The sequence below is a fragment of the Colossoma macropomum genome, unplaced genomic scaffold, assembly GCF_904425465.1.
Source record: "Colossoma macropomum unplaced genomic scaffold, Colossoma_macropomum, whole genome shotgun sequence".
Classification (NCBI taxonomy): Eukaryota; Metazoa; Chordata; class Actinopteri; order Characiformes; family Serrasalmidae; genus Colossoma; species Colossoma macropomum.
Genome location: NW_023494805.1, coordinates 1,342,864 through 1,478,176, shown reverse-complemented (window position 1 = coordinate 1,478,176; position 135,313 = coordinate 1,342,864). Strand labels below are relative to the sequence as shown.

The 135,313-nt window shown below is 40.5% G+C and overlaps 1 protein-coding gene and 1 pseudogene across 1 annotated transcript; both read left to right on the top strand.

The window, feature by feature from the left end:
• Positions 1-22,766: 22,766 nt before the first annotated feature.
• Positions 22,767-94,078, top strand: LOC118826307 (NACHT, LRR and PYD domains-containing protein 3-like). The gene is made up of 11 exons (XM_036597238.1): positions 22,767-22,826; positions 23,358-23,458; positions 45,074-45,167; positions 59,808-59,862; positions 60,373-60,577; positions 60,793-62,560; positions 70,888-71,058; positions 81,938-82,111; positions 86,789-86,962; positions 93,351-93,397; positions 93,537-94,078. The coding sequence occupies exons 1-11, from the start codon at positions 22,774-22,776 to the stop codon at positions 94,076-94,078; spliced, it is 3,384 nt and encodes a 1,127-aa protein (XP_036453131.1). The 5' UTR covers positions 22,767-22,773.
• An 8,187-nt stretch (positions 94,079-102,265) lies between these two features.
• LOC118826023 lies at positions 102,266-104,067 on the top strand (annotated as a pseudogene).
• Positions 104,068-135,313: the final 31,246 nt, after the last annotated feature.

Sequence of the window (135,313 nt, the reverse complement as noted above, 5' to 3'; positions counted from 1 at the left end):
CGAGAGCCTTTAAAAACTGTGGGCTGGTTTCCAGACACAGATTAAGTCTAAACCTAGACTAAATACACTTTTCAATGATGAAACACCATTGGTACATGTAGTACATGACTGGAACTGGCAGCATCTGATATTGTTTTCCTTTCATTGATTTTTGTTACACTTTGGTCTTAAGCTAATTTTCTATCTGCTAATGATTTTATGTTTTTTTAGGTTTTTTTATTGTATACAGAAAGTGTTTAAAAGAAAAGGCCAGATGAACCAACCCATAGATGTTACATACACAAAATCTCCATATGCAGTGGATAGTGATGGCCTACATAGAACTGTTATTGCTGTGAGGGAGAAATGCAAATCTGTGTCTAACATTAGGATTATAGCGCATAAGTGTGACATTTGAAATCTGATTGAAATATGTTTTATCTGAGTCTAAATCTGTCAGGAAGAGAAGCTCTCAAAAGAGAAAAAGAGGAAGGGGACTTTGTACATTTTAGAACACATCTCAGAATTGCTTATGTATACAAGAACAAACTGTTCTTAATCTCTTTAACCCCTTACATAGTGAAGCTGTCATTAAAATACAAGATGAATTGCTACCCCGCCTCAGGCAGGAAGACAAATTTAGCATGGAGAGGCCCGAGGCTGGGGCGGTGGCGGGGCAGTGGAGGGGTGGGGAGCTAAAGGACAGGGAAGGGTGCGGGTGCAAGTGTTGTGGGGCAACTGCTGTATATATGTATCTGTGTGTGTTTAATAAACTAGGAGGTTGGACAGAATACATTGACTCTGTGTGTTCATTCTCTTGACTTTCCCTTGAGCTCTAGTAAGGGTCTATAATGAAATTAACAAAAACTTACACTACAATTGCTACATGCAGAAGGAGGAAAATATGGTACATCATGTTAGACAGTTTATGTTACATAGCTGTGGGACCTGTATTCATGTGAAAAATGGGAAATTCTGTAGCGTTCCAGCAATCTACCACACTCATTGATCTTTCTTTTCTTCCAAACACTTCTGGCATAAACATTACAAGGCTACAATTGTAGTTCCTAACACACATAAATATGAGTTTAACCAACATTTCAGATATTGCAGTGTGTATATAAGAAATGTACATGTAACATGCAACACAATACCATCAGTTATCATGGTTCAGTGACCTGATAACCTTGGAAATCTAAAGATTGTTTGTCATATTAACATTTCATCTTAAATGCTTTAAGCTTTATTGAATGTTGTCATTTTAACATGTCCTAACACATATTAGGACATCTTACTACTAATGCTAATGTTAGGCTAAAAGCAAGGCAAAAATCAACATATATCAAATGCTTCAGTTAATACACTATCAACTCTCAAAATTTGTCAAATGTGTTATTTGCAGATTTTTTAATTTGTTCTTCAGATTTTAAAATATATAAGTTAATAACTACAGTTGAAGTTGCAATGTAGTTCTTTTACTATGACGTTGTGTTTGGTAACTCTTGTGTAAAGGAAATAAATACACATTTATGGCTTTAACATTTTTCATCTTTCAGTATCCACTATCCTCACTGTATGGCTTACATTAGAATTAGTCTCAACAGATTTTGCCAATTCTGCTTCGGGCAGGTGTGCTCACTGACCCTAGTGTGTGCGTGTGTGTTCTCTAGTGTGTATGTGGGTGTTTCACAGTCTTGGGTAAATGCAGAGGCAAGCACAGTTGGCCAATGGTTCTAAATAGAAAAAAATAGATAGACATTTTTAAAATTGATTTTTTAGAAAACTAATAATAAGTGGTTGGGCAACCTACATACAAAGAGAAAAGGTTACAAATTTTGCCATGTCTCTGCTATAATTTGATTCACAACAAGAATATGCCTAAATTTTCAGTTCCATAACTCTTTTGCATAGAGAGCAGTGAATCTCTGGTTATCACAGCATCATGCAAGAAATATTGGTCCAGTGCAGCAAGACTCCTGGCAAGCAAAGAAACACTTTAGCTTCCTATAATGTTTTAAACTCAAAACAATTGAAAAGTCACTGAGAAAAACATTATTACAATAATGTCACTGTTACATGCCTGCGATGCATGAATGTTTTGTTTTTGTTTTTTTTTTCTTTCTCTCTCTCTCCTCTTTCGCCCAACCAGATTGTGGTGCAGGTGTGGACTAAAGGACAAATGTGGACATCAAATGCTTGGCTGTGCTCTTCTCTCCACCAATCCAGATGGCTGCTTTCTGCTGAGGGGCGGACCTTGGCAGATAAAAGGACTCACCTGAGACTAGTTATGGAGGGGATTGTTTAGCGTGCATGAGACTTGTGGTGTTAAGCTGTGTTACTTTAAGCTGAGAATATGTAGCCAGTAATGCTAGTCTCCTGTGCTCCCTCTCTAGCTCTCTCTCTGCTGTTTTCTCTCTCCCAGCGCATGTGTGGACAGGCAAGTTGGGCGCGCCTATACATATGCACACACAATAGTGGTCAGATTGTTTAGATACATCAGGAATTCATTTTAGTAGAGCTACAAATTCACTGTAGAGCTGAACATACATTATATGGATAAAAGTATTGGGACACCTACACATTAAACCTACAGGAGTATTTTATGAAGCATTAATATGGAGCTGGTCTCCTCTTGCAGCTCTAACAGCTTCCACTCTTCTGGGAAGCTTCTATAAGATTTTGTAGTGTGTCTGTGGGAATTTGTGTCCATTCATCCAGAAGAGCATTTGTGAGGTCAGACACAGAGAGGGTCTGACTCAAAATCTCCGTTCTAATCTAAACGTGTTGATGGGGTTGAGGTCAGGGCTCTGTGAGGGACAGTTAAGCTCTTCCACACCAAACTCACCCAGACATGACTTTATGGACCTGACTAATGTAGACCCAAAGTTTTCCAACATCTGAATACTCAAGTATATTTAAACGTGTCAAATAGATTACTGACAAAATCTGATTTTTTGCAGTTATTGGATTATTAAATCCACGTAAACGCACTCATTGAGTTTCCGGCTGGCCAGCAGCCTGCAAGGTGATCTTCATTGTCTCTAGGCCCAGCTCTCCCAAATTTTACTGTGCTTGACATCGGTGTATAAGCTAAATACTAGAACTAAACTAAACTTCTGAAGATGGAAGCAAAGAAAGCAAGAAGGTCTGGCTGCAGACATGCACTCTTTTAACTTATTGTATATGAAATTAACTATTTTCAAACATGCCAGTTTATTTTCAAACTGTGTGTAAAGGAGAAATCTATTGAGTTAGATTGTGTTGTGTGAAGAGAAGCCTCCTGTGTGCTGTGTTAGTTCAGTACATGATACCAATTTGGTAGCCCCTGTTCTTTTACAATGATATGATTAAAATTACTTGATTAATATTAACTAATATGATTTGCCAATGTTAAGAATAGCCCAGGATAGCTAGCTAGTTAGCAAATCTTAGCTCAGTCAATTCACAACCAATGTTTTAAATGAATAACTTATATTTTACTAAGGCTGAATCTCTGAATCACAGTACCAGACAAACATTTACATGTAGTAAATAAAATAAAACATGCATTCCTACCGTCACTCACTCATATACACACACACATAAACACAGTCATACCACAACAGTGAATTTGCATTAAATATTTAGATAATTAAATTACTTTGCAATGTAAACATATACTAATATTTTTTTTAAATATTGAGTAATAGCAGATTTGAGGTAAATAAGGAAACTGCAGTAAATAAATACAAATATGATTTTTCAGTAGTCAGGTGTGTGTGAAGTATTGCAGTGTGTTGTGTTTTTTTTTTATTTTTTTTTTTAAGTTAACTGTGTGTGTGTGGTGAGGTGTGTTGGGCTGGGAGGGTTTATGGAATGAGGAACAAAAGCACTGGATCTACTTCTTACTCATCATTCACCTCTTTCTTCCTCTTCCCTGGTCTTCAGCCAGGTGCAACCACCGTTTCATTGCAGATTCAATGTTGTTCTCCGATGCCTTCAATGTGACAGTGTTCTTTTAGACAGCATCTAGCAAACACAAGCAGAAAAAGCAAAGACGTTATCATATATATGCAGTAGAACACACAGAGGCCCTGAAATTACCAAGATCTCAGGTGCTAATTTGATTGTAGAATGTAATAGACTGCATGTGTATATACTAAATATCTTGCAGGTGATTTACAAGGAAACTGCATAAATAAGAATACATGTAAAGACAACGAGTTCACATCTGAAAAAAGATCTGCTAGAAACTTAAAATAAAACTTAAATGCATTTAGAGATGGCAAAATTAGATATGTTAGTTGAAAAGATAAAGTATATAAATTACAAATAATAAAATGAATAAAATGTCAGCAAGTGAAATAAAAGGACTCAAAAACATGAGAATATATATGAGAAGCTCCACCCCTGATGTAACTTTATTAATTCTAGGTACTAATAGTGAGCAGCACCTTGTGATCTAAGTAGGTGCGATGGTTCATAGTATGAGAGAAGTTCACTCAGGTACTGAGCAAAATAAATAAATAAACCAGTAGGTGGCAGTATTTGCGGTAGTCACTATATGTCAATCAGCCATAGAGTCTTCAGTAAATATCTTTATGAAGGGGTGTGAATTTTGAGGCCTCATGACTTCTCAGAATAAAATGAGACCTGATGGCCTCCCTGGTGAAACAGAACAGTTTTTCAGATGTTATCACTGATATCATTGCAAAGTTTATTAAACATTTGGATTGGTGCTAAGTCATTTACAGTAAACCTTTTTTTTTGTTTTAAGAATAGAAAGAAGGCTTGTCTTCCTCACATCTACATGATGTTATATAGCAGTTCTGTTCAACAAAGTATTTTTAAAAGTTTACAGATATTTGTTGAACTATAGCACCATTGGCTCCTCTTCTTTTTCAGTCTGCTACAATGACACATTCATATACCCTGGTCCCATCCATTGTTGAGAAAGCTAGGTAAACTAGATCAGGAAAAGCAGCTATGTGCAGAGTGTGGGGTCCCCAGGTCTGAATGAAGGATGCTAATGATGTAAGAAAAGGGGCTGAACTGTCAAGTCCATATCAAATATTAATTCATTTCTATGAGTACAGTGACATCTGCTCATGAGGCACTGTATATCAATATGATTTAAAAGGTTTTTTTTTTTTGAACATGACAACAAATGAGGACTGTTGGCCAAAAGGTGTTGGGGTAAGCTTTTGATTTTGTACAATAAACACAGAGTATGTAGGTAGAAACAAACAAAGTAACAAGAAATCAAAAATGATAAAATGAACATGTGGTCTTTTGGCCAGCGTTCTTTCAGAAGGAAGGAGATGTGTTTTTTTTCTGTACTGAGTAGAGAAGCTGTAAATCCCAGCAATGGATTTAATTGAATGATTTGAACAGTTCAACAAAATAAATCAATTGCTCCAATCTGATTTTGAGGTTTGAAATCACGCTCTGTATTGTCTGAGCACTTAAAAAGTGTATCTATTGCACTTTTATTTGTTCTATGTGTTAAGACCCGGTCTAGGGTCAGGCTGAAACAGAGAGTGAGAGTGGGCTCTCTCCCCAGACCTGCTGTCAGACCAGACACCAGACACCATTTAAACCAGAAAATGACAGGTTTATTTTCTTCAAAAGCTCAAACAAGTTGAGGTGATGGTTTCAGGGACGAGCAATTGCCAAAATAATAAACAAACACAACTAACGATTTCAAATCTAACTAAAATAAAATCAAAAGAATACAAAAATACATATGGCTACTCTAACTCCCTTACTTAAAACGGGAGAAAAAAGGCAAAATGGCACCCGTCCCCTACTTTCCCCAAGCTCTCAAAGCATAATCAAACAGTCACAAAGCAATGCAAAGCACACAGAAGTGAAGAGGGCCGGGCTGGTCTGGACAGGTGTTCTTCCAGGTCGGGTCAAAGGGGAAAGAGCCCTGAACGTTTCCCAAGATGGTGGCTTAGCGACCGCTATACTGCACGGTGCCCCCAAGTGGCCAATCATGCACCTGCACACAACAACAATGGAAAAACACAGAAAATGGCCACAAACAGACAAAAAAAGGGCAGTTACGACTGGGGGTCGTAACACCCCCACCCGCTAGAATAAACATCTCCTGTTTATATCAAAGTATTTCAGTCATCACCATCCTTCCTAGGCCTACCTGTTAAAAGCAGATCCTACAACAAATGCCAGACTAACTGACCGAATCAGGTCTCTCATATGAAAAACACTACAATCAGGCCCTTTGTATAAAGGCCGCTACAACTCCCACCACATCACCACTGTGATATAGCCGTTCAAAACCCTGACAAAATTCCTGAACCGAAAACAGCAAAACAAATGATAACTTCATACCCAGCTCTCACTGTGTCTTAAGATGTCTTAAGATGTCTTGACAGTGTTTATAAGATGTCTTGAGACATTTTCTTATGCCAAGACGTCTCAAGAACGTCTTAAGACATATGAGTGAAGACACGATCTTTGTCTTGAGACATGAAAGTTAACGTCTTAAGACAAAGAAGTAATTATTTTGTGTGTCTTGAAGACGAGGCATGACTTAAGACATCACTTTGTCTTAAGACACAGAGATGTCGTGTCTTAAGACAGTTCAGTTGAGTCCAAAGTGTGGTCCATTACAAAAAGTCCTGTGGTATGAGTGTGATATTCCTGTGGTACTGCCAGACTGAACATTACTACTGAGGATTACCAGGATTACCACAGCACAGCCTAATGTAAAATATAATGAGAATATAATAAGTATGTCCTCAAGAAGCAGCCTGCTGTAATGATATGGTTTTTGTGTGATATTACTAAAAGAACACTCACTAAGATTTTTCTTGCTGTACTTTTGTGATTCTTTTTTTTTTGTATGTTTTGTTTTTTGATTATTGCAGAAATGTGTTTACAGTGGCAAAATAGCAAAAGAAAAAATCAATTCTTAAACCATTTACCTTACCTTAAAATGTTTAAACTCGTTTCCTAATATCATTGAAGTTCATGGTAGAATAACTTTTAATTTGTAACATGTACTAAAGGAGATAATCACAGTCAGTCACAGCCTTTTGCTCTTTTGCAGAAAACATGCTATGATTAAAACAACATTGATCTATTTTCAAATGTACAATTGTAACCAGAGGCAACAAGCTAGGAACCAAGATAAAACAACTTTGAACTAATAGGAAGTAAATGTACTTAACAGCTAACCTGGGTACTTTAGAGATCTCACACCACCAAAACTTAATGCAAAAAAGCACTTGGTTCACTCTCTTCAACATCTACACTTCTGTTTATTCTCTTAAGCAGATCAGGGCTGCCCAAAGTTAGACTTTTAATTTGTATAACTTTCAAAACTATTATCTCCAGTATTTGGAAAACACGAACAATAATAAACAAATGTATTTGAGTAGTAATATAAAGACCTGTATTGTTTCGCCACGTAAAATTACATAATAAACAGATTTTTGTTTAAATGTCCAACTTCATACTTCGACTTTAGTATATTAAGACATGGCCTCCAGTGATGCTGTATGATAATGCTGCACAGCTGTCTAATGTATTTCAAGGGTTTGCAGTTTTCTATTCTGTGTCTAGATTAAAACAACAAACAAACAAAAACAAAACAGCACAGTTCATTCAGTAGAGCAGAGCCGTGCGAACCAGAAAAAAAGATCTATGGGAGGACAAACAAAAGACTGGCGGGAGTTTAGACCAATCAGAGCGCGGGACTCCGCCTCTTGGACGTTCGGTTTTGAAGCGCGAGCCGTTCCTCCATTTAAAGCCGAGCGCGACCGTTACAGCCGTTACAGTGAGCGGGTCTCTCAGGTCGCTAACGCGGGCAGTTTATCGAGTTTGTTTAGCGAGTGTTAAACCTCGATAAGACTCTCTTACACTCCTTACTAAGACAGCGCCGCCTGCCGGATGACGCTTTCAGCTCCCAGAAACGAGGAGTTTCAGCTGCATAGTTAGCTAAGCTAACTAGCTGACTGGACCGAGTGGAGTGGCGACTGGAGTCACGACTGCAACGGTCAGACTCTGCTTTTAAAAGGTGAGTAGTGACAAAATGAGATGGGCAGTGAGCAGCCTCACTAACAGTCAGCTGGAGTAAACTTTTATTTCTGTATTTCTGGGTGGATCTGCCAAGTGAAGACACCAGTGGTAGGTTAGCGTATGTAGCTAACCTAGGTCAGCTAGCGGCTAAGCAGCTTGTCTGTTTACGCCTCGCGGCTGCGTCAGATGTCGCTTAGCACCCAGCAGCGCCCTGTAACCATACCACCCAGCTTCAGCTCTGTACAGCTGTCTCATCCCAGCAGTGCAGCCATGGAAGCTCATAAGGTTTGGAGTATAGACAGGTGAGATGCTATGTGTGCAGCAGAATCAGTCAGTTGAAGCATTTAGGTAGCTGGAACAAATGAAAGGCTGCCTCAGAATTAAATCTAAGACTGATCACAGTGCAGCAGGGTCAGCGCACTGAACAGTACAACAATGAAACTGAGCACAGTCCGGTAGTTCAGAGTTCAGAGGTACTACACAGTTTGTGTAGCTCAGAGAGGGTAGTAATGATTTTAATTTGCTCAGTTACATTTACTCTAGTAACGTCTTGGTGGATTTGTACTTTCTAGAGTATTTTTAAAATGTATTACTTGTGCTTACATTTTAGTCAGTAATATATAATGACCAGTTTGTTTTGTGTTTAAGTTCATTGTTATGCCCTGCTGTTATTGTTTCACTGCATTTACCTCATGTGTCTGTTTTGTTTTAGATGTTTCTCATCAGAAATCATCTGAAGCTGATCAACTGGTGAGACTCAAGTTTTAATTTTTTAAATGAAACTATAAGAATGTCAGACAGATGTTTAGATTTGGTGGGTATTTCAAACAAATATATTTCATGAAGTATTTATTGTAATACAGAAGAGCAGAGTGTTTAGGTAAAGCTCGGTTAGAGTACTCAAATATCTGCACTTTATTCATTCAATTTATTAGTATGTTATTTGCCATTACAGCTGTGTTCAAAATATCGATATGGCAATATCACCAACACTGTGTCAATATTTATGAATTTACTTCTTCACAGTGCTTTAATGTGTAATACTGCAAGTCTCAGACCCCTACAAGTTATAGCATAAAGCATGTGGTAAACATGATCTAATAGAGTTCAGCTCTTATTAATAATCATTTCATGTAATAATTCTCTGTGAGAGAGATTAGAGACATTGAACTCTTCAAACGTCTGGTTCCTGTCACTGCCACTGTGAACAACTCTGACTCTGTAAGTTTTTCCACAATGGAACATTTTGTATCAAACTACTTTTTGCATCTTAATGATGAAATTGTGACTAAAATTCATGTAAATCTCCTTTAACACAGCTTTTAACAGATACAGATATCAGTACTAAGCTCACACCTGCCTCAATAGCAAATGATCATTTCTGTCACGTGTTGACTGAGGCATGTTAGAGGATGAAAACAATAGAATAGTGAATTATCTAATCAACTTTGTTGTTTTCAATCCTTCCAAAGGAACATCCTCTCTCTGGGCCTCATCCAGTATGGTGGCAGTCCATCTCATTCTCAACACTCAACTCTGCTCTTACCCAAGTGGCCTCATCCTGATGCTTCTTTCATTACACTGAACATCATTGTCTGAACATCAGCTATGCGTGTGAGCTGGGTGCCAAGCTGGAGTTCATGCATAGGTATTATTTAAAGCCTTGTCACATTTCTTTGTGTACTAAATGCCTGAGTTGATTTTAGATGAGTAAACGTATGTATACTGTACATTATACTTTACTTATAAAGGGAATATATAATGCCTTCCCTCTCATTTATTGTGTTATGTAGCTTTTTGTGCGTGTAAGATACAAAGCTGAAAGTATCTGCCAGAGGGAGAAACTCTCTCCCACAGAAACCACTTTTCTCAGCTGCCTGAGGGCTGGAGTTCCCCAGCCCTTTTCCTTTGTTACAAGATGATGTAATCCCATAACACAATCCTTATTGCCCACCTACCAGCGAGCTTGGCACGCCCTCACACAATGCAACGCATCTACCGGAGGCCGTGTATTGGCGGAACCGCTCTGGTGATCGGTCAGAACCAAGTGAGTGAGCTAACTAATCTGAGCGTACTGGGCTCATCAGGAAGGAGGGGCTTAAAGACACAGGAGCTCTAACAGAGCGTTTCAGACAGAGGGTGAGTAAACAATTACAGTATGAGAAAAATAATGTGTTTCTGCTGAAGCATGTAAATATATTATAGTAGACCCCAAAAATAAATTTATGAACATTGGAAATTAGCATAACAGGTCCCCTTTAAATTCAGCCTGCTTGTCTGTGCAGATCAAAAAGTAATTTCAAATTTATTGTCTTAAAATTGATTTTTCCTCATATCTCTGACAAAGAAGACCAACACTGAGAAAAAACAGAGGAAGAAGCGATGGGCTGTGAATCTGACCGTTCTCTCACTCATCACTGATTTAACTGTAAAAGGAGAGATCGGTAACATTAGCAGTGTGATATCAGTAATGTTAGTGTTCAGGCATTACGGCATGGACATATGCACACTGAGTTATCTGTGTCCTGTTTCCTGTGTCCACGTATGTCCACAAAATGTCCACAGCTTGGCTCTGTTCCAGCTCCTAGCACATCTGAGTCTGGTATTAATTGTTTGACAGCTGATCATTATCTGGCTCAGGTATGTTATGAGTGCTGCTGGGGTTCAGACCTCTGTATTACTCTGTTGGTCAGTTTTTCTTTTTAGTCCATATGAATTCGTCTTAAAATTGTTTCCCATCATTTATAATTGTTCATAGTACTATATTGTTAATAACCTCAGCATAACTTATATACGTAATAACAGCAGACCTTAAAATCAGATTCATTGGTTTGAGGAACTGTGTATTATTGCAGTATATTTCAAATTTCTACACACAGTCAGTTAACATGTTTTTCTCCGTCTGTAGAATATATCAAGTGTGATGATGCTATTGTACTGTGCATATACACAGTTGTAAAAACAATAAACAATAACTGTAATCTATATTTTTTGAAAGCTATGTGGGTGCTTTTTCATGGGCTATGCTTTGGATTGAGTAAATTGTTTGAATATAGAAGTATTTTGAATTTTTAACAGATTAACAAGGAAATACAAAACTGTAAAATAGTGATTTTTCATACCCCTTTAAATTACATTACTGTAATTTATGCATACTTATTATTGTTCTTGTTCTCCTTCTTATTATTATTATTTTAAAAGTTGATAAAATGATACCTTCATTAAAAAATGAAGCAACTGTAAAATAGTCATTGTAAAAAAATGTATTTTTAACACATTTTTACCACGTTTTAAAACATTAAGGGTTAATTACTATAAAAAGGTATTTAAAAGAACTGAATTAGATTTTTTAATTTTGCAGCAACGCTGTATTACAAAATAGTTGCATAAGAATCTTCCCTCATACTACCAACATGTTGAAGGCATGGTTTGAACTCACAAATAAATTTTCACTGATTTCATAAGCTTTTCTAATGCAACAGAAACATTTAAAGGGGAATTCCACGTTTTTGTACACTTGATTCTGTCCTTGCGATGTAAACAAAGTCATTTAGTGGTTTCATATAAAATGGTTATTGTAGAGAAAGTTACAGACTGTGAACCATGTGCCTATTATTATTATTATTATTATTATTATTATTATTATTATTATTACTTTTGTTGTTAAATTTGTTCTGAAATGTATAAATGTAGTATGTACTAATATATGTAATGTTTGTATGTTTATAAAACAATATACAATATATGTATTAAAATAAATGATACCATTATGCATCCTACATAGAACAAAAAAATTAAATAATGAAAAAAAATTAATTACTAGAATTTTGCTATAAATAATGTTACGTTTTAAAAATCCCTTAAAAATATTTAAAAGTAAAAGATTTATTTAAAAAAATGTAGGTAAAATTTAAAAATACGTATTATGCATCTTACATCTTGAGACGTCTTGGGATGTTATTATTGCCAAGACATCTTAAGATCCGTGTCTATAGACACGTCTTAAAGACATGTCTTTATGTCTTAAGACATGCCTCAAGATGTCCTAAGACGTCTTCATAATGTGTCTTTAGACATGTCTTAAGACGTCCCAAGACATGGTGATGGCTGGGTATGTTTAAGGTGCAGAGGGACCACGTCCCACCAAGCAGCAACAAAGGATGAAACACTGAATTTTTAACAAGCATAGGTAAAGGACCTCCTAAAACCTATATGAACCGGGATACTGAATGTGCCAATGGCTGAAAGCAATAGTGATACTGCATGAAGTACTTGAAGCATTTCTAAAGCCAAGTGAAAGCTACAGCTATAACTAAAACCAACAAAAGAAGAAGGCCTTCTCCATTCTACTGAACAGAGACAACACTAGGAGACCAACATCACAATGCTTAAACATACTAACCATAAATTCACTTATTTCAGAAACAACCAAAATCAATAGCCTAATGTTCACCTTTAAACAAAAAAATGATTTTGTCCGGGAACAAATATTCTAAAACCTCTATAATGCTTAGTCACATTACTCAAATGTTATCATGATGAAATTAAATGTTTGACTGGCAGTTTTCATAAAAGCTCAAAAGTTAACATGCGGCAGATACTAGTCACAGATACTAGATCTCAAAATGCACTAGTGTCACAGACTTTTCCTCAACCACATATTTTCACTCAAATTAAATGACTGGAAAAGAGCAACATGCAGCTCAAATGGAGTACCTTGACTGATAGACGGGTCAGCTTTTTGCCCAATAACACAGCAGGCCTGGTAGCATGGCACACTGAAATCTTTACGCTGAGAGCAACTTCAGGGCGCAGTAGCTCAACAGCTAGGTTGCAGGCTTCTGCTGCCACACAGCCAAGTCAAAAGGCCTCACGTAAGTTTTTTTGCCAGTTGCAAGCTCACTGCATTCAGAGGTCCCTAGCGGAAAAGGAACAGGATCTATGCACTGGGCAGTCAACTCCACTGCCATCAGCCTCTGCCCCTGAAAGAAGAGCAGACTCACCTAAAGCAACACCAGTCTCCCCCACCTCTGAGTCTGTAAGCAGGACTCGCTCTTGAACAAGTTTCTAGAACACAGCCTCCTTAATAAAAGGCTATGGAAACACAACAAATCTGTGACATAAACCAATTTCAAGTTCTGTAACAAAGGGAGGGCAATAAAAAATAAAAACTACTAAAGAGCAAATTCCAAATTCCCAAAGACTAACTACTCACATACACACCTCCCCCACCAAAAGAAAACTGCCAGGAAACAACCTAAACACAAATACTCACCGGACAAAATCAAGAATGGACGAGCCCCCACGCCCCTGCACACAACAACAATGGAACACACAAAATGGCCACAAACAGACAAAAAGAAGGGGAGTTACGACTGGGGATTGTAACATATGTAATTGCTTAATAGATGTCCTAGATTCAAATTTAGACACACTGACTTTTATGGTTCAACACAAATCAGACTGCAACAAAGCCGACTTACAAAAGAAGGGTGAGAGGTCAGCCTTTAAATTATTTAATGAGTTTTCAATTACAATTAGACAGTTAATGGTCACACAAACACAATCACTTCAACACAAAATTGTGAGACCCTCTGAGAATGAATTTCAGTTTGTGTGGTTTCAGATGTGAATAGCCAATCAGTACAAAGAATGCAGCTGATGTTGATACTGACTCCAGGGATTGGTAATGGTGAAGCAGAGCTTGAGTGCTGGGGTATGAATCGACAGCCCGCAAAGAAATTTAAAGATGCTTCTGATACCACACTGTCTGGATATTTGCACAATGTTTCTCTTTGTTGTGTTTGCTCCTGAGAAGCACAGTGTGTTCACACAAGCAGCAGAAAGAAGCTCACCAATCAAGCGGTCAAATTTAAGGTTTTAAGTATTAAATTGTCTTTATTGTTTCAACTACCTACTTTGAATTGTCAGTTTTAAGTAAACTTAAGCAATAATATTTAAATGTTTGTACAAACTTTGACTTTTGATTCGATTTGTATGTGGATGTATGTTCATTTAATTAGTTAACAAATGTTTAAGTAATTGATTGATTAATTTAGTAATTTTAATGCTCATTTAATTTAATGCTCGTTTAGTCCATCTGAACCTGATTGGATGGAAGTCATAACAAAGGAAGAAATTTCAGCAGCAGCAGCAGGGGTTAAAGGAATTTGCCAGTATCCCTTTTAGCAAATCTAATTTAGTTATGAACTTAGCTGCACCTCTATTAAACGAGGGAAACAAGTCAGGTTTAGTAATGGAATTAACTTTTCTGTGGTCTGTGCAAAATCTACTGGTGCCATCAGGTTTGGGTACCAGTAAGCAAAACTCCAAGGGCTGCCACTATGTGTCGCTAAACCATTCTGTAGAAGATGTGCAACTTCCTTTTGCATTAGTTGACGTTTCATAGGGTTAATCCGATATGCATGCTGTTTAATAGGGGAATGCCCCTGAACGTCAATGTGATGACTAAGTACATTAGTCTGAGTAGGGACATCAGAAAACAAACATGGGAAATCACTAATCAAGTGAACTACATCTTTTCACTTTTCCTCAGGAAGATGTGTCAAATGGGCATCTAAATCACATAAAATCACAGAATTAGACTAAAAATAGACCATCACGAAAGGTGAGGTCATCCTGAAAAGAAAAATAATGGCTTTTCTACCACCATTGTCAAAGCCACTGGTTTAATCTCAGGAACGATAGGCACATTTTGATTCTCTCTCTGTACTGGAGTACAATTTACATGATCAGTTTCACTCAACTTGCATTCTACTTGATTTGAACCTGAGAACTTGGCACACAGAGCTGAACAGGTATAGGCAACACCGCTAGTAGTTGATCACCACTTTTAAATTCGTGTCACACTGACTTTTGTTCAAAGCATGTTTTTATTTGGGACTGAGCAGAAGCTAGTGTAGCTTTTGCAAAATCACAGGCTTGAAAAACTTGTTTACAGAAACAACTGAAGTAATCTAACACATTTGTACCTCCAATGTCACCTGAAACCAATTTTTTTCTAATTATAATGGGCCACGACCAAAATTAATTGTGAAGGACTGAAGTCAGGAGATGCTTACACTGTTGGCTGTTGGACCGTGGGAGTTCTCCCATGTTATTATCGTGACTGTTTACATCCTCCCATCTGCCAACCTGACGTCGGTGTGTGACGTCATTCATTCAACCATAGCGCGTCTCAAACTCAACACCCGAGTGCCTTTAACGCCATATCGGGTGACTTTAACCACGTCACTATGGCCAAGGCACTACCAAACTTCACTCAGTATGTGGACTGTCCCACCAGAAAGGAAAGAACACTGGACCAGCTGTATGCTAATGTTAAGGATGCATACAGCTGCTCCCCCCTCCCCCCTCTGTGTAGGTCAGACCACAACTTGGTGAACCTCAGTCCCTGGTATGTGCCGCTGGTGAAGAGTCAGCCTGTGACCACACGGACAGTGAGTAGGTGGTCTGAGGAGACTTACGAGGCACTGCAGGACTGCTTTGAGGCTACTGATTAGCCGGCACTGTCGATGTCCTCTCCGTGTGGTTCACAGAGTGCATCACGGACTACGTTAACTTCTGTGTGGACTCTACCGTCCCAACCAGGACTGTTAAATGTTACCCAAACAACAAGCCGTGGGTAACAAAGGACATTAAAGCTCTCCTTAACAAAAAGAAGAGGGCCTTCAGAGCTGGAGACAGGGAGGAGGTGAGAACGATCCAGAGGGAACTGAAGACAACTATCAGGGAGGCTAAGAACAAATATAGGAGGAAGCTGGAGTGGAAACTCCAGCAGAACAACATGAGGGAGGTCTGGAGTGGAATGTCTGGAGTCTGGAGTCCAGCAACAACAGAGGAGTAGAGGGCAGTGTGGACGGGGCCAACAAGCTAAATTTGTTCTTTAACAGATTTGACACTGCAGGCTCTTTCCTCCCTGTCCTGACTCCTCTACTGCCAGTCCTCAGCAGCCCACTCCACTCACCCTCCATCCCCCTCCTGATAGCCTTCCCCCCTCTTGTGACAGCCCATCTCACACCTCCACCCCTCCCCCACCCGTCACCTCTACAGTGAGTCTCACTGCTGACCAGGTGAGAAGACAACTGAAGAGACTCCACACAAACAAGGCTGCAGGCCCTGATGGGATCCCCCCCAGGATGCTTAAAGCCTGTGCCACCAAGCTTTGTGGAGTACTGCACCATGTCTCCAGAGGGTCCTGCATTGTTCCTGTTCCAAAGACACCGCGACCCAGTGACGTCAAGGACTAAAGGCCAGTGGCACTGACATCCCACGTCATGAAGACCATGGAGAGGCTCATCCTGGATCAGCTCCGACCCATGGTCCAGCCACTTCTGGACCCTCTACAGTTCGCCTATCAGCCCCACCTGGGAGTTGAGGACGCCATCATCTACCTGCTCAATCGAGTCTACGCTCACCTGGATAAGCCAGCCAGCACTGTGAGGATCATGTTTTTTGACTTCTCCAGTGCATTCAACACCATTCGGCCTGCCCTTCTGGGTGATAAGCAGGCAGCGATGCACATAGATGCCCCCCTCGTGTCCTGGATTGTTGACTACCTGACTGGCAGACCACAGTATGTACGCCTGCAGCACTGTGTGTCGGACAGAGTGGTCAGCAACATTGGAGCCCCACAGGGAACTGTCCTCTCTCCCTTCCTTTTCACCCTCAACACCACGACTTCAGCTACTGCACAGAGACCTGCCACCTTCAGAAGTTTTCTGATGACTCTGCAATAGTTGGATGTATCAGCAGGGGTGATGAGGACGAGTACAGGGCGACAGTGAAGGAATTTGTTGCATGGTGCGAGCTGAACCATCTGCAGCTCAACGTGACAAAGACAAAGGAACTGGTGGTGGACCTGAGGAGGGACAAGGCTCCAGTGGCCCCTGTGTCCATCAGGGGGGTCAGTGTGGACACTCTGGAGGACTACAAATATCTGGGAGTGTATATTGGCAATAAACTGGACTGGGCCAAGAACACTGATGCCCTCTACAGGAAGGGCCAAAGTTGTCTCTATTTTCTGAGGCGCCTTCAACATCTGCCGGACTATGCTCAGGATCTTCTATGAGTCTGTGGTGGCGAGTGCTATCCTCTATGCTGTTGCATGCTGGGGAAGCAGGCTGAGAGTGGCAGACTGATCTGCAAGGCCGGTGATGTTGTGGGTGTGGAGCTGGACTCGCTGATGGCAATGTCAGAGAGGAGGATGCTGTCTAAGCTGCAGGCCATTATGGACAATGGCTCCCACCCACTCTACGACACAGTGATGAGACATAGGAGCACATTCGGTGGAAGACTCATTCCACCGAAATGCACCACAGAGCGTGGCCATCAAACTCTATAACTCCTCCCTCAGTGTGTGACACTATGGTTAATTTGTGCAATACTCAATACCAAATTGTACTGTCCATATGTGCAATAATAATAATACTAAAAAAAACATTGTGTGCAATAACTCAATTTGAACTGCTATTATAGAACGTATATTATAGAACGTTTCATATTTATTATCATGGCCACTGCCGCTTTGCTGTATGTGTAAGAATTTAAGCATGTATATATTGCAAATTTCTCTTTTTTGTATTTATATTATTATGAGAGTGTTTATTCTTTTACATAAATGGTTGCAACTGTAATAACTGCAGTTTCCCTTTGGGATCAATAAAGTATTCTGATTCTGATGCCTTTAGCTTTAAATTATGCAATGGAATGGCTTCAGGATATTGAGTACTGGATCACATTAAAGTGAGTAAATGCATGTTTCATGACTTGGTCTTGGAAAATGGCCCTGAGCAATCAATTATGAAATGTTCAAATAGGGCTCCTAACGCTCGAATTGAGTATAGCGGTGCAGATGGGATAACCTGATTAGGTTTGCCAGTGATCTGATATGTGTGACAAGAATGACAGTACTTAACTACATCAGCTTTTAAACCCGTAGCTCTATGGTTAGAGAGAGAAGAATCTTTACTCTGCTCCTCTATTAAAGTGTCCTTCAGGCTCATCTACAACCTCAGGTAAAGGATTAACTTTTCCATCAGCTAAATCATCCCCTTAGATAAGTGAATTACCTTCAATGGAAACTGGGAACGAATTCCAACTCTCACAATGCCTGACAATAAACTAGATTGAAGAAGAACTGAGTGTAGCGGAACTCCACACACACCTAACTCAATCCCTTGAATTAGTACATCAGACCCACATGCAGTTATGTCAGAGAATGGCAAAACGGATTCTAAAACAAATGACTGGGCAGCTTCAGCATCCCTCAGTATTTTAACTAGAATCCAGACAGTCATACCTCTCTAGTGTAATTAATAAACACAAATAAATACCGAAATCCTTTTTCCACCATAGACCGACTAATTAACCCTAGCTTTTCTGCTAGTGCATCTCATGGTGATTTATCTTCTAAAATTTGAGAAGAGTTTAGAGTTCATTTTCAAAATAAAGTAGACCTGATATGACAGGGTGAAGCGTAGCTGACTGAAACAAGCTCCTATAATGTTCCTGATAAGTCACCTACATCAGTAATGTTATCTATCTCTGCTATCAATTATCAGGAGCATACAACTCTTATGACCTAATTTAATTCAAAGTTGACTGACGTGATTTTGACTTTTATCCTACTTCTCTCCCTACTCTTCTCTACGAACAGGTGTTTTTACAGATGCTTTTAAAACTGTCTTGATGAAGCTTCTGCTTAAAAAGAGCAGCATGGAACCTTTAGTACTAAATAATTTCAGACCAATTTCAACCCTTCATTTTTTGAAAGGTTGTGTTCAAGCCATTAAACGTGCATCTAATAACAAGTTTTTTGAGAGGTTTCAGTCAGGTTTTGGTTCAAACCATAGTACTGAGACAGCATTGGTTCATGTTGTGAATGACTTCAGGCTAAGCGCTGCTAGAAATCCTTCAGTTTTGGTCTTATTGGATCTTAATGCAGCTTTTGCTACCACTGATCACAATATTCTCATCCACCATCTTGAATTCTAGGTAGGCCTCTCAGGCACAGTTTTAGAATCATATTTAGTTAATAGACAGTTCATGATTTCACTACAAAATCATTTATCAAAGAACATTTCTTGTGGAGTCCCACCAGTTTCAGTTTTAGGGCCTTTGTTTTTCTCTTTGTTCATGTAAAGCCCTAGTGCGTTCATTGCAGTGTCTGGAGACCATGTCTACCCATTTTCAGCCAGTTTGTGGACTGCAACATGAGAGAGAACAAGACACTGGACCTGTTGCATGCCAATGTCAAAGAAGCATATAAATCCACAGCTCTCCCCCCACTAATTCAGACCATAACCTGCTTCACCTCAATTCACTTTAGAAGCCCCTTGTTCAGAGACAGGAAGCGACCACGAGGACAGTGAGGAAGTGGTCACCTGAGGCTGCAGAAACAATGAAGAGCTGTCTGGAGGCTATACAATGGGATGTCCTATATGAACCACATGGTGAAAAAACCACAGCAATTACATTATGCATCACTGACCACATCAACTTCTGTGTGGACTCTGTTGTTCCCTCCAAGTCTGTCCATTGCTTTCCAAACAACAAACCCTGGGTCACCAGTGACTTAAAGTCTCTGCTGAATCAGAAGAAAAGGGCAGGAGACAGGGAGGAACTGAAGAGGGTACAAAAAGAGCATCAGACATCAAGACATCACTGGCTTCCACCAACAGAGCCCTATGTCAGCAGAGGATAAGCTTGAATGGGTGAATGAGTTAAATTAATTCTTTCTATTGGGCTATCCATAGCCTTCCCTTCCTCCACCACAGCCATTCACACCTGTGACCATCAACAACCACTGTCTGCAATGAATGCCTCTCACCCCACAACCCCACAGTTAATGTCTAATCTTTGTCATTTTCTTATGATTTTACATTAGCACTCATAACTTCTTGTATTACTAATAAGCTTTGTCACGTCTGTCTGTAAAGCAATTTGAGCTAATTATCGCCCCTGTATTAAGCAGAATTAGTGATTTATGATAAATTTTAGTAACAATTATTGATTAATTGGTGGAGTATGTACAGGTAGATTCATTCAAAAGAGGCCTTGAATATTCTGAATACTCGAATATTCTCGAATACTCCCATTAGGATGAAGCAATCTGAACCAAAAAATATGCTACATACCTTCATGTATGTGTAATGGATTGCATTGCATGTGACACTGAAAGTGAGCTCCGTTTTCTCCCAGACACATGAAGGGGTATGAGGGTATGTACCCGGGAGTTGCAAACAGAGGTTAAACATCGTGACGGCTGCCCGGCACCTACCTCATCACTCTGACGTGGGGGCATCCCAGCTTGTTCGAAGCTCCATATACTGAGGATCACATTGCGCCTTGTTTCATTCAGATTGCTTCCTCCAAGTGAGAGTTATTACAGAATATTCAGGGCCTCTTTTGGCCTCTATTGTAAATGATTAACATTTATTAGTGTAATGAATTGTTTGAATCTAGCATAATTTAGCATAATTAGCTCTAAAGTGGTAGGGTAGAGTAACATTAACTTAAGAGTTGGCTTAGACTGAACATTTAAAGTATATGTGCTTTTGGCTGGAAAATAAATTTAGCTCAGTAAGTTATATATATCTGATATTTATATAGCCTAGTAGTTCACATTCCCAGTTATCGTGGTAATTTGTATTCAAATTTTATTTTTTACTTTACGGCAGTGCATCAACACTGACACTGTTTACTTTGAATGATGTTACCCTGGGCTAAGAATTTAATTTGGAATGTGGACACTTACACTGTAAAAATAGCAAGACCAGACTGTTAACCCACAAACACGGGTTACAAAAAATGCTGCCTTTCACATTGGAACCATCATGCTACCCCAACTTCTACAGTGTACTGCCAAAGATCACTGTGCTGAAGATCAGGATACTGGTGGCACTAAATAAATATATCTCACTGGCTTTATCCCATAGTCACTGCCTGGTGAGTTAGCTCATTGTAGCACAGCACAGCCAGCTATATTAGCATTGGACAATCCATTAGTTTCCTAAACTTACTGAAGCAGGGTCAACTCTGCCTCAGAATTGAATGGTACCGAAAAAGGGCACCGACAGATGGCACAAGCAGAGTGCCAAACCCAAAGCTACACATACTGCAGCACACCATTGGCACACTACCCTCCTTTAGTCTGGTCAGTGCTATGAAAGTGCAGTCAGCTAACTCAAATGCTAATGCAACTAAGCTACTACTGCCTCTGCAGCTAGAAAACAGATTTAAGCAACTGAGCAACACAGTGGAGGACATCTCCAGTATTAACGAAGCTCTGACGCAAATGAAAACGAAGCTGGTCACCCCACAGTGCATAAAAACAAAGAGCGGAACCAAGACAGTAGCTGCTTGGTGCCCAGCACCATACAAATGCCACCATACAAAATGTAAGTAGCAGGGTGATGGTACAGAGCACTGGCTCGTTGGCGGCACAGCAAAGTCTTTGTCCTAAAAGAGCTTAATTACATTGAGAATTTTAATATTCTCTTGAGACATAGACAGCTGTTTGAATTAAATGTCCTCAAACAGGACTGGTGTGCGAGTGCTAACAGATCACCTCTTTTTCTGTGAGTGGTGTGTTTTCTGTGAACATCAGATGGTGTAACCCAGGACATGTGACAGTGAAGGAAATAATCTGCTGTCGGGATATTGAACTGCTGGTGGTGAGTCTCCATCCCTATTACATGCCTAGGGAGCTGTTTGTGTTTACATTCCTCCTCGTGCGGATGCTGATACGGTGTGTGATGTCATACACGCAACAATCGCAAGACTTCAGACCCAGTCTTTCATTGCTATCTCTGGTGATTTTAACCACATTACACTGGACTCAATGCTCACTGCTTTTTACCAGTATTTAGACTGCCCCTTTAGGAAGAACAGGACAATTAACAGACAAGTCCTGTGCTGCTGAGCTGGGCACCCCTACAGCACATCTTCAGCCTGAGGCTGCACTTGGGGAGGGTTCCCACACTGTGAAAGACATCATGCCTCATTCCAGTACCAAAGAGGGGGCGACCCAGTTGACTCAGTGACTTCAGGCCGGTTGCTCTAACATCACGTCATGAAGACCCTGGAGCGCCTGCTTCTACACCTTCTCAGACCCCAGGTTCGACATGCAATGGACCCCCTGCAGTTCACCCACAGGCCACCCACACAGCTAATCTCTATTGAGGGGGTTGAAGTGGAGAGGGTAATGACCTACAGGTATCTTGGTCTGCAACTGGATGATAGCTTGGACTGGTCAGCCAATACAGACATCCTGTACAGGAAGGGGCAAAGCCAGCTCTACTTCTTGAGGAGGCTGAGGTCCTTTAACATCTGTAGGTCCTGCAGATCTATCAGACCGTGGTTGCCAGCTGTCTTTTTTTATGCTGTGCATAAAAAAAGCAAACTAAATAAACTAAAATAAACATGAACACAATATAACTGCTCTGTGCAGTGTGTCCATTCTCTGTAGTGCATTTATCAGGTATCACAATTCCTCCTGTGGGGGGAACTAATCCAGTCCAAACTGCTTTGAAGTAGAAGTGAAAATTTCAGCAGCTTCCATTTTGTGAAGAGAACTTCATAAACAGAGAGAAAAAGCACAGAGGTAATTACAGAAGATTAACACACAGAATTTACTTTCTCACTACAATATATTTCAAAGAACAGCTTTCAGATGAAGTTAACATGTAGACTTCACTACTTCTGTGTGTGTGTTTACAGGATTAGGTCTAATCTGAAGGAGGAGTCATGACCTCAAAAATGAGCTTCTCTGAGGAGCAACACTCACAGAAAACTGAGAGGTGAGAGAATAATAATAATAATAATAATAATAATAATAAGTGTTTATTTATGTAGCACCTTTCATGCATTAGAGATAAAGCTCAAAGTGCTTTTAAGTAAAAACAACATAGAAAGAAGGGAAAAATCGTAGTAATTAAAACAAGCACATAATAAAAAAAAATCCAAAACATAAATGTAATAATAGAAGAGGGGCTACTCTAATAATAATTTTAAATAAAAATGCACAAGATCAAAGTATAAATAATAGACAATAGACCACTCAATCCATGTGGCATAGAACAAGGCAGGTAATATAAAAAATAAAGCCATTTAGAAAATTAAAAAGTAAAAACATAAACAATTTAAATTCATAATGAAAAAGACTGAATAAAATAAAAAAAGAAAGATCTGTCCATGCCATTTTATCAGCTTCCTTTTTTTGTTCTAAACAACTTTATTTAGCATCTCAGTGTTCATAAGCCTTTACCTAAAGAAACGAATCATAAAATTCCATGACTGTAACATAATTTTCCTCCATTTGTATGTTTAAGTGTGACTCAGAGAGAAAGACCAGACTCACCTGAACCCAGTTGTTTCTCCATGAAGAGTGATCAGTCAATGGACCCTCCATTAAAATTCAGGGAGAAGGACAGTTCTACCGAGCTGAGGTAAAGATAATTACAACTGCTGAGAAGAAGAAATTCACTTAAGTTTCTGTAAATGATTCTTTTTGAGTTTAATAAGACTATTGAGTTTAATAAAAATCCACAGACAGATCAATGAACAGTGATATCCTATCTGAGCAAATCACGCTGTGAATGTTAAATGTTCAATTTTAATGCCGTTTGCAACAAGGCATCTCTGCAATTATCAGTTCTCATTAGAACAAAACATTAATTAAAATTAAATACAGACAGAGAAAATGTGTGGAAAATGATTTAAGATTAAAACTCTCTCGTATGGAGCCCAACATTATAGAATCATGTGCATCATATCATGCTCATTAATCTGGGGGAAGTTATTAATTATTCATAATTTTTGTGGGTCTACTGATGATCAAATAATTTGTTTGATATTACAGTATTGTGAGGGATTGAATATCATATTTGTTTGGTCCATTAACAGTCCAATATTAAGATTGAAGACATCAAAACTACGAAAGCACAAGGAACACATATGGAATTATGTAATAAACAAAAAAGTGTTAAACAAACCAGAATATGTTTTATACTTTAGATTTTCCAAAGTAGCCACCTTTTGCTTCGATGACAGTTTTGCACAGTTTTGGCATTCTCTCCATCAACTTCATGAGGGAGTCACCTGGAATGTTTTTTTGCCTTGTTTAGAGTTAATTTTGTGGAACTGCTTGTCTTCTTAATGTGTTTGAGACCATCAAAGCGAGACTCACTGAAATATTTAGTAATCTGCAGAAGGCCTGTCAAAAACATGAAGTGAACTGTGTGCCCCGGTTGGAGACAATGTCTTCCGGAATTCCGAAGAATCAAAACACTTCACAAAACAGGGTTTCTGCTGTGTCTTTGGTAGTGGGCAGTTTGGGGGGAGGGTCACCCGGTGCCGAGCTCTGGAAAATCAATCTACTTTAACAAAAATAGTGTGATTACCCTGAGACAATAGCAAAAGTGATAGTCAATTGATAAATGGGACGAGGGTGATAAGGAACAGGTAGTGGTTCTACGAGATAAGCACGTAGTTGGTTAGTTAATTTGCTTTGTGGACAAATTTGACAGGTTCTAACCGTCTGTGATATCTTTCGCTACAGAGAGCCATCAGAATTCAATCTTAACTAAGGGGAGGTTGCACTGAATGCCTGGATGACCATAGCTCAGTGAAGAGGGACACAGTACTACACAGAAAGGGAGAAGAATGGTTTCAGATAGTATGGTTTATTCAGTTTCATACATACATAGTAAAGTCCATCTGCTAAGCTAAGGGATGCTGGAACAGAACAGCTCTGATTCTGGTTTCTGAAGTGTCTACTTCCACTATGAAAGGGGGAGAGGAATCTGATGGTGAATGGGAGCAGAGGTGAAGCTTTGCTTCAGTGATTCGAAAGCTGTAGTGGCTCCCATGTTCCACTTTAGAGTTTTGAGTTTTCTATTTCCTTTAGAATAGAAGTAAGAGGAGCTGCCACACTACTGAACCTATGTATAAACCTCCTATGGAAGCTTGCAAAACCGAGGAACTGATGTAGCTCTTTCACTGATTTGGGCTGAGATCACTGTGTGATCATGCTGACTTTTGATATAAACGTGCTCGCCGGTGTGATACTAAAGCCATCAGTGGAATAAATCATGGCCAACTTTCAAAACTGGTTGAAACTTCCCTTCCTAACCGTCGCTGCTTTAACCTCGTCCATCTTAACACACAATCCATAACCAATAAAGCCTTGTTAACCAATGACCTCATCACCCAGAAAAAAGTGGATATGTTTTTTCTCTCAGAAACTTGGCAACAACCTGGTGACTACTTACATTTAAACATGCTGATGCCCCCAGGCTACAGTTATCTATCAAAATCCCGACTGAAAGGGAGAGGAGGTGGTTTGACTGTGGTTTATCATTCTGGTTTAATGGTCAAAGATCTTACACTATTTAATGCTACATCCATTGAATATATTGCTTTGAAGGTTGTTTCCTCCTCGTCTCTACTCTTGCTGTTAGTTTATTGTCCTCCCAAACCTGCTGCTGCTTCTTGTCTGAACTCAATGAACTCCTCACAATCATCTCATCTCTTTGCTCTGCCATAATTGTGCTTGGTGACTTCAATATCCATGTTGATACTGAATGCTCTTTTACATCTGAGTTCATTTCAGTTTTAGAATGTTTTAACATGATGCAGCATGTTGATTTTCCAACTCGCACTCATGGTCATACTCTTGATCTGATCTGTTCTACTAGTTTGAATGATATCTCTGTCTCTGGTTCAGTCTCTGGTGTCTCTGACCATCAGCTCATTGAATGTAGTTTTCATATTTCTACTCCTCCCCCCCTCCGAGAAAATCTCTGTTGTCTATCATGATATTAGGTCTGTCAGTCTCAATCTGTTTGCTGCTACTCTTCAGTCTTCAGCCCTGTCTGACCTATATAACCTATCATTCCCTGAAAGTATGGTTTCCCTTTATAATGACAATATCTCTGGATTGCTTACTGATTTAGCCTCTTTTAAGAATAGACTTCGCCCTGCCACCTGCTCGTGTCCTTCTTTCACCCCTGAACCAAGACTACTGAAGGCCATTGGTCGGCATCTTGAGCGCCTTTTTAAAAAACTGGTCTTACTGTCCCCTCTCTACTTTACAGTCAACACATCCACAAGTTTAGGGATGCCCTTAATACTGCCCACTCCAACTGCTACTCCTCTATTATAAGTAATGCTAAGTCTAGGCCGAAAACACTCTTTCGAACTGTTAACAAACTCCTCCATCCTCCTGTGTCAGCGTGCCCCATTCAGCTGAGCAATGTCAGGCTTTTCTACATTCCTTTGAAAAGAAAATTAATCACATCTATAGTTTTTTTTCCTTCTACTTCTCAGTCATTCGCCTTTACTGATTTTCCTACTTTGGATACAAACCTTACTTGTTTCACACCTGTTGACTCCTTTTCTGTCTCTGAACTCATCACTAAGTCTAATGCTTCCTCCTGTCAGCTTGACCCTGCCCCCACCCCTCTACTCAAGGCCTGTTCATCTGTAATCAACACTCCAATTGTTACAGTTGTAGCCTGTGTGACACTAGGTACCAGCTGGGATGGAAACAGAAGGGGCACTAGGACCCAGCAGGAAGGCAAGTTGTCAGTGTTGAGAGCAAACGCAAATATCTTGAGCTCTCACGAGATCCGTGCTATGCTGGCATTATTCAAACAACGTGCTTAGAATGCCACTGTAGTTTGGAAGTTCCGACTTTTATTCGTGTGTACGCACTGGAAACAGTATGTGATTATTTTAGCAGGTTTATTGATATGTGCACTGTGGTAGTGGTTTGCCCTGCTTAAACAGTCAGAAAGATGAGATACAGGTAACTACTTTCAATTGTTAAAGCTAAGCAATGCCGTTGGGGCTTTTAATGTGTTTTAGCATTTGTTCTAGTCCCAAATGCTACAGGCTAGCGCTTCTTACTGTGGGATATTTATTATGTTTAGTTAATTGTGGAGGCTGGTGACTGAAGGAGAGCTTCCAGAGGGTGTCAGCAGTCACAGTTACTGATGTAACCTACAAAGAGGTAATGTGTGCCTATTTCACACAGTGCTTGTAAGAATCACTGGGGCTAAGGCTACAAGGCTATGGGTGCTAATAGGATTTCCAGCTTAACTTTACTGGAGGTTTAAGCTGTTGCAGCACTTGTGTGTATACATATTGAAACTAACTTTTGTCTCCTTTTGTAGAGTGGCTGAATAAACTTATGGTATTAACACATCAGTTGTGTGATCTATGTATGTTTAGGTGAACTTGTGCTGGAAAAGTACTGCTAAACAGGGTTCTCCCGCCCTTTATAACTAGGGAGTGGCGTAGTCTGTATTTTACTTGTATTTTTAGAGGCCACACAGTGATAAATTCAGGTCTCTCTTCTGGTTTTGTTCCTACTGCCCTTAAAATGGCTGCAGTTACTCCTATACTTAAGAAACCTGAATTGGACCCGACTTCTCTTTCTAATTGCAGACCCATCTCACACCTTCCATTTTTAGCTAAAGTAATGGAAAGAGTGGTTGCTTCTCAACTCCAGACATTTCTCGGTGATAATGCCCTCTATGAGCCATTTCAATCTGGTTTCCGTACTCACCACAGCACTGAGACAGCTCTTCTGCGAGTAGTTAATGATCTCCGGTCTGCTGATAGTGGTTCTCTCAGTATTCTCCTTCTCCTCAACTTAAGTGCAATGTTTGATGCTGTTAATCATGATGTTCTCATTTCTCGTCTCTTCTCTATTGGTATCACTGACACAGCCTTACAGTGGTTCAGGTCTTATCTTATAGACAGACAGTAGTTTATCACACTAGGTCCAAACAAGCCCTCCACCTCTCCTGTTTCATATGGTGTCCCTCAGGGCTCAGTTCTTGGACCCTTGCTTTTTTTAATCTACATCTCACCCCTTGGCCAGATAATTCATAGCCATGACCTCAACTTATGCTGATGATATTCAGTTATATCTCAGTACACACACACCGTCAGATTCCCCCCCCAACACACTAATCGATTGTATTTCTGATTTAAAGCTCTGGATGCATAATAACTTTCTCATGCTAAACACTAATAAAACTTACGTAACATTGTTCGTCTTTGCCCGTTCCTGACTGATAATGATGCAAAAACTTTGGTTCATGCCTTCATTATGTCCCGTATTGACTACTGTAACTCCCTCTTTGTTAGTCTCCCTGTAAAGTCTATACAAAAGCTACAGTACATTCAGAACTCTGCAGCTAGAGTTCTCACCCATACTAAGTGTTCAGCTCACATCACCTCCATTCTCTTTTCAACTACACTGGCTTCCAGGTTCCGTCTTGTAAAAATGTTTTAAATTTTACTACTCACTTTCAAAGCCCTGCATAACCTTGCTCCCCCCTACCTCAGAGAACTGCTGACCTATTACACTCCCTCTCGCTCTCTCAGGTCTTCTTGTAATAGCTTAATTGTTTGCTCCTCCTTTTACCCTGTTTTTTTTTTTTTGTACTATAATACTTTATACTAACAATGTTTTACTATCCGGTGTCGACCAGAGGAGGATGGGTTCCCCTTCTGAGTCTTGGTTCCTCTCAAGGTTTCTTCCTGTTTCCATTGGGAGTTTTTCCTTGCCACTGTCGCCACTGGCGACGCTCATGGGGGCTCGGACCCGGATTTCTTTTCTTTGTAATGCTCATTTCCTTGTAAAGCTGCTTTGTGACAACACCGGTTGTAAAAAGCGCTATATAAATAAACTTTACTTACTTACTTACTTACTTACTTGCTGTTCCACGCACAAGACTTTCCACTTTGGGAGGAAGGTCCTTCAGTGCCATGGCCCCCAAACTCTGGAACTCTCTTCCTCAATCCCTCTGAAACTGCTCTACTTTCTCCTCCTTCAAATCTGACAAAGACTTTTCTCTTTAATGAGCATTTTTCTTCCTCCTCCACTGCTTAGTTGTTGTTGTTGTTGTTGTTGTTGTTGTGTTTTTTTTTTGGTTTATTTTGTTGTTTCCCCATGCTATGTAAAGCGACCTTGGGTTTGTGAAAGGCGCTATATAAATGTAACTTATTATTATTATTATTATCATTATTATTTTGAGTCATCCGTCTGCATGGCCTGTGCACCAAGTATGTAACCCAGAAAGGCAATACTGAGTTTGTGAAATTCACATTTCTCTATGTTCACAAAAAGATTGTTTTTCTGAAGACATTTGAGCACTTGTCAGGTGTTCTCCTACCTGTTGATATGTGTTGTCTTCACTGCTGTGGGCAATGCAAATCTATGTAAAGATCAATGTAAAAATCTATGTAAATCAATGTAAAAAAATCGAAATGGCAAAATCAGTGCCGGAGAAAACGAGAAAGAAGAGGAGGTTCTTTGATTTGGCTGAAGCAGCTGTTTAATCGACTGTCGTGGACGTTCTGTGAACCTGGCCGTTTCGCTCTCTCTGCCGGTGTGGTCAGGCATCTTAGCCGCTCAATTCTGCAGTGTTCTCTGCAGGCCCAGTATGTTTGGCTGCTTCTCATTCAGTCTGGTCTACTTCCCTGCATTTCTCCAGTGAAACCCTTCTTCTGATCTGGAGGTATTAACTGGAATAATTTGCAAAAAATCTCTGTTGGAACTGGAGTATTGCTCAGCTGTGAAACTGGCACTAATTAATGCTTGTTCACTTTCAAATAAGACATTTATGCTGAATGACTTTATTTCCTCAAATGGTCAAGATTTTATGTTTATAGTTGAAACCTGGCTTAAGACAGGAGAGTTGTCAACTCTCTGAAGTTATAAACCCTAGACATATCATACGCTTGGTTTCTTAGTGATTTTTTTTTTTAACTATGTTTAATGGTTTATCTGCACAGACTTAGCAATATGCATGGCTACTCTAGATGATGTGGCTCCTTCTAAGATTAGAACAAAACCATTAACTAATCAGTCTCCTTGGTTAAGTGGTGATGTGCATTTGAAAAGGTAGTGCAAACAGACAGAGTATAAATGGAAATGGTCTCAGTTTCAGGTTCTTTATCTGTATATGAAAGATTTGTTGGTATTGTACAACAATAAAGTTAGGGATACAAGAGCTGCTTACTTTAATAATTTAATTACAGCTAATAAGCATAATCCTCTACTTTTTTGTTTTTGTCCTCTACTATTGATTCTCTCATGAATGGTGTTAAGCTGAACCCTCATGTTACTAACATTGGATGTGAACGTTTTTTAAAGTTTTTTAAGGATAAGATTACTGATGTTAGAGCAAATATTCCATTTCCGTCTACATGCATGGATATCTTTCCTGTTAGCTCTAATACCAGTGTTTTGAAGCAGTTTACTCCAGTCACTTTGAATGAGTTAATCGAGACTGTACAGCATTTGCAACCCTTCTCTAGTCCCTACGATGTTCTTCCTCCCAGCTTTCTTAGAAAAGTTTTAGAATCTGTTGGTCCTTATCTGCAACCAATAGTAAATCTTTCTCTTATGTGAGGGTGTGTTCCTGATTGTTTTAAAGTGGCCAATGTGCAGCCACTTCTAAAGAAACCAGGTCTTGACCCTAATGATTGTTCAAGCTTTCAACCCCTCTCTAACCTAACATTTTTTAGAAAGTAGTTTCAGACTAACAGCATTTTTGAGAAGTTCCAATTTGGGTTTAGCCAAAAGTACAGTACAGAACTGGAGAGAACTTTAAATGATATTTTAATGCATTCTGACTCTGGGGCAGTGTGTCTTTTGTCCTGCTTGATCTTAGCGGAGCCTTGGATGGATTATATCTTGAAAAACAGGCTTAGTGAATGGGTTGGCATATCAGGGACTGCCCTAGACTGGTTTTGTTCTTATGTAACTAATAGAAAAGTTTCAGCGTCTATTGGAAATATGATTGGAAGTCTTCTGTGGCTAATCTTACATGTGAGGTACCCCAGGGTTCTATTCTTGGCCCTATTTTATTTTCACTTTACATGCTTCCTCTTGAAGTTTTAATCAGACGTTTTCATATCTCTTTTCATTTTTATGCAGATGATACACAGTTGTATCTTTCTGTAAATCTGAATGATTTTAGTAGAGTAGCTAATCTAATTGAGTGCATTGATGCTATTAAGTACTGGATGAACTGTAACTTGTAAAACAAAGGTTCTGGTCATTGGTCTTGACAACATTGCTAGGGATTTACAGGTGGCTCTTAATTCACTCAGATCAAGAGTTAATGCTTTTCCTAGAAACCTGGCTGTTATTTGAGCTTATCATTTATGATTTTCAGGACATATTAAGAAACTTGTCATGTTTTTTTCAGCTAAGAAATATTGCAAAGATCAGATGGATTTTGTCTTTTCAGGACTTAGAGAAAATTATTCATGCATTTGTCTCATCTTGTTTGGACTATTGCAATGCCTTATATACTTGCCTCAGTAAAGGAGCTTTGGCAAGACTTCAGTTGGTCCAAAATGCAGCTACTTGGCTCTTAACAAAAACTGGACGTAGTGAGCACATCAGCCCAGTGCTAGCCTCTCTTCACTGGTTGCCAGTGAAATTCAGGATTGATTTTAAAGTATTGGTTCTACACGGTGAAGTGCCTGAATACATTTGTGAACTGTTAGTTTCTCATACAAGTACTAGGTCACTGAGATCCTCTAATAAAGGGTTTCTTGTTGTTCCTAGAACTAAACTGCAGTGAAGGGGAGATGTACATTTGCTTTGTGTGCTCCTAAATTATGGAACAGTCTTCTCCTTGACATCAGACTCTACATCTTCTTTTAAGAAGCACCTAAAGACTCCAGTCTGATTTCTAGTCTGAGAGCCAGTTCACGGTCCAGTTCGCTAGAGGGATAGCCTTATAGACTATAGGAGGTCACTTACTGCAGCATGCTCAACCTATCTCTCCTTTTTCATTGAAAATAATAAGAATAATCCTACATTATTATCTAGCACAATTACTAAATTGACAGCTACTGAGCCCCAGATGCCATTAGCCTACAGCAGCAATGATTTTATGAATTTCTTCAATAATAAAATTGAAACAGAATTTTTCTTAAACAGAAAAATTGCTAGTTCTCCTTGATCTTAGTGTGGCATTTGATTTGATAGACCACTCTACATTACTAGATAGACTAGAAAACCTTGTAGGAGCAACAGGTTCAGATCTTATCTGACTATCAGTTTGTGAATGTCAAAATGGTGAATCATCAGTTCTTACAAAAGTATGGTGTTCCACAAGGCTCTGTTTTAGGACCGATATTATTCACATTATATATGTTACCACTGGCCACCATTATCAGTAAACATGGCATCAATTTTCACTGCTACGCTGATGACACACTATAATATACACTATATTGCCAAAAGTATTCACTCACCCATCCAAATCATTGAATTTATGTGTTCCAATCACTTCCATGGCCACAGGTGTATAAAAACAAGCACCTAGGCATGCAAACTGCATCTACAAACATTTATGAAAGAATGGGTCACTCTCAGGAGCTCAGTGAATTCCAGCATGGTACCATGATAGAATGCCACCTGTAGTCCAGTCGTCCAGTCGTGAAATTTCCTTGCTACTAATTATTCCACAGTCAACTGTCAGTGGTATTATAACAAAGTGGAAGTGATTGGGAACAACAGCAACTTAGCCATGAAGTGGTAGGCCATATAAAATGACAGAGCGGGGTCAGCGAATGCTGAGGCGCATAGTGCACAGAGGTTGCCAACTTTCTGCAGACTCAATTGCTACAGACCTCCAAATTTCATGTGGCCTTCAGATTAGCTCAAGAACAGCGTAGAGAGCTTCATGGAATGGGTTTCCAAGGCCGAGCAGCTGCATCCAAGCCTTACATCACCAAGCGCAATGCAAAGCGTTGAATGCAGTGGTGTGAAGTGCTGCCACTAGACTGTAGAGCAGTGGAGATGTGTTCTCTGGCATGATGAATCACGCTTCTCCGTCTGGCAATCCGATGGACGAGTCTGGGTTTGGTGGTTGCCAGGAGAACGGTACTTGTCTGGCTGCATTGTGCCAAGTGTAAAGTTTGGTGGAGGAGGGATTATGGTGTGGGGTTGTTTTTCAGGAGTTGGGCTCGGCCCCTTAGTTCCAGTGAAAGGAACTCTTAATGCTTCAGCAGACCAAGAGATTTTGGACAATTTCGTGTTCCTAAATTTGTGGGAACAGTTTGGGGACGGCCCCTTCCTGTTCCAACATGACTGCGCACCAGTGCACAAAGCAAGGTCCATAAAGACATGGATGAGTGAGTTTGGTGTTGAAGAACTTGACTGGCCTGCACAGAGTCCTGACCTCAACCCGATAGAACATGTTTGGAATGAATTAGAGTGGAGACTGTGAGCCAGGCCTTCTCGTCCAACATCAGTGTCTGACCTCACAAATGTGCTTCTGGAAGAATGGTCAAAAATTCCCATAAATACACTCCTAAACCTCAAGGAAAGCCTTCCCAGAAGAGTTGAAGCTGTTACAGCTGCAAAGGATGGGCCAACATAATGTTAAAGCCTATGGATTAAGAATGGGATGTCACTCAAATTCTTATGTGTGTAAAGACGAGCAAATACTTTTGGCAATATAGTGTATATTAAACAAACCAGCTGGCAAACCTAAACTTACTAAGACTGAGGACTGTATAAAAGACATAAAAGACATAAAAGACTGGATGTCGAGTAATTTTCTCCTACTTAACTCAGATAAAAGAGGTTCTTTTTTGTCCAAAAGCTGCTAGAAACAAACTGTGTAATATAACACTTAATAGTTTCTCAGTTGCATCAGGTACATCTGTAAAACCTTGGTGTCCTTGGATGCAGAAAAGCTAGTTCATGCATTTATTACCTCAAGTCTGGATTACTCTAATGCCCTGCTGGATGTTCCAGTAAAAGCCTTAACAAATCTCACAAGAACCAGAAAGTTTGACCATATCAGCCCAGTTTTATCAAACCTCTTCACCACTACAGTCTGGTACAGTGACCGCATTACTGCTGCTGCCTGTCCCAGCCTGCGGTTGATCTCACGATCCCTCTTACTATCACTCGTGAACAAGACCCTGAGATACTTAAACTCCTCCACCTGGGGCAAGTCCTTTCCCCTTACCTGGAGGGGGAAGGCCATCCTTTTCCGGGCTAAGACCATGGACTCAGACTTGGAGGTGCTGATCTGCATACCAACCGCTTCACACTCAGCTGCAAACTGCTCCAGTGCATGCTGGAGGCATCCATATGATCCAGCCAAAAGAACAACATTGTCTGCAAATAGCAGAGACGCCACCCTCCGGCCTCCACACATAATGCCCTCCTGACCACGGCTACGCCTTGACACCCTGTCCATGAATATCACGAACAGGAGTGGAGACAGGGCACAACCCTGGCGGAGTCCAAAGCTAACACTGAAAGAGTCAGACTTAATGCTGAGTATACGAACACAGCTCTCACTCCAGGAGTACAGAGATTGAATGGCCCGGAGTAGCAACCTCCGGCACCCCATACTCCCGGAGGACCTCCCACAAGATATCTCAGGAAACACGGTCGTAAGCCTTCTCCAAATCCACAAAACACGTAGACTGGGTTGGCAAATTCCCATGTCCCCTCAACAATCCGTGAGAGGGTGAAAAGCTGGTCCATTGTTCCACGGCCGGGACGGAATCCGCATTGTTCCTCCTCAATCCAAGGTTCAACTATCGGTCGAAGTCTCCTTTCTAGCACCTTGTCATAGACTTTCCCAGGGAGGCTGAGCAGTATGATACCCCGATAGTTGGCACACACCCTCCGGTCCGTTTCTTAAAAATAGGGACCACCACCCCGGTCTGCCTGTCCAAGGGTACTGTTCCCGAGGTCCATGCAATATTGCAGAGGCATGCCAGCCACGACAGCCCCACAATATCCAGAGCCTTAAGCATCTATGGACGAATCTCATCCACCCCCGGTGCCTTGCCACTGAAGAGCTTGCCAACTACCTCAGTGACATCCACCAGGGAAATGGAGCTTGACACGCCAGAAGCCTCTGGCCCTGACTCCCGTGAGGGAGGCATGTCTCCCGGATTAAGGAGTTCCTCAAAGTGCTCCTTCCACCAACCGACAATATCCTCATTTGAAGTCAGAGTTTCTCCACCCCTGCCGAATACAGCTTGGGCGCAGCCACCCCGACCGCTCCTGAGTCGCCGGACAGTCGTCCAGAACCTCCTTGAGGCCGACCGAAAGTCTTTTTCCATGGCTTCTCCAAACTCCTCCCACGCCCTGGATTTTGCTTCTGCCTCCGTTGCGGCTGCCACCTTTTTTGCCTGTCGCTACTACATCTGCTGAGTCGGGAGTCCTTCGGGCCATCCAGTCCCTAAAGGCCTCTTTCTTCAGCTTGACGGCCTCCCTCACCACCGGTGTCCACCAGGTGGTTCTTGGGTTACCGCCCTGACAGGCACCCACAAGCTTTTGGCCACAGCCATGCCTGGCAGCTTCCACAATGGAGGTTTTGAACAGGGTCCATTCAGACTCCATGTCCCCTACCTCCTGCCGGACATGAGAGAGCTCTCCCGGAGGTGGGAGTTTAAAATCATTCCGAACAGGGGCCTCCGGCAGTCATTCCCAGCACACCCTCGCTATTCGCTTGGGCCTACCGGGTCTGACCATTAGTCTTCCCTGCCATCTGATCCAACTCACCACCAGGTGGTGATCAGTCGACAGCTCAGCACCCCTCTTCACCCGAGTGTCCAGAACATACGGTCCCGAGTAGATGAAACGACAACAAAGTCGATCATTGACCTTTCAGCCAAGGAGCTCTGGTACCACGTACACTTATGAACATCCTTGGGTTGGAACTTGGTGTTCGTTATGGACCATCCATGCCTAGCACACAAGTCCAATAACAATTCACCATTCGGGTTTAGATCGTTCTTCCCAATCACGCCTCTCCAGGTCTCCCAGTCATTGCCAACATGAGCATTGAAGTCTCCCAGTAAGACTATGGAGTCTGTAGGCGGGACCCTTTCCAGAACCCTGCCCACTTGCTCCAAGAAGGCCGAATACTCCGACCTGCTGTTTGGTGCATAAGCACACACAACAGAGTTTTCCTCTCTGTGATTTTAATTCGCATTGAGGTGACCCTTCAACCGGGACAAACTCCAACTGCACGGCTGCCAGCCGGGGACTCGTGAGTATCCCCACACCCGCCCGGCGCCTCTCACCCTGTGCAACCCCGGAGTAGGAAAGAGACCAACCCCTATCAAGGAGTTTGGTTCCAGAGCCGACACTGTGGGTGGAAGTGAGCCCAACTATATCTAGTTGGTACCTTTCAACCTCCCGCACAAGTTCCGGCTCCTTCCCCCCCAGTGAGGTTACATTCCACGTACCAAGAGCCAGTTTCTGCCACAGGGGCCTAGGCCACCAGGGGCCCCCCCGCAATCTCCCACTGCCTATACGGCACTGCATCACTCCCCCATGCTGGACCTTGTGGGTGGTGGGCCCACACGGCCTCTCCACGTTGCCTCTTCGGGCTGAGCCCGGCCGGGTTATGTGGGCTGCCCGCCCACCAGGCGCTCGCCGGGGGACACTACCCCCAGGCCTGGTTCCAGGGGTATGTCCCGGTGACCCTCTCCCGGGCAGGGTACACGATTGTCCGTGTCCATCTCTCATAGAGGATTTTTTTTATTTTTTGGTTTACTTTTTTGATACTACGAATACACATGCACAATATGCTTTGAGTGTCTTCAAATCCATTTGCTTAATGCCATCCCTGAAGTATTACTTTCTAACTACTCAATTAATCAGTGTATTCAGTTACAGAAAATGTATCTTAAGCTTATCTTATCTTTATCTTCTTTGTTATATTACAAATACAAATACTCAATACGCAATGTTTTAAAATACATTAGCTTAATGCCATCACTGACAGACAAAAAACAGGGATACTGCATATCAAATATTTTATGTTATGCTTCAGTCATTACATATGTTGATTACTGTACAAATTAAAATTGTACTACTTTGCTTCTCTATGCACTCCATTACACATGACTACACCAGACAGTTCTAGGAGAAATGAACAGACAGAAGCAAGCTATTACAGCAATCAACTTAGTAACATTATTAAAGTGATGCATATTAAACGTTTCTGCATCTTGAAGTAATTTATCTCAAACTGCACAGAAAGCGAGTAAAAAATCAGTTCGTTTTAAAGCAACAATCTTATAAGAAATACTAATAATTTGACAGAAAAAAATAAACTCAAATGATCCCTTCTTGGTTACAACAGTTGCCATCAAATCTAAACAAACTGGCAAGCACTTAGCACAAAACAAAAAAGCAAATTAAACTTTGGCATTTTTTTTTACTGTGAACTGCTCATTGTTGCATTTTCGCCTTCTTCGCCAGCATATTCATATCAGAAAAAAACATTTTTGGACTCTAATAATCGGATAATCTTCAGGTCATTTATTAGAAGTACGTATACAGAATGTGGTAAATTAAATCCTAGAATTCTAAATCAATATTAGCAGTGAAAAATTATACGAGCAGAACCCTATCAGCATCTGGTTTTGTACATTACTTACACTGCTACAACTACAAGTATTAGTGTGATGTAAGTAGAATCAATTGGAAGTTTATTAATGCAATAACTTACATAATGTTCATGCTTACATATAGACAGTTGTTGATCCCTGTGACCTTGATGGAATTATAAGCATTCTTTTTAAGTGGGGGAAAAGATCACAGCAAAGAAAAACATATGTAGAGCTACCTGTTCGGGCATGCACCGTCTCCACATCAAGCTGTTTTTTAGTGGAGCTCCCTTCAAAGATTTTCCAGTAAGAGTGGATTCTCTCGAAGTTTCTTTGGTAAAGACCAGGACGGCCAGCTCCTGTGCAAAGATGCTCATCCTAGTTCTGTTGAGTCTCTGGTAGGCCCTCTTTGGAACCATGATATTAGAATTGGCCAAAGAGAGCTGTAAGATTAGACAAAAAAGAGACTATATCAATAACACTGATGCCACACAAACAGTGATTGTCAACACAATAGAGAATATTATGAGGGGATGATTATTTTATTTAAAGATATGGTCTTACTGTGATCAAGACTTGTTATATCAGAACAGATGTAAGATTACTCTATTACAACACACTAAAATACATGAAAACAAATGAGCACTTTTAGTGACCTCTGCAAACTACTCAATGTTAAGTACGGTCTTACGGAAAAGTTACATAGTGCAGGTTTAACTAAACAGTGAGCTTTACCATACCATTTCAACCTCATCATCATCTGGTACTGATGAAGAAGTTGATGCTCCAGATATTGAGATGACAGATGATGGGGTTCTGCTCTGTAAGCTGTAAGATTTAAACAAAGTCATTGAGAATGGTTTGCTGTGAAATTCTAGAGAAAGTTACTCAGAATTGATTCAGAATTGTTCACAATGGTGGTGATAGATGCCAGACATCTGACGAGTTTAATGTCTCTAAACATTATTAAATGAAATGATTATGAATACACTGTCTGATGTCTGATACACTGTTTTACAAAGGTTTTGGCCTAAAAACCTCATGGTGGAGAGGTACATGCAAAGAACAGGATTACCACTATTTCAACACTATCAACATTCCATATAAACTCAGACGACTCATGTAGGTTCACTGGTGGTTTTGGATAGTAAATAAAATGTCTATATTTGTGTTGTCATGACGAACCCTGGTTCCTATCACCACCACTGTAAAGAAACTCAAAACTCTCTACAATTTACAGTTTACAACTCAACAATTGAATTATGCAGACATTTATGGAAAACTGTTACAGCAATCTCATGAACAGATTATTACAGCCAGAAATTCTTACTCGCAGTAAACGTCCCCTTATTTCAAACAATTTATTTCAACCTCCAATCCCAATGTAAACCTACCAGGAAGGGATGTAATTATGGCTTCATTATCAATTTCTACTGTGACTCTCTCTGGTTGATGACTAACTAGAAGCCTTTCATCTTCACTATCTTCATCAAACAGCTGTAATATAAAGAAAATATCATATTGGTTACTTTAAATCAAAGTAACAACAAAACCAATAAACAATGACAAAATCATAAGAATCCATTATCAACTGACTGAGAACAGTACAGTAAAAAAAAACATTTGGTGTCACAAATAAAAATGTGGTATCATTCTTGCTCCAAAAACTGGTTGCCACTAACAGCTTATCTGTTCTTCATTATCTGGTTTTAGTACTAATCCCATTTAACCGTATAGTTTTGTGATTAATCAAAATTTCACAGGCTGTTTATTATATTGGAAACAAATGCTTTCAGCATGCAGTTTGCATGATACTCCTAAACTTAACCTAAGTTTTTGCACCAAACATACACTAGCGTTCAAAATTTTAGAATCATTTGTCATATTAATAATTGTTATTCAATGTTAAACAATGTAGATTTTGGGAACAACACATGTTTTGCCATGGAAAAAATACTATAAAATAACAAGTAAATAGCTATTTATAGTAATTTCTTGACCATTTATAGTAATTTCTTGATCAGTGAGATTTTGGTCACTGCTATTTGAATAAGAGGTATTATAGGTATTCATTTTATTATAAATGCTTTCCTAATGCCATACAGCTTCCTCAATAACGGAATCTTAATCTGCAACAAAAATGATTTTATATTATTGAAAACAGTGATTCCAAACTTTTGAATGCTAGTGTACATTGGCAGACTGGCAACATCAGGCTAAAGTTTGCTTTTTATGTATACTACTTGCTTTGGAGCATAAACTTACATTTAAACATTACATTAGAGGTAGGAGCAATCTGAGGAAATTAGTTTTTTCACTAAAGTTTTACAAACCAATACAACTTGAGAGGCACTGCATTCTTGTTTGATTCAAGGCTATAGGCACATGACCACATAGTGTATAAAAATATAGTATATAAAAAAAAGAACTGATTACAGTCACGCTCACCCTACCTCATTTTTAGGGTGTTTTTAATATGCTGATGTATTATAAAAAATGTAAAGTCTTTTTAAGACCTATCTGAAATGACCAAAACCCAACATGCAATCTATTATACTATCCACCTCAAGGCTCAGTACATGTGTAGTACCAATAACATACCTTTCTCTGAGTTGCTGGAGCACGTGGGCCATGGAATTTGAAATGTGACTCATCAGCATCACTGTCATCATCCTTAAAAACAGAGAGGAAAGTGACAGTTGCATTCACAGAAAGGCATAAATTAACAAAATGAAATAAGAGTAAATGGTTAGAAAAAGTTGTTTTTTTGTCTAAGAGGAGTCTTCAGACTCAGCATCACTTCAGTTATTGCTGCCTGGGTAAGCTTTGCATTCTTTGCCTCAAAATGGAAAAAAAAACCCAAAACGAAACAAAAAAAAACATTTAAGGCAGGTGTTAAAGCAATATCATTAAAATGTGAAATTCTGATTCACATATTCTCTCTCTCTCACATACACACGCACAAACACAATTAGCTCATCTTTAAATTGTTTAGGGTCAGTTTACATCATTCAAGGTGAAAAAACATTTATGAAGTAAACCCCTTACTAAATAAGAGTTGATATACACAATAATGTGAAATATAACCTGTTTAGGTTAACAATGGCTCCAAGAAAAAACTACTGGCAGGCAATTCTGAACTGCAAAAATATCCATAATATCTGTGCCCATTAGCTGAAGATTTACAACCAAGCTACATGCAACTGTATTTCAAATTAATTATTTATATAACCATCATTAGAACAAAAATGACATTAAATAATATTTATATTTACTGGCCTGTGGTGATCAGACTCTACTGTCCCTGACTTAGATGCTTCGCTGGTTTCAGAAGGTGCCTCCCTATTCTTCATCATCACCCCTCTTGTGACAGTTGTCCAGATATCTTTTCCCTTTAAGAAAGCATTCTTTTTACTAACCAAGTCTTGGTATATCTGACAAAATGGGGGAAAGTGAGATTAGCTTAGAACTTCAAAACAGTTCTTTGAAAACACCATCACTTTGACCAGAATAAGTAACGTCACACCGACTGCTTTTCCTACAAGATCAGCCTGGCTAACACACAAGATTAACTTACAATATTCACAGTTGCCTAATTTATGTTAGCTAACTTTCATATAATCAAGCTAATGTTAACATTAACCACCTATGACTGGCGTCAAGTTCCCATGGCAAGCTAGCCAGCTAGTGTCAGCCAGCTTTAACCAAAGTACTAACGTTAGTACGAAGCTAAAATCGGCTTCTTAATCGAATTTTCCATGCCACCTTAAGTGGTACAGCAGCTACCTTCTGACGCCTTAGCCTCAGGCGCCAGGCTGTAGCTGCTGCACTATTTAAGATGAAATGGAAAATCTGAATAAGAAGTTGGCGAATAAGAAGCCAACTTTGGCCTCGCAAAGTTAGTGATCTAAAATGCACACACCTCCAAACAGTAGCGCTTTGGCTGCAACAGTCCTCTTTGGGTCTTTGCGAGTGGGCCACTTAATTTCTATCCATCCCATCATCACTGTCCAGGTCGGGGCGAGACTTGATTTGTGCAAACTGGTCTGCACTTTGGTCTTTAATAATGGTGGTATTTTTGACTTTGACACTTTTGTCACAGAAATAAAAAATGGTGAACTTGAATTTCCCCATGACCCAGAGTTTGAACCCAACGAGTCTGAAGTTGCAAACGTATGGCTAGTTTTTTGGGCTAAGGGGAAGATGCAGCTCCTGATAGAAGGCTCTGATTGGCTCAAGGAAAAACGCACAGCGTGTTATCGGTCGGACGTCTTCGCGCCCGAACAGTTCAAAATTTTTTGGATTTTTTGCATTTTGCTGGTCAAAGTGAATCTTATATCCATGGCGTCAACCAGAAGCTGCAAGAGACATTTGACTTTAAATGACACAGAACCGACAACACCAAAAACAACTAAATACAGACGACTACAAAACAAACAGGTAAATACAATCATTAAAAACTATTACAATTCTGCACATATTATATAGCTTGCATGCTTTCTGTACATCAAACAAACTCAAATTAGGCTATATTGAATAAGTATTACGTTTTGTTGTTATTTTGTAGTTAATTTTTTTTATGTAATCTCACTGCAGAATCAGAAAAAAGGCAGCCAAAAACTACAAGACATTTATTCACACGTTGTGATGTTCCTTGACAACTGCATACAGAAGAGAAGTTCTTAATGTGGTAAGTTGAGAACAATAAAAGTGTTTAAGATGTTGGTTTTTGTCTCCTTAGTAAATACACATACTCCAGTTTGGGGGGAGTGCCCAGTGAAATTTTAGCACCGTAGATGTCATACTGTAATACAATCTGTAATTAGACCCCACACCAAGCTCCACCACCACCACTGGAAATGGTGGTTTTTGCCCCACTAAAAATTCCATGCTGCTCTGCTTTATGCTGGTCTGCTGCTGGTTTAGAGGGTCAACCAGCATCCAAATCACAACATATGGTGGTTTTGGTGTTGATCAACATAACATCTTCCATTCCTGCTGACCAGCATACAAGCACAACACATATGTGGGTTTTTTTTTTTTGTTTGTTTTTGTTTTTTTGTGACCTATTATCCTGGTCTCTGAGTTTCTTGTAGGATGGGATGATTTCATATTATTTACTGACCTGTCTTAAAGGGGAGTTACACTGATTTTTCAATTTAAATTTCTGCATAATTAAAATAAAGGCATTCAGAGTAGTTTGATGTGAAATGCTCCGCTCTAGAGTCAGAATTATCTACAGTGGTGATAGGAATGTCTGAAGAGTTTAATACCTTTAAAATCCCAGAGTTGTTGCATGTAATGGCTACAAAAGCCTAATGCATGAGACACTGTTTTACGATCGGTTTGATAATGTTTTGACCTAAAATGGATGTTTTATAAACCATTCATGGTGGAGAGGTACATGCAGGGTGTTGTAAGGCAAAGCATTTTCCCATCATCAACATTCCATATAAACTCAGAAGACTCGTGTAGGTTCACTGGTGGTTCTGGATAGTAAATAAAATGTCTATATTTGTGTTGTAGTCATGGCGACCCCTGGTTCCTATCACCACCACTGTAAAGACATCTGAACCATTTCACACCAAACCACTCTGAATCACTCTGATTACGTCTCAGTGATTGTTGAGAATTATGCAGAAATATGCAGAAATTCTCCTGTAACTAACAGGAACACTTGTGCTGTTTTACATGTTTTAGAGACAGTAACACTGAAGATACATTTATTTAATTGCTATAATATTTGTTGACAAACATAGTGGTGCAGCTAATCACCTGGAGGAAACGAAAGAGGAAGACAATGAGGACCACAAGGAGGAGTGGGGACAACAGGGGAGAGGAGTCCAGTTGAGAAAGTAATGAGAAGAATCCAGGAGGTAAGAAAAGTGGAAGAAAAGGGCCAGAGAGGTAGAGAAGAGAAGGAGCAGAAAGGACCCAAGAGAAGAGAGAAGGAGAAGAAAGGACCCAGGAGGAGAGAGAAGGGAAAGAAATGAGCCAGGAGCAAAGAGAAGGAGAAGAAATGACCCAGAAGGAGAGAGAAGGAGAAGAAATGACCCAAGAGGAGAGAGAAGGGGAAGAAATGAGCCAGGAGCAAAGAGAAGGAGAAGAAAAGACCCAGGAGGAGAGAGAAGGAGAAGAAAGGACCCAAGAGGAGAGAGAATGAGGAGAAAGGACCCAGGAGGAGAGAAAAAGGGACAAAAGGAGCCAGGAGGAGAGAGACCTTCCAGGAAGAACTATGCATGAGAATCAACATTTAAACTCAGGTATATCAATATTATGACAAATGATCATTTGTGGACACTTTAGGTAAACTCAGTGTGGCCTTCAGTATTACAGTTAGTATGGACATAACATTTCATATTGCATGTTTCACATGACTATCTAATTATATTCTCCAGCCAAAGACTAAATAAAATCTTTGAGAATATAGGCCTAAACTGTTTTAGTTCTATGGTGTATGAATGTGACCATTTCTTTATTTGTGTTCTAACACAGATGCAGCATGGTGATGACCCAGTGTATCCTGGTGCTTCCCTCACAAAAGGACAGAGCCTGCAGTTGCTCATGTCATATGTACTGAGGCACAACCTGACTGTTAAAGATGTTCAGAAGATGTTGAAGAGCTACACCAAACATTTTCCTGGCTTGGTGCCAGCCACCCTGTATCTTTTTGATAAAGCCTACAGACAATTTGGCCACTATGTGCAACATTTTTATTGCATTAAATGTGAAAGCTACCTTGGACCCAGTGAGAAAACTTCAACATACTGCTCTTCTTGTAAATATGAATTTGACATGAACTATAATCTAAGAGTTGGCTCTTATTTTCTTGTACTTCTTGCTTTTGTGGCAGAGCTCAAATATTTAAAAAGTTCCTGAAAAATATGTTCTTTAATATATAATAAATTTTCCCCGTTATGATTAAAGAACATTGAAATTTGCTTTAAATTAAATATAATATATTTAATATAATACTTAAGTGTTTTCAAAATATATTTTACTATTGTAGTAATAACATTCTCTTTCTAAAAAATACTCTTATGTAAAACGTTTGTATAGTGTTTTGTATGGTGTGGTGTGGTACGTGTTATAAGTAAACTTTGATAAAGTGTGCTTTAAGTGAAGTACTGTGGTATTTATTTTAATACACTTTGCAAAAATATACAGAAGTCTATTTGAAAACAAGTATTTGAGAAGTATATTAGATTAAATTAAACTAAATTTGAACTAAAAATGTACTTCATAGAAAAGTATACTATATTATAATTGTTTAAAAGTGTGATGTATTAATGTATTTTTAACATATTTGAAGTAAGTACATACATTTGCTAGTATATTTACAACATACGTGCAGAGCATGGACTAACTCTACCGTGTTATCGTTGAGGTGCCTTAATTGTTGTTAATGTCATCCAAGGAGTTTTCCATAAGCAGCTACTGCTGAGTGCAGTTCCTGCTGGCCCACTGAATCTTCAGTGGACAAATAATTCTATAACAATGTAGAGCGAAGCAGGTTTGTTGGATCCATGAGCATTGTGTGTTGATATTTATTAACATTTATCTAAATAAACAGAAAAAATCCATAATTTTTCTTCATTTGTATGTTTCAGTGTGACTCAGAGAGAAAGACCAGTCTCACCTGAACCCAGCTGTGTCTCCATGAAGAGTGATCAGTCAATGGACCCTCCATTAAAATTCAGGGAGAAGGACAGTTCTACCGAGCTGAGGTAAAGATAATTATAAGTCAGAATGGTGTACGGCTCTTATGCCGAAAGTGGGGTATACTTATCTTCAGGAGTACAGCCAATGACACTGAGGGTATATCAAACAATTTTAACATTTTAACAAACAATTTTAACAAATATATAATTTGGTAACCCTTTACATGAAGAGTACATGATATGCCATTAAAGGCCCTTACTAATTATCAATTAATCAGAAAGTAAGAAAGTCATTAATCAGGAACAAATGCATATGTTACATATTAACAACCATAAGATTAAATTACTAATGCATGTGCTAATGAATGTTGGTAAAAAAAAAAAATGAAAAATGGTAATAAAGGCTTTCCTCAGAGTCAGAATTTATCAGGCTTCCATGTTAATTAAGCATACAAAAAGAATCTTAGTACACATTGGCAAACTGCTAGAAGTTTGTTATTTCATCCTGTTCATGCAACTTATGATTACCTGTGTCATACTGCAATATCATACTGTTACAACATACATGTAAACTGTTGTTTTTATTTAGTTTACTTACTGAAAATAGGCATTTGATTGAATTAAAGCTGAATTATCTGAACATATGCCACCATTATTATGAAAAATACCACCTTTAGAAAAAAAGTGTTTCCCATTATACATCTGTTATTATATCTAAATTTTTTAATAATGAAAACACACTTTGGAATGAAACTCTTCAACTGTTTCTGCAGGTGGAAATTACAGATATTTTTATTCGCCAGTAGGTGGCAGTAATTGCAATAATTGCTATATGTCAAGCGGCCATAGAGACTTAAGGTAATATCTCTATGAAGCCGTTTAGGAGAAGCGAATGAAAATCATTGAAATAATCATAATAAAAAAAATCTCTTACATGAAAGCATTTTTCTTACATTTGCAGGTGAGTTATGCATACGCGTACTGAATTATATACACAATGTACATCGCGGATATAATGTTTACACATGGTATTGCCTAGTTGTCTGAGTGTAGTGAGTGTTTGCTAGTATGTATTTTTGTGCCTCATATCTTTTTAGACTAACATGTAAAACATGCAGCTGTTCTTGAGTGAAACAGAACAGATTTGCAGATGCTGTTATTTCTGAATTCGTTGTAAAGTAGCTTAAATAATTGGTTTGGTGCTTACTTATTTGCAGTAAACCTCTTTGGTTTTAAGAGTGATAAGGAGTTTGTATGTCTCATGAATGTCATGTGATTCTATTAATATGTGGCATTAGGCATGTCTATTCTGTTTGGTTAAGAATTACATGTTGATTTTATGCTGCTTGGTTCATTTGTTATTCCTCCTTTGACAGGGACTCTTATTCTGAAGGGTTATGTATGCATGGTGGCACGCTTTACAGGGCCTAGTATTAAACAGACTCAGCCGAGACAGCGAGAGGGTGCACTAACTGCGCTTAGCCAAGCAAAAGCATAGCACAATATTCTCCCCTTTTCTTTTGTACGCCGTTCTGAGTTTTTCACTAAAGCTGAGTCATGGATTTGAACTTGTGCGAGTTCTTTGGAAACACCGCACGCTGCAATATAAATATCTTCATAACGTTAGGTAGCAGTCCTGTCCGTTTTACAGATGTTTGTGCCACAACAGAACCAGTATGCACTGGATTCTATTCATTTTCATTTTTTTTATTCCTATGAGTTTTGTCAATGTCCTGTTTTTATATGAGCCATATTGTACTTATCACTCATCACTGTTCTTGTGAGGCGTAACATTGGAGACGTTGAAGGACCTGCCGAGTGTGTCCGATGGGCTGTCTAAATTAGGTGAATATGTCGGAATGTTATCAATGTATGCAATGACAAACACACCAATCATATACGTAAGTACATCATTGATGAATGACTGGAAGACAGAGAGGGTGTTTTGGAAGTCTAATATGGTGACAAACTGAGCACCTCTAAGCTGTTCCAAGGCTACTGGGATAAATGGTAGGGTGTAGGTGAATTTCTTCGTGATTTAAATAAGGGCACGATAACCATTACAAGGGCTTAGTCAGCCCTCTTTCTTTTTTAATAAAGAAAAATCCAGATGCAGCTGGAGAGGTTGAGGGACGAATGAAACCCTGGGCCAGCGCCTCATCAATGTACTCTCCCGTGGCCTTCTCCTCCTCTTGGGTCAAGGGGTAAACTCAGCCAAATCAGAATGTTCAGGGAGGAATGTGACCTGAGAAGTTTCTAGGCTTTCAATGGATGTGGACATGACTTTTAATTCTGGAGTAGCGAGGCAATGGGACTGACAATAATCGGACCATGCAGTGATTTCACGAGTGGGCCAGGAGATCTGGGGGTCTTTGTTGTTTCTGGAGCCATGGGAGACCCAAGATGAGGGAGAATTCAGATGAACCTAACACTTAAATGGATAACTGTTCTTTATGAAGAAAGCTAGCCTCCACTCAAAGAGGCTTGGTGACAAAGGAGATGGGGTCCAGTCCTATGGATCCTCCATCCTGCGCAGTGACTTTCATAGGTGTGCAAAGATCCAATACAGGAATCTGTAGTTAAGCCACCACGTTGGCATGGATGAAGCTTCCCTCTGCTTTTGATTAGAGCTGAAACAACAAGAGAGTACTGATGGTGGTGTATGATAACAGGCAGGAGAACAGACTTCGAAACCAACCACTTTGTGGGAACACTCACCACATTTTAATCCACGCACTTTCCCGGGGTTGGTGCCTGAGGCTTGTGCAGACGAGCCCGACAGTCAAGTAAAATGTGACCAGCTGCACCACAATATGTGCACAGGCGTCCGTATAAACGACAAAGCCTCTACTCTCTGCTTAGCCTAGACGAATCACATTGCATGGGTTCAGGAGCTGATCTGGAACTGGAGCTGGTGCTGGACCTGGAACTGGAACAGAGGTTGGAGCTGGAACTGGAATTGGAACTGGCACCGTGACTAGAACTGGAACGAAGACTGGAGCTGGAGTTGAAACTGGAAGTGGAACAGGAGCTGGAGTTTACATATGTTTGGGGAAAGCTTTTGCAAGGGTTGGTCAAGATGGATTGACAAAACAAATGAGATAGTTAAACTGTCATCCTTGCAAGCTAACTCAGTCAATACCTCAAGATTTAGTCCATTATTAAAAGCTACTAGAAAAGTGGACTCATTCCACCCAATACCTGCAGCCAGAGTGCAAAACTCTAATGAGTAGGCTGCCACTGAGTGATTACCCGGTTTTAACTTGCACAAAGCTCTCCATTAGAATAGCCATCATGAAGAAGGATGAAGGCTGTCTTAAAATCCTTCAAAAACTTCATGAGACAGGTCTTGTAGGTGAGACCACCCAGCCATTACCCACTCTAATGCTTTGTCTGATAGGCATGATATTACAAATGCTTGCCTAATCAGTACTAGACGGGGGTTACTGAAAAATACAGAGCATTGTAGAAGAATATTTGATACCCATTAGGAACTGAGTTAGTTGTATGTGTATGTAGTAATGATTAACCGCTGCTATTTTGTTAGGTTTCAGTAATAAAATACAACTGTTTCATCACTTTACTTTAGGGGGCACAAACATTATGAATTCATCATGAAGAATCAGTATTTAATGAGTAATAAAGTGTGACTGGTTCATCACTTTACTTTAGGAGCATAAACATTATGAACTCATCATGAAGAATCAGTATTTAATCAGTAATAAAGTGTGACTGGTTCATCACTTTACTTTAGGGGGCACAAACATTATGAATTCATCATATCAGTAATCACTGTTTTTTTTATAATGAATTGAGAATTGACTCTGCTTAGTGTTGTATTTTTCTCACTCTGACACACCTCAACCAGCACAACAGGAGCTTGAAAATTAGCAGTTGTGTTTAATCAGGTGTACTAGCACAAACATGTGCATAGAACTAAGAAGTCTTATGACCCCAGGAAAAAGGCACTACACTTTCCCTATTATTAATTAAGCCTTTATTACCTTCATTTTCATTCATTAGTACGTTGTTTAGTAATTTAATATTGTGGTTGTTAATATATAACTTATTCATTTGTTCCTGATTAATGACTCATTACTTTTTGATTAGTTATTCATTATTATGCCTTAATTACTGGCAGATCATGTACCCTTAATGTAAAGTGTGACCATTAATTTCATTAGCTGGCCACACAATTACACAGGTACTTCCCCAGATAGCTTTGCACTTCAGTCACCTGCTGCTGAGAAGAAGAATTTCACTGAAGTTTCTGTAAATGATTCTTTGACTATTGAGTTTAATAAAAATCCACTGACAGATCAATGAACAGTGATATTCTATCTCAGCAAATCACGCTGGTAAAAAACAGTCCAAGAGCAAAGGGTGAGAGGCTACAAACACACAAAAGACCCAGGGTACAAAAATCCAAGACAAAATCCAAAATCAAAAGTGAAAAATGCTAGCCATCAAATGAATCATAGAGGTAAAAAGCTCATGATTGCAATGAGACACTTACAATGCTTCACAAAGAGCAGAGTGAAACAGGTAGAGTAGTTATAGAACAGCTGACGAGAGTAAATTAGAAATGTGTGTGTGTGTGTGTGTGTGTGTGCGCGCGTGTGCGTGTGTGCTGTGGCTGGGGCAACAGTTAGTATTCAGGAGATAAGGCCCTCTGGTGGGCGGGCTGGGAATTGCACATGAAACACGCATTGTGACAACACAACTGAAATGGTTTAGTAAAAGTATCTAATTCTAATATTGGTGATAATTGTGTGTGATAATTGAACCATGGGTACCCAGTTGTACTAAGCCTTTTGTACCGGTTTTCAGATGCAGTTCAGATGCATTCTACTTGCATGTTAAATACAAAACATGGGTTGTGTGCATGGAAAAATGCAGAATGCAGTCCTCTCCCTCATGCACATGAATTTGAAGGAGGGATATGCAAAAGGTGGGAGGATTGTGTAAGTTTCTAGGCATAGATGTTTGAAGAGCAGCTGATTATATACACTTTGTTGCCAAAAGTATTCACTCACCCATCCAAATCATTGAATTCAGGTGTTCCATGGCCACAGGTGTATAAAAGGCATGCACCTAGGCATGCAGACTGCATCTACAAACATTAGTGAAAGAATGGGTCGCTCTCAGGAGCTCAGTGAATTCCAGCATGGTACCGTGATAGGATGCCACCTGTGCAACAAGTCCAGTCATGAAATTTCCTTGCTACTAAATATTCCACAGTCAACTGTCAGTGGTATTATAACAAAGTGGAAGTGATTGGGAACGACAGCAACTCAGCCATGAAGTGATAGACCACGGAAAATGACAGAGCGTGGTCAGCAGATGCTGAGGCGCATAGTGTGCAGAGATCGCCAACTTTCTGCCGAGTCAATCGCTACAGACCTCCAAACTTCATGTGGCCTTCTGATTAGCTCAAGAACAGCGTAGAGAGCTTCATGGAATGGGTTTCCATGGCCGAGCAGCTGCATCCAAGCCTTACATCACCAAGCGCAATGCAAAGGGTCGAATGTAGTGGTGTAAAGCGCCGCCACTGGACTGTAGAGCAGTGGAGATGTGTTCTCTGGAGTGACGAATCACAGTTCTTCGTCTGGCAATCCAATAGACGAGTCTGGGTTTGGCGGTTACCAGGAGACGGTATTTGTCTGACTGCATTGTGCCAAGTGTAAAGTTTGGTGGAGGGGGGATTATGGTGTGGGGTTGTTTTTCAGGAGTTGGGCTCGGCCTCTTAGTTCCAGTGAAAGGAACTCTTAATGCTTCAGCAGACCAAGAGATTTTGGACAATTTCATGCTCCCAACTTTGTGGGAACAATTTGGGGACGGCCCCTTCCTGTTCCAACATGACTGCGCACCAGTGCACAAAGCAAGGTCCATAAAGACATGGATGAGTGAGTTTGGTGTGGAAGAACTTGAACACCTAGACAGAACACCTTTGGGATGAATTAGAGTGGAGACTGCGAGCCAGGCCTTCTCGTCCAACATCAGTATCTGACCTCACAAATTTGCTTCTGGAAGAATGGTCAAACATTCCCATAAACACACTCCTAACTCTTCTGGAAAGCCTTCCCAGAAGAGTTGAAGCTGTTATATAAGCAAAGGGTGGGCCGACATCATATTAAACCCTAGGGATTAAGAATGGGATCTCACTCAATTTCATATGCGTGTGAAGGCAGACAAGCGAATACTTTTGGAAATATAGTGTATTCCACTGGATTCATGAAAGTTTCAGGAACAAGCATTATCTGGTTTGGGTAATTTTTTCACTGCCTTTGAAAGCCACCTGGAAATTTACAATGGAGTCTCAAAATATGTGTTGCTAAGGGCAGGCACCATGCAGAGTGAGACATGAGAACATTCACCAATATAGTAATATTATATAAACCTTCAGGATTTCACTAAAGGGATATGTTAAAATTTTTCTTGCAAGTCATGAAAGTGATGTTTGTTTTTTGGAAACAAAAGAAATAAGACTCGCACATCACTTGGCTTAAACTTTTGTTTTTTGGCAAATGATTAAAAAATATTTCAGCAACTATTGCCATCTCCACCATTTCTAAACAATTCCGCTGAAAATGCAGAAAAATATATTCAGTAAAACGAATAAGGTTAGTAAAAATCGACAGTGTCAGACACTGGAAACTTGAAAACAAAATAGAACAGCAAATAATGGCATGATAAAATTAAAATAACATTTTATATGACATCTATAGCACATTTTGATAAATCTGTGAATTTCCATTAAAAAGTTATAAATTTATATATGGGGTCCTGGATTGTTGATATTGTGTATTAGTGATCCCTGCCATGAACTTGAAGGAATGGAAACATGACATGGAAATATGACAGGCTGTGAGTTTGGCCATACTAACTCAATAAGTGCCTGGAAGCTTATGTCATCGATTTCCATGAAAAATCATACATTGCAAAATTTGCTAAATTTCACATCTACACTTCAACTAGTTTTGTAATTATTCATATTTATTTACTTTCTCAATTGTAGCTTCTATGTTGTCTCTTAAATACTTAATTTTACTGCGTACTGAATGGTGATATCTAAGTGGGCATGAAAACAACACCGGGAAAAATATTTCATTTTAAATTAAAGAATTTCATGCTGACACATTGAGTTCACTTTTTGAAGAATCTACTTTCCATGTCATAAAATCTTTCATATATGAAACTTAATATATCAGTCAGTTCATTATAATTATTATTGTTTTTTTGTTGTTGTATTTCTATATTTTATCCAGGATCCCAACAATTGTATCACATTTAAAATTATTCTTTTAACTACACCATTTAGGACTTCACTTTAAATTAATTCTGCTTGTATTGTTCATAATTCTATTTTTTCTGGTTAAATAAATATACTTATTAACACAACTCTCTCTTCATCACTGTACTTTCACTTTCTCTTTTGTCTTGAGCTTGTTGATGTTTCCAGTATTTCACTGCACTTTTAAATCCTCATGAGCTTGCAGTGGCTGGGCAGACTTTACAAAACAAGCTGTAGTTGTAGTAAATTTAATGTTAATTTCAGCCACATTTTCAGTCGCAACAAATCACATTCTAAGCTTTGGCTGTGATAGTGTGTGAATCAGGGCCTGAATACAGTATGCTAGACTGCTCATGGGCTCTGTTTCATTGGCTTAAATTGCAGATGTTGTGATATATAAAAATATTTTAAAAACTTTAATTCATAAAAACTGTAATTTATTTAATTACACACCTTGGTGGTAGGCCCATGTGGTGTTACATCTGTCTATTCCAGTGTCCCGTCCTGTACTGCATTTCATAGCAGAGGAATCTTAAGTGCCATTGAAGAAGGATGCATTTCTTAGGGTGCAGCCAGAGGTTTGCAGCTTTGATAGCCTGAAATACCACCTCCAAATTTGCAAGTACCCCATCAAAATCTAGTTGGTGGACCAGCACAAGATAACAATGCAACAGTCCTTGGGTATGCCCCCAAGCACTCACTCCATCAGCTGCTCAAATTTAGATGGCAGATTTCCAACATCCAGTGGCATCTGGAGTGAGTGCCATGTGCCCTCCCTGCAGGTCTAGCAAACTGAACCATGTGGAGCTGGTCAAAGGCATTATTGATACCTGGGAGTGGATACAAGTTGGGTGTTAAAGCATTGAACTACAGATGGTCCGCATAAAACTGCTATTACACACTTCTATAAAGAATAACTCAACCAGTTTGCAGTTTGCCTTAGTATTAATATAGTATTAATAAGCCTGGAATTTTTAGGGGTTAATTGTTAATTGTAAGTTCAATTGTTTTTTGGACTGTATGACAATAACATTGTAAGAAGACACCGTACTATGTGGACTATATATCACAGTGTATTTGCTCCCTCTAAAACATTTACAATGTATTCTAGGGAAAAAATATTGGTGTTTAAACTGTATGGGATATTGCAGTTCCTTCTGTTAAAACTATGATTCCCAGTGGTGTAAGTTATAATCCAGGTGCTACAGTTACAAAAATGTGTTTTTTCCCCTATTAAATGTAATCATAAGTTGTAAACATAGTCTAGATCACGTCCACATTCATATATAGTTGCAATATGGCAACAAATTCATTTAACCATTTCACAACAAATGTATCTTATTGTCAACCACTGTCCCGGTCCCCATGTAACTGGTGCTCCTCAAGGATGTGTACACTCACCACTGCTCTTGTCTCTCTACACCAACAACTGCACCTCTAAGGACCCATCTGTTAAACCCCAAGTTTGCAGATGACATTATGGTTATCAGACTCATCCAGGATGGCCACGAGTCATATCAGCAGGAGGTTGAACAGCTGGTGTTCTGGTGCAGTCAGAACAACTTGGAGCTGAAGTGCTGGAGATGATTGTAGCAAGATTGTAGCAAGTATCAAGACTGTAGAGAAGATTGTGGACTTTAGGAGACACCCCTCAGCACTGCTCCCCCTCACAATATCCAACAGCCCTGTGTCCATCATGGAGAACTTCAAGTTTCTGGGAACTACCATTTCCAAGGCCTGAAGTGGAAGACCAACATCAACTCCATTTTCAAAAAGGCCCAGCAGAGGATTTACTTTCTACAGCAAATGAGGAAATGGGTCTGCCACAGGAGCCAGATCTACACAGCAGTCATCAAATCCATCTTGTGCACACTATTAGAGTCTGGTTTGGAGTAGCCACAAAAGATAGGAATAGACTGCAACAAACAGAAAAGTCTACTGAAAAAATTGTCTAAAAATTATTTGTACATTGTCTGTATATTGCATTTAATACAACATCAATACCTATGGCCAGAGCCTAATTTCTTGTGTGTATCAACATATGTGGCCAAAAAATGTGATTTTGATTCTGAACTCTCAATTTGTGGTCCAAAGAGGTGTTGACGGAAGTGAAGGGGTGGGGGTCAAAACAAACCTATCAGAGAGACAGCAGAAACTCTACTAGTATCCAAATCAACTATTTGGTACATTCCTTTAAAAAGCAACAACAAAAAGACCCATAAGACCGTGGAAGACAGTTAAAGCAGATAGTCACAGAATTCTTTCTGTGGTGAAGAAAAACTTCTTTACAACATCAGGTCAAGGCCATTCTAGAGGAGGTTGACATTTCATTGTTAAAGATTACAATCAAGAGATGCCTTCATGAATGTAAATACAGAGGGTTTACCTCAAGTTGCAAACCATTGGTAACACTCAGGAACAGAAAGGTCAGATTAGACTTTGCTTGAATGCATCTTAAAAAAAGGACAACTGAAACCAAGATTTTTGCCACCATATAAGCGCAGAGAAATGCATTAGAGGACGGTTAAGTTAAACTCAATCATGAAAACGCTAACAGTTCAACCGATACTAAACCTCTCTTTTAAACAGTCACCAAGTGAAAAATACAATCTACTACAGAATAATCTTGAAAGACTGAAATGTAGGAAATGCTAGAACACACAATGTCATGAATATTGAATACCAAGGGGTTCTGCTCATACTCAGTAATGCCGTGCTACAGCCGCCATTTCGTGACTCAGCTTCTGCCCGTTCTCGTTCTTAACAGTAATTACAAACCTCTGCTGAATCCTCGACCCGAACATACACATTAAAATATGCATCCATACTAACCAGCTAGGTTAGTATAAGTTTTGTGCTCTTTTATCACAATTCTCACCTGTAAACAGGGTAAAAGAGATGAGACACGAAGAGCCGTGGCTTTAGTTGCAGTTGCCTCTCAAATCTGAGAGGCAGAGCCAAAAGCTGGAGAAGGGGAATGCTGCAGACCGGAGCCCTAAAGGGGAGGGAACTGGGGGGCGGAGTCTGTCAATCATTTTTTGCATCAACCAATTAAATAACTACTCTTCAATCACATTTTGCATTGGCCAACCGCAGATTAGAACGAGCTGTCCGTCATTTCTTGCATTAGCCAATCTAAGGGTCTGTCTGCAGACCTGCACTCTCAGCCTGACCTGCACCGCCAGCCGTCAGTGCCGCTCTGACACGACAGGGCTTTTGTTGGGTTTATGAGGAAAAACAGTGAAACACGAACTGTTGGGCAATAGGAGTCACAATGAATGTATATTAACATTGTCATACTGATGAGATAATTAAATATGGAAACTTTCAAAATAAAAGCTACCATGACGATAAAACATAATGTCGGGTTCATTCGCAGAAAAAAACAAACAGGCTACTGAAACTCATGAAAACCATGCTGAAGACAATTAGAACTGTTAGGAATAAAACCTGATGGTTTTGCTTCCTAACGGGAATTGGCTTGATGGTTGCCTTTAGAGACCTTTAGGAAACAAACAACTGCATATGGAATCAGTCCCAGAACACCTAATTAAACGATCGGAATCCTTTACACTGTGATATTAATCCATCAGGAAAACCACAAAAGACCATTAGCGACTACTGGACACCACCAGAAACCAACAGACACTTCAGCAGAGGTTTATAATGTACCATATAAAATAAAATAAAATAAAGCATATCACAAATGTGACAACACTTTGAGGATGTCACACATGGGCATGTGTGGCTGCAAGTGGAACTGGGTCACTGGTGTTTATTCATGTGACTGCTGATAGAAGTAGCAGGACAAATTCTGAAGTGTATATGCCTTAACAAGCTTCAGTTAGTTCAGAACGCTGCAGCCAGTTTTTACTAGAACCAGAAAGTTTGACCATATCAGCCCAGTTTTATCAATCTTACACTGGTTACCAGTTAAATTTTGCATTGATTATAAAATTCTCTTACTGACTTACAAAGCAGTAAACGGACTCGCCCCTCAGTACCTGAGTGAACTTCTCTCCCACTATGAACCATCCCACCTACTTAGATCACAAAGTGCTGCTTACTATTAGTACCTAGAATTAATAAAGTTACGTCAGGGGGGAGAGCTTTTTTTTCATACAAAGCCCCCCGGCTTTGGAATAGTCTTCCTGTTAATGTTCGGGACTCAGACACAGCCTCAGCGTTTAAGTCTAGGCTAAAAACTTACTTGTATAGTCAAGGCTTTGGTAATTAGTTTTCCCTGTCGGTTCTATACCTGCCAGAGTCTCCGCTGCTCTGCTAACACTGTAATTTGTGATCAGTCACCCATTACAGAACTGACTCTCTGTGTGTTTTTCCTTTCTTTTCTTTGCTGAGTTGAACAGCTGCCCATCCTGTGCGTTTGATGCTGCTGCCTCTTCTGCCTTGATTGGTGCCACTGCTCGCCAGCCCTCTGGACCGGCTTACCACCATTGAGCCTCTTGCTGTACAACGCCATGCAAACCTCACCCTCACAACCTGAACCCACTGATGCTACTGCTGTTGCTGCATGAACTAAACTAATTAAAATTAATCATTTGAACTAATCAAATTAATCAATCACCCATTACAGAACTCACTCCCTGTGTGATTTTCCTTTTTTCTTTTCTTTGCCGAGTTGAACAGCTGCCCATCCTGTGCGTTCTGATGCTGCTGCCTCTTCTGCCTTGATCGGGTGCCACTGCTTGCCATGCAAACCTCACCCTCACAACCTGACCCCACTGATGCTGCTGCTGCCGCTGCTGCTGCATGAACTAAACTAATCAAATTAATCATTTGCTCTACCTGTTTTCCCCGTTTTTCTACTATAATACTTTATACCAACAATGTTTACTATCCGGTGTCAACCAGAGGAGGATGAAAACAAAACAGAAAGCAGAAAGACCCACAAACAAGCTGCAACTGAAGACAGCTGCATTTCAAAGGAGCATTTGGTGATGTCTATGGGTTTCAGGCTTCAGGCAGCCAAATTGAAAGTTGAAAGTTTAAACTTCAATCACATTTTGATCTTAATTTCAAATTTATTTTGGTGGTGTACAAAGTCAAAATTACCCCAATTGTATCACTGTCCAAATACTTATGGATCTGGCTGTAAGTTAACACATTATTTACAGAAAAGAGTTTCCACAACTGGCAGAGGATTCCCCAGACCATGGTATAGAGTCACTTAGCTAGCCCAAAAAGAGTCCTTAGCCATGTGGGGGAGGTCTCACTCTGCCTGGGAACCCTCACAACTATGGTGTTGTGTCACACAGGTGGTTGGCCTGGAAAGCCTCAAAGGGTGGAAAAGTCCTTAGCAGAAAAAGGGTAATGTTTTCTTTGCAGTGAAAAACTACCAGTAAAGGCAGCCCCACAGCTGAAATGCAGTGTCAACCAAGCAGCTGGCCCAGGCAGCCACTTATCTGCAATGTAATGTCAAACAGGTGACCGCTCCAGGCAGCCTTGTAGCTGAGATACAGCGTCACTCATGCAACAAACCAAAGAAGCTTCTGAGCCATGGGTGGACCATCACTCTTGACTGCTACAGTGGAGGAAATAAGTATTTGATCCCCCACTGACTTTAAAAGTTTTAATACAAAAAAATAAATGATTCGTCTCTTAATTTTATGCCAGCTTTATTTTAACAGTGACACATAGAATATCAAAAGAAAAACTGAGAAAATTACATGAAATGAGAAATAAAATTAATTTGAATTTCATTGAAGGAAATAAGTATTTGACCCCCTAGTAAAACATCATTTAATACTTGGTGGCAAAACCCTTGCTGGCAAGCACAGCAGTCAGACGTTTCTTGTAGTTTTTTATAAGGTTTGCACACACATCAGGAGTAATTTTGGCCCACTCCTCTCTGCAGATCATCTCCAAATCCTTAAGGTTTTTAGGCAAGCATTGGGAAACGCAAAGCTTCAGCTCTCTCCATAGATTTTCTATGGGATTGAGGTCAGGAGACTGGCTAGGCCGTTCCATGACCTTGATATGCTTCTTATGGAGCCACTCCTTTGTTTCCTTGGCTGTATGTTTTGGGTCATTGTCGTGCTGGAAGACCCATCCACGACCCATTTTCAGTGCCCTGGCGGAGGCAAGGAGATTGTCACCCAGGATTTTGGGATACATGGCCCCGTTCATCTTCCCGTCGATGCGGTGAAGTTGGCCTGTGCCCTTAGAAGAAAAACACCCCCAAAACATAATACTTCCACCACCATGCTTGACGGTGGGGATGGTGTTCTTAGGGTCATATTCTGTATTTTTCTTCCTCCAAACACGTCGAGTTGAGCTGAGGCCAAAGAGCTCAATTTTGGTCTCATCTGACCACAGCACCTTCTCCCAGTCTCTCTCGGAGTCATTAATATGTTCATTGGCAAACTTGAGGCGGGCCTGGACGTGAGCCTTCTTGAGCAGAGGAACCTGGCGTGCACTGCAGGATTTTAAACCATTACGTCTCAGTGTATTACCAATGGTTTTTTTGGAGACTGTGGTCCCAGCTGCCTTGAGATCATTAACCAGCTCCTCCCGTGTAGTTCTTGGCTGATTTTTAGCCTTTCTCATGATCGATGAGACTCCATGAGGTGATATCTTGCATGGAGCTCCAGGCCTAGGTCGATTGACAGTAATGTTGTACTTCTTCCACTTCCGAATAATTGCACCAACAGTTTTCACCTTCTCACCCAGCTTCTTACTTATGGTTTTTAGCCCATTCCAGCCTCCTTGTATAGGTCAGCAATTTTGTCCCTGACATCTTTAGACTTGCCCATGGTGGAGATGTTGGAGTGTCACTGAGTCTGTTGGCATGTGGCCTTTTATACAGGTGACAATTTGGGACAGGTGTCTCTCATGCAGGTAACGGCTTCACTGAGATTAGGGTGTGTCAGTGGTGTGGGAGCCAACATTAGTCATGGTTTTTAGGGGATCAAATACTTATTTCCCTCAATGAAATGCAAAATATTTTTTATTTAAATATTATTTAATTTTCTAGATTTTCTTTTTGATATTCCATCTCTCACTGTTAAAATGAAGCTACCATAAAAATCATAGACTGTTTAATTATTTGTCAGAGTACAAACTTTCAAAATCAGTGGGGGATCAAATACTTATTTCCTCCACTGTATCTTAGTTGATACAATGACAAACTCCTCAATCGGCAAGGAAACCATAAAAAAACACTCAAGCTCTTGGGTTCAAACTTTTGATTAAATTGAAGATCTAACAATGACCACTTATTTGTAAAGTTTCAGCTAGGAATCTTTTGCACTTTTTATGTGTTATATAACTAAGGTATCCTACACTGCATATGTATGTGAGTTTAAAAATGAATATAGTTTACTATGAAAGTGTATTTATTGTGCTGTCCAGATGGCCCACAATAGTCTACTGATAATCTTATGTTTTGACAGAGCCCAGAAAGAGAACTCAGATATTGCCAGGAGAAACTTGGAGATCATATTAAAGGTGTGTTTATGTGTGTGTGTGTGTGAGAGAGAGAGAGAGAGAGAGAGAGAGAGAGAGAGAGATCAATGGTCATGTAATCTGACTCTAATGAGTAGTGCTTCTGGGTTTTTCTCAATTATTATAATGCAATATAAATCATAAATTCATTTGCCACCATAACTGGGGCTGACCATTGTTTCATGCCAAAGATTTCCTTATTCATTAGATTATCCCAAAACTGAAACGTTGATTTCTAGCATTTAGGTGTCCATCTTTAACCTTTGTTTTTAATCTCCAAAAGCTTTATGTAACATGATGCCACATGACATAAGTGTTGGAAATTGAATTTTGGAAACAAAACCAGTAAAAAAAATCATCTGTGATAACATACAAACAATTAATAAACACATTGTATCTACTATTGTTTGTACTAATACTAATATTAATAATAATGATTATGATGATCATAATGATGCAGACTCCTTCACAGCCATAACAGGCCCTGTTTCTCTATATTTTATCCTGAATCAGGAGCTGGAGCACAAAGTCATCTCTCTGGTGAAGAATCATTTGAAGATGTTTGTGAAGCTGCTGAGTCTGGATTACCCAGCATGTTCTGAGAGAGAGGTAGTAGATGAAGAGGATCAGAGCAGTGTCAGAGAGGGGGTGCTGAAGATCACACTGACCGTCCTGAGGAACATGAACCAGACTGAACTTGCTAACACACTACAGACCAGTAAGACATCAGGGTCGCATGATTTCTCATCATATAAATTAATTTACATAATTAAATTGTCATGATAATGTAATAATAATAATAATAATACAGAAATATTAGATTTCATTTAGTGATGTCACTGTCTTGCATCATAATTTATTTATGGAAATACTAAAACAAAATGTTAACATTTAACTTGTATTGTTATTGCCACTGCTTCCTCTTTTTATTAGCACTGAGTCCTTCTTGTACTCAGAAGATGAAATCAACACTGAAGGAAAAGTTTCAGAAAATTGATGAAGGAATCTCAAATTCTGGAACCTCAACCCTTCTGAATGAGATCTACACAGAGCTCTACGTCACAGAGGGAGGGAGTGGAGAGGTCAATAATGAACATGAGGTCAGACAGATTGAAACAGCATCCAGAAGACCAGCAAAACAGGAGAAACCCATCAAATGTAAAGACCTTTTTAAAGACAAATCTATCAGAACTGTGCTGACTAAAGGAATTGCTGGAATTGGAAAAACAGTCTCTGTGCAGAAGTTCATTCTGGACTGGGCTGAAGGAAAAGCAAATCATGATGTCCTCCTCATAATTCCACTTCCTTTTAGGGAGCTGAATTTAATGAAAGAGAAAAAACTCAGTCTGGTGGATCTTTTTAATAAATTTTTCACAGACACAAAAGAACTAAAACCAAGAGACTATCATCACTACAAAGTCATGTTCATCTTTGATGGTCTGGATGAGTGTCGACTTCCTCTAGATTTCCAGAACAGTGAGAGCTTGTGGGATGTAACACAGTCAGCCTCAGTGGATGTGCTACTGATAAACCTCTTCAAGGGGAATCTGCTTCCCTCTGCTCTCCTCTGGATAACCTCTCGACCAGCAGCAGCCAATCAGATCCCTCCTGAGTGTGTTGACCTGGTAACAGAGGTACGAGGCTTCAGTGACCCTCAGAAAGAGGAGTACTTCAGGAAGAGAATCAGTGACCAAAACCTGGCCAATAAAATCATCTCACACATTAAGTCTTCAAGAAGCCTCTACATCATGTGCCACATCCCAGTCTTCTGTTGGATTGCAGCCACTGTTCTAGAGAAAGTGTTGGGTGGAGCAGAGAGTGGAGAGATCCCCAAGACTCTGACTCAAATGTTCACCCACTTCCTGATCTTTCAGATCAAACACAAGGACCAAAAGTACCATGGGAAATGTGACACTGATCCTCAGCAGACTAGAAGAATTATAATGGCCCTGGGGAAACTGGCTTTCCAACAGCTGGAAAAAGGCAATCTGATCTTCTATGAGGAAGACCTGAGACAGTGTGGCATTGATGTCAGAGAAGTGTCAGTGTACTCAGGAGTTTGTACCCAGATCTTCAGAGAGGAGTTTGGGCTGCATCTGGGGAAGGTGTTCAGCTTTGTGCACCTGAGCGTTCAGGAGTTTCTGGCTGCTTTATATGCATTTATTTCCTTCATCTCCAACAGCAGAAATGCTCTGCTAACTGGATTTTATATTTTCTTCAGAAAGCCCACAATGTCTAACTTCTTCAAGTATGCAGTAAATAAGGCCTTACAGAGTGAGACTGGACACCTGGACCTTTTCCTCCGCTTCCTTCTGGGCCTCTCACTGGAGTCCAATCAGACTCTTTTACAAGGCCTACTGACTCAGACAGGAAGCAGCTCTCACAACAAAGAGGAAACAGTCCAGTACATCAAGAAGAAGATCAGGGAGAATCCCTCTCCAGAGAAAACAATGAGTCTGTTCCACTGTCTGAATGAACTGAATGATCATTCTCTGGTGCAGGAAGTCCAAACATATCTGAACAGAAGTGGGACCAGTGGTGTCAGTGGAGCTGAACTCTCTCCTGCTCAGTGGTCAGCTGTGACATTTGTCTTGCTGAATTCAGAAGAAGAGTGGGATGAGTTTGATCTGAGGAAATACAATCCATCAGAGGAATGTCTTCTGAGGGTTCTACCAGTGGTCAAAGTGTCCAGAAAAGCTGTGTGAGTACTTAAATTCAGTCAGCCTTAAATTGTACTAGACTGTTTTTCTTAATTTTAACCCAAGTAATGCATTCTAATTTTAGACATGTTGATGCTTTCATTCTCTTTACACAAAATCTTCCTGTTACTGTGTGTCAGTCAAACCACATCTCCATGCTACTCTATCTATCGTACAGACAACTTCTCCAGCAAGCTTCCCCAGTAAGTAAAACCATGATATGCTGCAGAACATATCGCAACTAGAAACCTTGGATAAATTGCAAAGTCCAGTCCATGCTATGAACTCACTCCACTGCATCTGTCTCAGGCATTGCGAAGACAACAAAAGGACCAGATATGACCTGCATAGATCTATCAAAGAGGCCAAGAGACAATACAGATTAACGCTAGAGCGATTTTATTTTAGGAATAAGTCTTGTTTATCCTGAAGCTAAAAAAGCTTGTTTCTGCTATTTTTGCACTAATAATTAATCATGGAGATGCCATTACAGCAAAAAGACTTTTATGTGCAGCTGATACAACAACAAGAAAGCAACTTTAAAGAATTTGTTCAATTCATCATGGAGACCATGAACAAAAGGGTCGATGAACTGGTTAAAGAAACATATCAGTTAATGGTGAGCTTGCAGTTCTCCCAAAAGGAAATCGATGAAATAAGACATGACACTAAAAAAAATTAAAAATGACTTTAAAGTGATGCAATCTGACATAAAATCCATGTGCGAGTCCATGTTAACAATGACGGGGAAGATGGACTACTTGGAAGGTCAGTCTAGAAGAAACAATGTGGTTCTAGACGGCATTCCGGAAACTCTGAACGAGAACTGAACAGAAACAGAAACAGAGGACAAAGTAAAGATAGTAATGTCAGAAAAGCTTAACATGGATGTGGAAAAAGTTGAAATTGAAAGAGCTCACAGAACCAGGAAACCGACAATAATAAAGCCAGACCACGTTCTGTAGTGGTAAAGTTTCTCAGGTTCAAAGATAAAACAACCATCTTAACTAACTCCAAACACCTGAAGGGAAGCAACATCTACATCAGTGAGGACTATACAGAAGCTGTACGTCAAAAGAGGAAAGAACTTATTCCAGCAATGAGAGCTGCAGGAGATGGGGAGAAGTAGCATACATCAAGTATGAGACACTCGTAGTCCATCTTCCCACAAAGAAAGAAAAGAATGAAAAGGATGTACAGAGAACAAGAGGTGTGAGTCCAGCTGTACGTACATAAATCAGAACACATGCACAGACAGATGACGTGAAAAATTAATAAGAACAGTAATATGAGGTGTAGCAAAAGCTGACAAGGACAGACCCATCAAATGTCTTCCTTAAACAAATTACCAAAAAAGGGGCTGAACATAGCACACCTCAGTATATATATTGTCTGAGAAATAAAGTTTATGAAATATCGGAAATACTGAAAGAATATGAATTTCACGTTTTAGTAGTCTCAGAAACACACCTAGACTCTACCTTTGATAATGACATATTATTACCTTTGATAATAATTTATAGAGCCATAAAAGAGTGGAATTCCCTACCTAAAATAATGTTTAAAAAACTGATAAAAAACACTATTTAACAAATTTAGAGATCAGTTAAGTAGGTATGTCCTTGGCAGTTGGAAAAACACTATGGTGCATTGGGCAGGAATGTAGATATTTACCAGAATATAATCACAATATAGTTTCAGTATTCAATCGTCTTTCTTATGTTATGTTATGGTTACATTGTCTACTTTGTATTTTTTTTCTCTTCTCTCTCAGTTGATTTTTTACTCTTGTGTTTGTATGACTTGTATTGTTAATTGTTACCACACTATTTTTGTTATGTATGATATGTCTACTGGACCCCAGGAAGAATAGTGGTTATCACAATAGCAGCTAATGGGGATCCTAAATAAAAATTACATGCATGCACCTTTGTATTGCTTACACACATTAGGCACCGTTTATCATGGTGCTTTAAGATTTATTACTAATTATCAGTTGATTACTCACCAATGTGTTCTTTAAAAAAGAGCATTTTTTATCCTCATTGACTACAAATAGGCTGATTCATTTGTATACTTTCATTTATAAATTTATACTTGATTTATCACCTTCTTGTCTATGTAATTTTATATATCAAATAGGATCAGGTGTGCACTCTCAAAATATGTGTGCTCTTAAGATTCCCACTGTATGTACTGAATTAGGAAAATAAGCTTTTAGTCATGCCAGACCACCTGACTGGAATTTGTTACAGAAAGACAAAAAACTTCAGGAACTTGTGTTATGGAATTATTTAAAAACATTCTTCAAATGGGATAAGTGGGTAAAACTTGATTTATTGGTGGTTTATTATTGAATTTTCTGTATTATGTTAGTAAAGTGTTTTGTGAGAACAACCTGTTATGTGTTGCTGCCTATCTTGGCCAGGACTCTCCTGCAAAATAGATTTGGTTAAATAAGGAAATAAAAAAGTACTAATTATAATAATGTATTAAAACGATGTGGTCCAATGAGGAGTAAGACATCATGCCCATATACTATCTGGACCATAGACTGCTGTTACAAAGCGCATGTTTCCGGTGGCGCAGCGGGTAGCTGCAGCGGCTACTTCAGGAACAGCAAAACTGTGCTTTTTTTGCTGTTTTTGTCTACTATATGTCATGTAACCCGACCAAAACTATATATCATGACTACTTCAACCAGCACCAGCATCTACCATCGCCAGAGTCTGCTACAGCTGAGAAATAAGCTTCAATCTCAATCTCTACTTCCAAATGAACTGTGGGAAGAGCTGCGCGAGCTAGGCCTGCTAAGATCCACAACGCTGCGTGAGCCTGCTGGCTGAAAGCAATGCGCGAGAAGGCGGAAGCAAAGCAAGCGAGGCTGGGTGTGCGCTAGGCTAATGGCTAACCCCAGACGACCAGCCGTTCCAACGCTTCTTCTCTCAAATGTTTGTTCCTTGGAGAATAAATTGGACTACCTCCAGATTCAGCGGGCTACCCAGCATGAGTTCAGAGACTGCTGTGTTTTCGTTTTTACGGAGACATGGATGACGAGCTCAACTCTGGACTTAGCCGTTCAGCTTGACAGCCTGTTGTGCTTCCGTGCGGACAGAGACGCTGAGCTGTGCGGTAAGACTCGAGGTGGGGGACTGTGTGTTTACATCAACACTGAATGGTGTAGAAACGTGGCGCTTAGTCTCTAGTCACTGCTCACCGCTGGTGGAGTTTGCAATTGTCAGAGCCAGGCCATTTTACTTACCAAGAGAGCTAAATATGCTGTTCATAGTAGCGGTGTACATAGTTCCCAGTGCTAATGCTAATGCCGCACTGAGCGAGCTGTACAGCGCTATCAGTGATCTCCAAAATATGCACCCAGATGGACTGTTTATTGTTGCTGGAGATTTCAACCATGCAAATCTGAAGTCAGTGCTCCCCAAATTTCATCAGTATGTGGACTTTGCAACCCGTGGGGCTAATGTGCTGGATCTTGTTTACACAAACATCCCCGGCACGTACAGGGCTGAGCCCCGCCCCCACTACGGCTACTCAGACCACATCTCTGTGATGCTCATTCCAACATACAGACCGCTCATCAGACATGCCAAACCAGAACAGAAGTAAGTGAGAACCTGGTCACCAGGAGCTATCTCTGCTCTTCAGGACTGTTTTGAGCACACTGACTGGGAGATGTTCAGAGAAGCTGCAACTTCCGGTGACTCCATCAATCTGGAGGAGTATACAGAATCAGTGACTCGCTACATCAGCAAGTGTATTGATGAGGTTACTGTCTCCAAACTCGTCACAACTCACCCCAACCAGAAACCATGGATGACTTCAGAGGTGCGCATGCTGCTGAGAACCCGTGACAAGGCTTTCAAGTCAAGGGACAGAGCAAGCCTCAGGATAGCAAGAGCCAAGCTTTCCCGGGCCATCAAAGAGGCTAAGCGTGCCTACTCAAAGAAAATCCATGAACACTTTCAAAACACTGCTGACACACGGCGCATGTGGCAGGGCATCCAGGCCAACACTAATTACAAGTCACCTCCACCTGCTTGTGACAGTGATGCCTCCCTTCCGAATGCGCTAAACAACTTCTATGCTTGGTTTGAAGTACAGAACGTCACAACGGCGAGGAAAACCACACCTCCTCCAAATGAACAGGTACTGTGTCTGTCCACAGCTGATGTGCGGAGAACTCTACTCAGAGTCAACCCACGGAAAGCACCAGGATCCGACAGCATACCGGATAGAGTGCTCAGAGATTGCGCCGCACAGCTGGCTAATGTTCTCATGGACATATTCAACATCTCTCTGAGCACTGCAGTCGTTCCAACGTGCTTCAAGTCCACCACCATCATCCCTGTGCCAAAAAAGTCTCCAGTGTCCTGCCTCAATGACTACTGTCCCATTGCACTCACTCTAATCATCATGAAGTGCTTTGAGAGGCTTGTCATGAGGCACATTAAAGACCAGCTTCCTCCTTCACTGGACCCACTGCAATTTGCATATCGCTCCAACCGCTCTACAGATGATGCCATCTCCACCACACTCCACCTGGCTCTCACCCACTTGGACAATAAAAACACTTACGTCAGAATGCTGTTCATAGACTTCAGTTCAGCATTCAACACCATCATCCCTCAGCAGCTGATTGGAAAACTGAGCCTGCTGGGCCTGAACGCCTCCCTCTGTAACTGGGTCCTGGATTTCCTGACTAAGAGACCTCAGTTAGTCAGGATAGGTAATAACATCTCCAGCACCACCATACTGAGCACCGGTGCCCCTCAGGGCTGTGTGCTCAGTCTGCTGCTGTTTACCCTGCTGACTCTTGACTGTGCTGCAAAGTACAGCTCAAATCACATCATCAAGTTTGCTGATGACCCGACTGTGGTGGGTCCGATCAGCAAGAATGATGAATCAGCATACAGAGAGGAGGTGCAGCGGCTAACAGACTGGTGCGGAACCAACAACCTGTCTCTGAATGTAGACAAAACTAAGGAGATAGTTGTTCACTTCCGAAGAGTGCAGGGTGACCACGCCACACTGACCATCACTGGCTCTGCTGTGGAAATCATCCAGAGCATCAAGTTCCTCGGCATCCACATCACAGAGAACCTCACCTGGTCAACACCAACTCCATGGCCAAGAGAGCCCAGCAGTGCCTCTACTTCCTATGGAGACTGAAGAAAGTTCACCTCCCCCCTCCCATCCTCACCATGTTCTACAAGGGGACTGTGGATAGCATTCTGAGCAGCTGCATCATCGCCTGGTTTGGGATTTGCACCGCCTCCGACTGCAAGACCCTACAGCGCATAGTGAGGACAGCTGAGAAGATCATTGGGGTCTCTCTCCCCTCCATCATGGACATCTACACCACACGCTGCATCCGCAAAGCCACCAGCATTGTGAACGACCCCATCCATCCGTCTGGCAGAAGGTACTGGAGCATCCGTGCCATCACTGCCAGACTCTGCAACAGCTTTGTCCCTCAAGTGATTAGGTTTCTAAACTCACAAGGACTGAACCCCCCACTCATACACACCTCTTTTGATGCTCTACTTACACTATCTATCTGGAACATTGCTGCCAATACTGTGTTTACACTGTTTACAACCTCAGTAATTATAATTGTTTTACTACCTCAGTAACTGCTGTGTATTGTACATTATCTGACATAACTTACAGACCACATCACGTTAAATATGTCTGCACTTTATTCCACTACCTCATGTCCAGAAATCTATGCTGTGTCAGTGCTACACTGTCCGGTCTGTTTACTGTGTCTAATGTCTGTTTAATTTATTGTATTTATTGTATTGTTTTCTAGCATGATTTTGTTTGCATGCTGTCTGCACGTTCGCACACTGTAATTTTGTACTTTTGTACTTTTTGTTCCTTGTTGCACCTTGTTCCTGGTGGAATGTAATTTCACTCCACTGTGTACTTGTACATAGATGGAATGACAATAAAAGCCTCTTGACTTAACTTGACTCATTTTGTGCATGTGCAGATGAACACATTTACACGTGATGCAGTTTGTAAACTCTGTTGCCCATTGGGGTTAATCAAATGTAATAAACAGCTGTATTTCACTCTCACTTTCTGTCATTATTGACATCAAACTTGGAGAGGAAAGAACACAAGTTTACCTGATTGCTATTCCTGCCATTCACTCTGATATGTTTTTTTGAGCAGATGGATAATTCCACTTCATCCTCTCATCCTTGACATGATGGGGGGTAGGGCATGTGCATAATTTGCAGGGCCCTAAGCAATGCATAGTGAGCCTATAGAGCTGACTGGCTCTGATAATACTTTGTGCCATTTACATTTACATAGTAATTAAGTTGCTATTAATAGGGGTCTGTTATTATATTTTTTAAGTAAAAAAAGATATCTGCTCTATTAACATTTTGCAAATATCATATTTACACTTTTTGTTTACCTCTAAAGTAGACCATCATTCAAGATAGAAGTTTACTTTATCATAGCTTATGATAATCTATAACAATAACAGTATCTATCCATGATTTTCATTTTTCAAACGCAAATTACATAAAGTACAATTTAATTTTTTTAAGAACTGACATCAGATTTTGCAGTGTAAATAGATTACATGTTATTCAAAGTTAAACTGCTGGGTTCTTACTCATAGTAAGATCTTGGCACACATCACACCAATAATCCATCAGCAACATGAATAATGTAATTCATTTTTATGTGTTGGAATTGTAAATCTACTTTGAATATGAGAAAGAAGTACACTATATTTCCAAAAGTACTCACTCGTCTGCCTTTACACGCATATCAACTTGAGTGACATCCCATTCTTAATCCCTAGGGTTTAATATGATGTCTGCCCACGCTTGGCAGATATATCAGCTTCAACTCTTCTCGGAAGGCTTTCCACAAGGTTTAGGAGTGTGCTTATGGGAATTTTTGACCTTCTTCCAGAAGCACATTTGTGAGGTCAGATACTGATGTTGGATGAGAAGACTTGGCTCGCAGTCTCCACTCTATTTCATCCCAAGGGTGTTCTATCGGGTTGAGATCAGGACTCTGTGCAGGCCAGTCAAGTTCTTCCACACCAAAGTCGCTCATTCATGTCTTTATGGACCTTGCTTTGTGCACTGGTGCACAGTCATGTTGGAACAGGAAGGGGCCATCCCAAACTGTTCCCACAAAGTTGGGAGCATGAAACTGTCCAAAAACTCTTGGTCTGCTGAAGCATTGAGGGTTCCTTTCACTGGAACTAAGGGACCGAGCCCAACTCCTGAAAAACAACCCCACACCATAATCCCCCCTCCACCAAACTTTACACTTGGCACAATGCAGTCAGACAAGTACTGTTCTCCTGGCAACCACCAAACCCAGACTCAGCAGATCTCTGTGCACTATGCACCTCAGTCATTTTTGGCCTGCCACTTAGTGGCTGAGTTGCTGTCATTCCCATTCGCTTCCATTTTTTTATAATATCACTGACAGTTGATTGTGGAATATTTAGTAGTGAGGAAATTTCATGACTGGACTTGTTGCACAGGTGGCATCCTATCACGGTAGCACACTGGAATTCATTGAGCTCCTGAGAGTGACCCATTCTTTCACAAATGTTTGTAGAAGCAGTCTGTTTGCCAAGGTGCTTGGTTTTATGCATTTGTGGCCATGGAAGTGATTGGAACACCTGAATTCAATGATTTGGATGGGTGACTGAAAACATTTGGCAATATAGTGTATAAGGGTACAAACATTTTTGTGCTTATTTCTAGATGCAAGATAAAGTAACATCACTCTATCCAAAATTCCCCTGTTTTACAAGCACTATTTGCTGTATTTACTCTGATTTTACAGATTAGCTGGCTGTCATCTTACCACAACGTCCTGTCAGAAACTATCGTCAGCTATACAATCAGTAAACTCCCCCCTGAAAGAGCTGGACCTCAGTAACAATAAATTGCAGGATTCAGGAGTGGAGCTGCTCTCTGCTGGACTGAAGAGTTCACACTGTAAACCGGAAATACTGAGGTGAGCTTTCTGTAAATTAAATATTTAAGAATAAACGTTAAGCTCTTATATTTCATATATTTTAATATCACTAAGGGTTCTGCACACATATCAATAATCTATCAGTCATGTGAGGAATGTAATTAGTTTTAAATGACTAGTAAATATAAAGCAAATTTGAATGTGAGAAAGATGTATCAGGCTACAAACATCTGGTGTACTTATTTCTTATTAAAAAGTTACAGCAACACATAGAGAATAATTTTATTCCATTCTAATTCCCTTATGCAAATGTACCGAATACTGCATTTTCTGTGTCTTACAGACTAGCAGGCTGTAATCTCACCACAATATCTTGTGAAAAACTGTCAGCTCTACTATCAGTAAACTCCTCCTTGAAAGAGCTGGACCTCAGTAACAATAACCTGCAGGATTCAGGAGTTAAGCTGCTCTCTACAGGACTGAAAAGTTCAAATTGTAAATTGGAGATACTCAGGTGAACTTTCTGTGAATTCAGTCCTGAATGGAAAATAAGAAACAAACAATAACTGAAAAGGCTAATATCATTTTAGAATTCTACAGTATGTCTCTGTGTTTCTGTTAAAGTTGTAAAAAACATATTGATGAATATTTAGGGTGTTGTTTAAACAGCTTCTTGAGTTTCTTTCATTGTATTCATAAGTCCTTGTCTCAGTCTTCTGTATGATCTGCTGTAATTTCTTTTTCTTGGCAGACTACATTTCTGTAATCAACAGCTCTCATTAATGTTACACCTTCTAATTTCTCTGACGTAAATGTACCAAGTACTGTATTTTCTCTTTTACAGAATAGCTGGCTGTAATCTCACCAAATTATCTTGTGAAAAACTATCATTAGTTTTACAATCAGTAAACTCATCCCTGAAAGAGCTGGACTTCAGTAACAATGACCTGCAGGATTCAGGGGTGATGCTCCTCTCTGCTGGAATAAAGAGTTTACACTGTAAACTGGAGATACTCAAGTGAGTTTTCTGTAAATTTGATATTTAATAAAAACATTAAGTTCTTATATTTAAAACATTTTTTTTTAATTTCCAGGAATGATCACATACACATTAAAAGTTGGTGGCTTTTGGTGAAATTTGCTATTTTTAATAATAAACATGCTATTGCATCTGCTGCACTCTATTGCAGCATTGGTTAGAATGCCCAAACTAATAATTTCATTGTACAAGTAAACTGGTTGTGCATATTACAATAAGACTTTTGAAACTTGCACCTATTGATTAGCTATAACTTTCTTAAATTACACAGTCATGCTTTTCATGAGCTCCACAACATTGCCTGACTTCAGCTTAATTTGAAAGATGCTGAAATAGTAGTTCATGCCGTCATTGTCTTACATTTAGATTACTATACTTCTCTTTTCTTTACCATTTCTGGTAAGACTCTACACTGTGAAAAGTAGAAATTGACAGAAGTTGATGACATTCATCCCTCCGGCTTTGAGACCTACTTGGATTCCATCTCCCAGAACCCTCTGGGTGATTATGTGACTCCTGACCCCTTCCGCACACTAAAATCTTCTGCTGAATACTGATGTGTTTCACAGGTTGCTTATAGATAGTGTTAGTATAAAGCCCTGGCTTTTACAGTTAGTCATTGTGAGGTACTGCTTCTTTTCACAGAGCTACTGAGCGTTTCTATCCACTGTTGTGTTTTGCTGATTCTGACCATTTTCGACTTCTCCTTTTGCCTGACACCTTTTGGAGTGTTTGCTGATTGTTACATTTGTCTTTTTGAGCTTTGTGTCCTTTTTGGATTTGAACTGTGCCTGTATACTGACTATGATTCTGGATTTCGATTCGAATAGTAAAACCTCTTTTTCCTTTTTTCCCATGAGCATCTGACTCATTCTGTTGTGTTACAGAATATCTCACCACCAATGCACATGGCCGATCCGGAGTCTTTACAAAAATCTCTCGTGGAGCAAGGCCACTTGTTGGGCTGACATCTGCAGGGTTTAGCTGGGGTAACACATTCTGTTAACTCGTTGGCACATGAACAGTAAGTGTGAAGGAGCTCACCAGTCAACTTCAGACCATGAGCATGAGCACTTTAGAGCCAGAGGCAAGTTCCACCAGTTATCTGTCTCAAACAGAAGCACTGAACTCTCTGTTTCCTGTGAGTAAACTTATAGAACATAAGAACCCATAGAACATAAGAAGTTTAAAGAGCCCATGCAATGTGACTCATCCCGATTATCCAAGGAGGAAAGGCTCCATTGCCTGAGAGAAAACCTGTGTCTGTATTGTGGTGGTGCTGGTCATCACCTCTGTGACTGCAGTCAAAAATCTATTTTCTAAATATTTAATTTATAATGTAACATTGCCAGAACGCGAAAGGCGAAACTTGGAAGTGGGTAAGTGCAGCGCCTGGACAGTCTGTGGCGGCACATAACAAAAACACACATGGATGAGTGAGAAATCTGACCGGCTCCCTCTGCATTAAAGCCAGGTTAGATCAGGAGTCTCAACCCAAACGATAAGAAGATCCATTTTGTCCTTTCAACAAAAATCAAACCACCTTGGGAGCCACAACATTTAATGTTCAGTATGTGTTAATGTCCTAATTTAGGCTAAACAATATAAACAAAAATGCGGATTTACTCTGCTCTGCTTTAAGCTTTATCTATGGCTGCTTTTCTTAAAACTCCGCCAGAAAACTTTTCCTCAAAAGTTGAATAGTTGCTTCTAAAATGTGCTGTTTTACGAGGCTGAAGTTGCTTTTCACTCGCCAGCATCTTGCTGAACTTTCCCGTTCCACCTTAAATTCTGACCGAGGCGCCGAATGTGAATGCAGCACCATTTAAGGTGGAATGGGAAAATTAGAAAGAGAAGCGACTTCATCTTCACAACTTTTTAGTGTTTGACAGTCTCTCACTGCAGATTTAATGTACCAGGAAACCAACAGCGCTGCTTATAAATGCAAATAAGTCCGTTCATCTCCAAATGTTCGTCTTTCTCTTTTCCTTTTCGTTCGCTACTAGCAAGGCGAAATCTCATTGCTACGTGAGAAACACCAGTTCTGAGTCGTTGCGAAACAGGGCTTTCGCACCCCACACCCCCCCTCCCCCAATCACGAGACCAAAACCAAAGTTATGAAATCACTAAAGAATATATAATGTGCTGCGTGGTCATCCATTACCACTGGATCTTATTTCACCGTAACTGCACATTTTATCACACACACACACACATATATATATATATATATATATATATATATATATAGATATATATATATATATACATATATATATATATATATTAGAGCTGGGCAATATGGCCAAAAATGTTATTATGATAAACAAACTTCATATTGTTCGATATCGATACACATCACGATAAATGTCAAATCATTATTTCTTTCAAATTGAAGGCTCTTTTTTTACTCCTGAGTGGTTAATTGCTGTTTTAAACTATCCTTTATTGTCAGAACATGACAAACATTCACCAAACAGTGGAACATTTCACAAATCTGTCATGGGAGAGTGGGAGAAAGTGTCTGGTGAGCTGTTTTTACCAGCTAGAAAAGCACAGCCGCAATTTTTGTAATAGTCATAATTTAAGAAAGAAAACAGATTATTTTTAGCTGTCTGTTGATGAGTGCTAGGCTAACCAGTTACAAATGTTAAATAAGTGGCCAACAACAGTGCTGAACTGTTTAGTTTCTTAACAACATCAACTTAGTATGAACAGCAAATATTAGCTGGCTCGGTACATCACAGTATTCAAACACCAGCCAGCAGACCAACTGGGGTTCTCTATTCTGTTGTAGTATTTGAGGGGTGAACCGCAATATATCAACACCAGACAAACGGTGTCCTCCTTTTAGGTATGTTTAAACTGAAAGCGGTGCTTTTGTGTCTTGTTTGATATACAGTATTATCAATTCACCATGTTGTGTGAGCGACAGAGCTGCTTCAAGTTAGCCAGCTGCTTAAAACAGCTAGCCTGGAAAGATAATGTTCTCTCACTTTCCAATGGCTCACAGCTTCCTCAATTTACCTTTGTTTAAATCAGAGCTGTAACCTGCATGAACCCACTTCTTTCTTTCACTTTCATTGCTTGGGAATGCACTTATACTTAAACATGAGCGCTGTAACAGTGCTTTAGTTGTGAGGGGCAGACGTCATTTAAGCTTGTTAGGATGTACAGAAAGAAGTCAGTTCACTTTAGGACAGTATAGTTACGCCACTTATCTCGTCACTCACACTTGGTCACAAGAGAACAGATCACCGGTCGCTCCACTCAAATAGCGAATGTATAACTCTACGTTTCAGATGTTGCTAAAGTATATTTGGCGACTTATTTTACTTGCCACCCCCTCCCTCTCTAATCATGTTGAAAAACCCGGAAGTGCGCCCTCTCCTGGTGAGTAGTGTCGCTTTCATTGCAGGAGAAAATGCCACCAGGACTGTTGCTAGAACGTGGAAGAGTGAGAATGATCTATCACATACAAAACTTATTGAACATTTCTAAAGTTATATCGCGATAATTATTGTTATTATTTATTTACTACCTGTGCTCACTGCCCCTAGTGTGTGTGTTCACTAGTGTGCATGTATGTGGGTGTTTCACTGCACGGATGGGTTAAATGTGGATGTATAATTCTTCTATGGGCAAACACAGTTGGCTAATGGTTCTGAATTCCAATTCCAAGAAACTGTTGCACAGTCTGGCTGTGAGGTCCTGAATGCTGCAGTACCTTCTTCCAGAGGGCAGAAGAGAGAACAGTTCGTGTGGGGTCAGTCACAATGCTAGTGGGTTTTCGGATGCAGTATGTTGTGTAAATGTCCGTGGTGGAGGGGAGAGAGATTGCAATCATCTTTTCAGCTGTCCTCACTACTCGCTGGAGGGTCTTGCGGTCAGAGGCATTGCAATTTCCAAATCAGGAAGTGATGCAGCTGCTCAGGATGCTCTCTATAGTGCCTCTGTAAAAGGTGGTAAGGATGGTGGGTGAGAGGTGACTTTACACCAGTCTGTCAGTCACCGCACCTCCTCTCTGTATGCTGACTCATCGTTCTTGCTGATGAGACCAACCACACTAGGGTCATCAGCAAACTTTATGATGTGGTTGGAACTGTGAGCTGCTGCACAGTCATGAGTCAGCAAAGTGACAGCAGAGGACTGAGCACACTGCCCCAAGGGACTCCAGTGCTCAGTGTGATGGTGTTAGAGATGCTGCTCCTGATCCAAACTGACTGAGGTCTCTCAGTAAGAAAGTCCAGGATCCAACTGCAGAGGGAAGTGTTCAGGCCCAGCAGGCTCAGCTTTCTAACAAGATGCTAAGGGATGATGATGTTGAATCCTGAACTGAAATCTATGAATAATAATAATAATAATAATAATAATAATAATAATAATTTTATTTATATAGCACTTTTCATGCCGGTGGCAGCAAAAAAGTGCTTTACAGACAGGTGATTAAAAACATAGTTATAGATAGATCATTAGTATTTAATTAGAATCAGAAGAAAATGAAAAAGATTAAATTACAAGATAAATACTGTGAGATATTCCGTTTCAATTAAATGCTAATTTAAAGAGATATGTTTTTAGGTGCTTCTTAAAAGTGGGCACTAAGCTTGACTAAAAAAAATAATAATTGTCTAATAAAAGGTGGAATTGAGTTCCACAGTTTAGAAGCATATCTGAGGATATCTGTAGAAGGCCACTATCTGCAGATGTTAGATTACGTGCCAGAACATAAACAGACAGACACTCTGTGATGTAAGCAGGTGCTAGGTTGTTTTGAGCTTTAAAGACTAGTAGCAGAACCTTGAAATCTATCCTGAATGATACAGGCAGCCAGTGCTGCTCTTTCTAAATGGGAGTGATGTGATCTCTCTTTTTTGTTTTTGTTAGGATGCGCGCTGCAGCATTTTGTATGAGTTGTAAGGGATGTATAGTTTTCTTGGGAAGTCCAGTAAGAAGAGCATTACAGTAGTCAAGTCTGCTTATAACAAATGCATGAACAAGTTTCTCTGCATCGCTCTGAGATAGAAAAGGCCAAACTTTAGCGATATTTCTTAAATGATTAAAAGCTTCTTTAGTGACTGTGTTTACATGCGAGGTAAAATAGAGCTCAGAGTCTAAGATCACACCCAGGTTTTGTACCTCGGGTTTGGTATATGAAGCTAAAGAACCAAGTTTCTTATAAATCATTTTTCTCTGAGTTTCTGTAAAAACAATCAGTATTTCAGTTTTTTCATGATTTAATTGTAGAAAGTTTTGCGACATCCACTGAGAAATATCTGACACACAGCTGGTTAGTCTGTCTACAGAGTCTTGATCTTCAGAAAAAATAGAAATGTATAGCTTGGGTGTCATCAGCATAGCTATGAAAATTTATACTATGCTTCCTAATGACATCACCTAGAGGTAGCATGTACAAAGAGAAAAGCAAAGACCCTAAGAACCTTGAGGGACTCCAAAAGAAACGGCAAATCTTTTTGATGAATGATTTCCATCATGAACTGCCTATTACTTAAGTATGATTTAAACCATTCTAAAACTGTGCCCGAGAGGCCAACCCAGCATTCATGATGCTGGATTAAAATCTTGTGGTCAACGGTATCAAAGCCTGCACTAAGATCTAATAAAACCAAAATAGAAGGATTTTATGCATCAGCGCTGAGTCTGAGGTCATTCATAACGCGAATCAATGCTGCCTCTGTACTGTGGTTGGAACAAAAACTTGACTGAAACTCCTCATATAATTTGTTTGATATTAGATAACCATTTAGTTGTTTGAAAGCAACTTTTTCTTAGACTTTACTTAGAAAAGATAGGTTTGAAATTGGCCTAAAATTATTTAGTATGGCAGGATCCTTGCTACTCTTTTTTAGCAGAGGCTTCACCAGGGCAGTTTTAAAAGCATCTGGAAAAACACCTGTTGACAGAGAACAATTTACAATAGTTAAAATATCATTGTGCACACAATCCAAAACCATCTTAAGGAATGAAGTATTGAATTGAATTCAGAACCATCAGCCAACTGTGTTTGCACACTGTGGCATTAGACCTGCACATTTAACCCAACTTCTCAACTGTTTCTGAGTCGAAGTAATGTTTCAGGTACTTTCTTCTTTACTTCTAAATTGATATGAAAGGAAGTACAGAAGTGATCTGATGTGAAAACATCAGAGATTTGAAACACATTTGTGTTTAAACCTTTAGTGATGACCAGATCCAGGATGTGACCTAGCTTGTGGGTAGAGCTGCCCATGTGCTGCTTCAAATCAAATGTCCCTAGAAGTCTAATGAATTCTAATGAATTGCTATCTGAAGGACTATCGATATGTAAGTTGAAGTCCCCAGACAGAAGAATCTTATTGTAGTTTGTGGACGCAACTGATAATAATTCAGCAATTTCTGGCAAAAAAATACTATTTTGCTTTGAATATTACAATTATTAGCACAGGTGTATCATTTAAAAAGGTTGATTGCACCATACTCAAAAGACATTAATTCACCAATAGAGGTACTTTTGCAGATAAAGTCACTATTATAAATGCAGGCCACTCCTCCTGCTCATCTGCTCGTCTTACTGTATGCATAAATCTGTAGTTTTCAGGAGCAGTTTCAAGTAGAATTGCTGTGCCATTATCACTAAGCCACGTTTCTGACAGAAACACAAAATCTAGCTTATGCTCCTTAATAAGATCTCAAATCCGCAGGGTTTTGTTATTTAGTGACCTTACATTGAGTAGAGCAAGGTTTAATTTTCTGCTAGTTACACTATGTGTTTGGGGGGACTGGTCTTTTTAAGGTCTGAGCAAATTAAATTTATCAGGGTTTTGACTGTGCACGTTTTTCTTTGATTTTTTAATTACACAGGGTTTGATGACTTTAATGACGTTTTTGGAGCAAAATCTCCTTACACAACTAGCAGAAGCTTTAGTGTTCAGACAGTAGAAACAGAGGGGAATGGTAGCAATTAAGGGGACATTGTCTATATCATTTAAGGCACTTATTTGTCTGCTGATGGTACTACTTACCCATCCGTTGCCTGCTACAGTTAAGTCCAGTCAGGCCTGGTGTAGTACTTTCTTGATATTCCCGGATAAGATAACAGACCCACGGCAGCTTGGGTGTAGTCCGTCCCTGCGGTAGAGTGCCGGTCACTCCCAGAAAACACTCCAGTTGCTCATGTAGCCAACGCCATTGTTCTTACACCAGCCTTGGAGCCAGCAGTGCAGTGCATAGAGCCTGCTGAACACCTCGCTTCCTCTCCAGTAGGTGGGCAGCATTCCCGAGATGAAGATCCTGACCTTGGTTTTCTTCTTAATGGTGTCTAGAAGAAATCTGAAATGCTCCTTGAGGATTTCTCTCTGACGGGATGTCATTCACCCCCACGTGAATTACTATGGTGCCAATGTCCTGGGGGCCTGGAAAACAACAGACAGCCGAATTACTTCCAGAGCAAGTTACTTCAAGATGTCTCATTATTGAGTCTCCAATTATAATAACACTTTCCTGACTCTCTCTCCGAGGCACTGAAGCAGGCAGTGAGCTGAGGGCATCGAACCGGTTACTGGAGGTGAAACTCAGTGGGGAGGAATTGGTGAAAACCTTCTCTTTCCCTGGTCACGCTGGCATTCCCAGCCCTGCTCCAGCAATCCTGGTGTTAAACATGGTAGTAGCACTCCATCCAGCAGAATAGAAAGTCGTCACCGGGCTTGGTCTTGAAACAGCCATGTGGGATGCGTCCTGGGCTGCTTCCAAATGGGTTTTCCACTCATGAGTGAGGGCCAGATGAAGAGTGTTGGCTATGGTTTCATCTGTAGAGCGGTTGGAGTGATATGCGAACTACAGAGGGTCCAGTGAAGGAGGCAGCTGGGTCTTGGTGTGCCTCATTACAAGCCTCTCAAAGCACTTCATGATGATGGGTGTGAGTGCAATGGGACGATGGTCATTGAGGCAAGACCCTGGAGATGTCTTCAGCACAGGGACAATGGTGGTGGCCTTGGTCTGCACATTCCCTGAGCACTCTGCCAGGAATGTTGTCTGGTACAGGGTTAACTATGTGCAGACTTTTCCTCACATCAGCAGTGAAGAAGCACAGTATCTGGTCGCTGGGTGGAGGGGTGGTCTTTCCTTCTGCCATGTTATTCTGCACTTCAAACCATGCATAGAAGTCATTCAGTGCATCTGGCAGGGAGGCATCACTGTCACAGGAGGGACATGTTTTCCTGTAGTTGCTGAGGACCTGAATGCCCTGCCACATGCAGCACATGTCACCGGTACTCTGAAAGGCAGTCCTGGAGGCAGTAACATCATCAATGCATTTGCAGATATAACCAGTATATTTCTCCAGGTTAACAGAATCATTGTCAGTAACAGCCTCCTTGAACAAGCTGCATACAATTTGCTCAAAGCAGTCTTAAAGAGCGGAGATGGCTCCTGCTGGCCAGGTTTTCACCTGCTTCTGGACTGGTTTGAAGTGACTGATGAGCAGTCTGTATGCAGGAATCAGCATTACAGAGATGTGGTCTGAGTAGCCGAGGTGGGGGCATGGCTCTGCCTGATACATGTCGGAAAGGTTAGTGTAAACAAGATCCAGCATGTTCACCCCTCTTGTTGCAAAGTTCACATGCTGATGGAATTTTGGGAGCCCTGACCTGAGATCTGTGTGATTGAAGTTGCCAGTCCACCAGGGTGCTTGTTCTGCAGTTCGCTGATGGCTCCATTCCTTGTTGATGTAAACACACATGCCTCCACTGCATGTTTTTCTTGCCAGAGCTGCATTTCTCTACCTTCTGGTAAGCTCACTACCAGTTTCCATTTGAGAGGGTCACATTTGGCTGTTGACTTTGTCTCTGATCTGCCTGAATCTCAAAGACTTACCACCATCCTCATGGTCATAGATTAATTTGTGGAGATTTATACCTTTTGCTTCCTTCCCCACAGCATTCTGGTCATCACCCCCCCAATCAAATGGGCAATGTGAGTATATGAATCAGGAGTTAGAGAACTTCCTTAGCATGTTTTGTCACAGTAACCCCACAGATTGGTCCTAATTCCTCCTATGGGCTGAGATAGCACATAACTCTCTCACAGCTACTGGGTTCATTTCTTTCCAATGCATTCTTGGTTATCAACCTCCTTTAGCACTGTAGACAGGTGTTACTACAGACATACCCACTGTTGATGTCTGGATGTTGGAGGAGGCACATCAAAGAATTGAGGTCACACTGCTGAGAAATAAGGAGCAAGCAGACCATCTTCTTGAAAAAACCCCTACATATCAACCTGGAGTCAGAGTATGACTTTATACAAAGGACTTCAGAGCTGCTCAATGACATAACTTTTAAATTAGACTCCCCCACCCCCCTGGTTTTCGAGTTTACACCAGAGGTCACACCACCACCTCCCGAGGAGATAGATGGGGCACCCGATTATGCTGTCCATTGGTTGCTGGACTCTCAGAGATGTGGAGGTGCACTCCAATATCTTGTGGACTGGGAATGATACGGCCCTGAGGAGCAGTCTTGGGTTTCTGCATTTGACGTCCTGTATCCCAGCCTGACCACTGACTTCCAAATTCAAAACACAGAGAAACCCTCTTCGATGGTGCCCCCAGTTCCCTTCCTGATCGCCTGTGTCTGTCCAGTGGCACAGCAGTGGCTGGTCTGCTCACATTCAAATCTTCGGTAGTGGGCATGGTGGTCATCCAAGTCGGCCTCCCTCCAAGGCCTACTTGGATTACATCTCCCACAACCTGCTGGGGAATCACGTGACTACACACCCCTCTGCACGCTCCTATCATCGCTCACATTTTCCTGAATACTGATGTTTTCCATCTTTTGCTTATAGTTAGTGTTAGTGTAACGCCCAGGCATTTAGAGTTAGTGATTATGAGGTATTGTTTCTTCTCACAGAGCTACTAAGCATTTCTTTCCATTGCTGTGTTTTGCTGGTTCCGACCATTTTCCTGTTTTTTGACTCTGCCTTTTTGCCTGACCCCTTTTGGAGTGTTTGCTGATTGTTACGTTTGTCTTTTTGAGCTTTGTGTCCTTTCTGGATTTGACCTATGCCTGTATACTGACTATGATTCTGGATTTCGATTCAAATAGTAAAGTCTCCTTTTCCCTTTTTACCTGCGAGTGTCTTACTCATTTTGTCATGTTACAGTTGATTTCAAGTTTTTTTTATGAGATTTGGACTGATAAAATATTGCTTCTGTTCTTCTAAAATTTTACTTTGTTTAAATCAATATATTTGGTGCTGTATTTATTTCTAGATAAAAAGGTAAAGTAACAGAGTCATATCAATTCATTCTACTTCTCCTGGAAATATATCATGTGCTTGATTTATTCTGCATTCTCAGGCTAGCTGGCTGTAATCTCACCTCAACACCCTGTGGAAAACTATCATCAGCTCTACAATCAGTAATCTCCTCCCTGAAAGATCTGGACCTCAGTAACAATGACCTGCAGGATTCAGGAGTTGAGCTGCTCTCTGCTGGACTGAAGAGTTCACAATGCAGACTAGAGAACCTCAGGTGAATGTTGTGTAAATTAGATATTTCATTATAAATGTTTAGCTCTTATATTTATATTTTTTTGTTATTCAAGAATAACCATTCATACATCCAATGTTGTCTTTTGGTGAAATTTGCAATTTTGGATGATAAGTTATTTTCACATAAATATTTTTCACATACATTTTGTAGACTTGGAGATTTTTTGATTTGGGGAGGTTCTCTTCCCAGCAAAGAGCAGTAGTATTTTGCAGATTGGCAAAAAGTGGGTAATGATATGGTAATATAATAATGTGTTAGTAATTGTAGTGTGTGATAAAGAAATACAATAAAATAATAAAAACAAGTTCTATTAACCTAAAAAATGACATGCCTATTTTCTATTTGTTGATAAATAAATTGAAGTTAAATGAGTTAGTAATTGATGTGGTAAGTAGTCGGTAATAAAATGGAAAGTTCCTACAGAATAATTATTTAATAACTATTATGGTAAAAAGAGTAAAACCGTTTGAAGTAGATCTGCTTAAATTATGTGGCGTTATTGCTGTAAAATACTAATGCACTCTTTTTGTACTTTTCCTGTGTTTTATGTTATAGTATGATGCACAGACAGAAATATATATTTACAGACTATAAACAGAGTAAAACTAAATGTTATCAAAGCTTTAAATGTTTTCCAAGTTACTGAATTTCACAACAAGTTAAAATCAGTTATTCAAAACAGAAGTCTGCGTTCCTTTGGGACTCTCTTCCTCAATCTCAAGCACAGGAGCAGGGGGTTAACCAGTCCCATGCAGGCAGGAACGGGACAAAACATACATGTAGTAATAATAATAATAATAATAATAATAATAATAATAGTAATAATAACAGTAATATTTTTTATTTTTCATGCCAGTGACAGATCAAAGTGCTTTACAGACAGGTTATAAAACATAGTTTTATAAGTATTAATTTAGAATCATGAGAAAATGACACAGATCAAATTAAAAGACAAATACCACAAGAAGTATAATTTTAATTAAATGCTAAGTTAAAGAGATGTTTTTAGATGCTTCTTAAAATTGTGTGCCGAGCTTGACTGTCTAATAAAAGGTGGAATTGAGTTCCACAGTTTAGAAGCATAACAACTAACTGAGGCCTCTCCATGTTTTACAGAAGGTATTTGTAGAAAGCCACTATCTTAGATTAGATCTTAGATTATGTGCTGGAACATAAACAGACAGACATTTTGTGATGTAAGCGGGTGCTAGGTCATTTTGAGCTTTAAAAACTAGTAGCAGAACTTTAAAATCTATATTGAATGATACAGTTAGCCAGTGCAGTTCTTTTAAAACAGGAGTGATGTGATCTCTCTTTTTGTTTTTGTTTGGATGCTGCTGCATTTTATATGGGTTGTAAGGGTTGTATAGTTTTCTTAGGAAGTCCAGTAAGAAGAGCATTACAGTAGTCAAGTTTGCATGTAAAAAGTGCAATGTTTTGAGACAGAAAATGATAAATGATAAAAAGCTGCTTTAATGACTGTTTTTACATGCTCTTACTAAAAGTGAATGACAATAAGGCTGACTAAAGGTAAGTCTGAAATATGGCAGTCATTTTTATGAGACACAGCAACAGAGTGGCTATATGGGACTGTGGGTGGGAGCTGGATGAAACGTTTAGGGTGCAGGCAGGAGTGGGAATAGGTAAATTAAACATACTGAGGTTAAATACAATCAGTACTGTAAAATGCATCATCACATATTCCTTTCCAATTCAATTCAAATCAACTTTTTCATCATTACGTGACCATTCTGGTCAGAACAGCTCTCAACCCTCTACAGTTTGCACACCATTGGAGTGGATGATGCAGTAATCTACCTGCTGGATAGAACATACTCTCACCTGGACACATCAGGCAGCACTGTGAGGATCATGTTCTTTGATTTGTCCTGTGCATTCAACACCATACAGCCCGTGCTGTTACCAGCTGCAGATAAACGTCAGTAAGACTAAGGAGGTGGTGCTGGACTTTAGGAAGTCTAAAGCTGCTTTGTCACCAGTCACCATTGATGGAGTAGATGTGGAGGAGGTTGGGACCTACAAGTATGTGGGTGTGCACTTGGACAACAAGCTGGACTGGATCTGTAACATTCTCGCAGTGTACAAGAGAGGCCAAAGCCATCTCTACTTCCTGAGGAGGCTGAGGTCTTTTGGTGTGAGCACTAAGCTCCTATAGACATTCTACCAGTCTGTTGTAGTAAGTGCTTTACTCTATGCTGCAGCATTAACATAAGTGCCCTAGACAAATTAAACAAACTTATTAGGAAGGCTGGCTCTGTTGTAGGAGTCAAGCTGGACTCTTTGGAGGTTGTGTTAGAACAAAGAACTCTCAACAAGCTGTTAGCCATCTTGGACAACACCTCACACCCCTGGCATGCTACACTTGATAACCAGAGAAGCACATTCAGTGCAGACTGTTACAGCTGTGCTGTGTTAAAGAGTGCCATGTGAGATCTTTCTTACCCACTGATATACAGCTCTACAACAAGTCTCCTTACTGCAGAGATGGTGCTGTCTGAACTGTGCTGATTTCACTGTAATATTGCTGCAACTCCTAGTTACGTCTATACTCAAATAAAATAAAATTGGTCTTATATGCTATGTAAATATACAAATAGCTAACTTTTTTCATGTCTACTTTAATTTCTATTTTTTTATTTTCTGCATGGTATACACAGGTTTATGTGCAATTATATGCCTTGCTACTAAAACACTGCAATTCCCGTTGGGGATCAATAAAGTTCTGTCTCTCTATTACACCAATACAAGGTTGTACAGTACAATGAAACCCTGTCAGGCTACTAACTGTTCTTGAATCTAGTGGTTCTGGTGTGGACGTTCCGGTACCTCTTTCCTGATGGCAGAGGTTGAAACAGGAAGTGGCTGGAGTGTGTGGGTTTAGATGAGATGCTGTTGGCTTTCCTGAGGGATCTGCTGTTTTAGAAGTCCTGTATGGGTGGGCAGACAGTTGCAGTGATGCTCTGTGATGGCCATAGCAGACCATAATACAGCTTGTCAGGATGTTCTCCAAAGTGGACCTGTTGTGGCAAGTTGACTCTCCGCAGCCTTCAGAGGAAGTTGCTGAGTCTCACAATGTGCAACGTATTAAATGACCATGTGAGATCCTTGGCTATGTGGACACAGAGATAATTTTCCACCATTCTCTCCTCGATGCTAAGTGGTATGTGCACTCTGCTCCACCTCCTAAAGTCAACAGTCATCTCCTTGCCTTTGCTAACATTGAGGGAGAGTTTATTGGCAGTGAACCACTCTGTAAAAAGCTGCAGTTCCTCCTTCTATGATCCCTCATCCTTGTTGATATTGAACCTGACCTAGAGTCCCATCTGGACCTGCTGCTTTCCAAGTTGAGACCCTCATCAGGGCTCTTTCTTAACTCATCTGTAGTAAGCCTGCGTGCTGGCTCCTCTGTGGAGGAGGGCAGCGCAGTGTTGGTTAGCTGAGTCTGAGCAGTGGTACCTACAGACTTGTTAAAAGAGGAGGAGATGCTACACAATGTTAGACATGGCCCTGTCCCATCTTTTTTGAGATGTGTTGCTGCCGTCAAGTTGAGTTAATGGTTTTCATGAAATGGTAAAACATTTCAACATCTGATATGTGTTCTACATTCTACTGTGAATAAAATACGAGTATATGGGATTTGCAAATCATAGCATTTTGTTTTTATTTAAATTTATTTACATTTTACACAGTATCCCAACTTTTTTGGAATTGGTGTTGTATATTTCCAGACAATGTCTTTTTCAGAAAACCTTGTTTATTTCAGCAAGATGATGCCAAACCTCATTCTGCATGTACAATTGGCCCACTATGAAACAAAAAACATGACTGTTGAGCAGCTGAAATCCCATGTCAAGCAACAATGAGAAAACATTTCATAAAAAAACTAAAGTGAAGAAGTGATGCAGAGGTTGCAGAAATGGAGCAAAAAGACAGGTGCTCCTGGGGCAAGGATGCAGTAAACTCAAAGTAAAGATTCCATGCTGGGAGTGCCAAAAAACAAAAAAATCCATCCCCATCCACAAAGCATGTGCAAAATAAATCCCAGAACAAATAAATTCTTGGGCACACTGTCTAACGAAAAGTATAAAAAGCCTTTATTGAACGGTAATTTATATAAAAATGTGCCAATGTGTTGCAGTCTTCTCAAGCCTTCAACAAGACACTTTCTGGGACACTGGAATATATTGTGCACATGCCTTGTGGATGCACATGGATTTTTTGTTTTTTGCCACTCCCAGCATGAACGCGTTACTTTGGGAAAACATTTTACTTTCTCTACTTTTTTGAAATCTGCTGCTGGCATCAAATTCAGAATGGCCATATATGACAAAAACAATAATATGCAAATTAGCTTATGTACCAATTTGAAGTAAATACAGAATTTAAACTATTTGCACATCATTGTGTTCTGTTTTTTTTTATTTACATTTTGCAAGGTCCCACATTTTTGGAAACAGGCTTGTAATTAGTAGTGTAAAGCTATTGTTTCAGTTTTGTTATTTGTTTTTGTTCTTTCTTGTTTTATATCAGGGTTGATATTTATTTCTCAGGTGCTTGTGTTTGTAGTTAAGTTGTTAGCTGATGTTTTTGCTGCATGTAAAAGCCAACTGTTCATCTTTACTTCCTTTTCTGCAGATTATCTGGTTGTATGGTTACAGACAAAGGCTGTTCTTCTCTGGCTTCAGCACTGAAAGCAAATTCCTCCCATTTGAGAGAACTGGATCTGACCTATAATCACCCAGGAGAGTCTGGACTGAAGCTGGTCTTTGATCTACTGAAGGATCCACACTACACACTGGAGAAACTACAGTGAGTTACTGACTTACTGTCACTGTATTGACTGACTGCAATTATACACATTACTGTAAACATTACAATAAAGTTTTACTGTAGATGTGTTTGTCTTTATGGTGAGATAGGAAATTGTAATTCTGAACATGATCCTTACAAGGATGGGTTTTAGAAAATTTTATGTGAAAACAGTAACAAGAATACACAAATACCTGCTGATTCCTTAACATAATTAAGGAATCAGCAGGCACATTATGCAGTATTATGTCTGTTTAACTGTATGCGTAGTCGACTTTTCCAATTACTGAGGTTTGGTAGAGACAGACTTTTGTAATATATTTTAACATGTGCTAATCAGTCAGAGGAATCAAGGAGACAAGCACAAAGGGCACACACATAATGCCCTCCTGATCACGGCTACGCCTTGATACCCTGTCCATGAATATCATGAACAGGAGTGGAGACAGGGCACAACCCTGGCGGAGTCCAACGCTAACACTGAAAGAGTCAGACTTAATGCCAAGTATACGAACACAGCTCTCACTCCAGGAGTACAGAGATTGAATAGCCCGGAGTAGCAGCCCGGCACCCCATACTCCCGGAGGACCTCCCACAAGATATCTCGAGGAACACGGTCGTAAGTCTTCTCCAAATCCACAAAACACATGTAGACTGGGTTGGCAAATTCCCATGCCCCCTCAACAATCCATGAGAGGGTGAAAAGCTGGTCCATTGTTCCACGGCCGGGACGGAATCCGCACTGTTCCTCCTCAATCCGAGGTTCAACTATCGGTCGAAGTCTCCTTTCTAGCACCTTGTCATAGACTTTCCCAGGGAGGCTGAGCAGTGTGATACCCCGATAGTTGGCACACACCCTCCGATCCCCTTTCTTAAAAATAGGGACCACCACCCCGGTCTGCCAGTCCAAGGGTACTGTTCCCGAGGTCCATGCAATATTGCAGAGGCATGCCAGCCATGACAGCCCCACAATATCCAGAGCCTTAAGCATCACTGGATGAATCTCATCCACCCCTGGTGCCTTGCCACTGAAGAGCTTGCCAACTACCTCAGTGACCTCCACCAGGGAAACCAGGGAGCTTGACACGCCAGAAGCCTCTGGCCCTGGCTCCCATGAGGGACGCATGTCTCCCGGATTAAGGAGTTCCTCAACAATATCCTCATTTGAAGTCAGAGTTTCTCCACCCTGCCGAATACAGCTTGGGCGCAGCCACCCCGACCGCTCCTGAGTCACCAGGCAGTCATCCAGAACCTCCTTGAGGCCGACCGAAAGTCTTTTTCCATGGCTTCTCCAAACTCCTCCCACGCCCTGGATTTTGCTTCTGCCACCATTGCGGCTGCCACCTTTTTTGCCTGTTGGTACCTATCTACTGAGTCGGGAGTCCTTCGGGTCATCCAGTCCCTAAAGGCCCGTCTTCAGCTTGACAGCCTCCCTCACCTGGTGTCCAGGTTCTTGGGTTACTGCCCTGACAGGCACCAACAAGCTTTTGGCCATAGCTACGTCTGGCAGCTTCCACAATGGAGGTTTTGAACAGGGTCCATTCAGATTCCACATCCCCTACCTCCTCAGGGACATGAGAAAAGCTTTCCCAGAGGTGGGAGTTAAAATCTTTCCGAACAGGGGGCTCTGACAGTTGTTCCCAGCACACCCTCACTATTTGCTTGGGCCTACCGGGTCTGACCATCAGTCTTCCCTGCCATCTGATCCAACTCACCAACAGATGGTGATCAGTTGACAGCTCAGCACTTCTCTTTACCCGAGTGTCCAGAACATATGGTCCCAAGTCAGATGAAACGACAACAAAGTCGATCATTGACCTATGACCCAAGGAGCTCTGGTACCATGTACACTTATGATTATCCTTGTGTTCGAACTTGGTGTTCATTATGGACAATCCATGCCTGGCACAGAAGTCCAATAACAATTCACCATTCTGGTTTAGATCGGGCAGGCCGTTCTTCCCAATCACGCCTGTCCAGGTCTCCCAGTCATTGCCAACATAAGCATTGAAGTCTCCCAGTAAGACTATGGAGTCTGTAGGCAGGACCCTTTCCAGAACCTTGCCCACTTGCACCAAGAAGGCTGAATACTCCGACCTGCTGTTTGGTGCATAAGCACACACAACAGTCAGAGTTTTCCTCTCTGCGATTTTAATTCACATTGAGGTGACCCTCTCATCCACCGGGACAAACTCCAACTGCATGGCTGCCAGCCGGGGACTCTTGAGTATCCCCACACCCGCCCGGCGCCTCTCACCCTGTGCAACCCCGCAGTAGGAGAGGGACCAACCCCTATCAGGGAATTTGGTTCCAGAGCCGACACTGTGGTTGGAGGTGAGCCCAACCATATCTAGTTGGTACCTCTCAACCTCCCACACAAGCTCCGGCTCCTTCCCCCCAGTGAGGTTACATTCCACGTACCAAGAGCCAGTTTCTGCCGCAGGAGTCTAGGCCACCAGGGGCCCCCCCGACCATCTCCCACTGCCTATACGGCACTGCACCGCTCCCCCATGCTGGACCTTGTGGGTGGTGGGCCCACACGGCCTCCCCACGTTGACTCTTCGGGCTGAGCCTGGCCGGGTTACGTGGGCTGCCCAGCCACCAGGCGCTTGCCAGGGGACACTACCCCCAGGCCTGGCTCCAGGGGTAGGTCCCGGTGACCCTCTCCCGGGCAGGGTACACGATTGTCCGTGTCCATTTCTCATAGAGGATTTTTTGGATCGAGTTAGTCTGGGTTTTCACTCCAGACCTGTTCGCCATGGGAGACCCTACCAGGAGCATACCGCTCCCAACAACTTAGCTCTGAAGATTGAAGAACAATCAATCAATCATCCTTAATTTAACCTCAGAGAATATTAAGGGTGACCCTCATTGACAACATTGCCGAGTTGATACAGGAAAAAGGGATTGACAATGTGAAAGAACAAATCAAATAATAAAAGTAAATTTATTTTAAGAGAGGGATCAATGTTTTGTTTTCTCTGAATCTCCTCCATGCTTTCCTACTGAATAGGTGCAACTATGCATGTGGGATTTTTTAATTTTTTCTTCAGTCATGGGTGTATGGTCTATTTCCAATGGGAAAAAGCATCAGCTTTAGTGTTCTTAGATCCCAGGTGGTAAGTAACAGTACAGTCAAATACAGTCAAATGCTTGTCCGGGATTCTGCATCTCTGATATATTGTAGATTGCGGTGGTCAGTTAAAACTACACATGGATGTTAAGCCCCCTCAAGTCAGTGTCTCGATTCTTCAAATGCTAGTTTCATAGGTAACAACTCTCTATTTCCCACATAGTTTCGTTCTGTCTGAGTTAATTTGCATGAGTAGAACACGCATGGATGGAGCTTAGCCAAAAAATCACAAGGTGATAGAACCATGCCAACTCCTGAACCTGAAGCATTCACCTCCACTGGGTAGGACATGGATGCTTCAAAATAGGAGCTGACACAAATCAACTCTGTTTGTAAAGTGCTCCTCAGCTTTACAATCACACTTCTAATTTTTACTGCTTTGTAACAAGGATGTTAGAGATGCAGCCACTGAGCTGAAACCTCAAATAAAACATTGTTAAAAGTTAGCAAAACCTAAAAATTTTTGCAACTTCTTGGTAGTGTGGTGATTTGGTAATTGCACTATGGCATTTATCTTGCTTTCATGCATGCGCACCCCCCTTTCTTCAACACATAACCCAGAAATGAAATCTTGTCCTTATGGAATTCACATATTTCAAATTTTACATAAAAGTTATCTTGCAACAGTCATCGAAGGACTTGTTTTACATGTTGTTAATGCTCTTCCAAGGACTGTGAATAGACTAGAATATCATCAATGTACATAATCACCCAGCAATCAAGTATGTCTCTTAGAACATTTCTGAAGGCTTGAAACACTGAGGGTGCATTGGCCAGGCTGTATGTCGTTACTTAATATTCATAGTGGCAAATCAATATTCACAACGGCAGTTTTCCATTCGTCCCCCTCCTTTATTCTTCATCTTGTTATATGCGCTTCTCAGATCTAATTTGGTAAACACCGTAGACCCCCTTAATTTTTCCAGGGCCACTAGAACCAATGGTAAAGGATAGCAATACTTCACAATGATTGAATTCAAACCCCTATAATCCACACAAGGACGTAACCCGCCATCCTTCTTTTCAACAAAAAAGAAGCTGGCTGCAGCAGGGGAAGTGGATCAATGTACCCCAATTTTAGTGCTACATCAATACATTCATTTAATGCCTTGGTCTCTGGTTATGACAAAAAAAAAAATTCTATTCTTAGGGCATAAGGTTCCTGGCAACAGTTCAACAGCACAATCTCCTGGTCAGTGTGGTCGTAGTTTACTAGCCTTGGACTTGGAAAATACTTCACTGAACTCAGAGTAACATGGAGGAATGCTAACAAAGGTTAAAACATGGGCTTTCCACTGAGGTGGCTCTAGGAAATACAGTTCTGAAAACAGTCTGAACCCCATTGAACACTTTCCCTTTCTCCCCAAGCTATCATGGGATGATGCTGGACCAACCATGGGAAACCTAAAATAAATGCATTCTTTGCAGAGTGTATGGTGTAAATTTAAATACTTTCCTGATGTAAGTATGGACATAAGATAGTGTGGAGAAGTGGGACTGCTGGGCTACATCCCATGGCAGTAAACAGCAAGAAGAATGTGCTGTCATTCTCAGAGTAGGGGAGAAGTGGCCTGGGTGTCTGGTAGAATGCATTGGAGAGTCATGGCAGAGTGGCTGTGTGACACAGGGTATGTTGGAGTGGCTGCTGCTGACTGGTGGATTCCCATGGCAGGTCTTTGCAGCCTCCAGCAGAGAGGGGAGCAATTGGCCTGCTGCTCAGTGATGGATCAGAAAGGAGTTGCTGTAAAATGAACATCCAGGAAGGCCACTTGGTTGCATCTGAAATTTAGTAAATAAATGAATTAAAATTAATAATAATAATAATAATAATAAAAATAATAATAATAATAAGAAGAAGAATAACCCTTCCAGGATCAGGGCCTTGCCATGGCGGACAGGCTTGTGTGGTCTAGGGATCTTCAGAGGTAGATCGTCTGGAACAGTATGCACCCTGCCTGGGAGAGGGTTACCAGGACCTACCACTAGAGCCAGGCCTGGGGGTAGTGATTCTCAGTGAGGCAGCCCATGTAGCACAGCTGGGCTCATCCTGAAAAGGCAATATGTCCCACCACCCACAAGGTTTAGCATGGGGGGTGCAGTGCCGTATAGGTGGTGGGAGATGGCAGGGAGGTCCTTGGTGGAACCCTGTGGCAGATATGGAATGTAACCTCACTAGGGAGGAAGGAGCTGGAGCTTGTGTGAGAGGTTGAGAGGTACCAACTAGATATAGTTGGGCTTACCCCCACCCAGTGTTGGCTCTGGAACCAAACTCCTTGATAGTGTATGCTTATGTATCAAACAACAGGTCAGAGTATTCGGTCTTCTTGGATCAAGCCCTTTCCAGAACCCTGCCTACAGACTTCATAGTCTTGCTGAAAGACGTCAATACTTATGTTGGGAATGACTGAGAGACATGGAGGGGCTGATTGGGAAGAACGGCTGGCCCAATCTAAACTCGAATGGTGAATTGTTATTGGACATGCCCGTAATGAACACCAAGTTCGAATACAAGGACTTTCATAAGTGTACATAGTACCTGAGCCGCCTGGGTCAAAGGTCAATGATCAACTTTTTGTGGCTGTTTCATCTGACTTGGGACCATATGTTCTGGACATTCGGGTGAAGAGAGGTATTGATTTGTCAACTAAGCACCATCAGGTGGTGAATTGGCCTCAACCACCTCAACCACCTCAATCCTCTCCTCTGCCTCCTGGATGCACTATGCAATCCATTGTATTTCTGGCTCTCTATTGCCTCCAACAGTTTACATCTTAGTGTCGATCACCTTCACCATGTTTTCAGGCATGGCTTCAAGTAAGTTTGGGTCTTCTGCTGTATCAGATTTGCTAGCAACTTTTGCTAGCTTTACCAGCACTAGCTTCACCTACATTCGGCATGGTGCTACCTTGTGCACTACCAGAAACCACACTGTTGGCTGCAGGTTTTAGTATTTCTCGACATAGTAGGCTCATTATTTTAAGACAGTAGTCCGAAGAAAAGTCACACTCTCACAAGTTATGCACACAAAAGCTAAAATTATAATTAATAAATCATTTATCTTCTTTCCCCGATAGATTATTTAATTAACAGTACACAGCTAAGAGCTTATTTGTGTATTGATGAAACAGTGATTTTACTTCTATCTGGATCGTAAGCTCTGAAAGATGTTTAATATCATAAAGATCTGTTTTGTTTTTTATTTTAATTTTGATTTAAAGTTTAATGAATGTCTAAATGTGTGCGTTTGATCTTCAGGGTGGATCATGGAGGGAAAATCAGGATGAAATCAGGACCACAGAAATGTAACACAGACATACACACACCTGCACACACACACATACATTAGACACACACAGACACACACCCACAAACACTCATTAAAATTCTCTATGTTTGTGTTTCTTCCAATCTGTGTGTGTATGTGTGTGTGTGTGTGTACAGATGCTGTTGATCTCACTCTGGATCCAAACACAGCACACACAGAACTCTATGTGTCTGAGGGGAACAGAAAGGTGGAGTGGATGGAAAAGGACCAGTCATATCCAGATCATCCAGACAGATTTGATTACTATGAGCAAGTCCTGAGTGTGGAGAGTCTGACTGGACGCTGTTACTGGGAGGTTCAGTGGAGCGGAGCTGGAGTTGTTATATCAGTATCATACAGAGGAATCAAGAGGAAAGGAATCAGTAAGGACTGTTGGTTTGGATTCAATAATCAATCCTGGAGCCTGATCTGCTCTAATAACAGTTACTTTGTCTATCACAATAAACAGAGAACTGCTCTACCTGCCCCCCCCTCCCCCTCTAACAGAGTAGGAGTGTATCTGGATTGGGAGTCCGGCATTCTGTCCTTCTACACCATCTCATCTCACACACACACACTGACCCACCTACAGACACTCTACACCATATTCACTGAACCGCTGCATGCTGGATTCTATGTTTATAAATACTGCTCAGTGAGTCTGTGTGAGATAAAATAATCTCTAAAGAGACAGAGATAGAGAGATAGAGCGAGAAAGACAAATAGAGACTTTGACTTTCAAGCACCTTTAGTTTAACATCAGACTTTTCCTTGAAAACACAAACACAGTAGTCAAAACACGCCAGAGACATACCTAGAGTGTGAAACACCCACTGGTATTCTAACAATAGCACTGACTCAAAGGGAATTCATGAATCTCTTAAACAGTCTAGAACTAATTCAGCATGTTACTGAAGTGACCCATCATCTGGGTAATATGCTTGACCTAGTAATATCACATGGAATAGGCATCAACAATGTTACATTGAATACAGATTCCCTACATTGAAGTTTTCATGGACTCCTAACTATTACTACTACTACTACTACTACCACTACTACTATTAATATTAATAGTATAATAATTTTGTAGGTAGTTTGATCAGAGGAGGATGGGTCCCCCCTTGTGAGCCTTGGTTTCTCCCAAGGTTTCTTCCTCAGCTCTGAGGGAGTTTTTCCTTACCCCTGGCTTGCTCACCTGGGAGTTTTACATTTCATGTTAAAACTTTGTCTTGCCTCAGTTTAGGTCAATATACACAATTCCACAATAAAAAAGGCACAGGGCAAAAATGGCATCTATGTGAGACTTGCAATGTGCAAACCACTACTGACCAATAAACACCCAAAGACTCATCTTGTAATAATTGATGGAACCATGAATTCTGCTCTCCATCAGAAAATCCTGGAGGAGAATGTCCTCCCGTCAGTTTGTGACCTACAGCTCAAGCTCAGTTGGGTTATGCAGCAGGACAATGATCCGAAGCACACAAGCAAGTCCACCTCTGAAAGGCTCAAAAGAAACAAATTAGCTGAAGCCTATCCTGGTGATCATTGGGCAGATGGCAGGAAACACCCTGGACAGGTCGCCAGTCCATTGCAGGGCAGACAAACAGACATATGTTTATAAGTTTATGTCACACACACTCACACCTAGGGGCAATTTAGCGCATCCAGCCAGCCTGACTGCGTGTCTTTGGATTTTGGGAGGAACTCCTCAGTAACATCTTCACTATATTTGTTTAATGTTCAGCCTGAATTGAGCTCACTTGTCCAGCTCATCATCAGAATTTATGATGTAATCTTCATCCATGTTGTCATAACTGACATCACAGTCATGACCTTTGGCAGACTGTTGTAAGGAAACATACGCCATCAAATTACATCCATCAACATAAGATCATTTTAGTGTGTGCTTTAAAACATATGACACAAAGTTCCTTTGACAGCTTCAGTGCTTCCATAAGTTCTCAAACCATTTGCTGTCCATTGGTGAGCCAGTGGAGTTCTGAAAGGCACTCTGAAAACCCCTCTGCTTTCACTACTGGCCACAACCATGAACCACATTGAAGAACTTCACTTTGGAGCAATGGAAGAAGGTCGACTGGTCCGATGAGTTTCGTCTTCTTTTATGTATGGAAGGGTACATGTGTGCTGTTTACCAGATGAATTGATGGCATCAGGATGCACTGTAGGAGGAAGATAGGCCAAGGTACAGTCTGCAGTATTTCTTCCTGTAGCCAGCGAAGAGGCAGTTGAAGTGTACAATACCTTCACATTTGGAGATGAAGATGAAGATAGGCATAACCTGATGAATATAATGGAGAAATGTGAAGAATACTGTAACCCCAAGAAAAACATAACCTATGAAAGGTACACATTTTTCACATGTGAGCAAGGGGATATGTCGATTAGCCAGTATGTCACAGAGTGAAAGCTAAGAGCAAAGTCATGTGAATTCAGACAATTGCAAGAATCCCTTATCAGAGATCGAGTTGTCTGTGGAATCACGTCAGATACAATGAGAGAAAGAATGTTAAGAGAAGTTGACATTACCCTTGAAAAAGCAACTCAGCTTTGCCTTGTGGCAGAAACTACTAAAGCACAAATTAAACAGATGCATGATGAGGATCACAACATGCAAGCCTCTGCACGAAAAAACAAGCATGTAGATGCAGTGAAACATAAGCAGACACGTAAAAAAGATCAGCAAAATAAAACGAAAGAGAGAGAGAAAGACAATGCTAAAAACAGAACTGAACAGAACAGAAAAAATGAAAGTGATAACAAAAATTGAAACCCCATCGTGATTGCAGAAAAATCCAATGGAAAGCTGAGAATCTGCTTAGATCCATGTGATCTTAATACAGCCATAATGAGAGAACACTACCAGCTACCAACAGTTGAAGAAGTAACCAGCAGACTCTCAAAAGCCAAATACTTCAGAATACTAGATGCAAGTTCAGGTTTTTGGCAACTAAAATTAGATAAAGCCAGCTCTCGCCCTGTACGTTCAATACTCCTTTTGGCCGCTATTGATTCCTCCGGCCATTCCTTCGCGTTTAGAATTAATTTGGCTTCAGAAGTATTTCACAGGACAGTCAGACAGCTGTTTGAAGGAATTGAAGGTGTTGAAACATATAGATGACCTTTTGATCTGGGGTGAGACTAAAGAACAGCATAACTGCAGACTGAGACAAGTACTGGAGAGAGGAAGAGCCAAGAATTTCAAGTTGAATAAAGAAAAGTGTAAGGTGGGCCTGGAGGAAATCAAATATCTGGGTCATGTATTCTCAAAAGATGGTTTGAAACCAGATCAGAGCAAGATTGAGGCTGTGAAAGACATGCCAACACCAGAATGCAAAAAAAATGTGGAGTGATTTATGGGTATGGTCACATACCTCGCCAAATTAATTCCAAACATGTTACAACACACTGAGCCATTATGTAGTCTTATCAAAGATGATGTTGCATGGCAGTGGGAAGATGAGCATTGGCTACAAAAATTGAAAACAATGCTCACTGAAGCTCCTTTGCTCAGATACTATGATGTAAAGCTACCTGTAGTGCTGTCGGTTGATACTTCCAAAAATGGACTTGGGGGCGGTCCTACTGCAAGAGAACGAGCCAGTTGCATATGCATCGCGCACATTGACTGAAACAGAAAATTGAACAGCGGTATGCGCAAATAGAAAAAAAGATGCTGGCAGTTGCGTTCGGGACAGAACGTTTCCATCAGTACGTGTATGGAAGAGAAGTGAATGTGGAGTCAGATCACAAACCACTTGAATCAATAATGAAAAAGCCGTTGAGCAGTGCTCCAGCCAGAATACAGAGACTCTTAATGAGACTGCAGAAATATCAAGTGAATGTACAGTACAAGCCAGGAAAGGAGATGCACACTCACCTGATAAGACATAGAAGCACAGGTGCACCTGGTGGTCTCCAATTTGCCTGTGTCAAGTGAGAAACTACTCACTTGACACAGGCAAACACAGTGTTCCAGAAAGTGTTCCAGAAAGACCCTGGCAGGAGTATCTACTCTTAGTGGATTACTATTCCAAGTTCATTGAGGTCGAGTGGCTGAAGTCAGACACTAGAAGTGCAACAGTCATCGCTCATCTTAAGTCACAATTCGCTAGACATGGAATTCCTGAAACAGTGATATCAGATAATGGACCACAGTTCAGCTCTGGCGAATTCCGAGTCTTTGCAAAAGAGTGGGAGTTTTCTCATAAAACATCAAGCCCCCAACACGCGCAGTCAAATGGATTGGCTGAAAGAGGAGTACAGACTGTTAAACTCATGCTAAAAAAGGCTAAAGCTGATGGAAAAGATCTGTATCTGTCTTTGCTGAATCTGAGGAGTACACCTTTATAGGACATCGGAGCATCACCAGCCCAACTGTTAATAGGTTGACATGTGAGGACAAGACTTCCAACAACATCACAAATGTTAAAACCTCACATGGTCACTAACACAGTGCAGCAGTTATTGGAAACAAGACAACAGACACAGAAAGAATACTTCGATCAAGGAATGAGAGCACTTCCGAAACTTCAGATTGGTGACAATATGACGATATGGCAAGATGGCACATGGAATCCAGCCCAGGTAACTGGACTTTCGGATCAGCCAAGATCCTGTCATAGAGACACCTGATGGACAGGTGTATAGAAAGAACAGAACGTTTCTGATGCAATCAAAAGGAAATGGTAACACATCCAAGGACATGGTCAATCAAAACATGACACAACAGAGTGTGTGTGAAAGCACAGAGGACAAACTTGAAATGGACATTTGAAACAAAACACCACAGAGAAATGTCAGTTCAGAGCTTCCAAGTCTGCCAACCAAAACAGCAAGTGGACATATTGTCTCCAAGCCTAGAAGGCTTATTGAGCTTTGGACTTTGTCATGTATAGACAGTTGTTTTATTTCAAAGGACGATTAAAAAAAAAAAGTTGCTTCCAATGTAAAATGTGTTTCAACAAGAGAAATGTTGCAGTATGGCAAGCAGTATTTTTTTTGTGTGTTACTCTTTTTCAGGTCATGGACTTTACGGGGTGACATAAGTTCATATTTTATGTGTACTGATTTAAAAAAAAAGGGGGGGGATGTCATGACGTGTGAATAATTCATCCTGATTCAGATGTAATTTAAAAGTGGTATGGTGAGATCTGCTCTAAAAAACACACATGAAATCCAATCAAGGATCTCTGATGTGCCGGAACTACGAGCCCGATCCACAGTGCCTCCACCTCACAAATTAAAAGACTTAAAGGATCTGCTGCTAATGACTTGGTTCCTGCCTTAGAAGTTTTGCTAGAGGATAATATTTGGGATCATGGGTCTAAGGGAACAGGATGATGTCAGCTCTTCCCAGTGGTGACTCTCTTGTGCTGGTCAGCCTCCAGCATGGTCAATTTTTCACGTGATCATCAGCTTCTCCAGTCATCATCTGAGTGGAAGGTTGGATTTATTTAGGAATAGATGTATTCATAGTTCCAATAGATTTTCCATCTCCAAGTCATCACTTTAAATCTTTGTTCACTCTTAGCTCTGCAAAAAAAACAGAGTGAACATTTGATAATCAGAATTTGCTTAAAATACTACTGGTAACACGTGATGGATAGATAGACTGCTTGGTGACAGTTTTTTCTACAGGTATTAAACATAATTTGGGATTTTGGGACTTCCCTAAAATCCTTCAGACATCTAGGCTAAGAGAACATAATGAGGCATTTACTACACTGACTGACGTTTTGCTGTAGTATATTTTCTTTGAATCCATGACTGTGTAAACTTAAACTTTAAACTTAAGACCGCTGAGTATGAGCATGTTCAGTACTTGCTGTAATCTCTCCCTTATTGCTGTGCACTCGTGGAACTGAATACGTTGAACGCTGAATCCCAATATTGACTGTTTTTGCCAGCGCGCCAACTGTGTTTTGTATGTAATAAATAGTACAATAAATACTGCTGGTGCTGGTGTAAAGGGTTCTATGCTTGGTGAGCTTAACAGGGTGTGGTATATTACGCCACCCTGACCTCAAAAGGTGCTTGTAAAAGTATTCCCTGTGGAACCCCTATAAGCTAACTTTATAGTATCAGAGTTCCATTTATTAAAAGATGAAATTACCTGGGGTACTTGATACAACTCAGCCACCTTCAGCTTCCAAAGTTTGCCAATAAAATGAATGTACCATCCCCTAACCCTAAATCATTATAAGGCGCTAACAGTAAGAAACCGTTCGCAATAGTTAAGGGATTACTTGTGGGAAGTTGATACTTAAGGGAAACTGTAAGGGAATATAAGAATTCACTTAATAAAAACACATACTTCTTTAAGGCTTTTTTGTGCAATACATGTCACCTTAAAAATGACTCATGGAATAAAACTTTAAATACAAACCATATAAAAGCATTTGACCCCAACAATGAAATGTTTTTGGAGAACTTGTGTGTTCTTTTATTCAGTGTAAACAGTGTAACTCACCATTATAGTTCAGATGGATGTTTCAATCAGGGCCTTTTTCATCTCACTCATCATAGCAGAACTGGTTGTGAGCATAAAGTTTATTATGTAATTTTACACACGCTCAATATGAACCTCCTCCAGCTGTATGCACAACGTCAACACGATAGTATGTGATTTACTCTTATTGAAGTGGAGAACACAAAACACTTTCTGCTCAGGGGTCACCATCTCCTTGCAGACTGAAGGGTGACAGTCAGAACTCAGTATGTGTACAGTATGACCTCCTTTTTCAGTTGGTATGTGATTGGTTCCTCGGCGCCTCACGGTTGTAAAAATATGGCACTTTGAAATCTGATTAATCTGTATTAAAATTCATTATTGTTTCAGATTTGATATTCACAGTTTTTATTGCGTTTGTGTGTATTTAAATTTGAATATCTGATATTATTCTGATATGTTTTCTATTCAATGTGAACATGCTGGTGTTTCCTGAAGGTACTGCTCGCTCTAAAACTCTTTCCACACTCTGAGGAGAAATATGGTTTCTCTCCTGTGTAAATGCGCTGGTGTGTTTAGAGATGACTCTGTGAAGTAAAACCCTTTGCACACTCTGAGCAGTGATATGGTTTCTCTCTTTTGTGAATAAGCTGGTGTCTTCTGAGATAACTTTTTCTACTAAAACGCTGCCCACACTCTGAGCAGTGATACAGTTTCTCTCCAGTGTGAAAACGCTGGTGTTTGCTGAGGGTACTGTTTTCTATAAAACTCTGTCCACAGTCTAAGCAGCAAAAAGGTTTCTCCCCTGTGTGAATGTTCAGGTAACTTAGTTCTCCAAACCTCTTTCCACACTCTGAGCAGTGATATGGTTTCTCTCCTGTGTGAACGCGCTGGTGTCTTTGGAGATTACTCGGTTTAGTAAAACTCTTCCCATAGTCTGAACAGCAGTGAGTTCTTTCTTTTCCTGTATTCTTTGTGTGGAGAAAGGCAGAGGAAGTTTTCTGAGTGCTGGAGCTTCTGGACACCATATCCTCATCCTCATTTTTCATTTTTCTTAATTTCAGTAATGTGACAAATTCCTTATGCTGCTGTGTCTTGATGTGTTGGACGAAGTCAATTAGAACTGTGCAAGAGGACTCAATATGAGATCATTCTGGAAGGAAAAAAAAATTCAAAACCAACATTTGTCCAGGGATTATGCTATTTAAATGGGGAAAAATGGAATTGGTATTGGCTGTGGGATTTACAAGACAAAGCTGTAACTTAATTCTAACATTTTATCCAATTCAAAAGTCAGGATTGAGAGTACATGAAGCTGTGTTAGCAACATCTTCTTGTAGTGGCTTTTTAAATGTGCAGTATATAATATTCTTATTGTGTTACAAATAACTTTGAAAAAGCAAAGATGTGATTTACTGTGGTCAAGGATGGCCAAAAGACACAACACAGACCATGCAAGAAACTTCACTGGAACCCTGGCGAACCTCTTGGCCCCACAGAATTTACTTTTTATGGCAAATCAATTACAGACATTAAGCTAAAACTGAGTATGTGCCTTCTCTTTGTAGACTTCTAGTCCAAAAATTTGGAGTTGTCTGGGTGCTGGTGATTCAAAACCTTTTTCAAAGCTTACTATTTCATGCACCACATTACCCACAAGCTAACAAAGAGGCAGACAGAGTGGTGCAAACTGTCAAAACCTTTTAATAAATCCAGACAACCGTCATAAAGCACTGTTAGTTTACTTGTTCCACACCTCTTGCAAATGGCGACAGCCAATCTGATCTCTCCATGAACCTGAGGCTAAGTACAGGCCAACTAGCTCTTTGTTCCCTTCTGAAACCTGAAAACTTGGACAACCCCAGGTGCTTTAAGACCGAGCATGAGGAGAAGACAAATGTGCTCATAACTTGAGATAGCTTGAATTTAACACTGTAATACATCAGAAAATCCACCATGAATTGCATTGGCCTTGGTCTAAATGGCCTGGGCTCAGACATCTTCATTAGTTGGAAGAGCATAAGAAGCATATGTAGCTATAGATGCTTCTAAACATGTGGATGAGTATATTGTCAGGGACACAGAGGTGAATGCACTTAAAGTGGTGCCAAAAAGACAAAGGTAGAAGTGTTAGGAAAACACCTGGTTAAATTCAGACAGAAAGCTTCAGCTTCTAAAAGGTGTTTTACGGTAGATGACATTTCAGGAGCTTGATGAACTGATGTTAATAGAGCAGAATAGTGAATAAAAACTGTACAACATAGCGTAGTGACGTAGTGCGTAGTGATGTACAGACGATGCACAGACACACAGACTCCTGACCCGCCGCTCCAGCGCTATCTTTCTGCTAAGTTCATAAATCAACCAAAAACGGTAAGTTCCTGCAATACCATGGCTACTGCTGGTTTCTTTGCCTGCTCAGAGTGTGGCATGTTTAGTTTAATCCCCTTTTCCACCTCTAGCGATAGTGGCTGTGTTTGTGCTAAGTGCCAGCTAGTTAGCTCCCTGGTGGAAAAGGTGGACCAGCTAGAGGTGCGCATCCGGGATTTATTAAGGGACAGACAGCAAGATTCACCGCTAGCAGCCCTGGGTGCCTTAGGGAGAGTCAGCACCCCCTCGACTCTGGCGTTAGAGCCCTCACAGCGGGGTGAATGGGTGACGTCTCGGCGACATAGCCCGAAAGCTAAGGCTAACGCTAACGCTGAGGCCAAAGCTAGCCCACCAGAACACCACGCTCCTCCGATTCACGTGTCAAACAGGTTTGCCCCGCTCAGCGAAACACCCGCTGAGGAGCCTGTTAAAAGTGCTCTGGTTATAGGAGACTCGATCGTTCGACATGTGAAATTAGCTACTCCTTTAGGGGCGCCAGCAGTAACAGTTAGCTGTTTACCGGGAGCCAGAGCGCCGGACATTAGCGGCAACCTTAGACTGTTAGCTAATAAGAGATATTCGAGGATAGTCATCCATGTAGGGGCCAATGATATTCGTTTGCGGCAGTCTGAGGTAACTAAGGGTAACATTAGAGAGGTGATTAAACTGGCCCAGACGATGTCCGATGCCGTAATCTGCTCTGGTCCCATCCCAATGCGGCGTGGCGCTGAAGCCTACAGCAGACTTTTTAAACTGCTGGATGTCCAAGTGGTGTTCGGAAAATCAAGTGGGCTTTATAGATAATTGGTTACATTTCGAGGGCAAGCCTGGTCTTATAGGTAGGGATGGTGTCCACCCCACGCGGGAGGGTGCTGCCTTACTTTCTTGCAGCATAGCACATAGTCTTTTAGTTAGTCGGCAGAGTAGTGTAAACAGCTGCTGACAATCCAGAGCCGGGACCAGGCCGCAGCCAGACAGGCTAAACCGACCATCTGTGAACCGCCTTGAGGCGTCACCTAGGATCCACTATATTGAGACTGTGTCTTTGCCCCGAATTAAATCAAAATCTAAATGTAGAAAAACTCAATCAGCCCACTTCAATAACCTAATCAATATTAAATTATATTTAGATGATAGCAGCAACACCTCAGTTCTAAAATTTTGGTTATTTAATATAGGATCACTAAACTCAAAAGCAGTCATCGTAAATGAAATAATAAGTGATCATAAATTTGACGCTTTCTGTCTCACTGAAACATGGGTTAGACAGGATGAATATTCAGCACTAAATGAAGCCACCCCTACAGGCTATAATTATGTACACAGCCCAAGATTATCAGGCAAAGGAGGTGGATTATGTGTAATCTACCAGAATACCCTAGATATCAGTCAGAAACAATGTGACACTTTCACTTCTTTTGAGGTTCTTTCCATCAACATTACAAATCCGGCCACAAAAAAGAACGCATTTTCATTATTTAACATTTACAGACCACCAGGGCCCTACACAGAATTTTTAAAAGAATTTAGTGATTTCGCTGCAAACCTAGCTGTGTGCAATGATAAAGTAATAATTGTAGGAGATTTTAATATCCATTTTGAGAAGGCAGATGACCCACTAAAAAAGGCATTTACTTCAATCCTAGACTCTGTTGGTATTACCCAAAATGTAACAGGGCCTACGCACTACTGTAGTCACACTTTAGATCTAGTTCTGACACTTGGACTTGACATAGACAGGCTTAGTATCCTACCGCAAACCTCAGTAATCTCTGACCATTACTTAATTTCTTATGAGCTACGTCTTAGCCATAATATATGTACGTCCCCTCGCTTTTCTACAAAGCACTCAATAAAACCATTTACCGCCCTGAAATTCATAGAAAACCTCCCAGAACTAACAACCCTAGTCTCCACTCCATCAGACCCAATGGAGCTAGATGTATTAACCAACTATTTAGAAAATACTTTTCGATCTACTTTAGAAAATGTGGCGCCACTTAAAATCAAAAGGATAAGACAGAAAAAGCTTGCCCCCTGGGAAGATGATAAAACCCGTACCTTAAAACAAACAGTACGGAAACTAGAGCGGAAATGGCGATCAACCAAGCTAGAAGTGTTCCACTTTGCCTGGAAGGAAAGCCTTATAGAGTATAGAAATGCTCTCACTAAAGCTCGCTCAGCATATCTGGCCTCGCTGATCGAGAATAATAAATATAATCCTAGAGTACTGTTTAGTGTGATTTCCAGAATTACAAAAAATCAGGCAGGCACTGAACCACAAATTCCGGCGACTCTCACCAGTGATGTTTTTATGGACTTTTTTAATAATAAAATTGAAAATATTAAACAACAAATTCAACCCACAGTATTAAATCCAACTTGGCTGTCATCTGATGTGGCTGATATAAAACATAACGTAGTTGCAGAGGAAAGGCTGGAAACTTTCTACCCACTACCACAGTTAGAACTAGAGAAGATTATCTCCTCTGCAAATTGTACAACCTGCACACTTGATGCAATCCCCTCAAAATTACTCAAAGAAGTGCTACCAATTATCATTAATCCTCTTTTAACTATAGTAAACTCGTCCCTTAGCCTGGGCCATGTACCCAGAGCTTTTAAACTAGCAGTTATTAAACCTCTGATCAAGAAACCAAACCTTGATGCTAGCATATTGTCTAATTACAGGCCTATTTCTAACCTACCATTTATATCTAAGATCTTAGAAAAAGCTGTAGCCCAACAACTTAGTTCATATCTACATAAGAACCACATATATGAAAAATTCCAATCTGGATTCAGGCCACATCACAGCACTGAGACAGCTCTAGTTAAGATAACAAATGATCTTCTTCTTGCCTCTGATCAAGGCTATGTATCCCTGTTGGTACTACTTGACCTCAGCGCAGCTTTCGATGCGATAGACCACAATATTCTCCTAGAAAGGTTAGAAAACATGGTTGGAATCACAGGGACCGCCCTATCGTGGTTCAAATCTTACTTAACGGAACGTTATCAGTTTGTAAAGGTAAATGATTCATCTTCCAATTATTCACAAGTAAGATTTGGAATTCCGCAAGGCTCTATTTTAGGACCATTATTATTTACATTATACATGTTACCGTTAGGCACAGTTATAAGTAGCCATGGCATTAACTTTCACTGTTACGCAGACGATACGCAATTGTACATATCAGCCAAGCCTGATGACAAATACAGGTTAAAGAAAATAGAGGACTGTGTAAAAGATGTGAAAGGCTGGATGTTGCGTAAGTTCCTCCTTCTAAACAGTAACAAAACAGAGGTTCTCCTTCTGGGTCCAAAAGTGGCAAGAAATAAATTACCAGATTTAATTTTAAATCTTGCTGACTTTCCAGTTATACCTGGTTCAGCAGCAAAAAACCTTGGCATCATAATTGATCCAGATTTATCATTTGATCAACACATAGGCAGTATCACTAGGACAGCTTTTTTACATCTTCGCAACATCGCCAAAGTAAGAAATGCCTTATCGCTGCATGATGCAGAAACATTAGTACATGCCTTTATTACTTCAAGGCTAGACTATTGTAACGCACTACTGTCAGGATGCACCAGCAGGAATTTAAGTAAACTTCAACTAGTTCAAAATGCTGCAGCCAGGGTTCTCACTAAAACTAGAAAATTAGATCATATCAGTCCAGTTCTATCATCACTCCATTGGCTGCCTGTTAAATTCCGTATCGATTACAAAATTCTTTTACTGACGTATAAAGCCCTACATGGGCTCGCTCCTGAGTACCTGCAAGACCTTATTTCCCATTATGAGCCACCACGATTACTCAGATCACAGAGTGCTGGCTTTTTAATAGTTCCCAAAATTCAGAAGGTTTCATCTGGGGGAAGAGCCTTTTCTTATAAAGCCCCCAAACTCTGGAATGATCTTCCAGAAAATGTTCGGGACTCAGACTCAGTCGCAATCTTCAAATCTAGGCTGAAAACTCACTTGTTTAGCTTAGCTTTTGGAAGTTAATGTTCCCCCTTAGATAAAGGCAGCAGATCCAGGGGTCCATGGACACAGGGAATTATAGTAAACTGAGATGCTGGTGCTGTTGTCCCGCCGCTCGCACGCGATCACTCAGGTTTGTGGACGGTGGAGCAGAGGGATGCCAGATTGTCTCAGGGTGTTCCCGTGTCTGTGTGTCCTTTTGGTTCTCTCCTTTTAGTTAAGCTGTTATAGTCAGATTTACCCGAGTCATTAGCCACACTCTGGAAATGTTCACATTCTCTGTTTTACATACACTCAAACAAAACAAAACTAATTCCATCTCCCTACCTTTTTCTGAGTAAACGACTGCCCACCTGCCGGACGGACACTGATGGATGATTGTCTGCGGAGCTCTCCTGCTACCCGCTTCAGACCAGTTGCCCACGCCCCAGTCGCCGCCACTTGCCCAGCTACTGACACCTGACTTGGACTAGCTGCCCACTCCCACTCTACACTGAAGTTTTCATGGACTCCTAACTACTACTACTATTACTACTACTACTACTACTACTATTAATATTAGTAGTATAATAATTTTGTAGGTAGTTTGACCAGAGGAGGATGGGTCCCCCCTTGTGAGCCTTGGTTTCTCCCAAGGTTTCTTCCTCAGCTCTGAGGGAGTTTTTCCTTGCCACTGTCGCCCCTGGCTTGCTCACTTGGAGGATTTACATTTCATGTTAAAACTTTGTCCTTAATGGATTTCAGTGAAGCTGCTTTGTGACAACATCAGTTGTAAAAAGTGCTATACAAATAAATTTGACTTGACTTGACAACAGTATTTAAATGATTGAAAGGTTAAAGGCAGTTACCTCTTATACAAGCTGCGATGAGACTTGCACTAACAAATACTATCTGCAAGTAAAACAAACTTTGGTTTGCCACTAAGCTGAAGAAATACTGCACATCCAAGGAAGGAGGTCTACAGGAGTGGTGACCAGGAGGCTAAGGGATTACTCAACAAGGCAGTCAAGGCTGCCAAACACAGAGATACAGCTCTTCCTATCAAATGAATGTTCCTCCATCAGGAGGCCATTACTTACTACAGACATTACTTACTTAGACAAAGCCTAAATATTGTAGCATATCTCCTACTCCCAAATTAGCTCTAGAACTTTTACTGAGAATTAAAAAAAATGTACCTCCCCCTGCCCTCAGTGTAGGCAAAATAGAACACTTTGTTTGCAGACTCTTCAGTCCTCTTTCCTGTCTGTTCTCGTCTCCACTACATAGATACACCATTCCCAGTCACATTCCCCTATAATCACCAAACACCAAGGCAGCTGCTTACTAACAAATAAAGATCATCAAGAAGGGAGGTCCTTAATGGTCTCTTACTTGCAACACTCGGGGAGTGTCCTGAACAGCTATCTGTCATCTTTTCGGTCAGTCCCTGGCCCAGTGTGTTGTAACTGCTCTCTTTCCTGCTCTACTCTCTATACACCAATGACAGCACTTCTGAAAGTGACTGCGTTAAACTTATTAAGCTTGCAGATGACACTACCTGCTAACAACCTGGAGCTAAACACACATGCAGACTGAGGACATGACCATTCATTTCAGAAAGAAACCCACCCACTGCCTCCACTGAAGAGAAAAAAAAAACACTCCATGGAGTTTTACAAATTTCTGGGCACCACCATTCAGCAAGACCTCAAATGGGACAAATACACCCCTGCAGTCATGAATAAGCCCAGTAGCACCTGTATTTCCTGCATCGACTCAAGACATTCAGGCTGCCTCAAGCACTGCTGGTTCAGTTGTACAGTCATAATAGAGTCCATTATCACATTCTCCATCTGTTTCGGCTCTGCATCTTCGCACACCAAGTGTAAGCTGCAGCGAACCATGTGATGTGCAGAGAAGATCTTTGGCTGTTGGCTCTCCACCCTTAAAGATCTTTACTCATCTAGGATAAGGAAGAGCGCATGGAAGATCACGGCTGACCCTTCACACCCAAGTTACACCCAGTTACCATTTGAGCAGAGAGTGAGAGTCCTAAAGACTCTGACCACTCCCCACTTCCATAGCTTCTTCCCCCAGAACATCATCCTCCTCAACGAGGAGCTGCACATCCCTCTGATTTAAACTGCAGCACACACACTTTATTACACACACTGTGATGTACATAACCACTGTATATACCATAATCCTTTTGAATAAGAACCTCTCACACTACTCTCTGTGCACAGAACACTTTAATTTTATAAAAATGTTTACATTCACATTTATATTTGCTGTTCATTTCTTTTAGCTGTACATACTGTCTATATACCGTAGTACTTTTCTCACACTGTACATTCTTTTTACTAGCAGATTTTTTTATAGTATATTTTTTTCTATGTTTATTTTATTAGATTAAATTTTAGGTTCATAGCTGCACCAAGAGAAATTCCTTGTACACCAGTACGTGGCGAATAAAGCCTCTGATTCTGATTTACTGTTTGCTGTAATCTGCTCCACCGGTGTAGGACGGGTGCACGTAAACCCCAATCATGTGGCAGAGCAGCCTCCAGACTCATCACACCAGCCACACAAATAAACGTTTCAATGTTGCAAAATATAAGTAAATATTTTATGCATTTTTAGGCTAAACAAAGTCATGTAAACTGGCAGGTAACACTTTATTTGAAGGGTGTCTACAAAACACATTCATATCACCTCACAAACAGTTCATAACACGTTCATGAATGCTGAAATCAACATTCGTAAACTATACATGTTTTAATGTAGTTATGTTATAACTGAAGTTTGAGGGGAGGAGCATGGCTGAAACCCCTCCTTCTTTCAATCCAACACCCTATAAATTCACATCCTCACCTTCCGTTCCCATGACGAAGTGTTCACAATCGACTGGACTATTATTGGTTTGTTTGAAAATGCTGCCTGTATCCTGCTGCTCTCCTTGTCTCTTTGGCCGTTCTTCTGCCACTGCAGATTTGACTACTCTCATGCTGTCGCCTTTACTCTTTCATCCCATTCAGCTCTCAGTCCTGGGAGCCATGTCCTTTCCTCATCAGCAGTTTTGGGGGGCTTAAACTCCAAGCAAGTGATCAAGTGATTCTCATCCAATGTTAAAACTGAACAACCGCGCTGTTGCCAACAGGATGCCTAACTACCTCCCGCAGTGGCCAGAGAATCATCCAGTTGCCTCAGTCATCAAGCCCATCAACCCTTGTATGGACCAGCTACCTCCAACAGCCATTCCTGCCTCATGTTAATTTCATTCAGGATGTAATCTGCTTTATCATTCCAAACCATTTGCCTGCCACATTTAACACAATCTTCACAATCCAGTGTCGACCAGAGGAGGATGGGTTCCCCTGTTGAGTCCTGGTTCCTCTCAAGGTTTCTTCCTCACTGTGAGTTTTTCCTTGCCACTGTCACCCTTGGCTTACTCATCAGGGGTTCAGACCCGTCACACAGAATCAAATTCTGTGTAAATTTTCACCATACAAAGGGCCCATGTTACTAGACCTCTTTTCTGCCTAGACTAAACTTCTCTACCTTACCAAATTTTCTGCCCAAGCTGCTACAGTTATTTCAGAACCATCTTTTCTCTTAATACGATAATTGTTCAGTCCTAGACCTCAACAGCTTTTGAGTTCATCTTGGAGCCTTTTTGGGGATCTGGCCTTCTACTGCTACAGGCAGAAGGTGCCCAGAACTCCAGCCCAAGTTCTCAGAGTTCCCCCCCCTCCCTCAATCAATTCTCCCTCATACTACCACCACATGTTGAAGGCATGGTCTGAACTCACAAACATGATATTAATATGGACCACAATGTCATTTTACCAAAAGATATTTAAAAAAAAAAGTCCTCATTTTTTATTTTGAATAACTTTATTATTGTCAGTGAAACTCCTCATTTCTGGACTGCCAGCATAAAAATGACCTGGCTTTATCCTTTTAGACAGGAAGTATTTTGACGCTTTTTGCCTAGACTTTCAACTTTTTCTTTTTCTTAAGCATTTGTATTTTGCATTCTGTTATTCTTTCTTCTTTTTACTCTAATTCTTCTTTAAAAATGTACTGTTAATTCAACAGTCTATACATAGTTGTGAAAATGTTTTAGTGATGTTCTTCCTCACTTACGGTTTTGGAGAAGGCACAAGTATAACTGTGCATTGGTTATCCTGTGTAACTGACACTTTGAGGTTAAAAGTGACATGGACTGATATCCCAAGGAATGATTCCTTTTTTGCATTACTTCAGTACAATCAAGTGGTAACTCTTTGACTTTCCTCACTCAGGGTGCTGATAATTTTGTAAGAAATGTTCTTTATAAATTTGCCTTGCTTTGCCTTCACCATAAAAGTGATGGAAGCCACGTTATCCTGACTAAAGTGCATGTTACATGAATGGATGGCTATTGAATGGAATGGCTAAGTATTATGGCCCTGTCCCACCACCACACAAAATTTGAGACTTTAAGTTGATTGACTGTTCATAGCATATTTATGAGTAATTCACTGTCCCTATAGTAAAGTGACATGCAAAGCAACATTCATAAGTGATTCATAGCATTTTTAAGAGGTGTTTATACACCATGAATATAAATAGTGATAGTGATTTACAATTAAACATCTACAATTATTTTCCCTACCTTTGTAGCAAGACCCAATGACCGTGAAAAGGAGTCAATAAACACCACAGATAGGTGTCCTTTTTTTTATTGGCAAGACCAGTGTTTAGAACAGGCACTTAAACATGCTGCTCAAACTCAAATCAGGAAACTACAAACTCTTCTGAACATGGAACTGCAAAATACAGACGTGTTCGCCAAAATCTTCAATTCTTTTCTAAAATGAAAATAAAAACACTACCTTGTTACTCCTGCGCAACTTTCACATTTTGTACTTGCATCAACATAAATTTCTACTTTCAACTTGAAAATGTGTTACTGAAGAACAATGCACCATACAAAAGGTTTCAGAGTTCTTTGAGTTGTCTTCATAGACCCAATCTTCTGATATTTCTTTAGAGCATTCTTATACATCTGCAGGACACCTTTTGTGGTCTTCACTAGGGAGTGGTTTACTATGCAAAAATATTTTAGCAGAAACAAAACAAAACCACGTTTTAATTGACGATTACTACAAAACATAACTGCTGTAAGCCCTTAACCATTAACCAATATTTTTCCCAGTTAAGTGATGACACTAACTCAGAGGTTGGCAACACGCAGCTCCAAAGCTGCTTGTGGCTCTTTTTCTGGTGGCTCCACGGCAGAATTAAATTTGTAGGTAAAAATAAAATAGTCATACTTTACAGTAAAGTACAACTCTGCTGATCGTTCTAACACAGTTTCAACACTAAACAGTCTTAAACACTGGAGATAATATAGCCTATATCTGCTAATTCACCCTTTAACCCTGCAGGCCTGCAGACTGCTGGTCACAGCAGAACAGTCAACAGTCTTGCCCAGCTAGTAGGTTAGCTAACAAAAAAAGTGAAAGGAAATATTTAAGATGAACATCAATAATTTGGATACAAATGAAGACTTATTTGCATTCATTATCACTCCAGTTGGTTTCCTGATATATTTAATCTGCAACAAGAAACTGTCAAATACTGAGCCATGATGCTGAAACCAGCTTCTCGTTCACCAGCTTCTTTTTCGAAATTACCCGTTCCATCTTAAATGCTGCAGCAGTTACATTCTGGCACCTCAGGCACCATTTTAGGTGGAACGGGTAAATTCGAACAAGAAGCTGGTGAACGAGAAGCAATTTCAGCCTTGTAAAAAATGAATGTTGAGAGACATTTTACAAGAAATTATTTCACTTTTGGGGAAGTTTCATGGTGGAGATGCGAGAAATGCGGCTATAACTAAGCTAAAGCTTAAAGCAGAGCAAAGTAAGTCTTTCGTTCATATACTTTTAGCCCATACTAGCACATTAGCACATACTGAGACATATTATATATATATAGACCACGTCACTAGCCACGTCACGTTAGCGAGTGTTTTAAGTGGTCCTTGCATTTGGGACTAGCTTGTTTAACATATCACTCTGCATCACACTGCTGTGCATCATAAGTAATGCTCATTTAGGCCCACTAACTGCTTCAACCTGACTGGCACAGTTGCAGAACAGTAAATTAAATCAGTATCAATTATTTTAAGTTCGAAAAAAAGAATGTTGTTAACAAGAGCCACATAAGGTCTATTAATCTTTGGGGCTTAACTGAATCATGTAACTTAGCTAACTAGGTGATGTTAACATTAGCTTGATGCATTTTAATAGCTAATGTAAGCTAGCATTAGCCTGTTAGGTAGTTAGCAAAGTTTCTTGGCTACAGTTACTGATAATAAGCAAAGTAGCTAATTTAACTGCTATACAATCATACCTCTGCTATGACTCTATCTAGCCCACTAACATAACGTTCATGCTATTTCAGTATAAATAGGCTTATCCTGTACATGTAGAATTCCACATATTTGACTGCTCCTGTATAGTCTTTTTATAGCCAGAAGAGGACAGACAACCAGCAGCAGTGCCAGTATCATATCTTCAGACTTAGATTGATACAAACTTCTATGTTCCTCAAGAAGTTGCAGTGACTTGTGCCATTTTGTTTATTATCATTTTTCAGAGAATTTAAAACATTTTTCAGTCTAAGAAGAAAAGGAAAAAAGTGAAGTCAGTACCCTTTAAGTAATGACCACATGAAGTGATGTGTTTTTATTTTTATTTTAGAAAAGAATTGAAGATTTTAGCGAACACATCTGTATTTTGCAGTTCCATGTTCAAAAGAGTTTGTAGTTTCCTGATTTAAATTTTGAGCAGCATGTTTAAGTGCCTGTTCTGAACATTGGTCTTGCCAATAAAAAAAGGACCTTCATAAAATAAAAATAAAACCCCCAAAGTAATTGGGATAACAGTGTTAGCATTTACCCCAAGAAAGTTAAACTTAGTTTAAATAACATTTTCTACAACTACATATAGACTGTTGAATTAACAGTACGTTTTTAAAGAAGAATTAGAGTAAAAATGAGAAAGAATAGCATAGTGCAAAATACAAATGCTTGAGAAAAAAAAAATAAAAAAAGTTGAAAGTCTAGGCAAAAAGTGTCAAAGCACTTTCTGTCCAAAGGGATAAAGCCAGGTCACTTTCATGCTGGCAGTCCAGAAATTAGGAGTTTCACTGAAAATAATAAAGTTATTCAAAATGAGGGTTTTATTTCGGTAAAATGACATTGTAGTCCATATTAATATCATGTAAAACATGTATAGTTTATGAATGTTGACTTAAGCATTCATGAATGTGTTATAAAGTGTTTATGTAAGGTGATATGAATGTGTTTTGTAGACACCCTTCAAATAAAGTGTTACCAACTGGCACAAGGGCCCAAACAATGAGCGTCGCATCACATGTCGTCAATGTCACTACTAACATTATTTTCATCTGTGTCAGAATTATATTATTAGCCAATTACTCTACGAGATGTCTACAAGTCAGCCAAAATTAAATTAAATCCAAAACAGACACTGAGACCACAGGTTGAAAGGCCAAAACAATTGTTGTGGAAAAATCAGTTAGATTTTGTGCATTAGTTAGTGACCTTCAGTAAACAGTGTTGTCAGGTGGAAGATAAGGGGACAGACTCAAATAAGGGGGTTTTTAGATGAGCCAACAGTTTGGAAAATGGCCAAGAAAAACGATACTGCTCTCTCCAAACAAAGCTGGGCATGCTCCAAAATTAATATGTTGATTTGCTCAGTTTGGTAGCCAATAGAATTTTGTAGTTTGGAATTAATGAGCCCCAAATTATGTAGCGATGAATAAAAATGACAGGTGAGCCGCTTCTTTGCCCTGAGGGCTTCAACAACTGTAATTTCTTTGTGCCTTTAGTTACTTCTCGAGAATGACTCAGGAGTAATGTTGTATTTTTTGTAAAAGCCTTAATCCTTAAAAAACTTAGAAACTTTGTGTCACTTATTTGCCAGTTTGTGTCTACAAGCAGCCAATAATTGTCCAAACCCTCCCCAGACAGACAGCCATAATACTCGCAACCTGCCCGCATGAGCCTGCAAAGTGTTGGCTGTTTACCTGCAATGACTGCAGTGTCTCAAAATGAGTCCCACCTGCAAATTATTTAGCAGATCATGCAGGACCCACAATGAACCCACCTTCATTGTGCAAAAATCTATCACAAAGTGTTAAAATCGTAATACAGTACCTTAAAACCTTAAGTGGCATGTCCCAGAACCTGTTGGGGCTGTGTTTGATATAGCCTACTGCATACTGCTCATGTACTGCTTGTACACCAAGTAGTATACAATATGTGACCAACATGAATTTCTCCATTACACCAAAGATACCTGGAAGACGTACTTTTCCAGGAAAATATTCCAGTACAGGACAGAGCTACAGCCAAAAAGCAATGCTGCCATGTTGGGAGGACAAAACCCCTGACGTGAACGCCTGGATGTTTTTATATCCCTGGATTCAGACTTTCTATACCATAAATAACAGCAAAATGAAAGAAAATGATCTAAATCTAAACACTGAAGCCCAATCAGATTTCTCTGCTCGTCTTGAGGTGGGTTTGCTGACTTCTGCTTACATCTAAGATCAATCAAGTTAACTTTATTAAATAGATTTCTGAAAAATATAAAGTGGTTACAGTCAGTCTCAGCTGAACAATCTGCTTTCCAGGCTCCTGTGTGGAGTACTGTTTATTATTCAAAGTCAAAGTAGCTTATATTACCAACCATGAGTGAAAAAGGCATGTATTTTTACATTTAGTATTTAAAATCTACACAGGTTTACCATACAGACCAAACTAAAGCTGAGATTATTAAAGTTTATTTGTGACTTTGGAGATGGACAAAAAATACTACCCTGCTGTCTGTCATTGTATGGGGTGTATTATAAAATTCACACAGGCCAATCTCTTGATCAACAGCTTTTAAGCAATGCTGATAAGTAATGCTTAGGAGGCTGAGGAAAATAGGACAGGTCTTGAGATGGTCTGACTGGCTCGGTGCCCAGTGTTGGCAGGCTAGTTGTGCCATTGTTCTGTAGTACAGTACACAGCTTGTGTCATATGATGGATACTGCTTAGTATGCTACTGATAAAGAGAAATATGTTGTGTACAGTATAAACACTGATGCAGTATGCAGGACACAGTATGCTATTTTGAACACAGCCTGTGAGTTAACAGACCTGTAGATGATGCCATTAATTTGGTTCTACAACACCTGGACAGACCTAACATTTGCCATGTGTGTCATTTGTAGATTTTAGCTCTGCTTTCATTCTTAACCACCTGGATAAAATGAGGAAGCTCAGTGTTCTGCTACTGGATCGAGAACATCCAATCAAACAAGAAGAGAGTATGTCAAGGTCGGTGACATTTTGGACACCTCTCTGCCTCAGCACTGGCACTTCATAGGCATGTGTGCTCTCTTGCCTGCTCTGTTATCTCTATACCACAGGTCAATAACCCTTTGTCCTGTAGTACCCCCTGTCCTACACATTTTAAGAGTTTTCCTGCCCTAACACCCATTTCAACTTAGGAAGGGCTTTTTTAAATGAGCTGTGTAGTTAGATCAGGTGTGTGTGGAGCAAAGAAAACCCTAAGATGTACAGACTGGGGTACTCCAAGACCAGGGTTAGGAATCACTGATCTACACAAGTGGTCACCTAACCTTTCCCTGAAGATCTACACTATATTGCCAAAATATTCACTCACCCATCCAAATCATTGAATTCACGTGTTCCAGTCACTTCCATGGCCACAAGTGTATAAAACCAAGCACCTAGGCAGGCAGACTGCTTCTACAAACATCTGTGAAAGAATGGGTCACTCTCAGGAGCTCAGTGAATCCTAGCGTGGTACCATGATAGGATGCCACCTGTGCAGTTGTGAAATTTCCTCACTACTAAATATTCCACAGTCAACTGTCAGTGGTATTATAACAAAATGGAAGTGATTGGGAATGACAGCAACTCAGCCACAAAGTGGTCGGCCACGTAAAATGACAGAGCGGGGTCAGCGGATGCTGAGGCGCATAGTGCACCAAAGTCACCAACTTTCTGCAGAATCAATCACTACAGACCTCCAAACTTCATGAGGCCTTCAGATGACTTCAAGAACAGCGTAAAGAGCTTCATGGAATGGGTTTCCATGGCCGAGCAGCTGCATTCAAGCCTTACATCACCAAGCGCAATGCAAAGCGTGGACTGCAGTGGTGTAAAGCGCCGCCACTGGACTCTAGAGCAGTGGAGATGTGTTCTCTGGAGTGCCGAATCACGCTTCTCCATCTGGCAATCCGATGGACGAGTCTGGGTTTGGCGGTTGCCAGGAGAATGGTACTTGTCTGACGACATTGTGCCAAGTGTAAAGTTTGGTGGAGGGGGGATTATGGTGTGGGGTTGTTTTTCAGGAGTTGGGCTCATCCCCTTAGTTCCAGTGAAAGGAACTCTTAATGCTTCAGCAGACCAAGAGATTTTGGACAGTTTCATGCTTCTAACTTTGTGGGAACAGTTTGGGGACGGCCCCTTCCTGTTCCAACATGACTGTACTCCAGAAAGACATGGATGAGCAAGTTTGGTGTGGAAGAACTTGACTGGCCTGCACAGAGTCATGACCTCAACCTTGTAGAAAACCTTTGGGAAGAATTAGAGCGGAGACTGCAAGCCAGACCTTCTCGTCCAACATCAGTGTCTGACCTCACAAATGTGCTTCTGGAAAAATGGTCAAAAATTCCCATAAACACACTCCTAAACCTTGTGGAAAGCCTTCCCAGAAGAGTTGAAGCTGTTATATCTGCAAAGGGTGGGCGGACATCATATTAAACCCTATGGATTAAGAATGGGATCTCACTCAAGTTCGTATATGTGTGAAGGCAGATGAGTGAATACTTTTGCCAATATAATGTATTTTTCCTCAGAGTTTAGTTTGAAACTGTATCTACCAGCCTGTTTCCAAAAATATCGGGATGCAAATTGTTTAAACCCTACAATTAACTGTAGCTAGTACAAATACAACGTATTATATCTTGAAACTGAGAAATTCTATTCTTTTTTGAAATACATGTAGAGGACCTAAAATATACATGGGTTTTTATTTTGAAGCTTATCTTTTATATTATGGTATGGCCAGGAGCGAGTAGCCTATCAGTGGCCTTCATGGGCGGGACTAAGCGAGCGCTGCTCTGTTTTTGAGTGTTTTGAAGCTCATATTTTCTGTTGAGAACCTAAAACAAGGACTTAAAAGTTGAGCTGATAGCGTTGTTCTGCTTTGTGGACTTATTTCCAGCTGCAGTGAGGAGGGCGTTTTGCTCTGGAGCTGAGGAAAATGTTTTTTGAAAACCTCCGTTTTGCTATGGAGATGACTCTGGACTGAGAACAGTTGCGTGTGATTTCAGCCTCGTGTTCAGTCGTAGCTGTAAGTTTAAAGTGAAGTACATCTTATTGTGCTGTGAGAAGCAGGGAAAGCATTTTTCCTTGACTTTTTTTTGTGAAGAGACTGTAGACTCAAGAGAATCCAGCCTAAGGCAATAAGACTGTAAGCAGTGCGGGTGTGTGTTTCTCCATTAGCCTGTGCACTGATACATGTTGGAAAATATTACTATTCCAGTGCAAAGTCAGTTTAAAACCAAGCTCAACGTTTTTTTGAGGATTTTTCTTGAGCATTTTTTAAGGTCTAACGGACTGTTAATTTTTCTATGGACATGTTTCGTTGTGGGACGTTGATGTTTGAGTGTTTTGAGGACATCCCGCGGGTGGCTACTTGAGACTGAAAGAGAAGCGAGTTGCAGCGGGCGCCATTTTCTGTGAGCATAACGCGGACATGTAATGCGCCTTACTCTCTTCAACTCTGTTTAGGAGGAGATCTCCCTGTCATTCAAAGAAATCTTCCAGCATCAATCCCCCTGCTTCAGACTGGTAATTGAGTTCCATTTTCTACTTATTATCAGAAACTGAATAACTTGCACTGTTGCATAGAAGTAAAAAGGGTAATATTTCTGCTTACTGATTGTATAACTGTTGAGAAGAGAGTAACTGTTCATCCCCTTGTCTTAATTCAAATCGTTTTACAGTCTAGAAGGGTGAAAGGGTGTGTTTTTTTTCTTTTCTTGTTGACATGTAAGCTCTTTATGGTAAATTCTGACAGTTTTGTTTGCTATTGTTTGCCAGGAAAAGGACACTACTGCATAACAGACTGAATCCACAAGTTCTATATGGCCATTGCTGCTTGTTACCTGGTATTTTGATGTTGATTGCACAGTTTTATTTATTTCTTTTTTTCCCAAAAAGAAAAGTGAGCTGGAACTAAGAGAACAAGCACTTATAATTCATTTTTTTAATAAATAATTTTTTGGTAATTGCTGTCTATCTCTAATTCTACATTTATCTAGGAGTAGGGGCATCTCATCTGTCTTGTTAGATCTGGGGCAGGTCTAATGCTAGGTCTGACTAATACATGTCTAGCTTACATTTCACACTTCAGGGTGCTGCCGTGATTCAGATAATTCCTGAAGCCCACCTTGCCATATCTTTTGCAACAGAGACTAAGTCTTTAAGAAGTAAAGATGGGGAGGGAAAGCAAAGAACTTAGAGATTTCAACATCTATAGTATATAATATCATTAAAAGTTTCAGAGAATCTGGAGAAATCTATGCATGTAAGGAAAAAGACTGAAAACCCATATTGGCTGGCTGTGATCTTCGGGCCCTCAGACTGCACTGCATTAAAAACAGACATGATTCTGCAGTGGAAATCACTGCATGAGCTCAGAAACACTTCTGAAAACCTCTGTCTGTGAAAACAGTTCATCACTGCATCCATATACCATCATGAATACTGGCTTTTGAACTGTGCACTAATAACAAGCCGGATGTCTGGAAGTCCATCTTAAATGAGCTCAGGCCCAGAGAAGATGGCAGCATTTATGGATCCTGTAGTTTTTAATTTTTAATTTGCATTTGTGGGTGCATCAGTGCACATGGCATGGTGACGTGCATCTGTGAAAGCACGAAAAAATTAAAACAAAAATTTGAAATTATTCACAATATTTGGCTAGGAACAAAAACTACCCCCCCCCACATCCTCAATGGTTCCAGAACAGAACCTTTAAGGTGGAATCCCTGTTGCCCATTAATAACGTTATTTTCTGTTCTGGGCAGGCACATAGTCAAGGTACTCTGTCCACTGAATGAACACAAGCCTAGCCAATCAAACAGGAAGACATTTTATGAGAATGAAATTTGATTTGTGTTTTAAATTGGATGGGGGGGCAAAACTTTACCTTAGGGAATTTTAAAAGCAAGTCTATACTTCAAAAGAGCAAAAGGTACTGTTTTCTATTCATTTCTGAAGCCAAACTCAAATTTAAGTTCAAGCTTTCTAAAAAAGTTGATATGTTTTTGTTGTCAGCAGTCTGCAATCAGTAAAATGCTCTTTTATGGAAGCAGCTTAAATAGGTTCATTTAAAAGTAAATGTCTTCATTCAGACACCAAGTTCAATATTTTTTTATGCCCGCCATGACAGTATGCTTTACATTTAACAAGGTTATTTGTTTAGGTTTGGCTTGTGCTTTTCATCATCAGATATGTAACTCAGCTGTCGGCTTGTTCATTAAGGTCATCTTCATTTGGGTAATTGTTGTGCCTGCACTAGCCTGCATAGTTTCATAGGCTATTTTTCACTTGCTAGCCTGAAAATGTAATTCTGCCTATGCCTCAGATTCCATGTAGGCAACACAAAGAATTTGAACTACTTTATTTTTCATATCTTCAAATTCTCATACATCGGCTTACCTCTGTAACATGATTAAAAATCGTAAATTGCTCTGTAGAAGATTTATAAATGTCCTTGGATTAACAATATGTCTTGCATGCTTAATCTATTCTATCATTTTACAGGTTCTGTGCTGCATCTCAAGATCTGACAGTAAATGACTGAAGAATTCAGTTGGCTAAACTTGTGTCTTCAGCTTTTTCTTCCCAATTTTTCTTGTGTCCATTGTCACCCACTAGTTCCATTAACCAACCACTGATAGCTGTAGCTCTAACTCTAGATAGCACCCCCGCCCAAACATAACCAGCACCAGGTTTTCTCTGGTGTGTAGGTGAGAAGCAGGAAATAGAAGACTGGAGCAGAGTGATTTCAGGACGCTTTGAGTGAAGAACAGCCCCCAAATTGACACACCAGAATTTAATCTGAGGTTCGCTGCCTCTGGGGGTTCGGGCCCTGCCTTCCTGCCAGGCCCGGGGGGCGGGCGCATGCCACATATCCCCACCACCCAACATCGCACCCCCCCAGGGAAATACCCAGCGCAGGTCGGGAGGGTGGGAGAAGCCTCGGCAACTGTTCCTTCTTAGCTCTTTAAAAAGGCACTCTCGCTGCCAGCCAGATCAGCATCAGCTGGCTCTCATTAAGGGCACCTGAGCTGAGAGGGCACCCTAGCCTGCTGCTCCGCCTCCCCTGTCACTGCCCCCCAGCTTGCAGCTCGGTGGCGGAGCTCGGGACTCGCTCTTTGTCTTCGTGCCTCTTGTTGCCGGCACTGCCGTCGTCGTCCTCAGAACCAGCCTTGTGACCGGAAGGTCGCCGGTTCGATCCCCTCAGCAGTGACAGGACGTGACTGAAGTGTCCTTGAGCAAGGCACCTAACCCCCAACTGCTCCCCGGGCGCCGTGGATAGGGCTGCCCACCGCTCCGGGCAAGTGTGCTCACTGCCCCCTAGTGTGTGTGTGTTCACTAGTGTGTATGTGGTGTTTCACTGCATGGATGGGTTAAATGTGGAGGTCTAATTCTGATGTGTTCAGACACAGTTGGCTAAAAGGTTCATTTCATTCATTTCATTTCATTCATTTCATCTCGCCGTCACTCGCATCACTCGGGTCACTCGGTGGAGCTCTGGCTTTGCGCTCCGCCCCCTCCCCACTCGCAGCTCTCTCCCTGCTGTCTTGGCCAAGGTTCGTCGCAGCTGGGTGTTTGGGCCCTGCCTTCCTGCCGGCTCTCGCGGCCATCATCATTGGGGCCCGGGGGGCGGGCGCATGCCACAATATTTTGTTAAATATATCATAAAAATACATGCCACATAAGAAATTAAGTCCAATGTATTAAGGTCGGTTAATATATTGTTATTAAATACACCTCAAAATATGGTTCTTTAGATTTGGATTTAAAAAGAAATAAAAACAAACTTAATCGCACCTTTTTGTTCATTTTATTATTCCAAATTCTTCAAATTTAATTCTCTTCAAGGAAAAAATACTCCTTTTCTTTGGTTTAGTCTTCTTTTCTCCAGAGTCTAAGGGCTTCTCAGTGGTCTGTGGATGCTTCCTTAAAGTTGTCTCTGAGAATAAAAAACAAGAATCTTTTAGACAGAAAACACAGTGTTTATAAAACAATGTTGAATATCATCATTTGATATGTAATTTGCTCACTAATTCTGGGTCATCACTAACATTCACTAATTGGCACAAAGACTGCACATTGGTGAACAGGGACTTTTCACATTATAGTGCAGAAACGCCTACGCTAGCTGGTTTCTGGCTTTCCACCTGAAGGGACAGAGGCAGGAGTTGTGATAGTTGTTCTGACACCAACAGTCTTCTCAACTGTAAGCTAGTCTAAAACTCTGCACCACATATATACTGTGTGGACAGCAGTGGGGTCCACTTTCCATGAGGGGACAGAGTGGAGGGGCGCTGATAAACTGTGCAGCAACACGAGCTACAGTTTTTGCAAACAAGATTTTTTTTTTTCTGATAAAATGGCCGTATGTACAAGGTAGTTCCTGAGAAATGATTGAATCAGTTGTTATCAAATTAGAAAATGATTTTACCTTGCAGATTGCTTCTGACCAGAGCTGCAGGGTTCTGACCATTGCTGTTAGAGTGGCAGCATATAAATCACTTCTCCAAATTTCTTTGGTAACAAATGCACCTGTTTCTAGAATAATTTGAACCTGAAAATGTAATCAAATATACAAATGGTAAGCAGCACCGTACTTTCCTTATCTGAAATTAGCATGCAGTGATGCAGTTAAAAAAAGAAATTAAATAGAATTTTAATGGTTAATTCTTAATTTATAATGAAACCAAAGTATGTTCCGACCTCACATTGTGATTGGTTGAGAGACATTCTGCAAGTGCAAATATCTCTTGATAATGTCACTCTGACCGCATATCTTTAAGTAAGGCTCTGACAGTTTGAGATAAAAATGTACATCAGTGGCTTCTAATCAACTTATGGGTCATGTTTGTGCAGTAATAAATCATGAAAATGAATAATAACTGATAACTGTAGGTTAATAACTGGATGTAGGAGAGCCAGATTGGTGCGGAGAGTGACTTTACTGCAAAACCAGCGTCATGGATTCTCCAAACAGACCATCTAAGACTGAAGATGGATGTCCGGTCGTGAATTACTTGAACAAATGGTGTTATTGTTCATTCATTTGTGACAACTTACAAAAGCATAGAATATCTTATTTTGTGTGGCCAAATAGTTTAAAACGACTGAAACTGAAGGAGCTGCCCCCGAGGATGAATCAAATTTTGAGCGCGAGGAAGGTCTTCATTCGCAGTGACATACCTAGACACTGCTGGCCCCGTTTGATTCGAGAAGAAAACAATGTTAAACCATCGCAGAAGAAAAAGCAGGACATCTACAAATTCAGAGTGGACGACAGTCTGTTTAAACCAAGCATAAAGAGGAGATGTCTTTCGATGACGTATTTGACAATTTTGCTGAAAGAAACCTGGCTGAACAATTGCTACATCGTTTTCCATCAGAGCAGACTGTCTCACGGTAATAAACCCACCGAAGTAGCCATTTCAGAAAAGGAGTTGTACCTGTTAAACCAGACCGTTCCAAAAACAAATGAAGTGGGGGAATTGCATGCGATGATCTTACAGGCCAGAAACAGGGCACGTATGGTTCATGACACAGACCTCAAGATCGAACTGTCCAGGTCTGCCACAATCACACTGAAGGTCAGATCCGTGCATTGTTTGCGTAAAATCACCCTGACCATCACAGGGCTCAAGACCCCTGAGTTTACCTACAGAGTTCGACTGGAAGTGTGCACATCACCTGTGATAAGGAATGAAAATGTGTGTTCCAACGAAAAGAAAGAATAGATCTATTTTTTCGCACCTACAGAAAAAGAAGAGCACGTTCAGCTGATTGAAATGACTTTGCGGGAGAGCAAACTAATGGACATCTGTTGCTGTCAAACATGTTCTGACCGATATTTCCTTAAGAAAATGACCATTAGAGGTACCGTAGTTTGTGAATATAAGCTGTGAAAACAGTTAGTGCGTTTCAAGTTGCAGCATGTGGCTAAAGAGTAAGCATGTATGACCCCATTAAACCTTTTAACAATTTTCTCTCTTTATCACCAGCCAGCATGATATGCGGGAGCGACAGCTGTCATATTCCACGCCCGCCAAAACTGATGTGTGAATTCCAGGATAACAAACGGTGATGCGCATGTGCGAGGACATGCCCAGCGGGAAAGAGTGGGGGAGTTCACCGACACCTAACCCTAACCCGAACACGATGCGAAGAGTTCTGATCTAGACCTTGTGAAATGTAAAAGTGGTGAAAATGACATTTCAGATTCAACCAGCGCAACCGAGGTTGAAGATGAAGCGTCCAGCGTGACCGATCTGGACAGCAATTAATTTATCGTGGTGGACGAGGACGGATTACAAAGCAGGCTGGTGAAGCGCTTATTGCAAAAGGAGCTGAATGTTTGAATTGACAGGGCATTTGCATAACGACTTTGGATTTCAGGAAAAGCTTCTTTTAAATTCTGTCGGCGTGAGAATAAAATTAGTTCGTAATAAAAACGAGTTTGTTTTAATGTCATCGGATCTTAACCCGGGCTATAAACTTCACATTTTGCAGCGCTTATGTACATGAAAAGAATACATGCATCACCGAGTGTGAAACTCGGCCACACTCAGCTTTACTGAAGTCTAACGCCAAGTACCCGTTAGAGAGAGTTAACGTGAAAGTGTTAAGCGTACCAGCGGGGGGTCGAGAGTCAAACCAAGATAATGTGTTCTTAGAATAAGTTAGGATTCGTCGCTCTAGGTTTTGTTCAAAACAAAGCTTTTAGCGGATCTTGCACGCAAAAACCCTTTTAATTTTCATCATTACGACGTGGAATCTTTAAATCTGATGGTGGACGGTGTGTCCTACCCCCTATGCCTGCTGAAAAAAAATCATAGAACCCATTAAAAGTGTCTGCTGGTTCCTGGTGGTTTTCAGTCGTGGTATTCTGTGTTTTCCTGATGGGTTGTTATCACAGTGTAAAGGATTCTGGTCGTTTAATCAGGTGTTTTGGGACTGATTCCAGATAAATTTGATCGTTTCCTAATGGCCTCTAACAGCAACCATCAAGCCAATTCCCGCTAGGAAGCAAAACCATCAGGTATTATTCCTAATGGCCCTGCAAACACAGTTACGTTGTGACAACGTACTGTTTCAGGGCCCACAGCGTTGTCTGCTTGGTGCTCTCTACATTGTCACAATGTTGAAATGTAATTCCTCAGAGAGTTAAGACAACGTTGTCTGACAACTTTCTAGGAGGTTGTGACAAAATTGACGAGATAGCAAAAGTAAATGGTACTTTGTTGACTGTACGCTGTCACAACCTCCTAGAATCCTTAATAAGTTCTATTTTAATCAATATTACAGTTTTTGATGACCGGTTGTAATTATCTTCAGCATGGCTTTCATTAGTTTCAGTAAACCCAACATTTAACTTTTATCATCGTGACAGGATTTATTTTGAAAGTTTCCATATTTGATTATCTTATTATCAGTCTGGCAACGTTAATATACATTCAGTGTAACTCTTGTTGTCCAAACAGTACGTGATTCTGTTTTTCCTCATAAAACCAACAAAAACACTGTCGTGGCAGAGCGTGCACTGATGTCATCAATAGGCGCATGTAGGCTGAGAGTGCATGTCTGCAGCCAGACCCTTCTCAAATGATCTTTCAGTGTCTCTGTGATTATATATTTCAATAAAATCGCTACGCTTAAAAAATGTTTATTCAAACACGCAAGAAAAAAACAAAAGAGTTGAAAATATGAAATGATTATTTAATGAAAAACATAAAATGCACTTTCATTTGGATTAAAAAATACATATGAAAAACATCTTATAAGATGTGAAAATACATTTTGGTTTTAATAAAAAATTAGATGATTCAAACATACACTTTGGTTTAAACAAAAAAAGTACTTTATTATTTAAACACATGCATATAAAAAACATGAAAATGTACTTTGAAAAAAATGACATGATTATTTAAACGCATATGTCTGAAAAACATACGTACGCTTTGGTTTAGATAAAAATATGAAAAGATTCAAACATATACATTACCCTTTGGTTTTAAAAAATGACATGATTAATTAAACACATGCATACAAAACATATGAAAATGTTGTGGTGATAAAAAAAATGATGTGGTTATTTAATACCGGCAAAAACATTTTTAATACGTCAACCACCCCGGAGGCACAAGTATCTTTTTCTGTTTCTTTTTTTTTTTTTTCCTGCAAGGGCATACTCACTGGCGTGCTAAACGTTAAAGAATTATCCCCGGACCCCTTAATATCATATTTATAAGTTTCCAACTCCCGTCTTACAGAGGAATTTCCCAACGCCCCCAAAGGAATGTTAGCATCCGCAAAGCTGCGAAGAAAGCTGCTCCATCCGATGGATTTGTAATTCAACTTCTGATAAGAGGTTGCTGCTTTTAACAAATCAAATATATGACTCCCTTGACGATATCCCCTCTGTAAACAAATTTGCCGCGAGCCGTCCACGCGTTTTCCAATGCGTCCATAATCAGTTGGCCTTTGTTTCTGGAACGACCAGGCAAGTGTTTCAAAACCTTTACAGAGAAACCATCTGGTGTTTTACCTTCTTGCTTTTCTTGTTTGGGAGGAAAACTTAGTCAGTTTTTCCAAAGATTTTTGTTTGACCAGAGTCAGATATTTCCGCTAAAGCTGAGAATACAAATCCAGTTTGGTGTCCACGGATAAATCCTTTCACTCCAAGACGGATTTAATTTCCTGGTCCAGTTCATTCTCACTGTTTTCCCGAATGTCTCCTTTAGGGGAGGGTGTGATTTTTTGCAATTGCTCAGCAGGGACGAGGTACAGCTTTCGCGCGTTTACTGTAGCGTCCCGTCCCGTGACTGTACCAGTTCAGCATCGTGCAGGCTGCTCGGGGCTCCTTGAACGAAAACCACATCGGGCATAAGCTCCAGTAATTTGACATAACTTTTTTGCCAGTTTTGATAAAACCACATGATTTTGCCAGGCTCTCCGTTTAGAGTTTTGGAAGAACATTCCAAAAGTCTTTTCGCAAAGCACATTTTCCCCGAACGGCTAGGTCCAGCCAAAATGCAGGTAAATGGCAATGACGTCAAAATCCATAAGGCACAGTGGTAAAGTCGGGTCTCAGTGTTCTTTTATTATAAATTAATGAAAAATTTTTAGAGCCCTGATGTGCTGCAGAGCCAAGCGTTTTTTGTTTCTTTGAATTAAACAGGTCTCAGTCAGCAGGCTGTCCGATCGTCCCGTCTGAACATACTGTTTCACCTGCCATTTAAAAGAATCAAAATGAAGAATTTTAGAAGTCTCTGGATTAACGGTAAATCCCTTGACCGTAAGAGAAATTTGACCTCTATCTGTGACGATTCAATAGCTTTTGGGTCCTGTAGACACAAATTCTGTAATGTAATCCCCATCCTTCAGCTGATTTGAACAAACAAATTTGTTTAGTTTATTACATCTAAAAGGCAACATGGGGTGGAAAAGATTTCGTGGGGGGTAGATTTTGACTCTGGCGGTTCAAAAGTACTCTGTAATGTCTTTCAAATCTTTCACAGTCGGTTGTCCAGTGGGGTATTCCATACGTTTATTGCAGTAAGGATATAAACTCGCAAAGTCTAAGTAATGGATTTTTTCATCTTGGGTGGTTTTGTGCACTAAACGGATGGTGTTGGTCCGTCCCCCATACAGAGCATCTCTCGGGTTCATTTTCTCTGGAAAACCACAGTTTTTCAAAAAAGTCTGTAGCTCCTGGGTATCAGCTTTCAGCTTAATCCATGTATGTTCCCACATGATTCTAACATTATATCCCAACGACTTCAGATATTTCAACCATTCCGTGGTACGTTGATAAATTTCGCCTTGTAACTCACCGGTCACTGGGCTTTCAGCATCATGGTCCAAACATTTCAGACACCTGTGAAACACGCAGCCCAGAAATTCAAACACTGTATTAGTCCATTGGTTAAATCCGTCCACACAAACAGATCCGACTTTCTTTTCGCCCATGTTCAGTGCATGTTGAATAAAAACGTCCTCCTTGAACTTGACAAATTCTAGCCATTGTATACTGCAATTTGAAAAACTTTTTTTTTTTCATAAAATAACGTGGCCCTGTTAATGCCAGACACCTATCTGGCAAAAAGTTTGTTCTGTACAGGCTTAGCGCCGCGCTAGCTATGGTGAGGTTTTGAAACGGGTCCACGTTAGCCATCAACAGCACGCGTTCTCTGAATATAATGCATACTTTTCTTAAAATAACCACATCATTCTTACAATATTGGTACAGCTCTTTTTTTTTAAACACTCCGTTTTTTACAGAGTCATACCAGTTTATAAATTCAGTCCGCTCCGTAGGAGACATTCGTGAATATCCATACATTTCAGGTACTGGGTAATGCCCAACATAACACAAATTATCTTTTGTGTGAAAAAAATGAGGAAAATAACCATTTTTCTCATTTTCAAAACCAAAACTCTTGGGCAAATCGGCTAGTTTAGTGTGAAAGAAACTCAAACTGTATATGTAACGTTGTTTGAAAAAACCATCTGTCATGCATAAGATTTTATTTCCTTGAGTAATAAGATGCAGTACTATTTTGTTCTTTGTTAGGAAATTTAGAATAAAATACGAATCATAACCACTGCTGTTGTGAGTGATAAATGTATACTTTTTATATCTGTTTTTTCTAAAATGTTTTAGAAACTTAACTTGCGATGCAGTCATGACTCATGGCACTCCAGTGTTGACCTTTATACGTGATGGCGTGTAAATGTATCGCCGCATGTTCGTTTTGTTTGGAAAATGGGACTCGATGTCAAAAAAATACATATTTCTGCGTTTGCGGCCTCGGCAAAGTGGGTCTGATAAAACATTGGTGTTTTGCGGGATCCTCTTTCTCGGCTACGTCCAAAGGAGACTTGCAAATGTTACACATGGCCTGCGGACATCTGTGACGTTTGTTTGTTACTACATATGAACCATTACAGCTTTGACACGATTTGACCTTGTCGCAATAACCCATTTGTTTGTGGTGCGAAAAACTCTCCTCTGATCTGCAAAATCTAAGGCAATATTGACACCTCAAAACGTTCTCGGTTTTTAAACAAACGCTTTGACATGTTACACATAAAAATACAGCGGTGTGTATATTTACTGTGTGAATACGGCTTGTGACAGGCTTTGCACACATTTTTAACACCGAGAAAACCTTTTAAATTCAAAATGCCATAATAATGATTGTTTAGCAAAAGAATGTAATAGGTTTTCTCCTGTGGCTCTTCGAGCATTTGGAAAGTCTGAAACGAACCACTTTTGTTTACTCTGTAAAGAATCACAATTTTGACATTTAAAAACTGTTTGAATAAAGTCACGTCATTAAAATGAAACAATGTTCCGATGAAACATTCACCTGATTTAAAAGTGTTAGAGTTTCCTTTAGACATTTGCTTTGGCTCAGATTGGGTTTCATCACACCTATCAAACTACACACGAAGCAGAAATTTTTGTAAGCGTTTAAAAATATAACTAAATGTCTACTCTTTTTTGTAAGATTTTCCAATGACAAATTACTGTTTATCATTCTGGAATAACCTATTCCGCCTCAAAAGTTTCTCACTATCTGAACGTTCAGTGTGAGTGATTTGTTGCTTAACAGTTTTTCATTTGATTCTACATAATTCAGAAAATGTTCCGTGTTCAGCTCCTCTGCATTAGTTTGAGATATCACAGGTGAAAACAAATTTTCACCTTTCAAACTTATTTGAATAATTTTATCCCCTTGTTAAACTTTTGTAACAAACAGTCTGCTTGGTTGTGTAGAGCCTGCGTGAATTGAATTAAATTCAAACCTGTACCTAGATTCGAAAAATTGATTTGATAATTGTATTCATTGTGATTAAACATGTGTCTGTCTCTCCCTCACCCAATCCCCCTCCCCGCTGGTGGAGGGCGTGCAGTTTGAATAGTCTTCTGTATGAATTTCAGGGCCTGCCACCTGACACCTCGATTCACACCCGGTGGAAGCGTTGATAACATTCCCAATTGCTCCATCGTTAACGTGTGAGAAAGACTCTGATACATTTCCTTCGCTCTGCGGGGGTAACCCCCCCAAAGTCGATGCATTGATTCCTCCATAAAAACATCATTAGCGTGTGTGGTAAAATCTGATAAATCCCATTCGTTCTGCGACAGTAATCCATTATCAGCTTCAGTCAATATTCCCATATTGTTTTGCTGAGCGGCACTCATTCTATTGAATGAAGTCGCAGCAAAAAGTTCTGTACACTAAAGTTTTAAGTTCAAACAAGTCGATGGGGTCCTCCACGTTCAGGAAGTTTCCACACTGGGTCATCCCAACATGGTCATAGGCATTGCTCTGTATTTTGTTATCAAAAAAAGATACAGCGTTGTCGTTATATAACAGACCTCATGGTTGACATAAAATTAACAGGAATCCTTGACGTATCAACTCGCTCCTCGTAATCAGAGACCGGGCTGTAACCTGCGATCAATGGTCCATCACCTGTGTCCATGCCAACTTTTGAAGAGTTGCAAACACAGTCGCTGGGTCATGACTGACTAACTCCCGGGGTCTCATCCTCACCATTGTCCCAAATGACAACGTTGTCACTAGACTGTGGCGGTGATACAGCTGGTGTCGTTGCACACGATCACGCTGGGCCTTTCTTGAACCACCACAGTGTTTGTTGGGTCCTTTTCAGGGGAGATGCAAATAACTTCCTCTGGTGCTGTGGTTGATTTGTCAGAATCTGTGACGCTGAAAGAGCGCCACACAATCACGTTGGGTCTTTCTTGAACCACCGCCGTGTTTGACGCATCCTTTTCTGTGGGGTGCAAATAACTTCCTCCGGCACAGTGATTGATTTATCAGAATCTGTGAGACCCATTGTACTTCTCACAGATTCCGTGTCAGACTCATACATTGACATCTCCGAGTTGGTTGATAAGTTTATCACATCCGCTTCACCCCCAGCAGGGGTATTGTAATTGCTCACAAACTGATAGCTTGTAGTATTTGAAGGTATGTAGGTATATGTTGCTTATTAATTGCGATACTTTTAAATTTGAAGATGTCCATATATATTGTTCCAGGATAGTGATTGCTTACATTTTGAAATGTGGCTAAAAGCTGTAACTAGAACTGGGTGCATAAGATAAGATAAGATAAGATAATCCTTTATTAATCCCACAACGGGGAAATTTGCGGCACAGAAGACAGAGCAGCAGGAAATATACAAACAATATATAAAATAGAATAAACAATAAAAGTATAAAGATATATATGTATATGTACAATGATTACAAGAAAAATATACAAAGTATTAAATTTCAATTTAGAAATGTAGAAATGTATGTATTGTAGTGAGTATTGCACAGTGAATAAAATAGCAAATAAATAAACAGTAAATAAACGGAGAAATATTGCACTTGACATAATTGCACATAATGGTGGTAAACATGTTGACAATGATCCGCAGTGAATATACTACGCATGGTGGATTGAGATATTGCACACAGTAAAGTGCTATGGCAGTGATGTTGAGGGTTCTTGCACATGGAAAGTAATTGTAAACTACTGTCTACTGAGTGCCGTGACTGTTATAGAGTCTGACAGCAGCTGGGAGGAAGGACCTGCGGTATCTCTCCTTCACGCACCGCGGGTGCCGCAGCCGGGCACTGAAGGAGCTGCTCAGTGCTGTCAGACAGAGAGCGGTGCATGGGGTGGGACAGGTTCTTCAGCATGTTTGTTAGCTTAGTCCTCATTCTCCTGTCCCCCACCACCTCCACTGGGTCAAGAGGACATCCTAGGACAGAGCTGGACTTCCTGATGATCTTATTCAGTCTCTTCCTGTCAGCAATAGAGATGCTGCTGCCCCAGCACACCACTCCATAAAAAATGGCTGATGCCACCACAGCGTCGAAGAAGGTCCTGAAAAGTGCCCCCTGCACACCAAAGGACCTGAGTCTCCTCAGGAGATGTAGCCTGCTCTGGCCTTTCCTGTAGAGGGCAGCTGTGTTGTCAGTCCAGTCCAGCTTGTTGTTGAGGTGAACACCCAGGTACTTATAGGACTTCACAATCTCAATGTCCATTCCCTGGATGTTCACAGGCACCGGAGGAGAATGTTTGGACTTGCGGAAGTCCACCACCAGCTCCTTGGTTTTTCCTGCGTTGATCTGCAGGCAGTTCCTCTGGCACCATTCCATAAAGTCCTGCGTCAGTTCTCTGTACTCCCTGTCATCTCCGTCTGTGATGAGGCCGACAATAGCAGAGTCGTCAGAGAACTTTTGCAGGTGACAACTGGCAGAGCTGTACTTGAAGGTCATATAGGTCATTTTAGTAATATCATTGCAAATTTTCAAAAACACTACTTGCCTAAATGCCAGAGTACTGACTGAGTGGATAAACACAAACCTGAATATTCTGTTAGGTGTTGTCCTTAGGACATTCAGAAAAAAAAGATAAAATGGTCTAAAGTTAATGGACAGAGTTTTTCAGCAGTCAAGCACAGATGTAGCACACCAACCAAACATTTGTGTTAGTCTGACCAGTGTACTTTGGCCTTAAAACTGCTTCACAGATAAACAGTTATATTAATTTATAATGATTTTAACATCAGTTATCTTGTCCAGATATGAAAATTAACTTATTACTTCAATTTCAAAACGCATTTATTTGTATTTGTCTTTTCAAAGGAATATAGTTTTAACAAAAGTTACAGATATAACAGAATATACATGAACTGAATGAACAGTATTGGCTTCTGTGTTATGCTTTGTACTTTGGATTAACCATGTACATATGCATCAAGACACTCACACAAAATATATTTTAAATAAACAAGGCAGATCATAACAAAAATTTCACAGAGTGTCAACACCTATAACACTTGCTTTTGTCATGTTAAAGGTTCATTTGTTGTAGTTATGTTATAACTGAAGTTTGGGGGGAGGAACATGGCTGAAATTCCTCGTTCCTCCAATCTAACTCCCTATAAATTCACATCCTCACCTCCCGTTTCCATGATGAAATTGTAACAGATTTACCTCTGTTCCAGTAGTTGCATTTTGGGTTTGGTTATGAGGCAATGTAGGTTAATACATCCCGACTTCTAGAGGGAGCTAGTCATCTTAGTGTCACTAGTGTCCGATATAATGGTGGCAAAGAAGAAGTTGAGCAGCATGGTGACTCCAACAAACAAACCTCTGTGGTTGTGGAGAAGCTCCTGCTGTGCAACTTTCACGGTCCTTTGTTTGAGAAACTTCCATTCCCTTTTCATTCAGTAAGTGTTGGATGTTTTTTTTATCTTTGGGCTGAATACAAACATTGTGTTGTCTGGGGTTGTCAGGCTTGTTTGGGGCTTATGCTAAAGCTAAGGTTTGTGTTAGCAGGCCACATTTTCAGTTTTTATTGTTGTAAACTCATTTGATAATACCTGTGTTTGCAGAAGGACTTCTTTTTTGTTGCCTATTTGTGAACTGCTGGTGGCAAGAGAGGCATGTGACACCTGAGAAGATTCAATATGTGTGTGATGTGATGGACATTCTACTGTGGGATTAACTCATTATCACCCAGCTTCCACACATCTCTGTCTCTCCAAAAAAAGGACTGGTTTGACTTTTTTATAATACTTTGGGACTCTTGAGGAGGCTACAGGCCCATATGGACTCAAATTGATTCTTTTCTCTTTTTGTATTTGTGTGTGGTGGGTTTGGGTTAAATTACTTATGTCTGTATTGAGGTGGGATTTGTATTGCATATTCACCTGGTCATCTTTGCAATAACACCAGAAAAGGTACACCATCTTTGTTGTATTTTTTATTTGCTTCAGCATAGTCCAAGACGCTCTCGTTCCCTGCGTTTTTATATAAACTCAGTAGAAAAAGAGTCCTGCTGGGTGTTATAAAATGTTTACAATCCCCACCACCATCTCATCTCAAGTTTCAAGTTTCAATTTTATTTGTCATTTGCACAACATGTCAGGACATTTATGCATTGAAATGCTTGTGGTGAGGCTCAGACAATCACTCTACAGAAAGTGAATAAGTAAAAGTAAAATATATATAAAAAAAAATAAATATATTAAATATACACAAAATGTAGAGAAAATGTAGATAAAATATACACAAATACAGAGAAATGTACACACAATATAGAAGCAATATACATTTTAAAGTGACTTAACTGACTGTGTTATTGTTCTTTAAAGTGGCTTAGTGTTAAGGTGTTATTGTCCATAGCAGAGATGATATGATATAATAATAATACTGACAAAGTGACTGAGTGAAATGGTAGTTGGGGAAGGACCCACAGCTTCACAGCTTGTTCAGATGCCTGACAGCCTGTGGATAGAAACTGTTCATTAGCTGGGTTGTTTTAGCCTGGATGCTGCGGAATCTCCTGCCTGATTGATGGATGGTGAACAGGCCGTGTGCTGGGTGACGCTGTCTGACAGGATCTTTTTGATCTTCCTGAGGCAGCGGCACTGATAGTTGTCCTGTAAGGCTGGTAGTCTGTTGCCTATGATGGCTTCTGGCGTCCTCACCACTCCTTTAAGGGCCTTGCAGTCACAGGCAGTGCAGCTGCTGTACCAGACAGTGATGCAACCTGTGAGGATGCTCTCTATGGTGCATCTGTCGAAGTTGGTAAGGATCTGAGGAGGCAGACCAAACTTCCTGAGCCTGCACAGGAAGAAAAGACGCTGACAGGCAGATCTCATGATATTGTTGGTGTGGAGGGACCAGGTGAGGTCATCAGTGAGGTGTATGCCGAGGAACTTCACACTGCTGACTCTCTCCACTTCGGCTTCATTGATGAACAGGGGAGAGTGGCCACCCCTCTGCTGCTTTCTGTAGTCCACGATCATCTCCTTTGTTTTGCTGATGTTGAGAGAGACATTGCTGTCATGGCACCACTCTGACAGAGCACTGACCTCATCTCTGTAGGCTGTTTCATCTCCATCAGTGATGAGGCCTAGGATGGTGGTGTCATCAGCAAACTTGAAGATGATGTTAGACGTGTGTTTGGCTACACAGTCATGTGTATACAGGGAGTACAGGAGGGGGCTGAGCACACATCCCTGGGGAGCCCCTGTGCTCAGAGTCAGTGTGGAAGAGAAGCGGTTACCAACTTTCACCACCTGAGGTCTGCTCATCAGGAAGTCCAGTGTCCAGTTGCAGAGATAAGAGTTCAAACCCAAGTCTGTGAGTTTGGGAATGAGTTTGGCAGGGATGATTGTGTTGAATGCTGAGCTGTAATCTATGAACAGCATTCTTACATATGTGTTCTTTCTGTCTAGATGTGTGAGAGCAGTGTGTATTGTGAGTGCAATGGTGTCGTCTGTGGATCTGTTAGAGCGGTATGCAAATTGGTGAGGGTCCATGGTGGCTGGAAGTGTTGAGCAGATGTGAGCTTTGACCAGCCGCTCGAAATACTTCATAACTGTTGATGTCAGTGCAACAGGGCGGTAGTCATTCAGGCAGGTGACAGATGATCTTGAGAGGTTAAAGATGTCAGTGAAAACCTCAGCCAGCTGGTTGGCACATGCTTTAAGTACACGGATGTGGACGCCATCGGGACCGGTTGCCTTGCGTGGGTTAACTGCCCTGAAGGATCTCACCACATCAGACAGGGGAATGGCTAGAGCGCAGTTCTCCTCATTTACTGGGAGTTTCTCAGCAGGTGAGGTG

Excerpts from the sequence above, each read along its gene's own strand:
- LOC118826307 (XM_036597238.1), top strand. The coding sequence starts at position 22,774 with ATGACCTCAAAAATGAGCTTCTCTGAGGAGCAACACTCACAGAAAACT. Across the intron at positions 62,561-70,887 it reads AAAGTGTCCAGAAAAGCTGT|ACTAGCAGGCTGTAATCTCA; the intron begins GTGAGTACTTAA and ends TGTGTCTTACAG. Across the intron at positions 86,963-93,350 it reads TACACACTGGAGAAACTACA|GGTGGATCATGGAGGGAAAA; the intron begins GTGAGTTACTGA and ends TTTGATCTTCAG.